Source organism: Dipteris shenzhenensis, chromosome 6 (genome assembly GCF_047967505.1).
Source record: "Dipteris shenzhenensis isolate YYH24624 ecotype China chromosome 6, Dip_SZ_1.0, whole genome shotgun sequence".
NCBI classification, from domain to species: domain Eukaryota; kingdom Viridiplantae; phylum Streptophyta; class Polypodiopsida; order Gleicheniales; family Dipteridaceae; genus Dipteris; species Dipteris shenzhenensis.
In genome coordinates, this window is record NC_141601.1 from 23,907,550 (window position 1) to 24,051,728 (window position 144,179).

At 40.3% G+C, this 144,179-nt stretch overlaps 1 protein-coding gene across 1 annotated transcript; it reads left to right on the forward strand.

Annotated features, from left to right (window-relative positions):
- Window positions 1-23,612: 23,612 nt before the first annotated feature.
- On the forward strand, window positions 23,613-93,276 carry LOC147900954 (cytochrome P450 750A1-like). The gene is made up of 2 exons (XM_087376404.1): window positions 23,613-24,515; window positions 93,169-93,276. Exons 1-2 carry the CDS (start codon window positions 23,613-23,615, stop codon window positions 93,274-93,276), a joined length of 1,011 nt encoding a protein of 336 aa, XP_087232530.1.
- The last annotated feature ends 50,903 nt before the right edge of the window (window positions 93,277-144,179 follow it).

A 144,179-nucleotide genomic window follows, 5' to 3' on the forward strand; every position in this document is an offset into this window, starting at 1 on the left:
TTTTTAAAACTTCGTGTCCTCGATTTCCAGCAATGAATAATGCTACTGACTTCCACCTCTGTTAATCCCTCATTATTTGGAACCCATTCACGTTTCTTTTGCAAGCATCCCTCATAGAGTTGTTTTATTGTATATCTTCTCGGGAGATTTTTTAATGGCTTTGGTTCATACCATAAAGCTGTAAATGTTATAGGAGTTCCCTTGTCATCCCTTTCTATCTTAGTAACCTTTGCAACCCAAATTGGGCCACCTTGGTCATCCAACTCTGAACCCGGATCACATGCCCAAACTGCAACAAATAGACCCTCTTCAATCTCATTACATGGTATAAACTCTGGTAAGGGTTTGTCTCCCTTCGTGCCACAATATTTTCGAGGTAAAAGGCATTCCTCTGCTTCCTCCATATCTACTAACATATTTATATCCAAAGGAAAACTTGGTGACCTAGCTTGTTCCGGCCAAAAGGATTCAGAGTATTCAATGCTCATTAAGTTTTCTTGTCTTTCTAAAGATTGGATAAGTGCTTTAGTTGATTTAATTGTCTCCAAATTCTTAGTTGATTGCTCAGGATATTTCTGCATCATACTTTGAAGATGTTTAATGAAGGCTTTCAAGCCTTTCATTTCATCTATGTCAAGTGATTTGTTTTTTGCAAGAACAAATCTAGTTTCCTCCAATGGAATTATTCGTTGTAACAAAGCATATGACTCACTCCATAAATGATCTCCATCTACTGAGTAGTGCTTCCATTGCATCACTGGAATATTGTTATGCATGTGAAACCGAAAGTAGTGTGGATTTGTGTGTCCTATTAGGGCATCATCTCCTGTTTGTAAATGTGGCTCTATAAATGCTCTCCAATCTACCATCCTCTCTAAGATAGCCACTTCTGATTCTTCCTTACGAGAACCTCCAATTTTTTTCCCAATTCGAAATAGCATATCCTCCATTGTCAAAACATCCATTGCCTTCAACTCACCAGAGATAACACTGAAGATTTGATCTATGTCTTCATGTGTATGGCCGACAAGAAGAAAGCCAACTTCCACTTCTTCAAATATTTTCAAACCAACCAACATAGAGCATAAAGCAAATATATATTTATTCTTGTTCTCTCTCCAACAATTATCAGCTTGTATTCACAATGTGTTAGGCAAACATCCGCGAGCATCTCTGACCTTTCTTATTGCTTTCATGATTGATGTAACAACCTGGTTACTATCATGGTCATGCAAACTATCAATCCATACATCACAAAAGATTCGGTATCCATGTACTAATACTCCACACAAGTGTGTTTTTAGTCCACGTTTGCCCTCCAATGCCGGTGGGATACATCTATATCGTGGCAAAGTGGTTGTATTCTGGTCCATGCCATCAATGGTGATGCACATGGACTTATCGACATGTGAAATAGCTTCCTCTCTCCAAGAAGCATACAACTTTCGAGCATCCTGCACATGACGTAAATGGATTGATCGCCATTTAATATATCTTCCTCGCTGCTGCTCACATTTACTATGTTCAATGGCATTTTTTAATTCATCACATGTCTTACATTTTGACATCCTTTGCTTTGATGGTGTCTTGACATGGCAAAAATCTCTACGCCAAATTTTGTACAAGGTTGATCGTGAAATCATGCTCTCGTCTCTGTCTTGTAAAGTTTTATTGACAGTCTCTAGGACGACCTTCTTTGTCATTCCCAAAGGAAGATGTTGTTGGCATTCGACACGTCCATCTAGCATTGTTTGTTGAAGATGAGGCTGCGGTAATGCATGGTCTTGGAGAACTTGCTTTAATGTTGCGGTTGCATTTATAGTGCTTCCATGGCATTTAAGCTTGTAGGTATTTCCATGAATTGTATGAATAACTTTTTCTTTCACCTCTGCCCAGATGGTCCAATATGTGCCATGTGATAGTCCAGTTAACCATTGATATCCTCGATTGCAAATGGGTCTCCCATTAACCATGGGTTTCAATCTAGGTTTACAGTGTCCTGTGCTCAAATCTTGATTAGTGCCTTGATGAAGAAAGCATGAAAACTCTTGAAGAAGATAGTTATGTCTATTAGGCGCTGTCTTACTCCAAATACCAAGGCGTATGGCTGCACAATCATCTTTCCCAACTTTTCTAATGCAAAGTCTCTTGCAACAAACTCGCATAAGCATCCTTTCCATATTCTCCTCGGATAGCATCACATGTCTCTTTGGTTCTGGAATTGATGCCATGATTCTTCGCCTCTTCACACTCACATACTTTCTTTTTGTAAATAGTGTCTTGCGTTTTCTAGTTGTAAGACCATCAAACCTCGAATCCATTTCCCTTGAATCTTTATCTTTATAATCAAATGCTGTGTAGGCTTGAGAATTATTTGATACCTTATAATATCTTGGAAATGGCAATCTGGTCGACATGTTCATTGATGTCAATTTGTTGCCAATGCCTCTTGAATTTTGTGGTTGAACTGTTTCTCCTTCATAACTCAAGATTCTCCCATCTATATTCTCTGGCATGCTAGCAACAATATTCTCAGATTCTCTGCCCCTTTTGCCTTGTATTCGAGTGGTAACATCATGATCATTGTCACTAATGTCATCAATTCCTGTTATTGCATCACTTATCCCATTGATCTTTGCGTGTATTTTTCTTTGTGGTCCCATCTTATTATTTTCAACACATCTTCTGTCTTTTATATCAATAAGCATGTTTGAGTCACTTGCAGCACAAGACAAGTCTTCTATACCAGTGAGCCTGCTTGAGTCACTTGCAACGTAGGATAAATCTTCTATACCAGTGAGCCTGTTCGAGTCACTTGCAACACATGACAAGTCTTCTATACCAGTGAGCCTGTTCGAGTCACTTGCAACACAAGACAAGTCTTCTATACCAGTGAGTATATTTGAGTCACTTGCAACACAAGAAACCTTTTCTGCATCAACATCTGTTACTATAATGTCCTCGATACCTGTGAGCATGCCACTATGATACTCTTGATTACTACTATAGCTTCTTATCAATTTGGATCCCATTTGTGTTATAGTCTTTTTCTTCTGATAATATTCTGTTGTGTCTTCCATGACATTGAAGGAAACTGTCTTGGGCAAACTTGATTTCAAGAAAGCTAACCCCCATTTACAAGTACTATGAACTTGTAGTTGAGACGTAGTATTATGGACGTCTAATTGTGAAGTACTATCCATTGCATTTTGAATGACACCTGCACTAGTCAACTTAATTATCTCCACTATACAGAGAAAACTCTGAGCATAGCCCTTAAAGTTGCCAATTGCTAAAACTTCTCCGAAGTGAGATAACATCTGTACTTTTTCCCCCTGGATATAAGTTTTCTTGATATCTTGAAAGTATGTCTTTGGAACAATTTCGTCTTGGTCCCAGAGTGTTCTATGTGCTTGCATATCAAATATATCACATTGTAAGATATCTCCCAATGTTTCAAAGTCTCCATGTGGATATTTTAAATGTACTTCAGGATTTATAACGTTGGTGATTATCACTACACATCTTCTCTCACCACAACGTTGAAAATGACACACATTCATAGGATCAAGACTATGAATTCGTCCAAAAGCCACCACTTCATTCTTCTCATATAACACCACATCCATACCCTCTGTTAGGGTGAATACCTGTTTTATGTATAAAAGTAAATTAGCAACTCAAAATGAACATTTAATAAATAATCATTGAGCTTATTATTACTTAATAACTTCTATATCAAAACTAGCAGAGAAGGCATTAACCTAAACCCTACATCCTAAACTTTAAATAATTAATACCAAAACATCTTAACCACCGTAAATCCTAAACTTTAAACATTTAATTCTTAAACCCTAAACCCTAAACCCTAAATCCTAAACCCTAAACCCTAAAAATATAATCATAAACACTAAACCCTAAACACTAAATCTTAAATCCTAAGCCCTAAATCCTTAATCCTAAATACTAAACCCTAAACCCTAACCCTAAAATACAATCAAAATTTTATGATTTTTCTCGATTTGTGCAACATGTTAGATATACCCCCAACCTGTTGCTTGAGCAACAGGTTGGGGGGTATATCCGACCTGTTGCACAAATCGAGAATTTTCTCGATTTGTGCAACAGGTCCGATATACCCCCCAACCTGTTGCTCAAGCAACAGGTTGGGGGATATACCCGCAACCTGTTGCTCAAGCAACAGGTTGGGGGGTATATCCAACATGTTGCACAAATCAAGAATTTTCTTGATTTGTGCAACAGGTTGGATATACCCCCAACCTGTTGCTTGAGCAACAGGTTGGGGGGTATATCCGACCTGTTGCACAAATCGAGAAAATTCTCGATTTGTGCAACAGGTCGGATATACCCCCCGACCTGTTGCTCAAGCAATAGGTTGGGGGTATATCCAACCTGTTGCACAAATCAAGTTGGATATACTCCAACATGTTGCACAAATCGAGAATTTTCTTGATTTGTGCAACAGGTTGGATATACCCCCAACTTGTTGCTTGAGCAATAGGTTGAGGAGTATATTCAACATGTTGCACAAATCGAGAATTTTCTTGATTTGTGCAACAGATTGGATATACCCCCAACCTGTTCTTGATTGCACAAATCTGTTGCACAAATCAAGAAAATTCTCGATTTGTGCAACAAGTCGGATATACCCCCCAACCTATTGCTTGAGCAACAGGTTGGGGGGTATATCCGACTTGTTGCACAAATCGAGAATTTTCTTGATTTGTGCAACATGTTGGATATACCCCCCAACCTGTTGCTTGAGCAACAGGTTACGGGTATATCCCCCAACCTGTTGCTTGAGCAACAGGTTGGGGGGTATATCCGACCTGTTGCACAAATCGAGAAAATTCTCGATTTATGCAACAGGTCGGATATACCCCCCAACGTGTTGCTTGTGCAACAGGTTGGGGGTATATCTAACATGTTGCACAAATCGAGAAAAATCATAAAATTTTGATTGTATTTTAGGGCTAGGGTTTAGGGTTTAGTATTTAGGGTTAAGGATTTAGGGCTTAGGATTTAAGATTTAGTGTTTAGGGTTTAGTGTTTATGATTATATTTTTAGGGTTTAGGGTTTAGGATTTAGGGTTTAGGGTTTAGGGTTTAGCTTTTAGGATTTATGATTATTGTTTTAGGGTTTAGGATTTAGGTTTTAAGGTTTAGTATATAAGATCATGAGCTTAGAGTGTAGAATCTAGGGTTTAGAATTGAAAATTAGGTTTTAGAATTTAAGTTATAGGGATTAGGATTTAAGGTTTAGGAATTATAACTATTATATAAGTTTAAGAGCTTAGATTATATAACCTAAGATTTAGGAAACTTTAGGATTTAAGATTTAGGGTGTAAGATTTAAGATATATAGACTATATAAAATATGCATTCTAAAGTATTTAGTTTAGATATATATAGACTATATGTTATATGCTTTCCAAAGTGTTTTGTTTATAGGTATGATACATTGCAAAGGCTTTACTTTAAGTAAGTATAAGTCTACCTAGTCAAAGTATCCTACTGATTAGGGACAAGCACATAGGCTAAAAGCACACCGATTCATATTTTTTTACATTCATGCTGCATGGTGTATCAAAAGGTACGATCCTTTGCAAAGGCTTTACTTTAAGTAGTTACAAGCCTACCTACTCAAAGTATCCTACTGATTAGGAACAAGTACATAGGCTAAAAGCACACCGATTCGAAGAAGTGCATGGTGTATGAGAAGAAATGAAAAAGTATTTGATAAGAAATATTCGAAGAAATATATATTCCATATCATGGACATTCTAAGAAATATGTATTCCATATCATGGATACCATGGATATCTGGTGCTTGCTAAAGTAAAAAAAATGATATGGATGCAATGATACTGTAGTCTTCTAGATTCTATGGTTTTAAATACCTACCTTACAAATACATTATCTAATTTTGCATTCTTTCGACTAACTAACAAGTATTATACACATGGAATCATGGATATCTGATGATTACTAAAGTAAAAAAATGATATGGATGCAATGATAGTGTAGTCTTCTAGATTCTATGGTTTTAAATACCTACCTTACAAATACATTATCTAATTTTTCATTTTTTGACTAACTAACAAGTATTATACACATGGAATAAAAGCATACATGCTAAAACTAAGTGTGTAAATTTTAATATTTTCTAAATTTTAAAATTAATTTAATTCTTTTATTGACTACTTTTTAAAATTGAAAGGTTATTAGTATATAATCTACATAATTTTAAATGTTATTAATGTATAATATTAATTATTTATATATTTATTTAAATTTATATAATAATTAATTTATATTTATATTAGTTTTTAAGTTAATAATGTATAGAAGAGCAATATATTCACTAATTCTTCATTGTTTTAAGACTAAGTATTATATAAAGCACATATGCTAGAAGATCTCCTTTCAATTTTTTTCTTAAATTAATGTATTTATATATTTATTTATATAATAATTATATAATATTTATATTAATTTATAGATTAATAATATATATTTTTAGTAAAATTATATTTTAACATTAGTTAATAAAAATTTAATTTATTATATTATGGGGTAAAAATATTATAAATGGATTTCTTATATTAATAAAGTGTAGTGAGAAGAGTTTTTTGAAAAGATTTATGATTGAATTTTGTTTTGAAGTTGTTGCGTACGCAATAGGTAGGACATTTGAGTGGTTTTGAGGTTGATAGAGATATTTATAATAAAGTGTAGTGAGAAGAGTTTTTTGGAGGATTTGTGATAAAATTTTGTTTTGAAGTTGTTGCGTACGCAATAGGTAGGGAGGTTTGAGTGCTTTTGAGGTTGAGAGAGAAATGTGTTATAGATTTTTTTTTTTTTTAAAGGAGTTTTTTGGAGAGATTTATGATTGAATTTTGTTTTGGAGTTGTTGCGTACGCAATAGGTAGGAAGGTTTGAGTGGCTTTGAGGTTGAGAGAGAAATTTATAATAGATTTTTTTTTTTGGTTGATGAGTTTTTTTGAGAGATTTATGATTAAATTTTGTTTTGAAGTTGTTGCGTACGCAATAGGTAGGGTTTGAGTATTAAATTTTGTTTTGAAGTTGTTGCGTACGCAATAGGTAGGGAGAGGTTGTGAGAGTTTGAGTTAAAGAGGAAAATTTATGGAAAAAAAGATTTAATGCTAAAATGGTTTTTTAAGTTGTTGCGTACACACAAGTTTTTTAGAAAAAGATCGGATTTGAAAAAAAATTCAAATTTATAAAAACTTGATTCTTAGAAGTTCTTGCGTACGCAACAACTCACCTCTTGCATCATTTTGAAAATTTTTGCGAATCCTGCAACAGGTTGATGAGAGGAGAGAAGCGTGGAGTGTAAACGAATGATCTTTGAATGAAAGAGAGAATGAAGAATGTTCTACTTATAGTGAACCTAAAAGAACTAAAAAAACCTTAAAAACTAAAAAAAGCTGACTTGACCTAAAAGCTATCCATTTCCTATAAAACTCTACTTCTCCTCATTCTCTCTCACAACTCTCTCCTGGAGCTCCACCACCTCTCCACTCAGGTACTCCCTCCCTCCCTCTTCTCCAACTTCCTCTCTCCCCTCCCCTTCCCGTCCCTTCCCCTCTCCTCCCGCTTCTCCCCTCCCTTCCCTTCCCCCTTCTCCTCTCCTCCCTCCCCAAGGCCCCTTCCCCTCCCCTTGCCTGCTCCCTCCTCCTTCCGTCCCCTTCCTTCCCTTCCCCCTGTCGTCCCTACCCCCGCCCCCACCCCCCCTCCGCCCCCCTTCCCTCCCCTCCGCCCTTCCCACTCCCCTCCCTCCCTCCCGCCCTCCCGCCGCGCCCCCCCTCCTGCCCTGTCATTGACCCCTCTGCCCCCCCCCTTCCCTTCGCCCTCCCCTCCGCCCCTCCCTCCCTCCCGCCCGCCCTCCCCTCCGCCTCCCCCTTTCCTCCCCTCCAACCCCCAACCCCCCCCCTCCCCTCCCGCCCTCCCCACGCCCCCCCCCGCCGGCACGCCCGCCCCCTTCCATCATCGGAAGGGGGCGGGTGCGCCGGCGAGGGGGGCCGTGGGGAGGGCGGGAGGGGAGGGGGGCGGGCGCGTCGGGAGGGGGGGCTGGGGGCGGGGGGGGTGGCGAGGGCGGAGGGGGGGGCGGGCGCGCCGGGAGGGGGGCTGGGGGCGGGGGGCTGAGGGAGGGGGGGGGGTGGGGAAGGGGAGGGGGGGCAAGGGCGCCCCCCCCCCACCTGTGCACACGCAACAGGTGGGGGGCTTCCCCCCGCCCCCCCTCCCCTCCCGCCCTCCCCACGCCCCCCCCCCCGCGCGCCCGCCCCCCCTTCCGTCCGGAAGGGGGGGCGGGCACGCGGGGGGGGACGGAAGGGGGGGCGGGCGTGCGGGGGGGGGCGTGGGGAGGGCGGGAGGGGAGGGGGGGGCATGGGGGGGGGCGGGAGGGGAGGGGGGGCGTGGGCGGGGCACGGGGGGGGCGGGGGGCGTGGCGAGGGCGGAGGGGGGGCGGGTGCGCCGGGAGGGGGGCTGCAGGGGGCGGGGTGTGGGGAAGGGGAGGGGGGCGAGGGCACCCCCCCAACCTGTTGCGTGCGCAACAGGTAGGTGGGGGGGGCCGACCCCCCCACCCACCTGTTGCGCACGCAATAGGTGGGGGGCTTTCCCCCGCCCGCCCCCCCCTTCCCTCCCCTCCGCCCATCCCTCCCGCCCTCCCCTCTGCCTTCCCCTTCCCTCCCCTCCGCCCCCCCAACCCCCCCCCTCAAGAGTGAAACTCTCACAATCAATGAAGAATCTCTCTCTTTCTCTCAACTCAAGAAACACTCAAAGGAAGGAACTAAAATCTCTCAAGAATGAACTCAAAGAAAGAAGAATGGACGGAAATTTCTTCTCAATGACGGAAATTTCTCTCAACGGAAGTGAAGGGAAAGATCTCACAATCACTCAAGAGAACTCTCAATCTCACAATCTCTCTCACACTCTCAAGAATCTCAATGTCTCAACGGAAGACAAGGGAGCTCTGATACCATGACAAAATATGAAGAGGGGAGAGGAGAAGAGTGGAGATGAGGAGAGAGGGCACAGCTAGAGAGCACACCACAAATGACTAACTGTACACTAGAATTAGTTGAAAAAATAGAATATATACAAACCCTTTTAGGGTTAGGGTTAGGGGATCTAACCCTTTCCTTTATAGCACTCTATAAGGTTAGTGCTATGCACATATGATCACGTGATGGTGCTATGCACACATGATCACATGATGTTGAGCGTGAACTCTCAACATACATATGATGAGTGACCCCCCGAGCATTCAGAAAGGTGGATTTTACTTCCATCTAAAACACGGGCCAACTTCCCTGGGCAGCTAAAGCCAAAACACTGTGAATTGTGGTTAGTCGAGCTGTGGGAGCAAAAGTATCCTGATAATCAAAACCATGTACCTGTGCAAATCCTTTTGCCATGAACCGAGCCTTATACTTATCCAACATGCCGTTGGACTTGTACTTGGTCTTATACACCCACTTGGTGCCGATTACCTTGCGTTTTGGTGGATGATCCACAAGGTCCCAAGTGTTGTTCTTCATTATGGAGCCAGACTCCGACTACGTAGCCTCCATCCACCTATCATCACCCTGTGCCTCTTCAAGAAACTTGGGTTCATCAGCACAGATCACTTTTGTCATCAAAGCATAGTTGACCAAGTGTTCTTGCGCTCTTCTTTGCTCCTCTAATCTCTTGGACCGGCGGTGTTCGGATGGTTCCTCCTCAATGGCTGGAGGTTCTCTGCCGTCCAAAAGATGCTTTACCCACGTCAGGAATGGCTTTTGCCGTTGTGGTTCTATAGGCTCTTCTTCATCTTCTTTATCTTGAATCCTCCCAAGCACCGTTAGGGGAGTTCGGTCTACTGTTGGCAGTGGTATTGGATGGATATCCTAGTCCTGGTTGTCTAGGAAGGAAGCATCCTCCTCTAATTGATGCGGCTGCTGTTCTGAGAAGACCACATCATGACTTACTATTACCTTCTTGGTAACAGGGTTATAGAGACGGTAACCCTTCGTATCTTCACTGTAGCCCAAGAAAATACACTACAGTCACATCCAAAAACTCTGAAATGTGCAGCTGAAGGTTTCTTACCAAAAAAGGCCTGCAATGGAGTCATCCCGTTCATAGCTTTTGTGTAGCTATGATTCAAAATGTAAACTGTAGTATTACATGCTTCAGCCCAGAAAGTCTTTGGCAAATATTTCCCTTTCATCATACTCCGGCCCATTTCGCAGATGACATGCATCTTGCGCTCTGCCACTCCTTTTTGCTGTGATGTATGTGGCGGGGGTTTCTGCCTCTTGATCCCGTGACTTTTGTAGTAACTCTCAATATGTTGATGTGAGCTCTCCACCTCTATCTAATCTCAACTTCTTCACCTTCTTCCCCGTTTCTTTCTCGACCATTACATGCCATTCCTTGAACTTACTAAAAGCCTCATCTTTAGTCTTCAGGAAGTATATCCATATCCTTCTACTGTAGTTGTCGATCAGCGTCATGAAGTAGTAGGAACCACCCAAAGCTTCCATCTCCATCTTTCCGCAGAGGTCCGTGTGAACGAGCTCTAGAGGAGCCTTTGCCCTATTGGCCTCTTTAGGAAAGGGCGTCGATGCTGCTTGCCCATCATGCAAGCTTCACATACATCAGGCAGATCTTAAATTTCTGGTAGGTCTGCAATCATTCCACTTTTATGCATCTCCTTCAAAGAACTAAGGTGTAGATGACCAAACCTCTCATGCCACAGCTTAGTGTTCTTCACATCGGCTCGAGCACTAAAAGCTGAGAGTTCATAGATGTTGTTGTGCCGTGTACCTTTAACAATGACCTTTCCTTGAAGATCCAGGATCCGTGCACCATTCTTATCGAATTGGACTTTGAGGTCCCGATCCATGATTGCAAAAATGGACAACAAGTTCCTCTTGATGTCTGGCACATAAAGAACATCGGACAACTATTTTACAACTCCATCTGACTTGAGAGCAATCATACCTTTTCCTTTTGCTGGACATTTTGCATCATTGCTGACTGCTACCAGGATGTCATTCCCTACTAGCTGTAGAGAGGTATAGCAATTCTTCCAACTAGTCATGTGGCGCGATGCACCACTGTCAATGATCCAAGCTTCATCCACAGGTACATGAACTGCCTCCATGCAAATCTCCTCAATTGCGATGAGCAGCTCTACTAGTACTGCCTGCGCACTGTTGTTGGACTCTTTCTTTACTCCGTTCTTCTCATCTGCAATCTTCTTTTGGCACTCATTCTGCTTGTGCCCTACCTTGTTGCAATAGAAGCACTTGATCTTCTTATTTCTCTTTTTATCATCAGAAGAAGATGGGTTACCAGAGTTCTTACCCTTACCTTTCTTTGATCCAATGTAGAAAGCCGAATCTTCTCTAGTCCTCGTCTTTTGACGCATCTCCTCCTCTAGAAGCATCGTGTTGAAATCCTCAAAGTTGAGGGGCGGATTTCTGTTCTGTGTATTTAGTGCCATAACAAGACCGTCGTACTTTGGTGGGAGAATCCGTATACATCGTGCTAGATTCTCACTGGTGATGGTGATGCCAATCGTAGTCATCTAATCGCGCAGATTCTTTACCCTGGTGATGAACTTCTTTGCCGCTTCAGACTCAGACAATTTCTTATTCACGAGTTGAGTCTCCAGATTTTGAAACCGTGTCTATTTCATGGTCTCGTATTGATTTTTCAAGACCGTCCATGCCTCCTCCACTGTGGTGACATGTTGAATTAATGCCATGACGGAATCACTTACACTGCAAACAATAGAACACAGCGCATCTGCATTTCTTCTTGTCCACGTGAGAATCTCATCCGTAGTTGGTACTATCTATTGGACATCCTGCATTGGCTGTGGATCCGGTCTCGCAACTGGCCTCACATCCACCCCAGTACCAGTGTCCCAAAGCTCATATATGCTTAGGATGGTCTTCATCTTGAACTTCTAGAGTGGATAAATAGAGCCGTCCAACTTTCCACTTTTGCCGAACAATGGGATTCGCAGTCTTGCAGGCTATGCCATCTCATAATCTGCTCGCAAACAGAAACACACTACCAAATCTTCTTGCTAGAGTCCATGCTCTGATACCATTCAAGAAAATAATACGTATGTGCTCAACAGATAACAGGATCTCGCATGCAAGAGAGAAAACAGATAGTATGGAGAATCAAAAATTTGATTACTATAGAACTAATACAATAGATGGCGCTACCTCCCAACCGTGTGCTCCTGTGAAAGAAGCTTCGATGGCAAGTTGGAAACAGTAGAGGACTGAGGCTAGATGCTAAGGAATCAGGGTTGCTGAAGCCAGTGATGATTTAGGGTTTAGGGTTTAGGGTTTAGGGTTTGGCATCTCTATATCCGCATCTTTGATCTTTGAAAGTTAGCTTAGTTTGAGGAACAACTTGGACCACATACTACCATCTTGGATCAGAATGATCTGGATGAAAGACCACTTGTGTTGAAAAAAAAAGTCATTAATTTTTGTCACTTACAATTATATATGTATGAACGTATATGTTACAATTGTTTAAAAAGAAAGACATAAGCTTAATTCAATAGTACATACCTGTTTATAGTATTCAAGAAGAAGAACAAAAGTATCACTTTCATTTGTCTAGAGCTTAGTTGAGTCTATGGAAGAAAACCACTAGCGTCTTTCCTAACTGTAGCATTGGGGCCATTGTAAATTTAAACTATTTTGCATCAAGAATAAAAATACCAAATAATCTAAATCCAACTTCTAAGATTTTGCATAATATGGTCCCACAATAATTTAATTGTGAGGAAAGAATATTAATATCAAATGCACTTGCTCGGCTATCTCGTAGGTGCTGTTTTTATAATCCTTGCTCTTTATGTGAATGACACCATACTTGTTTCCAACAATCTCGATTTCCTGCAACATGTCAAGCAATTTTATCCTCAGCATTTGATATGGTGGATCTTGGCAACTTTCATTTACGTTTTGGTATTCAAGTTCAACGATATTGTCACACAAGGGAAATTTGCTACTTTGACAAACAAAATTCATCTATGACATAGTTCAAAAGATTGGCTTGATGAATGCTTACTCTGCACACACTCCTTGTCTTGTGAACTCTATAAAAAATACTCGATCGACTCATGATGTTGTGGCTTCACATCAACCCTATGCCAATCTTGTTGGTTGCCTATAGTTTGTTGGGTTGAACACTCGACCAGATATTCTTTTTTCTACCAATTTTCTAGGTCAATATCTGGCTTCTCCCTCAATGCAACATTGGTCTGCATCAAAACGCCTTTTAAAGTATTTGAAAGGCACTGCGGACTTTGGATTAGTTTATTGAAATCATCCAAAATCATCTTCCATGATGTCTCTTAATCTTTTGGGATATACAGATGTAGACTAGGCAAGATCTCACCTCTCTATGCGGTCTACAAGTGGTAATTGTTTCTTTATATATGGTTGTTTGGTCTCTTGGGCAAGTAAGAAGCAGCGTTGTGTTACCGTTTCTACCACAGGACACTACTACACATGGGTCTTATTCTGACACTTAAGCATTGACATTTAGCATGCACGGGGTGTTAATCATCGATAACCAAATCGGGATTCATTAAGTGTCGCTATATAGTGACTTAAGGCAAATGTCACTACATAGCAACGTTTAAAGAGTGTCGCTATATAGCAACACTTATTAGACTTTTGAATGGTCATTATATAGCGACACTGAGACAGTTTCCTATAGCGACATTTTACAAAGAGTGTTTTTTCCCATACCGATCTTAAAAGATAGTTTTTTCCAATGATATTTTTTTTTTCCTTTTCATAGTACATGTTTGATCCTTTGAGAGAATAAAAGCCAAGAGCATGTACATCAAGCCTTTGAAGCTTATATATTCATGTCTAAGTTTGATATGAAAAAAATCAATGAAGAGCATTTACATCAATGGCTTCTCATCCTGAGCCAAGTCTAATGCACCAAACAAGTCTATCTCTAACTCTATACCAAGTTGATCTCCTATATCATCATCGTACTCTAGCATCGTATGTTCACCTAAGACTTGATCATCTTCTTTAATAAAGTGTGGTGATTCTTGATGATCGTCATCTTCTTTCTCAATATCGTGATCTCCATCTTCCTTCTGTACGATGCCATTATGTGCATCTTCCTCGGCTCATATTGTGATCTTCATCTTCTTCGCTAGATCCATCTGGATCAATTAGATCCGGCATTGGTAGTGGCATCTCCATATCCACATCTCTATCTTCAAAAATTTGCTTACTTTGTGGTGCAACTTCGATCACATACCACCATATTGGATCAGAATGATCCGGATGAAAAACCACCTATATTGAAGATGGGTGCCAAATGCCATCAATTATATATATGAAATTATGATTAAGTACTTGTATCAATGGATCTTTAAATCTTCGATTAATTAAATCATTAGTATGCACCTACTCACAATGCTTGCGAAGAACAAAAGTATCACTTGCATCGGCGGTCCAAAGTTTGGTGGAGTCTATTGCAAAGGAACCGCTACTGTCTTTTCTCACTATCGCATGGGGACCATTGTAAATAGTTTTAAACCATATTGAAAATACTAAATCATCTAAAATCAATTTCATAGATTTCGTGTATGGTTCCACAATAATCCAACTGTGAGGAGAGAAGATTGGTATCCGAAGCACTTACTCGGCTATCTTGTGTGAAGTTAGCCATGACTCCACAATCATACATGACTCTCTTTGAATCGATGCGTTTCACGCAAAAATGTCGTCCATATGACCATAATGCATTGTACTTTTTATACTGCAAAAGAGCATCATTAAAACAATGAAGATGCATCTATTTTATAGCATATATTGCCATAAATAATTACTTAATTATGTAAAGAGGTAAGAAACTTACATGCATCATACATGCAGATGAGAACTCTCGCTCGTGCTCGTTTATTGTCTCTCCATCGCGTTCGGCTTTACATAGAGCTAGTTGTAGCCAATCAAGTGACATGTGATTGTGGAGAAGGGCGAGATCTCGTGGATATGGTTGTAATTGCCTGTACATTACTCTGACTCTCATCCTTGCTACTTCATATCTCTAAATCGAGTTCTGCATCTCCTTGCTATTGAGGATATAAAACTTATTGAATTTCTCCATTTGCTCTTCACTCATCTTTCTTTCAATCCCTTTTCCTTGGGGAACCTCGCCAATGATGCGATCATCATCTTTGTTATGCCAAGCTTACAACATATTGGGATCCATGGATGCAAGAATCTTAGTGATATATACTAATGACTCTTGCACAAGCCATCCCTTTGCCATGCTTACTTCTGGTCTTGCTCTTTGTCTTACAAATCCCTTTAAAGTTTTCATAAACCACTCGAGAAAAAACATCCACCGACTATGAACGATACCTGCAATGGCCACCTCATAAACTATGTGCACAAGCAAGTGCACTTGAGTTGTCATAATGCTCGAGGGAAAGTGCTTCTCAAGCAAGCATATGACTTCGATGGATTCCACCCTAGCCTTCTCAATGCTCAATATGGAGATCTCTTTTTGAGATATCCACCTATTTCACATGCCCATGTAAGATATATTCATAATTTGTCTACAGATTATTCAGCTTAAATTGAAGAACATGCAATCAATGCGATTTGATAGTAAGCATACCTCACAATACCACTGATCTTAAATATAGCATTTTTAACATCTTCTTGTAAGCACCCTTTTATTGTAATTGGGAGGATGAAATATCAAAGCAACAAAGAAGTCATGTCAATAATATAACATAATCATAATTACACTAACACATCACGATTAATGGTACACTAATCCTAATGCTCAGAATACTTGTAAGACCTTGTGCCAATCATGGGACTTGAGCCCACTAAGCTTATTGTCCTTTGAAAATGCTCCTTTCAAGCAACGCATGTACCCTGTGGGTGTTTGAAAAGAGGCAATGTAAGCCTTAACCACTGCCTCCTCTCTCATGGAGAGGATCCATATTGCTTTCGGGAGGACAACTTTTCCCAAAGCACGAACTGGGGGCCACAAACAAGACATCCTATTCATAGCACACAAGTCTTCTCGCACTCCTCTCGAGTCTTTGGAACGAACCAAGTGTGCCCAAATAGTAGCCCCCACATTCTTGAAGATATGCATGGGATCCAAGAGATGATTGATTTGTAACTAACCCTAATAAGGAAGCTCTTGAAAGATCGATAGCCTCTTCATACCATGAGGAGGTTTGTCTCCATTCATCCTCCAAGCCTAAATCCAGTCACTTGCCTTCAAATATGGTGGTGGTGGATCAAGCTGACCTCCACGCACGAAATGGTCTAGCGGAAGGTATCGTGCCTGACCTTCATAAACATTTTTCCTCATATGTTTGGAGTATCATGCAAGCGATTTCAAACCCCGTCCACAAACGGAACAAGCATGGTACCCACTTGATACCATCCATGCACGAAAGAGAATACAATCATTACGGCAAGTATGGATGGTATCATAATCCATACCCACTATTGTTAGCATGGATGGTACCATAATCCATCATGTCCATCATACCCTCGTCATCATCTGGCACATTCGGGAGACTATAGTCTTGCTCAAAGTGTGAAGGTATATGCACACCCTCACCACCCTCGTCATCCTGTCTCAAGATTTCATGTAAATATAAGATCTTGTCTCAAGGTTTCGTGTCATAATGGTATCCAATATTAATCACGAACTCAAATAACATTGACTTACCAATGATCCATCACCACGTGCAACACCAATGGTAGATACGGGTTCGGGCTCCTCCCCATACATCTGCAAGTGGCGCATGACAATATGACATTGATGTCGTACTTCTCACTTGCAATGAGTGCAATGACAATACAACCTCTCCATAAGCCACTCTGCGCTCCCGGGCATTGGCGCATCATCTAACGAGCTTCCACTCTCATCCCTTCCATCTACACACTTCCAAAATCATAACATGAGCTGCAAGGAAATCTATTAAGATCCAAAAAATAGCCACCCATGAGTTCCTTTTCTCTCTTCTAACAATAAGTACCCTGAACCGTTGCTATATAGCGTGGATTGTGTGGAGGCATTCGTGGATTGCGAGTACATAATCGCTGAAGAGCATGACCGCATATTAGAAGAGGTCGAGGATGAGGTCCCCAGTGACCCGCCTAGCAGTGTAGAGGAGGAAAGTACCTTAGACAGTAACGCAAAGCAGTAGACCTCCACCATTTTTGGAGAATGTCTCTTTTGGAGACAAATTTTTCTTAAGCATACTTTGGAGACGTATATTTTTTATATACATAATTTTGGAGACATACTTTTAGTCTCTATTATATATATATATATATATATGAAAATCTTATTGGATTCCACTTGTCTTTCATAAATATTTATCTTTTCAAAATTAGCTTTTCATAATTGTCTTAAGTAAATAATTATCCTTTCATATTTATGCTTTTTGCATTGATGTCATTTCATAATTTTCACAAGTGATTAATTGCATGCCCGTAATTTCTTGAGTTTGAATTTCATAATTGTCTCAAGTAATTAATTGTCTTTTTGCTTCTTACCCGCTCTTGTTTTTTGTTTTTTGTTTTTGTGTTTGTGTCTACATTTGTCCAATCTCCCCAAATTAGACATGGGATCACATCGCACGTTCGACGAGTACGGAAACCCTCATAGGAGGAGGCATCATGATATCTATTCTTCAGAGGACTTTGATTCCACTCAGGCGACACCTCAAGGGCCTACCCTTGCGACTACCCCTGGTCCGTAGCACTGTGACTACCCCTCGAGAAACTCCTTTGCTAGCAACCCATGGCTTTGTCAGAAGTCCCGACGAGTTTATCAAACAGATGAACGATGTGGAATAGCGAGATTCTTCTCTTTGTTATCCCAGAGGACCTCACCAAATCCCTCTCCTACACCAACATTGGACCTATTGTCCAGCCATCCCCTCTAGCCCTTTCGACTGAGGGGTCATTACCTGGGCATGCCCATTGTAAGAAAGAGGAGGGGTTGCTTATGTTGTGTTGACTCGAGAGATGTAGACGAGTCAGCACACTCACATCCCTATAGGTCTCCACTTGGTCCCAAGTCCCAGTACCCAAGTCCCTTACCCTCTCCTACTCCCACTGCTACTCCTCGCTTCGTAAGTGCTCGCAGTAACACCACTCACTCTGACTCTGCCTCTACTATGAGTCCTCCTTACCCAGTCAAGGACCCGTCCTATGAAATCACGGTTGTTGGAGAGATAATAGAAAATAAAAAGGGCTCAGCACTGATGGCCACCATGAGGCGGTTGATGAGCCACCACTTCAGGAGCACCATAGCTACTGACTGGCGGTACCAAGACGAGGGAAAGAAGCAGGTAGTCATTGATGAATTGAAAAGACAATATCCTAACCCTCCAAATTGGGAGTTCAATTCAGATTACATGAAAGAGCGCATGGGGGTCCTCTTGAAGCATCGTAGGTTAACCTTGCATACTTCCATCACAAAGGGGAAGGCTAAACCCAATTGGGCAGACAAAGATGATTGGAAGTTTTTCAAGAAGCAGTACAAGGATCACCTCGAACTGTTCAAGGGTTAGAGGAGAGCTATGAGGAGATGGCTGGACTCCGTAGGTACTTTGCACTTTGATACAGGCAGATGGTTGGCATTCGAGGCAACTGTGGTAAGTCTACTTCTTCTCATTTAATGTATTGTTCTATTTGTTTTACTACATATTGCATGCACTTTATCTAACTCTCGTAAATTGGACCCACAACAAGCTGCAATGGGTCGCCTTCCTACAAACACAAAGACGAGACACGTGTTTTGCATAGGAACAAAGCCGTGGTTTATTGAGCAGGAGGCGTTGGGAGCGACAATCGATTGGGATGAGGTGGCTACTTGAACGGTATAAGTCTACTCCTACTTGTAATCTCACTTTTTAAACTGTTTTATTCTTTAAGTTCTAATCTAATATGGTTTCACTCTTAGAATTAAAGCTTGAACGTCCCATCAATGGAGGTGAGCGATGATGATGAGGGATTAGGCTTACACGGCTTCAACCAGGGCTAGGGATCAGGCGCAAATCACAAGGGCCAGGGATCAGGCGTAGCTCACGAGGGCCAGGGATTAGGCTAGTGCGACGGGGACGAGGATGACGATTCAGATGAGTAGTAGTAGTAGTAGTATTAGTAGTAGTTTGCATATACTTCACCATGTATATGCTTTTGTATATCGGCTCATTTGAGCAATTTTGTATCACCCTTTTCGAAAAGGTAATTTGGTAACAAACAATGCTGTATATCTTTGACATGTATAGGATTCTATCGCTCGGTTCATTTGAGCGATTTTATATCATCGTTTCCACAAGGGAAATTTTGTAACAAAAAACATTCTTTTGTAATTACTAAATAAAAAACATTAGTGGGGCAAAACAGGGCTTGCTATGGCCCTGTTTAGCCCCACTAATTTTTTTTAAAGCTTCTATTAATCATCACTATATAGCGACAGTTACCAATGTCGCTATATAGTGATGCTTATATAGCGACTGTTCTTTTTTGATGCTTATAGTGACATAAATACCGACCTTTGCGCCCATCCAAAAAAACTTTTTAGTGTAAAAAAGGTCGATATTTCCGTCGGAAAAGGGCCTATGCCTTGTAGTTTAATCTTAGTATATAGCTACCTCTCTAGCAGTATGAGAATTGTTTTGGTTGCACCAATTGCTTATATAAATATTGAGCATCATCCTTCATCCAGTACTCCTCTCAGATGTGATAATCAAAGTGCCATTATTCTAGCTAAAGACTATCTTCGACATAACAAATCCAAGAATATTTTTGTTCATTATCATTATGTCATACATGAAGTAAAGAAAGGGATGATAATGATTGAACATTGTCCCATGTTTGAGATGCTTGCAGACATTCTCATTAAAGGACTTGGTGAGGCATTCTTCACAGTGCTACGATCAGAACTTGGAGTTCTTACAGCCTCTCTCTTCCAAGATTAGCACACCTGTGGCCGACTTTCAACATTTGTATATAGATGCACATCTGCATTGCTGGCAATCTACGATCATCATTACATACTTATCAATAACTGTACAAATGCATCACTTTAACTCTATGATCAAATTTTTATACTTTCTTTTATACTTGAGCTCAGGTTCTTTTTTTGTGCTCCCCAAGGGTTTTTCATCTGTATCAAGAGACCCTTGTTTGAGTGGGGGTGTTAGAGCTATATATAGCTCGCTCTAACTTGAACTAGGCCTCACCTATATATGTGTGCCTTGTGATCAATATGTATCAGTCTTTGGAAGTCTATTTGGTGTGTCTATCATCTCTTCTTCTTCTGATCTCTCAACATATCCATCACTCAAATCGAATTGATGTGTTTTATACAATTTTTTTGTCCATATGACCGCATTACATTGTACTTTTTGTACTACAAAAGAAAATCATCAAAAAATTTAGGATGTATTTTATAGTGATTGTGACTATGATTAGATTAAGCAAATTAAAAAGTAAGAAAATTTTATGTAGATCACATTTTCATGCAAAATCCCACTCTCGCCGAGTTACTAGCTCTCCATCATTTTTTGCTTTATGAAGAGATCCATACAACCAAGATGTGATATATCTTTGGGAAAAAGAGCAAGGTCCTATAAATATTGTTGAGTCCTATTATGTGCTCTAAATCTCCTCTTCACATTTACTCTTTCTATTTTGGTATCTTCATATCTTTGAATCCACTTTTGCATGTCGTTGCTATTGAGGATACAAAACTTTGTTGATTTTTTACCTCAATATGTCGCCCATCTTTTTTCGAATCCATTTTCCTTGAGAAACCTCTGATATGGTACAAGTAGCATTGTTTTTATGCCAAGAGAGTGGCATATCAAGATCCATGCATGTAAGAAACTTCATGATATACCAATGACTCTTGCACAAGACAACCCTCTACCATGCTTCCCTTGGGTTTTGATCTTTTCCTTACAAATCCCTTCAAAGTTGAATCCAATGACTATGAATGCTTCTTGCAATGGCCACATCCTCTACTATGTGTACAAGCAAGTGCACCTGAGTTGTCATAATGCTTGAGAGAAAGTGCTTTTGAAGCAAGCACATAACTTTGATTGAGTTAACCCCATCCTTTTTATGCTTGCTAAGCAGATCTCCTTTTTGGAGATCCATCTATTTCACATGTAAAATAAGGTTCAAAACTTGCATGTGAATTTAAAGTAAATAGAATATAAGGTAATGTGATAGGAAGAATACCTCACAAAGCCATTGATCTTGTAGATAGATTTTTGACATCTTCCAATAAGCATTCTTTCATCATAATTAGGAGGATAAACTATCTCGCAAGAAACAAATCAAATAACAAAGCATCACAATGCTAAGAGCATCATAGCATTAATATCGATTTTTGAAAAAAGTATAATAACTATACAAACTTGTGCCAATCATGGGAATTGAGACCACTTAGCTTATTGTCTTTTGTAAATGCTCATTTTAAGCAATGCATGTCTCATGGCTAGTTTTTGAAAAGAGGCAATGTCCTTCTTTACCCTTGCCTCCTCTCTCTTGGTAAAGATCCATGGTGGTTTTGGGAGAACAACATGACCATCTCAAATTTAGGGCCACAACTTGATCATTTGATTCATTACTTTAAGTCTTCTTATAATCCCCATTGTGTCTTTATCACCAACCAAATGTGCCCAGATAGTCCCCATATTCTTGAAGATATCTATGGGATCCAAAAGATGATTGATTTGCAAACTAACCCCCATAAGGAAGCTCATGAAATATTAATAACCTCTTCATACCGGGTGCAAGCATCTCTTCATGCATAGTATGAGTTGGGTACTTTCCTTGTGAGTGAATATTCTATGTACCATCAATGGCTTGGGACAACCCTCTCACTGAAATCAAACACAATCTCTAAAGCTAAGATACACTTTGACTCTTTTTCATTTTAGAATATCCATGTGGACAAGTGGAGGGTGAGCACAAAAATGCTTGTTTGAGTCATCGTTCTTTCCTTAAGATAGAATACACCTCCCATTGGCCTTGCACGTCTACTCACTAAATGCTTAGATGGGAACACTTAGGGACATATGGGGTAACCTCACCACCTCATCCTCCTTTACAATATTAAATTACTACAAACATGGACTATTAATTTTTATAATGCATAGATGGAGACACCTACATGGAAGGGTGGCAAATTGCATTCATAAAGCCATGGGCCATACACATTCTTGAGTTATACTACTAATGTCACATCCAGCTTAAGGTTTTATTTTATTGAGGAGATATAATATTATACATATAGAAGGGACATTTTTATCATCTCAACATTTATAGGAGTGTATATAAGTTATAAGATCCAATATAAATAGAGGGTTTCTTAAATATACCTTAAACTCATGTGCTATATGGAAGATGTGTTGGAAAAAAGGTATTGTAGTGTTAGGACTTCCTTGAGTGACTTAGATGGTTTTTTTTTTTTTAATCATATTTTATTTCACTTTTATAATTTTATATTGCACTATTTAAAGGCGAGCTCCCCATGCCGTGCCCCTGGTCCTATAACACCTACTAGCAACCGGCTTAAAGTTCCCCATGGCAATTAAACTATTGCACATGCTCTTTTGTCCTATCTCTATAAGACCAGCCTTGTAGCTCCATTTGAAGGCTTGCTAGCACAGCATCTAAGCATTGTGATTAAGGGCCATTTTAGATGTGCTCGAAGCCCAAATGCTAGCTTTCGCACATGTAATTCACATCCAGCAAAAGCCAAGAGAAATGAAGCGGACATAATCCTAGGTTAGCAAATTAGAATTGACAATGAGGTTATCTAACTTGTCATTTCGTGTTTGAAGAAAATGCCATGCGTTCATGGCGTGCACTTCAAACCAATCATTTTACACCAACTCCAGCTCGGTCCCTCCTCCTAAGTCTCATTAATCCTTCTCTAAAATTGCCTAAGGGGTGAGCAACCCCTCCAAGGAATTCTCTAGGCCCATGCTCTCATATTGAATTACTCCACAAGATAAGGTTCCACACACACCTTAGGGGACTTGAGAGTGAGCAACCCCTCTAATGCCCATGCGCTAATGTTGAATTATTGAATGCCTTTGGGAACTTGAGAGTGAGCCAGTGTTCACAGAAAACCTACAAACTATATACAATGAACCTGTAACATTTTCATTTTCACACGTAAAATATATTTTCTCAATTTTGTAAAATTTGCAAAATTGTACGCAATTTAGTTATCTTTTAGCTTTAAAAACGAAAAATTCTCAGGAAAAACCTTCAAATTTCGAAACCTCAAGTTTTGTGATTTGTTGGGAAAAATGTTTTGTGTGAACAGAGTAGTGAGCAACCCTTAAGGAATTCTCTCTTCTCACGCTCTCACGTGGAATAATTCCACGCGTGAGAAACGCTTCTAATGAATTCTCTTTCTGCCCATGCTCTAATTATTGCACGGGATAAAGGTTCCACACACCTTAGGGGACTTCACTTCCTGATCATTTGCAGTAGAGCAATATGGACATTAACCATTGTCTCCTTCAATTGTCGCAGCAACAGATTGCTGCTGCCTTTCTCTTGACCCTTGCTTTCCTTGCCTTCGCCTTCCTTCGACGCAAACCACGAACCCGCTCCTTGCCTCCAGGCCCTCCCGCCTGGCCCTTCATTGGTCACTTGCACCTGCTTGGAACATTTCCCCACCAAGATTTGCTCCGGCAAGCCGCCCGCTATGGCCCCATCATGTATCTTCGTCTCGGCTTCGTCGGAACTGTTGTTGCTTCCTCCGCGGATATCGCCAGGGAGTTTCTCAAAACGCACGATCTTGTCTTCGCTTCTCGCCCAAAGAGTTTCGCGGCTAAGCTTCTAGGCTACAACGGCCGCAATCTTAGCCTGGCTCCCTACGGTACCCGGTGGAGAGATCTGCGTAAGCTCTGTATGCTTCAGCTCTTTAGTCCAACACGGTTGGATTCTTTTAGACCGATCAGGGAGGATGCCGTCCTATGCACGCTTCATTCTATTATGCAAGATTCTGAGCACGGGAAATTTGGGGAGGTGAGTACGATAATGTCTACTCTGGCTACGAACATCATGACTATGATGACCTTTAGCGGAAAGTACGGAACAAACGGTGTAACAGAGTTCAGAGAATTACTGACCGAAGCTTCAACGTTGATTGGATCATTCATCATCAGAGATTACATTCCTTATCTCAGATGGCTGGATTTGCAAGGGTATCAGCGCAGGCTCGAATCTGTATCCAAGAAACTGGATTCATTTTGCCAAAGGACTCTTGAAGAGCGCCGGAGGAAACGCAAGGAAAACGCAGGAAACAATATGCGGGATTTTTTGGATTTACTCTTGCAAAATCAATTGAGTAATCAGGAGCAGCTTGACGATGATACAATCAAGGCCGTGATGATGGTATGCAGACGAAATCTTTTGCCTCTTTTCTAGAAGCCTGTTGGTGGCTATAAATAAAATAAATTTTCTCTTTGGTCGAGCTCAGGACATTACAGAAAAAGGGAGCTCATTTTGGGGCCCTGCAAGAAATTCACTATTTTTTGATTTATTTCTCTCCTAAAAGACCTCAAAAATAGTAAAATACGGAAACGTGGCTCAGAACTGTCAGAAAGGACTACAGAACTGTCAATTTAGAAAGAAATAAGATAATCTTTTGTTTGACTAACACGATTTTGCATTAAATATCTCCTTATAATTTTTTTGGTTTACCAAAGATTCTGCATCTCTTTTGCCGACGTGTGCAGGCCTTTCATAAAGAATCCATCACTGAACTTAGTGATTACAAGTTTTCAAAATATTTACATGGATACCGCCACACTTCCACGATTCATGTTACAAAACGACTATGAGATTGACAAGCAAACTTCGCAACCTGAGAAGCACAAAAAATGGTCGATACTAGTGAGTCACTATCTCAGAAGAAGCGATTACACCATCTTCACATCGACTTAGAAGAACAATATGCTCCAGCACAAAAAAGACAAAAGGATACGGTGCTGAATGCTCAACAGCGGGAAAATATGAGAAGAGAAGGGCTTCAACATATTGACTTATGGTGTGACGGAAGCATATATACAAAATGTCAAGTAAAAAACTCTACACCTCCATTTGTCAATCCCACCACATTACTGAGGTTTGCCAGCGATGGACAAAATAGACTTCTTGGTTATATTTCAGCGCAGTCTGCATTTGCGGAAACGTATAAAATGATGTACCTACAAGAAAAGGGGGCCAAGATGCAGGAGATAGCCATTCGTGCAAAATTGGAGCAGCAGTTGCAGAATGAAATTGAGGAGCATTCAAAGAGTAAAAAAGAGTTGACAAGAGCAAGAAAGAAGAGAACCGTGCTTGAAGACAGACTACGTAGCAGGAAGATTAAAAACATTGCAAATTTGAAGGCTTGGACTGGTGGATGCAAGCAAAGAATTCAGGAACTTGCAAGGTTAGATTGAAATTTATCATTTTGTATACTCAAAAAGGCTCTCAAATGACTATATCTATTTCGTCCATTACCGCAAAACAAGAATGGAGGTGCTGAATGATATAGGCATATTGTGTTGTTATTATAGGAAATTATTGGAGCCTGCAAAAGAAAATATGGATCCGAACCTTCTTCCTGTTAAAAAAATGAAAGGATTGCTTTCTTGTGGTGTAGCAAAAGGTTTGATTGAGGAAAAAAAATACAAAATAGTCAAACGCAATGTTGTAGAGGACTTTGTATCCAATAATCAAGTTGATGGCACTATAATCCAAGAGGCTCTTGATGTTAGTGGAGTTAGCAGGAAGGGATATAGTTCGATTTTCCATGCGATATCCTCAACTTTGAAAGATCAAAGGATTAAACGAGTTTTACTACCAAATCCAGCAACCGTGTGGAGGATGAGAGGTCATTTGAATGAAAGTATAGATGAATTTATTGGGCAATATATCCATATTGAAGAAATATTTCATGATGGTAAAGGAACCACTGTGTATGATCCTTGGAACAATATATTTATAGATCTACAACAACTTCAAAGAAGAATGGTCGAGTTTTATGGAATAACATTTGAGGTGTACAAAGGCATTTTGAAATTTGTTATCAAACTGGATGAGTGTGAGGTTGTAAAGGAAAAGAAAATGGAAAGAGTTACTATTACATTGATGAATGGAGCAATTGATACATTATTGACTGAAGCGAGTTTGAAGTATTTTAGTGTGCAGTCGGAGAAACACATATGGTGGTTAGGCTCGTTCCACGTATGATCATTTTTTGTTTTGTACTTCATTTTGGTCATTGTTTTCAAATCTGTTATAGTAAGGCTTTTGTTTTCTATAATCTGGCAGGTGAAGACAGAAGACCATGAAACACTAGATTGGGTGTTTCACCACACGGAAATACCAAGAATAATCAAAAGACAAGTGTAAGGCGAGAATCTCCATGTTGCAGGAAAATGTGATTTTCAAGTAGAGTGGCACATGGCCGGGGATCTTAAAACACTTAAGTGCATGTATAACATTAATAAAGGAGGCAACTCAAAGTCTCCTTGTCTTTACTGCAAAGAATCAGCTCAAGTAATGGATTCCAAATGGTGGAAGAGAGCACCTAATAGAGATAAAGTTGACCCTGACTTCAAGGCCATTCTGGACATATGTCCCCGTCAAAATGAGAACAAACCTGCACGTTTGGAATTCTGACCTTTTTTTCCTTTTCCATGCTGTTGGAGTTGCAGTGGTGAATCTCCTGCTCTTTCACTAACTTGAACTCTGCACTCTAGGTAACCTATAGATCTGGCAGTGGTAGTAGTCTTCAGGTAGGTTGCAGAGTCTGGATGGAGTGTGCTGGGTAGGAAGGGATCAGAGAGAGAAGGAAAAGGAAGATGCGAGGGTCCTGGTAGGGATGAAAGATTGGGAGGCAGGGGAGGGAAGAGTGGTTGTGGAATTGATTATGAAATCATGAATGGCACAAGTTCCAAGGCATAAAGTGTACCTTTCACATGTGCCAAGTTTCAAACTCCAAGAGATCTGGGTCCCATCCACACATGTGAAAAACGACTACATTCCACACGTGTGGGATTTAGTAGCTGCCTTATTTGTATTTCGCACTTATCTTTTCCCTCCTGTCTAATCTATCCTGTCTCAGCCCTCTTGCCCTCCAGTCTCAGCTCTCTTTCCTCCCTACCCCCCTACTCTACAACATCAGCATCCTCACCAGCAGCACAGGTTCATCCCAGCACAGGGTACTCATCAGTAGCACAGCGCGCCCACAGATAGATTTCAGGTCAGTATTGATGGGTTCTTCCCTCAGTCTTTGCAATCTTCTTGCCTACCATAGAAACAATCCATCCTGCATGGAAATGCATAGACTCACTCCATATTTTATATAGTTGTAAAGACAGAGAAATCACTGTAGGAATGTAGATCTTCAAGTGTGATAATTGCATGTGAGGGTAAAACTATACTTATGGGTTCTTCCTTCACACTTCTTGCCTTCCATAGACTCAATCCATCCTGCATGGACATGCAAACACCTTCAAATGACTGAAGGCATATTCCAACATGCTGCCTCATGAATTTGCAGGAAAACACGAGGAGAAGGCCTTAGGAATTTCAAACAGCCAAAATCGCGTTTTGTTGCAAATATTGAAATGTTGCTTCATCCACCCCTGTCATTCTGGTTTTGTGACTTCCATAGTTATCCATGGCTGTACTCTTCTTGCATAAACTCCATTCATATTGTATTTAGTTGTAAAGACAGAGAAATCATTGTAGGAATGCACCAGCATGTCACTTTAGGTATTTGCAGGAAAACGTGATCTCGACCTGTTAGGAACTTCAAACTCTCCATATCGCGTTTTATTGCAAAATTTTGAATGTTGCTTCATCCACCCCTATGATTGCCTTTTTGTGTCATACCATGTTCTCCATGGCTGTAATCTCTTTCCATTGCTTTGTATGCAGTTTGTCAGAGTGATGGCAAGAACCAAGTCAACTGCAAGGAAAGCTGGCAAAAGGCCAGGGCTTGCAGCAACAATAGCTGGGGCAGGTACCAAGAAATTTAGTGTGCCTCCAAAGGGAAGAGCTGCACATGGCAGGAAGGGTAACCCAATGAGCCTGCTCCAGCAAAAGGCCAAGAGATTGAATCATGGTGCAGGTGTGCTAAGGGAGATCAGGAAGCAACAGAAAGGTATAGGCTTTGCAATCCCCAAGGCACCTTTTCAAAGACTGGTGAAAGAAATATGTGATAGTTGGCACCTTGGATTCAGGTGGAATAGGATTGCCATTCTTTCCTTACAGGAAATGGCAGAGGATTACTTGGAAAAATATTTTGAAGATGCAATGCTGGTAGCAGCCCATGCTCATAGGGTGACTGTGATGGCCAAAGACTTCAACACTTTGTCCAGGGTGAGATGGAGGTATGACAAGCTTGTTCATATTGTGGAATGGCAGGACATAAAGATGAGAGACCTATTATTAATTCCACCTACAAGAAAGTTGAAGGTAGATGAGGTTCAGGTTGTTGAAGTAACCCACTCAAAGAACACCAGAGGGAAGGCTGCTTATGAGGAGTCACTGAAGCAGCAAATAAAAGAAACAAAATCTGTTATAGATGTGGAGACTGGAAAGAGGGAGCTACAGATACATAGACGGTTGCAGAAGCTGGGCCCTAATATAGTTGTCCATATTGAGGATGAATTTTCAGTGAATGATTTTGACTTGACAAAACCATGCTTGGCAGCATTGGCTCATAAGAATGAGTATTGCTCAGATACTATCATTCTTGCAATGCTCTAGTAAGTGTCTATTATTTTACATTTTTTGCAAAACAATCCTCCTTATACCTCCTTTATACCCTACCCTAATTATTTTTTGGTCCTATGCAGCATGATGAGAAGCTGGCTTCACCCCTCTGTATAGCATACAATCCATATTATTGATCCTGCCATTTCTTCTAAGTTAAGAGATGCAAAGGAAACTCCCATCGGTATTTCCAACTGGTTCAGACACTGCAATTTTGAAGCTATCGATGTTTTGCTACTTCCATACCATAACAAGTATGTGGGTGACTGCTTCTTTTAAGATTCTTCTTTAAGATTGAGAACTCTTGTAGCCTTTGATTTCCTAATGCTTTTTTCCTTATGCAGTGACCACTGGAGTTTTGTTTCTATTGACATCCAGTAGAAGCAATGCTTTATATTCAACTCTCTTAAAAACACACACAAAGAGCTGAAATTGTAAGTGGTGTGTGTGCTTTTTGAACTTAAAAATTCATTATTTTGATATCATACTAACTAAATTATATGTATTGTAGTTGTATTAGAAGGCTTCTAGATGCATTGGATCACTATCCTCCTAATGTCTCTCTTTTGGATTCAATAGAGCCAATAAATCTAGAGGTAAAAAGTCGTTCCCTCTACTGATGTCTATTTCATGCTATGCCTTTGAACTTATTGAATAATTTTATTTTGTTTAGATGTTAACAGTTTCTAACATATCTTTCCAACTGTATAGACACCACAACAAGATGATTCAAGTAGCTATGGATGGAGAGTGCTGATCAGTGCCAAATATCTACTTTCAAGCTATTTTGAGAAAGAACAGCTAGACCTTGTAAGAAAAAATAATTTTCATTTAGCTTGAAGATAATTGATAGTGATACAAAGTGTTCTAAATCATCATATGCCATTGCAGATGAAAGAAGATAGCTTCAGCTCAAACTATGTATATAATTTCAGAGCTCATACAATTTGGAAGTTTTTGAGCTATGCCTCCCCCAAACTTATTGTACTAGCTACTGTCGAGTTGGGTGAGAGCTCTAATGTACGAGAAGGTGTCATACACCTTGATGCCACAGATGAAGCTGATGTGGTGCCACAGGAACAAGGACCTAGTGTTGATGAGGAGAAGCCATAGGAGCAAGGACCTGCTGCTGATGTTGTTGAGGAGAAGATGGAGTAGTAGCAAACAGATGCTCCTGGCATAGTAGAGGAGACAATGAAGCAGCACCAACATACTGTACAGGACAGGATGGAGCAACAGAAAACAGATTCTCCAAAAAATGATGATAGGGAGAGCTTGGACCATGTAGAGCAGCCTCTGGATCAAGCTGTACATAAATAGAAAATGGTTGTCAAGAATATGTTCTACATGTACAACTAAACACATTTGTACAAAATTTTACTTGATTGAACACAAAACCTTTGTTTATGGAGTCTGTGTTATCTCAATTTTCAAATTTTCAATGTCTGCATTTTATTGAGCTCTCTCTTCTTTTGAGCACCTGCAAAAAAGCAGTATGAATCAATAGGGTAAAGTAAACTAATAGCAGTGCTTAATGAGACTAGGATAAATCAGATGGTGTATCTTTTTATTGTTGTAGATAAATAAAAGTCGTTTGAAATAGAACCTTCTGTCTCAAACAGAATGTCATTGTGCAATTGAGCTAGGGAGCAACATCCTCTTAATGAGATATTGAGTAGCACATCACCATTCTCAACAACATCAATATCAAGAAGTTTATTTTCTGCACCAAAAGAATCTTCATCTTGATCCATTGGGACTAGTTTTGTGCCTAGCATTCGACTGCGCTTATAATAAAAATAAAAAATAAAATTTTGTGATGCAACCATGTACTTCAGTTGCATAGAAGGTTAGACAACCTCACAAAACACTGAACTACATGTATTCTTATCCCAACCTTTATCCAAAAATTGTGGCATGCATGCTGAACTTGTTGCTTTAACTGTGAACATTGTTTTTGAAACCTTCACTGGAAAGGTATTAAACAAGTCCACAAAAACTGTGAGAGGCATGCATAAAGAAATTTTTATCATCCTTGTGGCAATATTGGGCCTCAGAGCTTTCTGTACTTCTTTGAAAAGCTTGGCCCTATCTGTAACACTAGAATGTGGGTGAGGCCAATCCACTGAATTCCATGCTGGAAGGTCTTGTTTCCTTAACACACCATGTGTGTTAGCATTGTCCAGCAACTGATAAAAATGATCAGTGAAAAATGTACCCGATTGAGCTAGCTCTGTTGCACATCGACCTTGGTATTGTTGTTCTCCTATCGATCCATGCAGAACATCTATAAATCCTAGAATACAATCAATGTTTTGCCATGTCTCATATGATGAAGGGTATAAATCTGAAATAAAACAACACAAGAATGTCAATAAGCAAAGAAAGAAAGCTTCATCTTAAAAATCCATACACCTCGTAAAGAAAAAAACCACAATAGAAAAATATACAATTAGGCTTGTGTTGCGGAAGATCATTTGGATAGTCTCGCAAGACAAGTTCTTTATGCATGTACACATGCTGAATCAAAACTTCTTTCACCGATATCTTCCCTCTGGTGATTTTAAAATCTCGTACTCTTCCCTTCCATGATGCCAAGAAAATGTTTTTTGTCTGGGGTCTTTTTCTTTTGCTAGGTTGCATGAGCACCCATGCTCCTTTCAAAACACTAAACCTTTCCCAAGTTCCTTCCGTTTTGACTGTACTTAAATTCTCTACCGAAGAAATGGAAGAAGCAGGTCGACGGGGTAAGGATGTGTGGTATAATTCTGCCTTCATAGCATTATCATCCACAGAGCGTCTTCCTCAAGAACGGCCATGGTTTTTATTCACCATGGAGACCTTCTGAATTTGTAACAATAGCAAAGTAATATAAACAAGATAACAAATTGAAGTTTCAAGAAAGAGAAAGTGGGCAGACAGACAGTTGACAAGAAACATCTTACTCTACGCCAAACAGGAATCATGGGAGCAGTTTTGTAAAAGAAGAGGCTGCTGCACAATGAGACAGTGGTGTAGAATGGTAGACCTTTCGAAGGAAAGGCGGCACAACATTTCAAAGTTCAAAGGAAGGTGGAAGCGGGAAGGCCCTTGTCAGATAAAATGTCAAACTAGATTCTATCTTCTTGTCCAAAGATCTTGTGAGAATAAAAAACCAATCTCCACATTAATGTAGCACGCTTGTACCTACGTAAAGTATTGTTTCTTTTTTCTATTTTCATGAATTTCCAACGTTACATTGGCCCTCTATTGATTGGTTGAGAGCTTATTTTTCCAAACCGTAAAAGGCCCCAAAATGAGCTGATCCCTTTTTTCCTTATGTGTGATCGCCGTTGGAACGGACACATCAGCCATGACATTGGAATGGGCGATGGCGGAGCTCATCCGAAATCCTCGGATCTTAGAGAAGGCATGAGCAGAGATTGATGCAGTGGTCGGGCAAGGGAGGAGAGTGAAGGAATCCGACATCGGGGAGTTAAAATATTTACAAGCGATAGTGAAAGAAACGCTGCCACTACATGCAGTAGTGCCGCTACTGCTACCACACGAATCCACAGAGGCATGCGAGGTGGGAGGGTACTATATCCTCAAGCAGAAAAGGGTAGTTGTGAATGCATGGGCGATTGCGAGGGATGGGAGGGTATGGGAAGAAGCAGAAGAGTTCGATCCGGGGAGGTTCATGGGAAGAAGGAAGGAGGTAGAAATTGGGTTGGCAGGGCTGGATGCTGGGCTGATTCCATTCGGGGCGGGGAGGAGTTGTCCAGCGTATGCGCTTATAGGGTTGTGCATGGTGCAAACCATGCTGGCAACTTTGATTCAATGCTTCGATTGGGAGCTGCCACCCCTTGACAAGGCCCAACACCTTGACATGCGCGAAGCCTTTGCTCTCGTCCTTCACAAAGCACTCCCCTTGAAGCTCCTCTTCCTTCTTCACCTTCCCAAACCCCTCCTCACTTAGTACCCTCTTGTTCTCGTACCTAGGTGCTCACTTGGAACTCCAAGAATCTATACATCACCATAGCCTAAAGCACCAGATGTCCCACTTGTGAACCCGAGGGAGCTAGTCAGACCATCGCCTCAGTTTGTACACGCGGTTGTGCATCAAAGGACCCTTAGGTAGCTCAATAATCACAGATTTTATGTCACTTGCCCAGCAAAAGCCTCTCAAGTTAACCTTTAAATTTAAAAGTAGAAAGTTGTGTTTTTTCTTACATTTTCAAATATAAAAGCTTTAAAATTTTCAACTTGAAGTTTTGGCATCTCTAAAGGAATACTACTTTTTCTTCTTCAACCCTCCCTTAATCTCATGAGTTTTCCTCCTAGGGCTTAGACCATCAAGGTTATGGCTTTTTGGCCCTTCTAAAGGACTATGCGAAGATGGTTGACATGGTGGGTCCAAAGAACCTTACGGGTTTTCATGTGTAGTAGTCAAGATCACCTTATTAAGAAGGTCATTATTATTTTGAATGACTTTATTTAGCTTAGTTTTCTTGCTATTCAACTACTCTTCCTTTCATTAAAAGAAAGGCCATACTGGTTTTTCTACCTTTGAAAAAGGGTCATTGTTTGCTTGGGTGTAGCCATTTTTGGTGAGGTTCAGGGACTTTTCTATATATGGTATCTTGCTCAATAGAATTCAACAAACTTTGTCTTCAAGTTATAGTACACATTTCAAACTTGAACAGGAGCATAAAAAATTATGGAATAAGGATTTGGAATGAGACCGTTAAAGTTATAAGTGCTATGTTGCATGTGAAGCATGCATCCTAAAGACTATAGGATATAGCAATTATTCAAAAACATCAAAATTTTGTTCTATACATACATGCAACCAAGTAATCATTCTAAAGTACACTACAAGAGCTTCTCTTCAACCCAAGGACACACCTAAATGAGATCATTATGCATGGGTTAATGGGCCTCCAATGTTGTGCTAAAGTGATGCATACCTATTTGAAGGCATGCTCCATAACTTTCTTTTAATTTGTTGAAAACGAAAACGGATTGAAATTTTGGAATCCAAATTATTGGGATTAGTGCATGGTGTTCTTAAAACATTGATAGTTATTGGTATCAGTATCTAGATTCACCAAAAAATGGAAGAAGTTGAAAAAGTGCAATTTGTGCATGTGCAAAGATATTTTAATAAATCCAATAGTATTTACAATTTTGAATTGTTTCTTTTTCCATGCACTTGCTTGCTATATGACTCACAAGCATGCCAAAGTTCATTGCATTTAATAATACACATTATCAAACCTAATAATATGCCCTCTGGCCTATTTGTGTTTTGAAGCATTTTAGGCCACATTGCACTTATTTGGGATATCCAATTCTGCTGACGTGTATCATTGGAGGGAAGAAAACCAACGGCTGAAATTTCACTACTCTCGCGAATTTCAAATTTTCACACCTCCCATCCATCAAATCTTGGAAGATTAAGTACTTACAACCTGTCCCACCTTGCAAACGCCCTACAACTTGCACGCACCTCAATGTGACCTTGTGCAGACTTTGGTTTCCCATTGTCTTCTTTCAGGTAAGTTGTCTTCTATTCTTTGCTTGCCTCACCAGCTAGCTTCTCTGGATGTATTTTGGACTAATCGTGGCCATGGTGTCAATGGAGCTCACCATGGTTTGCAAGAGAAGCAGACAGAGGCTACGAGACAAGAAAGCCAAAAAGCTAGGTCAAGACACAAGGAACACAGTGCGGATTGAGAAAAGCACTGGTACGGTATCAAATCGGCAATAGAAGATACTTTTGCAACATCTGCGAAGGGAGAAACAACGAGAACAAAGAAGAGTCCTTGCAGAGCAACAACAAGAAGTAGTTGCAGATGCACACATTCGATCATTGCCATCGGAGCAAAGAACACGAACACCACAAATATTTTGGGGTAAGAAATTTCATTGAAAATTTGGGGAACTAACCTTGCAGCCCGTATTCTCCTCTTTCAGGCACCACTATTGGTTGACAATGCATCCATAGATTGCAATTGTCTTTTCCTCTCCTTTAGTCCCAAAGGTGTTCCCTTCAACTTTTGTACTCGTTCTATCGGCTTCTCTCGTTCCTTCTCCATAGCACATTGAACTTGGCCATAGATAGACCTTTCCAAATCTTGTTTGCTTTGAGCAAGCTTTTACATTGATTCTTCCAATTCATGTCGCTCCAAGTCCAATGCATGTGGTTTGTCACTGAGTTCTTTGTTTTGCAATTGGAGATCCTACATACTATTATGCATTGCCACAATAGTAATATTTCCCAAATGTGCAAGCTCTTCTGCTTGGGCTCTCTGCACCTCGCTTGCTTGCATAGCTAGTGTTTGAGAATGGTTCAATCGATTGCAATAACCGAGCAATCTAGCATGTCCCTTGCCAACAAACCGAACAACATCATGCATTGTATGAAAAGGAGGACTCTTTTGGGTGGCAGGGTCTAAAGGATACAAGTTTCCATCCACCCAAAGGTCAAGATGATTCTTCCCTTGCAATCGAAGACTGTGGAGCACACTTTGAGGAGTTCCACTATATCCCAAAGAACGTGTGCTTGCATATTCTGCCTCTAGTTGTAGGTTCACATGGTACTTGTTGGATATGTCCTCGAATGGTGCCATGAGTACTTAAAGAGAGGTATTAGTGATGTAGGCTAAAATGTAGGGGAGAGCTGACAAAGATGGAGCAATTAGAGGGAGAGAGTAGCAAAGAAGAGGGAGGAGGAGAAGCAGATAAGGGCAAGAGGAAGAGGAGGAGAAGAGAAGGGCAAAAGGTGTAGAAGGGAGGGAAGGAGCTACTATAGAAGGGAGGAGGAGGGGAGAGATGCTGCAAGAGGGAGGAGAAGGGGAGAGATTCTGCAGGAGGGAGGAGTAGAGGAGAGGGATCCTAGGCGACTGGAGAAGGAGGGGAGAGGAAGGAGGGAGGAGGAGCCAGAAGGAGGAGGAGGGGACGGGAGGAGGGAGGAGGAGGACCAAGATGGAGGAGGGGAGAGGAGGAGGGAGGGGGAGGGAGGGAGAGGAAGAGGGAGAGGGAGGAGGAGGAGGGAGGGAGGTAGGGAGGGAGGGAGAGAGAGGGAGGGAGGGAGAGAGAGAGAGAGGGAGGGAGGGAGATTCGAAATTTGAATTTCAAATTTCAAAAAGTGGCCCCGTCCCCTCATTAATGGGGGGAGAGGTGGGGTCAAATGTGGGCTTAACCCACCTAGGATGGGCTGGTTAGGCCTCTTTGGGACCCTCCAAACCCCTTGCATTAGCCCACTAAGCATTCCCTAATCCATTCCTTATGAGGCCCTTCTGAGACCCCAATTCTCCCCTAATGCTAAAGTTCATAGAGTAACAACCCTACCAACACCTCAAGAGATGCACGCCCAAGAGGCGATGCTCTCTAACCTAAGAAATGGCCTATAGAAAGTAAAACAGGTGCACTGCTTAGATCAGCTAGCTGGAAGGAGGGTGACATTAGCTATGTTGGTGTCCCCTAAAATAGAGGAGAAATGGCTTGGGTGCACAATGTCGAAGATGTTCTCAATCATAAGGACCAACATGGCTCCAATGGTTGAACGTATAGTAGAAGTAATGCACGATCATCCCGATCCAAGAAGTCTATGGGCTTCAATAGAATGCAAGAAAAGGAGAGATAGCCTAAGTGCAAAAGTCATTGCTACAATGATGACATTTTGGCATGAAAATACGAGAGTTTATCCAAATAGAAAGGACATCTGTAATAAGCGGATGGGATGAAAGGTATTTGAGGAGCACATCATACATATGCTAGATACAACATAGGTCAGTGGTGCCTAAAACAGCTCGATGGTTGTTTGTGATTGAGCTTTGGGATAGTTTACTTGTTCTTTTCTTAAACTAGGCTTGGACTAAATGTGATTGTCCTAAACCAGCCCAGTGGTTGGAACATTGTGCAACCATAAGCTGGTTCAGATCAATCGCCAGTGATGTGATTGTCCTGAACCAGCGTGGTTGAACATACATTAGTTGTTGTCCAGCTCAGTGGCATGGTTGAGCATAAATTAACAGCAATATATTGTTATTTTACTAAACCAGCCCGGTGGTCGGAACATCATGCAACCGTGGTTGCTTCAGCTCAATCACCAATTATGTGATTGTCTCGAACCAGCGTGGTTGAACAAACATTAGTTATTGACCATCCTGGTGGTTGAAATTATTGTGTTTCTTAGAACTTAAATTCGTTAAATTTAATTTCTTGCTATTTGGGTCATATACCACTGTTAAATTGTGGCATTCAGAAATGAAAAGCAATATATTGTTATTTTCTAAGGGTGACATTTAGAAATGATAAGCAATATACTTGTTATTGTCTAATATGTGAAGTTGAGATTGTCAAGCTAAACCATCTCGGTGGTTGAAATTGTGACTGTCCTAAACATGTCCTAAACTAGCCCAGTGATTGAAATTATGATTGTTCTAAACTAGTGTGGTGGTTGAAAATTGTTTTGCTTCATTATATACTTTAATTAGCCATGTTTTGTATTTTTTTAGTAGTAGCAAAAAGGGGGCTCATTGTTCTAAAAGAGGGCTTATTGTTATGTTGTTCTCACATGTTGGGTTAGCAAACGGAGTTGTATCTCAAGTTTGTGGATCAAAATCTAGATATTTCAATAGGGTAGATGAGCTTTGAGAATTGTAAGCCCTAGTACATCAAGAAACTCAAAGATAGTAATGTTTGTTGTTGCAAAACACACATAAACTTTGACCTAGCCTAGCAAGCTATGAATGATTTAAGATCTAGTCATGTTGGAGCATTGCTCCATGGGGATCGATGCCCATGCCTCCCCAATGAATGTGCAGTCTATAGGCCACCTGCATCCTCATCATGTGTTGCAAGGGAGGGCAAGTTTTATAACCTAAGGTCTCTGTGGGAGCCAGTGGTTTGTCCAAAGGGAAATCATGAGTAAATGATCTTCTTCAGCACATCTTGGAGGTCTGTTGGCAAGCTCAAAATCTTGACTGCACCATCTTTACTAATATGAGCATTGGTGTATATGTCTAGAATATCCTGCCTCTTCCACTGATTCTCAAAAAAGTGTGCTTGTGTACTGCCTTCACGTTCACCTCTTGCACCATATATCCTGGTGAAGTTTTGGAGAGAATCCAAATTGGGCTTTTGAATAGCAAGAGAGGAGCTCCCATATGTCATGATTTCAAGATCAGGGGAGGAGGGATTGTGCTGCAAAGGGGGAGGAAAGATTGTGTTAGGAGCTCCTAGACTATGTAGGGTCCATTATGAGAGGAGCAAAGTTGCATTAATTCATTCGAAAAAAAAAATTGATTCAACAAAACACGAAAAATCGCAATTTTTTTGAATTAAAATGAATCTAACAATTTTTCCTAATTTATTCATACAAATAAACGATGTTATTTGTATGTATAGACATAGTATAAACTTGAAACAATTGTTATTTTTGGTATTTGTACAAATACATCTAGCTGTATTCTTGAGCCACCTACTTGCCTACCTACCACCTCCTGCTTGCCTACCTACTACCTCGTGCTTACTTCCATACTTACCAACTCTCATCATAGATACCTTATTGCACTTTACTTCTGTTATAGTTGTTTGTTAGTAATTAATATTTCTCTCTCTCTTGTTTTGTTTAGGACTGGCACTCATCTTAGGAGAGTTGTGTGTTGCAATCTTTTTAGATTGTTTAATATTTATTTTGTATTGTATTTAAGTGTGTAGACAAGCTGGCACTCATCTCTCTTGCGAGAGTTGTGTGTTTCAGTCTGTTTTAGTCATGTGTTGGAATTTTAATTATAATATAAATAATTATCTTTTACATGAGGCTGGCACTCATCTCTCTTAAGAGAGTTGTGTGTTGCAGTCTCAGTTTGTATAAAAATGTTTATTTGTAGGAACTCTTGGACTGGCACTCATCTCTCTTAAGAGAGTTGTGTGTTGCAGTCCAAGCTTAGTGATGTTTTCATAGATTCTTATTCTGGAACTCATCTCTCCCTTGAGAGTTGTGTGTTAAAGTATTAGTTTAGAGATGTTTTCAAGCACTTAGTCTGGCACTCAACTATCCCTTGATAGTTGTGTGTTGCAGTCTAAGTTAGATATCATGCAACGTTGTCTTAAACACTTAGTCTGGCACTCAACTGTCCCTAGATAGTTGTGTGTTGCAGCCTAAATTAGAAATCATGCGATGTGCTTTTAGACACTTAGTTTGACACTCAATTGTCCCTTGATAGTTGTGTGTTGCAGTTGAAGCCTAGTGTTAGATAGTGAAGTCCATGATTAGGTTATACCTAGGTCATTTTTTGTGTTTTGATTATCTATAGTATGTTACATGATTTGAGCTTGAGTTGAGAGGTTATACCTAGGTAATTTCTTAGACTTCTTGCATTGTTAATTGCACTACTTGCATTTCTTAGATTTCTTGCATTGATTTTCTTATTGCACCTGGCACTTAATTCTTTTTTGAGAATCGTGTTATAGCTTACTGCATATGAGATGGCTCACGTAGGTGAGAAGAGGAAGCGTCAACAACCTAATCTCACAAAGTTACAGAGGAAGGCGCTAAAAAACAAGAATGTACACTTCTTAATGAATGTCGATCAGGACGTCATTGAGACAGCTTTCCAAAATGGTAAAAGCGGTGTACAAAATTTGGTGAGGACAATGGTAGAGCATGGAGGGACTACACCTGCAACCCACTTGCTAGCATATCTACATCACCTTGATGTATGGATATACTCCTCGCATTTATTGGTGCTTCTCCTTCAACCATCTCATCAACCTCAGTGCTCACATCTTGTTGATTTGCACAATTTCTTATTAGGGTCGGATTAACCACTTTCTTCACTTTCTCTAAATATGATTTGCATAACGGAAGAACATCAAATGGAGTGCATGTGCAAGCTCCAACGTCACTGCCTATTCTGAGAAAATATTGCTTGATATGAGTAGAACCACTTGTGAACTTGTGTCCACAATATTCACATTGCAAGAAAGAAATCAAGGCATGTACTTTTCGTATCTCGTCACGTATGACCAAATCTTTCTGCGCACAATGCTTTTGAAGTTTCCAAAAACATCATGAGTCTGACCTATGATGACGTTGTCATCCCCCATGACCTACTGACAATTCCAGACTTTGAGAATGTGACTATTAGCTACCATGAGGTGGCCTGCTAAAAGAATTGATGGGAGAGGGCCGAGTGGATGTCCCATAGCGAGATTGGAGGGCATGTTGGCTACCATGAGGTAGCCTACCTATCCGAGCTCATGCTCACTACAAACTCTTGTAGCTAAGCTGGACTCATCTGAATACATGGATCTCTGGCTACTCTCTGATCCCAAGGACCTATGACTAGACATAGCTATTACATTGACTAGAATAGGCCTGCATGTCTAGGCTCATGCTTGCTATAAACTCTTGTAGTTAAGCTGGACTCATCTAAATACCCTGATCTCTAGCTACTCTCTAATACTAAGCACGAGAAAAAAATAAAGCCAAAAAGAAAAAAGTGAAATTGATATGCGTTGAATTGACAAAACTAATTACATGAAAATATTGAAATTAGTCAACATGGTCCGAAATAGGATGGATTTTTTGTTAGGGAGCTTTAGGATCTCATTTTGAGTTCCTAAAATCTCTAATGAGGATTTTTGTTTTGGTCTTTTTTCTTTTGTTTGTGGGAGTTCTAGGTTCTCTTTATTGAGTTTCTTCGATCTCTTGTGATACAAATATTTTAAATATTTATGTGTTAGAAATTTGTTTGTGGGAGTTCGAGGATCCCCTTGTTGAGTTCCTTTGATCTCTTGTGATATAAATTTATTTGTGAGAGTTTGAGAATCTCCTTATTGAGTTCCTTAGATCTCTTGTGAGAAATATGCTTGTTTTGGTCTCTATGAAATTGTTTGTGAGAGTTCTAAGATCTCCTTGTTGAGTTTCTTACATCTCATGTGAATATTTGTTTGTAGGAGTTCTAAGATCTCTTTGTTGAGTTTCTTAGATCTCATGTGAATAGATTTTTGTATGTAGGAGTTCTAGGATCTCCTTGGTGAGTTCCTTAGATCTCTTGTGATAAATGCTATGAAGTTTGTTTGTGGGAGTTCTAGGATCTCCTTGTTGAGGTTCTTAGATCTCTTGTGAGGATTTTTATATGTCGGAGTTCTAGGATCTCCTTCTTGAGTTCCTTAGATCTCTTGTGAGAAATGGGCTTGGTTTTGTGTCTATGAAATTATGAGATTTGTTTGTGGGAGTTTTAAGATCTCCTTGTTGAGTTCCTTAGATCTCTTGTGAGAATTTTTATATGTGGGAGTTCTAGGATCTCCTCATTGAGTTTCCTAGATCTCATGTGAGAAATATGATTTTATTTTGTGTTTGTATTCTCACACTTTCTTTGAATGAATATGTAATATTCTTTCAATAGAATGTGAAAGAATACAAAGAGTTTTAAAGTGTAAGAATTGAAAATTTTAAAAGTTATTAGATGAGTTTTTTCATTCTTACACTTTCTTTTGAATGAATATTTAATATTCTTTCAATAGAATGTGAATCATTTTAAAAGAGCGTGATTGAATGACAATTAATATATTGCATGCTTGAATGTGTTTTTCAACGGATATATGTTGTTTTTTATAAAATGTGTATTGCAATTTGTTTCTATTGTATACTCAAATTAGTTTTTTTGCAATGTGATGAGGTGATGCCTTGCATGAGACAAATAATCAACACCATCCTTGATAAATATATCATGGATCATTGGCCTCAATAGCCTAAGCCTAAGAAAATGTGAAAAAAAGAGAGAATGTGGAATGCAAAAAAGAGGGAATGCGGAATGTTGAAAAGAGGGAATGCAGAATATGAAAAAGACAGAATGTGGAATGTGGAATGCAGGAAAAAGGAAACGTGGAATGCAGAATGCGGACTGCAGCAGGAAAGAGGGAATGTGGAATGCAAAATGCAAAATGCAAAATGCAGAATGCAAAAAAGGGGGGAATGAAGAATACAAAAAATAGAGAATATGGAATGTGGAAAAGAGGAAATACGCAATGTGAAATGCAAAATCCAAGAAAGAGGGCATGCGGAATGCAGAAAGAAGGGAATGTGGAATGCAGAAAGAGGGAATGTGGAATGCAAAAAAGAGAAAAAGAGGGCATGCAGAAAAGAAGTAAAGAGGGAGGGAGAAGAGAGCGAGGAAGAGAGGGCAAGGAAAGAAAAGAGAAGGAGAAGAAGATGAAAATAGAGGAAAAGAGAAGGGAGGGAGATGTAAGAGAAGAAAATATGAGGAAGGGAGATGGAAGAGAAGGAGAAGGAGAAGAGAAGAAAAGAGAAGGACATGGAAGAGAAGGAGAAGAGAAGAAAGGATAAGGGAGGGCGATGGACAAGAATAAAAGAAGAGGGAGAAGGAAAGGAGAAGAGAAGACATTAGATATGCTCATTCTCCGCTAGTGGTAATCTAGACAAACTAAACCTATAGATTGACATTCCACTAATTTTATTGGTTGTAGTAGGATAATGGCAAAAGTGCAAATGCACATGTGAGTTTAGGATTCCTTGTGCATGTTTTCAGGTCATGGTATGAGATGGGCACCACTGCCATTCTCCACTGGTGGCATTCTCCATAGAGATTGACACAATTCCATATGATCTCTACACAGCAGAGAGAGTGATCACTACATAGAAGAATGCACATTTGAGTTTAGGATTCCTTGTGCATGTTTTTAGGGCATGGTATGAGATTGGCACCACTGCAATTCTCCTCCACAGAGAACACAAATCCATATGATCTCTGCACATGCGAGTTTAGGCTTCTCAATGCCATTTCTTAGGACCTAATAAGAGATTGGCACCACTGCCATTCTCCACTTGTACAAATGTTTACCCTACTATTCTAGGAGGGGTTCCAGTGATCATAGGAGAGTGGTGTCCTATTGCATTCCACATGTGAGTGGAGACATTGATCACTACATAGAAGAATGCACATGTGAGTTTAGGATTCCTTGTGCATGTTTTTAGGTCATGGTATGAGATTGGCACCACTACCATTCTCCAGTGGTGGCATTCTACATAGAGATTGACACAATTCCATATGATCTCTACATAGCCAAGACAGTGATCACTACATAGAAGAATGCACATGTGAGTTTAGGATTCCTTGTGCATGTTTTCAGGTCATGGTATGAGATCGGCACCACTGCCATTCTCCACTGGTGGCATTCTCCTCAAAGGTTGACAGAATTCCACATGATCTCTACACAGCGAATACAATGATCACTAAACCTGTAGATTGACATTCCACTAATTTTATTGGCTGCAGTAGGATAATGGCAAAAGTTTCAATGCACATGTGAGTTTGATGATCTCATTGTCATTATGTTGTTGACAGCATGAGATTGGCATCACTGCCATTCTCCACTAGTGGTAGTGCCAATGCACATGTGAGTTTAGGATTCGTTGTGCATGTTTTCAGGTCATGGTATGACATTGGAACCACTGCCATTCTCCATAGAGATTGACACAATTCCATATGATATCTACATAGCGGAGACGGTGATCATTACATAGAAGAATGCACATGTGAGTTTAGGCTTTGCCACTAGTGGTAATCTAGACAAACTAAACCTATAGATTGACATTCGACTAATTTAATTGCCTGCACATGTGAGTTTAGGCTTCATAGTGCCATTTTCTAGGGCCTAATAAGAGATTGGCACACTGCCATTCTCCACTTATACAAATGTTTACCCTAATATTCTAGGAGGGGTATTCCAAGGATCATAGGAGAATGGTGACCGATTCCAATCCACACGTGAGTTTGAGGATCTCAGTGTCATTATGTAGTTGCCTGCATGAGATTGGCATCACTTCAATTCTCCACTGGTGGCAGTCTAGATAAACTAAACTTGTAGATTGACATTCCACAAATTTTATTGGCTGCAGTAGTATAATGGCAAAAGTGCCAATGCACATTTAGGATTCCTTGTGCCATTTTTAAGGTCTTGGTATGAGATTGGCACCACTGCCATTCTCCACTGGTGGCATTCTCCACAAAGATTGACACAAATCTATTCTCGAGTGGTGCCAATCTCTTATTAGGCCCTAGAAAATGGCATTGAGAAGCATGCACATGTGAGTTTAGGCTTCTCAATGCCATTTTCTAGGGCCTAATAATAGATTGGCACCCTGCAATTCTCCACTTGTACAAATGTTTACTCTACTATTCTAGGTGGGGTATTCCAGTGATCATAGGAGAATGGTGTCCGATTCCAATCCACATGTGAGTTTGTTGATCTTAGTGTTATTATGTAGGTGCTTACATGAGATTTGCATCATTGCCATTCTCCACTAGTGGTAATCTAGACAAACTAAACCTATAGCCGTCTCTTCGCAGCCCTCCTCTAACCCTCAAACATTTTGGAATGGGCCCTATTCTACTTCTCAACGTAGAACTTCCAATCAGCTTTGTTTGCCCAGCTGGGTTTAGCCAACCCCTTTGATCTACGATGCTTCAAGACCAAACCCATGTGCTCTTGCATATAGTCCTCATTAAACTCCCAATTTGGTGGGTTAGGGTATTTTTGAATTAATTCATTGATGACCGCCTGCTTCTTTAGTCATCTTGATATCGCCAATCGGTAGTAATGCCGCTCTTGAAGTGATGGCTCATCAACCGCTCATGGTGGCCATCAGTGCTTTGCCCTTTCTATCTTCTATTATCTCCCCGGTAGCTGTGATTTGATAGGAGAGATCCCCTGATAAGTAAGGAGGACTGATGGTAGCAGAGTCAGAAGGAGTGGAAGCTGTGCGAGCACTTCCAGAGCGAGGAGAAGCAATGGAGTAGTAGAGGGCAAGGGACCTGACTAATACTGTGTCTCCAGACCAAGTGGAGACCTATAGGAATGTGAGTGTGCTGACTCGTCTACATCTCCCAAGTCAGCATAACATAAGCTGCCCTTCCTACTCTTCCTTCCCTTACGAGAGGCACGCACAGGTGATGATCCCTTGGTCGAAGGGGCACGAGGGGACGACTGGGCAGTATGTCCACCGTCGGTGTAGGGGAGGGAAAGGATAAAGAGGGAAAGGATAAGCATATGCATAAGCATAAGAGGGAAAGGAGAAAGAGGGCAAAAAGAGAGAAGAAGAGGGAAAAAGAGAGAAGAAGAGGAAAAAAAGGGAAAAAAGGAAAAGAGGAGGGAGAAGAGGAGAAGAGGAGGGAAAAGAGGGGGGAAAAGAGGAAGAAGAGGAGGGAAAAGAGGAGGGAAAAGAGGAGGGAGAAGAGGGAAAAGAGGAGGGAAAAGAGGAAGAGGAGGGAAAAGAGGAGCATATGTCTACTTCTCTTATGCTCATGCTTAAGCAAAAGCATGAGCATATGTCTTCTTATCTTATGCTCATGCTTATGCTTATGCATGAGCATGAAAGAGGGAAAAGAGAGGGGAAAAGAGGAGAAGAGAGAAGAAGAGGGAAAGGAGAAAGAGGGAAAAAAGAGAGAAGAAGAGGGAAAAAGAGACATATGCTCATGCTTATTCATGAGCATATGTCTTCTTCTCTTATGCTCATGCTTATGCTTATGCATAAGAGGAGTTTTATGCATAAGCATAAGAGGGAAAGGAGAAAGAGGGAAAAAAGAGAGAAGAAGAGGGAAAAAGAGAGAAGAAGAGGGAAAAAAGGGAAAAAAAGAAAAGAGGAGGGAAAAGAGGAAGAAGAGGAGGGAAAAGAGGAAGAAGAGGAGGGAAAAGAGAAAAGAGGAGAAAAGGAGCGAAAAGAGAAGCATATGTCTACTTTTCTTATGCTCATGCTTAAGCATAAGCATGAGCATATGTCTTCTTATCTTATGCTCATGCTTATGCTTATGCATGAGCATAAGAACATGAGCATGAAAGAGGAGAAAAGAGGGGGAAAAGAGGAGAAGAGAGAAGAGGAGGGAAAGGAAAGAGAGATTGGAAAAGAGGAAAGAGGGAAAGAAAGAGAGAAGAAGAGGGAAAGCAAAGAGGAAAAAAGAGACATGCTCATGCTTATGCATGAGCATATGTCTACTTCTCTTATGCTCATGCATAAGCATAAGCATGAGCATTTGTCTCCTTCTCTTATGCTCATGCTTATGCTTATGCATGAGCATAGCATATGTCTCCTTCTCTTATGCTCATGCTTATGCTTATGCATAAAATGAGTCTTATGCATAAGCATAAGAGACGGAGACATATGCTCATGCTTATGCTTATGCATGAGCATAAGAACATGAGCATGAAAGAGGGAAAAGAGGGGGAAAAGAGGAGAAGAGAGAAGAAGAGAGAAAGGAAGGAGAGATTGGAAAAGAGGAAAGAGGGAGAGAAAGAGAGAAGAAGAGGAAAAGTAAAGAGGAAAAAAGAGACATATGCTCATGCTTATGCATGAGCATATGTCTACTTCTCTTATGCTCATGCATAAGCATAAGCATAAGCATGAGCATGAGCATATGTTTCCTTCTCTTATGCTCATGCTTATGCTTATGCATAATCATAAGCATAAGCATGAGCATAAGAGAAGGAGACATATGCTCATGCTTATGCTTATGCATGAGCATAAGAGAAGGGGGAAAGAGAGAAAAAGAGGGAAAGGAAAGAGGGAAAAAGAGGAGGAAAGAGATTGAAGGAGAGAAGAAGGAAAGGAGGGAAAGCATGAGCATATGTCTACTTCTCTTATGCTTCTGCATGAGCATAAGAGAAGGGGGAAAGAGAGACGAAGAGGGAATCGAAAGAGGGAAAGAAAGAGGGAAGAAGAGGGAAAGGAAAGAGGAAAAAAGAGGAGGAAAGGGATTGAAGAAGAGAAGAAGGAAACAAGGGAAAGAAGAGGAGAGAAGAGGGCAAGTAAAGAGGAAAAAAGAGACATATGCTCATGCTTATTCATGAGCATATGTCTACTTCTCTTATGCCCATGCATAAGCATAAGCATGAGCATAAGAGATAAGCATAAGCATAAGCATGAGCATAAGAGAAGGAGACATATGCTCATGCTTATGCTTATGCATGAGCATAAGAGAAGGGAAAAAGAGAGAAGAAGAGGGAAAGGAAAGAGGGAAAAAGAAGGAAAGAAAGAGAGAAGCAGAGGGAAAGGAAAGAGGGAAAAAGAGGAGGAAAGACATTGAAGGAGAGAAGAAGGAAAGGAGGAAAAGAAGAGGAGAGAAGAGGGAAAGAAGAGGAAAGAGAGGGAAAGAGAGGGTTCCTACACCCATCACTACAAGACAATGAAAATAAAAATAATAATAAATGGAAAAAAGAGGAAGAACTTACCTGAAATAGTGCATCCCACTCGATGTTGTGGACTGGCCCTACAAAAGAGAGGAAACATACCATTTTTCAAATAAAATGTTAGAGGAAGGAGGAGATTACAAAAGTAACTTTTTGAAAGGAGGAGATTGAGGAGACAAGGAGAAAGAGAAGGAAGAGAAATACAAAAAAGACTAGAAGAGGTGTCTTCTTTCTTTCTTGAAATCTCGTTTTTTGTTCCAATCCTTTGAAAACAAGCATGAAAACTAGTTTACAGGTTTAGCAATACAAGGAGAAGTACTCACAAAACTAAAACTAACAAACAAATAACCTACATTGTTAAAACAGACTCACCTCTTGAAAAACTTCCTTTCAAGAAACCAAAGAGGGAAAAGGTGGAGAGGGAGCACAAGAGCTAGGAGAAGGGTGAGGAGTGGAGAATAGAGTGGGAGGTTGTCGAAAATAGGTGGAAGGTCATCGAAAATAGATGGGAGGAGAGATTGCCTTGCTTACTTGAGAGATTAGAGAGTGCTAAAGAAAGCATTGCACGTCACGTCGATTTTTGGTTTTAACCCATAGCATTGCTATATAGCGATGTTTTTAATTAAAAGCGTCACTATATAGTAATGGAACAGAGCAAAACTCGCTATATAGCGACACTTTAAGACACTTTTTGTTCTAAGTTGAAGGGAGGATCATAGATGCTATTTTATAACTGTTAATATATTTTCTTGCAACTTATGTTGTGATTTTACAAGTGTAGATGGAAGGGATGAGTGGAAGCTCGTCCAATGATGAACCAATGCCTAGGAGCACAAAGTGGCTTACGGAGAGGTTATACTATCATTGCACTCATTGCAAGCGAGAAGTATGACATCAATGTCATATTATCATGCACCACTTGCGGATGTATGGGGAGGAGCCCGAACCAGTACCCATCGTTGGTGTTGCACGTGTTGATGGACTATCAATAAGTCAAAGCTATTTAAGTTTGCAGTCTTATTGGATACCAGGAAATACAAGATCTTATATTTACACAAAATATTAAAACAAGATGAGGAGGGTGACATGGATATGCATATACCTTCACACTTTGAGTAAGACTATAGTCTCCCAGATGATGACGAGGGTATGGTCGACATGATGGATTCTATTTTTAGGGGCACTACATCCCATGTACACGTGATGTTAGAGTCTGAAGTCAAAATGCAAGAGTTGCAATCAACACAATTGTACGAGGGTGCTAGGATGTCTAAACTACATGCTTGTCTCTCAATCTTGAATCTGCAAGTAAAGTATGGGTGGTCGGATACAAGTATCTTGGCCTTAATGAGGTTAGCTCTTGCATTAATTTGACTCAGTATTTGGATATTGTTTGTTTGTTTGTTTTGAGAATCATCATTTGGATAGTGTATACTGAATCATCATTGTTCGAAGCCTATGTATGTTTGAATTGTCATAGGTTGCTCCAGAAGATGTTGCCTGCACCAAATACCATGCCCGCATCAAGAGATGAAGCGAAAAAGATGCTAACAACGGTGGGTATGGATTATGATACCATCCATGCTTGCTGTAATGATTGTATTCTCTTTCATCGTGAGCATGTAGATTTGGCTAGTTGTCCAAAGTGTGGGGAACAACGATATAGAGATGACTTGCAGGGTGAGCAGATATCGGCAAAGGTCTTGAGACACTTTCCCATCATTGCAAGAATACAACACATGTTCCAATGCAAATCCATAGCGGAGTTGATGACATGGCATGCATCTCATTGGTCCACTGATGACACATTGAGGATTCCCACAAATTGTGTAGCTTGGAAGCACATAGATAATCAGTGGCCGGACTTTACGAGGGAGCCACACAACTTACATCTTGGGCTCGCCATGGATGGTGTGAATCCTTTCGGGTTATGCTTGACATCTTGGTCGACATGGCCCATAGTCATGGTGAATTACAATATCCCACCATGGCTAACAATAAAAAAGGGACACCTCATGCTTGCACTACTTGTGCCAAGAAAGTACAAGGCAAAAAATATGGACGTGTACATGGCACCTTTGATAGAGGAGTTACAGATATTATGGAGAGGAGTGAAGGTCTTTGATATTTCCAGAGCTCCTAGACATAACAATGATATTTTGGTGAGGGGTATCTTGATGTGGACCATGCATGACTACCCAAGATATGGAGAGTGCGTAGGTACGTGGTTGTGTCTTTACATGTATAATGAGGGATTATGCTTTTATGACTCTCTTTCACATGCATGTCTTATACTAACACATTCATGCACGCGTGCAGGACTTGTTACAAGTGGGTACCATGCTTGTCCTGTTTGTGGACCGGGTTTGAAATCGCTTGCATGCTACTCCAAACATATGAGGAAAAATGTTTATGAAGGTCATGCTCGATACCTTCCGCTTGACCATCTCGCATGTGGAGGTCAGCTTGATCCACCACGATCATATTTAAAGGCAAGTGAATGGATTCAAGCTTGGAGGGTGAATGGAGAGGAACCTCCTCCTGGTATGAAGAGGCTATCGATCTTTCACGAGCTTCCTTATTGGGGTAAGTTACAAATCAATCATCTCTTGGATCCCATGCATATCTTCAAGAATGTGGGGGCTACTATTTGGGCACACTTGGTTGGCTCCAAAGACTCGAGAGGAGTGCGAGAAGACTTGCGTGCTATGAATAGGATGTCTCATTTGTGGCCCCAAGTGCATGCTTCGGGAAAAGTTGTCCTCCCAAAAGCAACATGGATCCTCTCTATGAGGGAGGAGGCAGCTTTTTATGAGCATCCACTGATAGTACTATGCGAATAGTGGTCATTCTAGAAGTCAGAGTGAAAGATTCCTCAAAATCAAACCATTCAACCTGCAAAAATCCTTGTGCAACCAATCTAACTTTGTACTTTTCCAAAGTCCCATCAGCCTTGTACTTTACCTTCCAAACCCATTTGGTGCTAATAACCTTTCTGTAAGGTGGTAGATCTACCAGCTCCCAAGTTTCATTCTTCATGATGTTGTCATATTCTACTTGCATAGCGTTTTTCCAATCTTGGTCTACAAGTGCTTCCTCCAAACTCGCAGGCTCCTTTACTTCTGCAATAATCTTAGCCATCAAGGCCATATTGACTATGTGAGTAGAAGCCCTCCTTTGCTCCTCGATTCTCTAAGATTGCCTTGGTCCATCTACATGCTGCTCAACAGACATAGGCATCTAGATATCATGGTCGTAGTGCTGACTTACCCATCACAGCAATGGATTTTCTGGTGGTGTAACAACAAGTTGGTGACTTATACCTTCATCATCTGATATTTCCTCCTCCTTTATAGCTCCTAGGATAGGTCCATAGTGAATTACTTCTTCGCTTGATGATAAAGTGGAAGAGCTCTTCTCTATCTCCACTGCATGTGGCTACTCCCTAAAACCACATCGCAGCTTGCTTTGATCTTCTTTGCCTCTCGGTCATACAACTTATAGGCTTTCTTCTCATCATAATAGCCTAAGAAGATACATTTGGTGCTTTTTGGCTGTAGCTTATTTCTCTCTTTGTCTGGTACATGTGCATAGCATTCACACCCAAATGTTTTGAAGTGGGAGATAGATGGCTTCTTACTGCTATAAGTCTCATGTGGTGTTTTACCTTTCAGTGCCTTTGTATAGCTGCGATTAAGGATGTAAACCGCAGTATTGATGGCCTCAACCCAAAAGTGGTTTGGTAGTCCAACACCTTTCAACATATACCTTCCCATCTCCACGGTGGTCCACATTTGGCATTCAACAACCGAATTTTGCTGAGGCATGTGTGGTGTCGTCAGTTGTCCCTTGATCCCTTTGCTTTTGCAAAATCTCCAAACTCTGTAGAAACAAACTCATCATCACCATCCGATCTGATTTTATTCTCTTTTCTCCCTATTTCATTTTCAACAAGCTATAGCCATTCTTTCAATTTATCGAAAGCTTGGGCCTTTTTGCGAAGAAAGTATACCCACATCTTCCTACTATAGTCGTCAACAATCAATAAAAATTAGGAAGATCCCCCCAAGGTCTGTGTAGGCATCTTATCGCACAAGTCAACATGCACCAACTCTAGAGGAGCGTTTGCTCTATTCTTGCTTTCTTGTGAGAATGCCTTTCTCTGTTGCTTGCCCATCATGCAAGCCTCACATGGTTCTTTGATTTCTGCTACTGTAAGGTAAGTGAGCAACCATACCATGCTTCTGCATCTCCTTCAGCACTGCAAATCCGATGCACTCGAATCTTTTGTGCCAAAGTCTGCTTTTGCCCACTCCAGCGGTGGTTGTAAGAGCACTTAGCTCATACAGGTTGTTCCTCCTTACTCTTGTGCCAACAAGATTGCCATCACTATCTAGAATTTTTGCTCCTATCTTGTTGAACCTCAGCTCATGGTCAAGGTCGATAGTTTCTTAACATCTCCATTTTCAGAAACAAATGAAATTGTACCTATACCCTCAATAGGGCATTTTGCATTATTTCCAACTGCCATGGTGATGGATTCCTGTAGAGGCTACATGGGACAATATAGACTCTTCTTGCAGGTCATGTGACAGGAGGCACCACTATCCAACACCCATGAATCAATGGTTGATGCTTCTTGAGATGAGGAACACTCTTCCTCAATGGCCAAAAATAGATCCAACTCTGCTTTCACTCTGTTAGCTGTCGCTTTCCCCTTATCTATCTTCTTCAAGGTACCATTCTTTTCATCTGCTTTCTTGACCCAACAATCTACAATCACATGGCCTTTCTTCTTGCAGTAGAAGCATTCTCCCTGAAACTTCTTCTTGTCGCCCTTCTTCTTTTGTCACCACTAGTAGAGGACTCACCTTTGGTGGAGGAACCACCTTTGCCTTTTGCAATGGCAGAGAACACAGCATCCCCATTGTCGCCTCCATCTTGAGCTTTAAGCCTCAATTCCTCCTCCATAAGTAAAGCACATAACTCCTCAAATGACAATGGTTGGGGTCTCACATGAGTGTTAAGCGCTATTATCAATCCATCAAACCTTGGTGGACATATCCAAAGACACTGCCAAGCTAGCTCTTCGCTAGTTTTTTGTATCTCAACACCAGCCATCTGATCACGTAGATTTTTGATTCGGGTTATGAATGCCCTCGGGGGGGTCACTATGTATAAACCCTCTATATCACGTGCGTTCAAGGCCTATATTTAAAATCCCTTATCTGTAAATTTTTTCATTAATAAAATGTACCCCTTTTCTATACAAATCTGTAAATTTTTTCCAAAACTATTTTAAATAGTCCCTTATGTATATTTATTTCTGTAAATTTTAGAAATAAAAAATATCCTTCTGTTGAACTCACGTGATAGGGTTACATATGATGAGTGACCCCCCCGAGTGAATGCCTCCGCTGTCTCTCCTTCATTAAACTTCTCAGTTATGAGCTGATTCTCTAGGTTCTGGATCCTTGTCTAATTTCCCATCTCATCCTGACTCTTCAACATGTTCCAGGCCATAGTCGCCATGGCCTGAAAACATGCACAAGGAATCCTAAACTCACATGTGCATTGGCACTTTTGCCATTATGCTACTGCAGCGAATAAAATTAGTGGAATGTCAATCTATAGGTTCAGTTTGTCTAGATTACCACTAGCATGATGCCAATCTCATGCTGGCAACTACATAATGACACTAAGATCATCAAACTCACATGTGGAATGGAATAGGACACCACTCTCCTATCATCACTCGAATACCGCTCCTAGAATAGTAGGGTAAACATTTGTACAAGTGGAGAATGGCAGTGGTGCCAATCTCTTATTAGGCCCTCAGAAATGGCATTGAGAAGCTTAAACTCACATGTGGAGAGAGCATATGGATTTGTGTCAATGTCTGTGGAGAATGCCACCAGTGGAGAATGGCAGTGGTGCCAATGTCATCCCATGACCTGAAAACATGCACAAGGAATCCTAAACTCACATGTGCATTGGCACTTTTCCCATTATCCTTCTTCCATTCTCCGCTAGGGGTAATGTGCATTCTTCTATGTAGTGATCACAGTCTCCGATGTGTAGAGATCATATGGAATTGTGTCAATCTCTGTGGAGAATGCCACCAGTGGATAATGGTAGTGGTGCAAATCTCATAGCATGACTTAAAAACATGCACAAGGAAGCCTAAACTCACATGTGCATTGGCACTTTTGCCATTATCCTACTACAGCCAATAAAATTGGTGGAATGACAATCTATAGGTTTAGTTTGTCTAGATTACCACTAGCGGAGAATGGCAGTGATGCCATCTCATGCTTTCCCTAAGAAATGGGATTGAGAATCCTAAACTCACATGTGCATTCTTCTATGTAGTGATCACAGTCTCCGCTGTGTAGAGATCATATGGAATTGTGTCAATCTCTTATTAGGCCCTCGAATGTCAATCTATAGGTCTAGTTTGTCTAGACTACCAATAGTGGGGAATGGCAGTGATGCCAATCTCATGCTGGCAACTATATAATGACATTTAGATCATCAAACTTACATTTGGAATGGGATCGGACACCACTCTCCTATGATCACTGGAAGACCCCTCCTAGAATAGTAGGGTAAACATTTGTACAAGTGGAGAATGGCAGTGATGCCAATCTCTTATTAGGCCCTAAGAAATGGCATTGAGATTCCTAAACTCACATGTGCATTCTTCTATGTAGTGACCACTGTCTCCACTGTGTAGAGATCATATGGAATTGTGTCAATCTCTGTGGAGAATGCCACCAATGGAGAATGGCAGTGGTGCCAATCTCATATCATGACCTGAAAACATGCACAAGGAATCCTAAACTCACATGTGCATTGGCACTTTTGCCATTATCCTACTGCAGCCAATAAAATTAGTGGAATGTCAATCTATAGGTTCAGTTTGTCTAGATTACCACTAGCGAAGAATGGAAGTGATGCCAATCTCATGCTGGCAACTACATAATGACACTAAGATCATCAAACTCACATGTGGAATGGAATAGGACACCACTCACCTATGATCACTAGAATACCCCTCCTAGAATAGTAGGGTAAACATTTGTACAAGTGGAGAATGGTAGTGGTGCCAATCTTTTATTAGGCCCTAAGAAATGGCATGGAGAAGCCTAAACTCACATGTGCAGAGATCATATGGATTTGTGTCAATCTCTGTGGAGAATGCCACCAGTGGAGAATGGCAGTGGTGCCAATCTCATACCATGACCTGAAAACATGCACAAGGAATCCTAAACTCACATGTGCATTCTTCTATGTAGTGATCACTGTCTCCATTGTGAAGAGATCATATGGAATTGTGTCAATCTCTGTGGAGAATGCCACCAGTGGAGAATGGTAGTGGTGCCAATCTCATACGATGACCTGTAAACATGCACAAGGAATCTTAAACTCACATGTGCATTCTTCTATGTGGTGATCACTGTCTCCACTGTGTACAGATCATATGGAATTATGTCAATCTCTGTGTAGAATGCCACCAGTGGTAGTGGTGCCAATCTCATACCATGACCTGAAAACATGCACAAGGAAGCCTAAACTCACATGTGCATTGGCACTTTTGCCATTATCCTATTGTAGCCAATAAAATTAGTGGAATGTCAATCGATAGGTTTAGTTTGTCTACATTACCACTAGCACAGAATGGTAGCCATTGCCAATCTCATGCTGGCCCTAAGACATGGCATTGAGAATCCTAAACTCACATGTGCATTGTTCTATGTAGTGATCATTGTCTCCGCTATGTAGAGATCATATGGAATTGTGTCAATCTCTTATTAGGCCCTGGAATGTCAATCTATAGGTTCAGTTTGTCTAGATTACCACTAGTGGAGAATGGCAGTGATGCCAATGTTATGCTGGCAACTACATAATGACACTAAGTCGTCAAACTCACATGTGGAATGGAGTAGGACACCACTCTCCTATCATCACTCGAATAACCCTCCTAGATTAGTAGGGTAAAAATTTGTACAAGGAGGATGGCAGGGGTGCCAATCTCTTATTAGGCCCTAAGAAATGGCATTGAGAAGCCTAAACTCACATGTGCAGAGAGCATATGGATTTGTTTCAATGTCTGTGGAGAATGCCACTAGTGGAGAATAGCAGTGGTGCCAATCTCATCCCATGACCTGAAAACATGCACAAGGAATCCTAAACTCACATGTGCATTGGCACTTTTGCCATTATCCTTCTGCCATTCTCTACTAGGGGTAATGTGCATTCTTCTATGTAGTGATCACTGTCTCCACTGTGTAGAGATCATATGGAATTGTGTCAATCTCTTATTAGGCCCTAGAATGTCAATCTATAGGTCTAGTTTGTCTAGACTACCTATAGTGGGGAATGGCACTGATGCCAATCTCATGCTAGAAACTATATAATGATATTGAGATCATCAAACTCACATTTAGAATGGGATCGGGCACCACTCTCCTATGCTGACAACTATATAATGACAATGAGATCATCAAACTCACATTTGGAATGGCAGTGATGCCAATCTCTTATTAGGCCCTAAGAAATTGCATTGAGATGCCTAAACTCACATGTGCATTCTTCTATGTAGTGACCACTGTCTCCGCTGTGTAGAGATCATATGGAATTGTGTCCATCTCTGTGGAGAATGCCACTTGTGGAGAATGGCAGTGGTGCCAATCTCATATCATGACTTGAAAACATGCACAAGGAATCCTAAACTCACATGTGCATTGGCACTTTTGCCATTATCCTACTGCAGCCAATAAAATTAGTGGAATGTCAATCTATAGGTTCAGTTTGTCTAGATTACCACTAGCGAAGAATGGAAGTGATGCCAATCTCATGCTGGCAACTACATAATGACACTAAGATCATCAAACTCACATGTGGAATGGAATAGGACACCACTCACCTATGATCACTAGAATACCCCTCCTAGAATAGTAGGGTAAACATTTGTACAAGTGGAGAATGGTAGTGGTGCCAATCTTTTATTAGGCCCTAAGAAATGGCATGGAGAAGCCTAAACTCACACTCAAGGGGGTCACTATGTATAAACCCTCAATATCATGTGCGTTCAAGGCCTATTTGTAAAATCCCTTATCTCTAATTTTTCCATTAATAAAATGTACCCTTTTTCTATACAAATATGTGAAATTTTCCTAAAATCATTTTAAAAACTCCCTTATGTAAATTAATTTATGTAAAATTTAGATATTAAAAATATCCTTCTGTTGAACTCACATGACAGGGTTACATATGATGATTGAACCCCTCGAGAACTCACATGTGCAAAAATCATATGGATTTGTGTCAATCTCTGTGGAGAATGCCACCAGTGGAGAATGGCAGTGGTGCCAATCTCATACCATGACCTGAAAACATGCACAAGGAATCCTAAACTCACATGTGCATTCTTCTATGTAGTGATCACTGTCTCCATTGTAAAGAGATCATATGGAATTGTGTCAATCTCTGTGGAGAATGCCACCAGTGGAGAATGGTAGTGGTGCCAATCTCATACCATGACCTGTAAACATGCACAAGGAATCTTAAACTCACATGTGCATTCTTCTATGTGGTGATCACTATCTCCGCTGTGTACAGATCATATGGAATTATGTCAATCTCTGTGTAGAATGCCACCAGTGGAGAATGGCAGTGGTGTGAATCTCATACCATGACCTGAAAACATGTATAAGGAAGCCTAAACTCACATGTGCATTGGCACTTTTGCCATTATCCTATTGTAGCCAATAAAATTAGTGGAATGTCAATATATAGGTTTAGATTGTCTACATTACCACTAGCAGAGAATGGCAGTAATTGCCAATCTCATGCTAGCCCTAAGAAATGGCATTGAGAATCCTAAACTCACATGTGCATTCTTCTATGTAGTGATCAGTGTCTCCATTGTGTAGAGATCATATGGAATTGTGTCAATCTCTTATTAGGCCCTGGAATGTCAATCTATAGGTTCAGTTTGTCTAGATTACCAGTAGTGGAGAATGGCAATGATGCCAATCTCATGCTGGCAACTATATAATGACATTTAGATCATCAAACTCACATTTGGATTGGGATCGGACACCAGTCTCCTATGATCACTCGAATACCCCTCCTAGAATAGTAGGGTAAACATTTGTACAAGTGGAGAATGGTAGTGGTGCCAATATCTTATTAGGCCCTAATAAATGGCATTGAGAATCCTAAACTCACATGTGCATTCTTCTATGTAGTGATCACTGTCTCCACTGTGTAGAGATCATATGGATTTGTGTGAATCTCTGTGGAGAATGCCACCAGTGGAGAATGGCAGTGGTGCCAATCTCATACCATGACCTGAAACCATGCACAAGGAATCCTAAACTCACATGTGCATTGGCACTTTTGCCATTATCCTACTGCATCCAATAAAATTAGTGGAATGTCACTCTATAGGTTCAGTTTCTCTAGATTACCACTAACGGGGAATGGTAGTGATGCCAATCTCATGCTCTCTAGACTACCACTAGTGTGGAATGGAATCGGACACCACTCTCCTATGATCACTGAAAGACCCCTCCTAGAATAGTAGGGTAAACATTTGTACAAGTGGACAATGGCACTGGTGCCAATATCTTATTAGGCTATAAGAAATGGCATTGAGAAGCCTAAACTCACATGTGCCTTCTTCTATGTAGTGACCACTGTCTCCACTGTGTAGAGATCATATGGAATTGTGTCAATCTCTGTGGAGAATGCCACCAGTGGGGAATGGCAATGGTGCCAATCTCATACCATGACCTGCAAACATGCACAAGGAATCCTAAACTCACATGTGCATTGGCACTTTTGCCATTATCCTACTACAGCCAATAAAATTAGTGGAATGTCAATCTATAGGTTCAGTTTGTCTAGATTACCACTAGCGGAGAATGGCAGTGATGCCAATCTCATGCTGGCAACTACATAATGACACTAAGATCATCAAACTCACATGTGGAATGGAATAGGACACCACTCTCCTATGATGACTGGAATACCCCTCCTAGAATAGTAGGGTAAACATTTCTACAAGTGGAGAATGGAAGTGGTGCCAATCTCTTATTAGGCCCTAAGAAATGGCATTGAGAAGCCTAAACTCACATGTGCAGAGATCATATGGATTTGTGTCAATCTCTGTGGAGAATGCCATCAGTGGAGAATGGCAGTGGTGTCAATCTCAGACCATGACCTGAAAACATGCACAAGGAATCCTAAACTCACATGTGCATTGGCACTATTTCCATTATCCTACTGCCATTCTCCGCTAGTGGTAATGTGCATTCTTCTATGTAGTGATCACAGTCTCCAATGTGTAGCGATCATATGGAATTGTGTCGATCTCTGTGGAGAATGCCACCCGTGGAGAATGGCAGTGGTGCCAATCTCATACCATGACCTGAAAACATGTACAAGGAAGCCTAAACTCACATGTGAATTGGCACTTTTGCCTTTATCCTACTGCAGCCAATAAAATTAGTGGAATGTCAATCTATAGGCTTAGTTTGTCTAGATTACCACTAGCGGAGAATGGAAGTGATGCCAATCTCATGCTTGCCCTAAGAAATGGCATTGAGAATCCTACACTCACATGTGCATTCTTCTATGTAGTGATCACTGTCTCCACTGTGTAGAGATCATATGGAATTGTGTCAATCTCTGAGATCATCAAACTCACATGTGGAATGGAATTGACACCACTCTCCTATGATCACTTGAACCCCTCGTAGAATACTAGGGTAAACATTTGTACAAGTGGATAATGGCAGTGGTGCCAATCTCTTATTAGGCCCTAAGAAATGGCATTGAGAAGCCTAAACTCACATGTGCAGAGATCATATGGATTTGTGTCAATCTCTGCGGAGGAGAATGGCAGTGATGTCAATCTCATACCATGACCTGAAAACATGCACAAGGAATCCTAAACTCAAATGTGCATTCTTCTATGTAGTGATCACTGTCTCCACTGTGTAGAGATCATATGGAATTGTGTCAATCTCTGTGGAGAATGCCACCAGTGGAGAATGGCAGTGGTGCCAATCTCATACCATGACCTGAAAACATGCACAAGGAATCCTAAACTCACATGTGCATTTGCACTTTTGCCATTATCCTATTGCAGCCAATAAAATTAGTGGAATGTCAATCTATAAGATTAGTTTGTCTAGATTACCACTAGCGGAGAATGGCAGTGATGCCAATCTGATGCTGGCAACTACATAATGACACTGAGATCATCAAACTCACATGTGGAATGGAATCGTACACCACTCTCGTATGATCACTCGAATACCCCTCCTAGAATAGTAGGGTAAACATTTGTACAATTGGAAAATGGCAGTGGTGCCAATCTCTTGTTAGGCCTATGAAATTGCATTGAGAAGCCTAAACTCACATGTGCATTCTTCTATGTAGTGATCACTGTCTCCGCTGTGTAGAGATCATATGGATTTGTGTCAATCTCTATGGAGAATGCCACCAGTGGAGAATGGCAGTGGTGCCAATCTCATACCATGACCTAAAAACATGCACAAGGAATCCAAAACTCACATGTGCACTGGCACTATTGCCATTATCCTACTGCAGCCAATAAAATTAGTGGAATGTCAATCTGTAGGTTTAGTTTGTCTAGATTACCACTAGTGGAGGATGGCAGTGATGCCAAACTTATGCTGGCCCCAAGAAATGGCATTGAGAATCCTATACTCATGTGTGCATGCTTCTATGTAGTGATCACTGTCTCCGCTGTGAAGAGATCATATGGAATCGGAGATCATAGGTTTAGTTTGTCTAGATTACCACTAGCGGAGAATGGCAGTGATGCCAATCTCATGCGGACTGCTTGTGCATGTTTTCAGGTCATGGTATGAGATTGGCACCACTGCCATTCCCCATAGAGATTTGTGTCAATCTCGGTGGACAATACGTAGAAGAATGCACATGTGAGTTTAGGCTTCTCAATGCCATTTCTTAGGGACTAACAAGAGATTGGCACCACTGCCATTCTCCATTTGTGGCATTCTCCACAGAGATTGACACAAATCCATATGATCTCTACACAGCGGAGACAGTGATCACGACATAGAAGAATGCACATGTGAGTTTAGGCTTCTCAATGCCATTTCTTAGGGCCTAACAAGAGATTCGCACCACTGCCATTCGCCACTTGTACAAATGTTTACCCTACTAATCTAGGAGGGGCATTCTAGTGATCATTGGAGAGTGGTGTCCGATTCCATTCCACATGTGAGTTTGATGATCTCAGTGACATTATGCTTCTATGCAGTGATCCCGGTCTCCGATTGTACAGATCATATGAAAATGTGTCAATCTCTATGGAGAATGCCACTAGTGGAGAATGGTAGTGGTGCCAATCTCATACCATGACCTGAAAACATGCACAAGGAATCCTAAACTCACATGTGCATTGGCAATTTTGCCATTATCCTACTGCAACCAATAGAATTAGTGGAATGTCAATCTATAGGTTTAGTTTTCTAGATTACCACTAGCGGAGAATGGCACTGATGCCAATCTCATGCTTGCCCTAAGAAATGGCATTGAGAATCATAAACTCACATGTGCATTCTTTTATGTAGTGATCACTGTCTCCGCTGTGTAGAGATCATATGGAATTGTGTCAATCTCTTATTAGGCCATGGAATGTCAATCTATAGGTTTAGTTTGTCTAGAATACCACTAGTGGGGAATGGCAGTGATGCCAATCTAATGCTGGCAACTATATAATGACATTGAGCTCATCAAACTCACATTTGGATTGGGATCGGACACCAGTCTCCTATGATCACTGGAATACCCCTCCCAGAATAGTAGGGTAAACATTTGTACAAGTGGAGAATGGCAGTGGTTCCAATCTCTCATTAGGCCCTAATAAATGGCATTGACAAGCCTAAACTCACATGTGCATTGGCACTTTTGCCATTATCCTACTGCGGCCAATAAAATTAGTGGAATGTCAATCTATAGCTTGAGTTTGTCTAGATTACCACTAGCGGAGAATGGCAGTGATGCCAATCTCATGCTGTCTAGACTACCAGTAGTGTGGAATGGAATCGGACACCACTCTCCTATGATCACTGGAAGACCCCTCCTAGAATAGTAGGGTAAACATTTGTACAAGTGGACAATGGCAGTGGTGCCAATCTCTTATTAGGCCCTAACAAATGGCATTGAGAAGCCTAAACTCACATGTCCATTCTTCTATGTAGTGACCACTGTCTCTGCTGTGTAGAGATCATATGGAATTGTGTCAATCTCTGTGGAGAATGCCACCAGTGGAGAATGGCAATGGTGCCAATCTCATACCATGACCTGAAAACATGCACAAGGAATCCTAAACTCACATGTGCATTGGCACTTTTGCCATTATGCTACTGTAGCCAATAAAATTAGTGGAATGTCAATCTATAGGTTCAATTTGTCTAGATTACCACTAGCGGAGAATGGGAGTGAATCTGGCAATCTCATGCTAGCAACTACATAATGACACTAAGATCATCAAACTCACATGTGGAATGGAATAGGACACCACTCACCTATGATCACTGGAATACCCCTCCTAGAATAGTAGGGTAAACATTTGTACAAGTGGAGAATGGCAGTGGTGCCAATCTCTTATTAGGCCCTAAGAAATGGCATTGAGAAGCCTAAACTCACATGTGCAGAGATCATATGGATTTGTGTCAATCTCTGTCGAGAATGCTACCAGTGGAGAATGGTAGTGGTGCCAATCTCATGCCATGACTTAAAAACATGCACAAGGAATCCTAAACTCACATGTGCATTCTTCTATGTAGTGATTACTATCTCCACTGTGTAGAGATCATATGGAATTGTGTCAATCTCTGTGGAGAATGCCATTAGTGGAGAATGGCAGTGGTGCCAATCTTTTACCATGACCTAAAAACATGCACAAGGAATCCTGAACTCACATGTGCAATGGCACTTTTGCCATTATCCTACTACCATTCTCTGCTAGTGGTAATGTGCATTCTTCTATGTAGTGATCACTGTCTCCACTGTGTAGAGATCATATGGATTTTTGTCAATCTCTGTGGAGAATGCCACCAGTGGAGAATGGCAGTGGTGCCAATCTCATACCATGACCTAAAAACATGCACAAGGAATCCTAAACTCACATGTGCATTGGCACTTTTGCCATTGTCCTATTGCCATTCTCCGCTAGTGGTAATGTGCATTCTTCTATGTAGTGATCATAGTCTCCAATGTGTAGAGATCATAGGGAATTGTGTCAATCTCTATGGAGAATGCCACCAGTGGAGAATGGTAGTGGTGCCAATCTCATACCATGACCTGAAAACATGCACAAGGAATCCTAAACTCACATGTGCATTGGCACTTTTGCCATTATCCTACTATCATTCTCCGCTAGTGGCAATGTGCATTCTTCTATGTAGTGATCACAGTCTCCGATGTGTAGAGATCATATGGAATTGTATCAATCTCTATGGAGAATGCCACCAGTGGAGAATGGCAGTGGTGCCAATCTCATACCATCACCTGAAAACATGCACAAGGAATCCTAAACTCACATGTGCATTGGCACTTTTTCCATTATCCTACTGTAGCCAATAAAATTAGTGGAATGTCAATCTATAGGTTTAGTTTTTCTAGATTACCACTAGCGGAGAATGGCAGTAATTGCCAATCTCATGCTTGCCCTAATAAATGGCATTGAGAATTCTAAACTCACATGTGCATTCTTTTATGTAGTGATCACTGTCTCCGCTGTGTAGAGATCATGTGGAATTGTGTCAATCTCTTATTAGGCCCTGGAATGTCAATCTATAGGTTAAGTTTGTCTAGATTACCACTAGCGGAGAATGGCAGTGATGCCAATCTCATGCTGGCAACTATATAATGACATTGAGATCATCAAACTCACATTTGGATTGGGATCGGACATCAGTCTCCTATGATCACTGGAATACCCCTCCTAGAATAGTAGGGTAAACATTTGTACAAGTGGAGAATGGCAGTGGTGCCAATCTGTTAGAGAGAGAGAGAGAGGGAGAGAGAGAGAGAGAGAGAAAGAGAGAGGGAGATTAAGAGAGAGAAGAGGGGTGGAGGGAGAGAGAGAAAACTCTTGGCGGCTGTGGCAGCTAGAGGAGGGGGGTTTTTTAGAAGGCATCTTATTTGAGCTTTTGAGTTCTATTTTAATTAGTTTCTTATTTATATTTGAGTTTGTAAATTTGAGAAATGAGAGAGAATAGGGAGGGAGAGAAAGAGAGAGGAGAGAGGGAAAGAGAGAAATTAAGAGAAAGAAGAGGGGCTCTTGGCGGCCGTGGTCGCCAAAGGGAGAGAGAGAGAATAGAAATGAGAGAGAGAATGAGAAATAAGAGAGGAGTAGGGAGGGAGAGAAAGAGAGAGAGGAGAGAGGGAGAGAGAGAGAGAGAGAGAGAGATTTAGAGAGAGAAGAGGGGCTCCTTAAATGAGAGAGAAGAGTAGGGAGGGAAAGAAAGAGAGAGAGGAGAGAGGGGGAGAGAGATTAAGAGAGAGAAAAGGGTCTCCTGGTGATCGTGGCTGCTAGAGGGAGGGAGAGAGTAGGAAGAGAGAGGGAGAGAGAGAGAAAGAGAGAGAGGGAGAGAGAGGGAGAGAGAGAGAAAGAGAGAGAGGGAGAGGGAGGGAGAGAGAGAGAAGTTTAAGAGAATGAAACATGGCGAGAGGAGAGAGAGAAAGAGAGAAATTACGAGAGAGAAAAGGGGCTCTTCGCGGCCGTGGCCACCAAAGGGAGAGAGAGAATGAGAAATGAGAGAAGAGTAGGGAGTGAGAGAAAGAGAGAGAGGGAGAGAGACAAGAGATTAAGAGAGAGAAGAGGGGCTCCTTAAATGAGAGAGAAGAGTAGGGAGGGAAAGAAAGAGAGAGATGAGAGAGGGCGAGAGAGAAGAGAGTCTCCTGGCGGCAATGAGAGAGAAGAGTAGGGAGAGAAAGAAAGAGAGAGCTGAGAGAGGGAGAGAGAGATTAAGAGAGAGAAGAGAATCTCCTGGCAGCCGTGGCTGCTAGAGGGAGGGAGAGAGTAGGGAGGGAGAGAGAGAGAAGAGAGGAGGGAGACTTAGGGAGAGAGAAAGAGAGAGAGGGAGAGAGAGAGAGAGAGAGAAAGAGAGAGAGGGAGAGAGAGGGAATGAAACTTTTGTGCTAGAGGGAGGGAGAGAGTAGGGAGGGAGAGGGAGAGAGAGAGAGAGAGAAGAGAGGAGGGAGACTTAGGGAGAGAGAAAGAGAGAGAGGGAGAGAGAGAGAGAGAGAGAGAGAGAGAGAGAGAGATGAGAGAGAAGAGAGGAGGGAGACTTAGGGAGAGAGAGATAAAGAGAGAAGGAGAGAGAATCAAACTTCTAGCAATCATGGCCACCAAGAGAGGGAGGTAGAGAGAGAGAGAGAGAGAGAGAGAGAGACTTCTCGCGGCCATGGCCGCCAAGGGAGGGAGGAAGGGAGAGAGAGAGAGAATGAGAAATGAGAGAGAAGAGGGGAGGGAGAGAAAGAGAGATTAAGGGTGATAAGAGGGACAGAGGAGAGAGAGAAAGGGAGAGAGGGAGGGAGGGAGGGAGGAAGGAAGGCTGGGAGAGATTAAGAGAGAGAATTCAGAGAGAGAGAGAGAGAGACATAGAGAGGGAAAGAATGACAAATCCTAGCGGCCAAGAGGATAGAGATAGGGAGGTAGAGAGGCTAAGAGAAAGAGAGAGAGAGAGAGAGAGGGAGGGAGAGAGCAGAGGAGAGAGAGAGAGAGAGGAGAGAGATGGAGAGAGAGAGAGAAATAATTACAAATCCTAGGGAGAGAGAGAGAGATAAAGAGAGAGAATGATAAATCTTAGCCGCCATGGGAGGGAGAGAAAGAGAGACTTGAGATAAACTAAGAGAGAGAATGAGTGGGATGAGGACAGAGAGGGAAACACATAAGAGTTGTCAAAGAGAGAGAGAGAGAGAATGAGAGATTAAGAGAGAGAATGAGGTGTCTTGACTATGGCTGCAGAGAGAATTAGGAGTCGAGAGAGAGAGAGAGAGAAAGTAAAGAGAGAGTTTTATATATTTACATGTTTTATATTATACTTTTAAAAATTTATAAAAGAGTGAATTTATGGTTTGTTTTGAAGAACATCATATTAGAGAATTTGGGAAAATCCCAACTCCCATTTTGCATAGATCTTAAAATGGGGCCACGGTGAATGCTTTCAAGATTTTGCCAAAACCCCCTCATTGACATATCATTAGAAAGCTCTTGAAGAGTAGATCCTAAATGAATAAACTCTGCCAAATCTAAAATTTTGATACTCAAGATACAACCAAAACTAAATTGAAAAGAAAAGTCCCAAGTATTGGAATTTTCCCAAATTCTCTAAAATGGTCTTGAAGGTGAGATAATATTTTTATATATATTCATCTTTTAAATTGAAAAATGTTAACTTTTCTTTAGATACTTGTTCTTCATTTCTCTCACATGCAGGTTTAGCCTCTACATCAAAACCCCTTCTTTTGCATATTTAAGCCTCTTAAACCCCAGCACATTAAAATGAACACAGAAAAAGAAATTATTTATTGTTTTTCTTCGCTTCGACGGTTGGTTTAGCATAGTTTAGCATAGATTAGATTACCTTAGAGGAGAGACAATTCTCCAAGTTGCCAATCGAAGCCATGCTCAAATTTTTCTAAGTAGTTCCTAATCGTTGTCAGTCCCTTCACTCACATGTGGTTTAACACTCATAACATGCTATTAAATAAGACCTTTTACCATTTACCAAGAAGTTTATCAGTGGGCAGATTGCATGAGCAGATATCAGTGGACAGATTACATATATCAGTGGACAGATTACATGTCATGGGACATATTGGAGCTTGATAATTATTGGTTATTTTTATTGCATTTGTATAAATATTTAAGCTCATTTATTGTCATAAAAAACCTTGGAAAGCCTTCTATGCTATTTTTTTACATTTATTGCCATATGAAGCGCCTTGTAATAAACCCAACCATCCCGACCATTCACTATTTAACGAGTATCAGTGGGCTGCATAAGTGGATATCATGTGGGCTGCATAAGTGGATATCAGTGGAATAGTTTTTAGTGGGTAGATTGCATCAGGTGGGTATCAGTGCACAAATATCAATGGATGGACAGATTACATGTCATCACAAAGATTGAAGCTTTATGACTAGAGGGCAAATCAATGGATGGACAGATTACATGTCTTCACGAAGATTAAAGCTTTATCACTAAAGGACATTTGATTTCATTGTAAAGCTTTATTGGCTAATTTTTTTACATTTGTACAAATATTTAAGCCTTGTAAAGCCTTCTAGGCTATTTCCCACATTTATTGCCATATGAAGCCTTGTAAAGCCTTTTGGGCTATTTCCCACATTTATTGTGTCAAGCGTTGTATATTGTACTTTACTTGTATGTATCTAAATTCTTCATTATCTTTTCTTGTAGGATTATGGAGCAATCAACTAATGTGGGGGCTATCCTAAATGACTCTGAGATCAGAGCATGGGTCTCTAATGTCACTTTGAATTTGAACGGAAGGAATATAGCCCCAATGGCTTTAGTAGGTGGACTCGATATCACATGGGCAGAAGAGCTTGGTTTCTTCATCAAAAGGAATCAAAAATAGTTTTCTGGATCAAATAACATTTACAGAGCCTACACATTTCGAGGAAACCTTCAGTCGATTCTTTAAAGACACTCTTAAAAATATTCCACATGAACAAGGCGAAGAGGCACAAGGTGAGAATATGCTAAAGGAAGCAAAGAAGGAATTCCTCCTTCATTGCAGATTCTAGCCCATTGATGGGCAACATTGGGCTTATGCTTGTAATCAGATCGCAAAGGAAGCAAAGGAGGTCAAAAGACTCACTTCAGAACAATTTGCAAAGATAAGTTCATTCCATTATTATCCTGCAACAATATGTATATTCAAGCATGAGATCAAGTATTTGATTGAGTCCGAAAGACTTAATCATTATGTCCATGGAAAGCGTAAGATATCCTCAACATGAGAGGTCTTACAGAAGGCAAGGGTTATATGGACAACATTTGGTTCTCCAAATCCTGATTTGAAGCGAAAGGTCACAAAAGCAGACGCCGACACACTCACAAACTTCTATACTTCTTTGAGTGCAGTTGTGCCTAGGGGAACTCAAGAGCGAGAAGAAAGTATGACAAGCCTCAAGGTGGTGAGGGACAGATATGCCGACTACACTTCTATCATATTTCGCCCTGTTGAAGTGTTCAATGAGATGCTTGAAACGTGCATTGCTTGTGAGCGTGGACAGTTGAGCTATGACGCTCCTTTGTTTATCTCCGGAAAGTCAAAGGTAATGGATAAGAAGGAGTTGAAGGCAAGGATGTGGAGGCCTATAAAGTACTTACCTGACAAGTATGCATCCATGGCAGCACAAAACATTTTAAAGAAAGAATGGTTTTTTGGAAAAAAAGACAAAGACCACTGCATGGAAGAATGCATCAATGTACAGGTGAGGCGTGATGCAGTGCATAGTGCCATTAAGTATTTGTCGTCAGAGAAAAAAATTCCACTTACTCATTGTAACATTGACTATATAATGTGGTCAAGCTTATAGCTTCTTTGTCAACACCCAAGGTAAAGCTATGGGCAAACAGGTGGGTTAAAAAGGATGAAGATGGGTCAGAAATAGTAACCTCTTACATGAGAAAAGAAATCCCACAACAAGTGGTTGCATATGTGGAAATATTAATCAGCGAGATAAGAATGCCGACAGATATGCACCAAAGCTTTCAATTCAAAGTAGAGGTTATGGCAGAGTCTGGAAAGCTTGTGAACTTCAAGGGAGTCTCAAAAGATGACTTCATCAAGAATGAGTCAGCATGGGATAAGCCACAACTATTCTTTATCAATGAAGTTTCTAGCGATGATATCCATAACTTCATTGATAGAATAGTATATACCACCATTAGCAAAGTGGCAATTTGCAACATTGTCATTTTTGTTGATAAAAAAGACAAAGAAGCAATGCAGGTTACTCTAGAGCGAGCATATTCATCAGATTTGAAGATCTATAGTGGTGTTTATGTAGCAAAGAGAGGCAAGAGAGAATGTGGCATAGCGATTCAATCTCTTGAATCATTCTTTTTGTGTATGCGGAGTCCCAACCCTGATCACTCCTTACAAAATAACATAAGAGGGAATTCAAATAATTTGAGATTGATGCTAGAAGAGCAAGATATTCCCAGGTCCATACATTATCAAAAAAACAACTATGGAAGTCCTGCAAAAAGTGGGAGTCTCTTGCTTACCATGATGGAGAATTCAACTAAATACAATTTTTTAAATAAGATTTAAATTTAAAGATAATGAATCTAATCTCTCATATTTGTTTATAGGCAATAGAGGGAGAAGAAATGGATGAAGTCAATACGGAGGCACTCACTTCTACTTCAGCAATGCAACCACCTCTAAATTTGATTGAAGAATCCCATGAGCACAAGAGCTTTAAAGACACCATGGAAAAGCAAAATGACCACAAACATAGAATACAAGCTATGATAGAGACCCATTCTGCAAATTTAGCTGCATTGGATAAAATGGAGAGCTCATTTGAAGTTAGGATCGTTTTAAAACAAGAACCTCAGTATTCGAGCTTTGGTAGAGAGGAGGTTTCAATCCTCTCCAATCCTTTAAAAGAGGTTAATGACAATGTTATCCTGGCGATTCTCAGGTAACGTTTGTTTATTTGTTGCTACTTCAATGAGCTAACATTTGTTTATTTGTTTATAGTATAGTTATATATCAGTTTCCTAGTACAAAATGCAAATCAATTCTATGAGCTAACGTTTGTTTATTTCTTGGTGTAGTGTAGTTATTTCTCAACTTCCTAGTGTAGTGCAGCATCATGTCTACATGCTTGATTCTCTCCTTTCTTCTATTCTTAGCTCTCCTCAAAAGATTATAGAAGATGTTTGTACCTAGTTAAGCCCTTTGAATTTAGATGGGGTGCGAGTCATCTTTATGCCTTATCATGAGGAGTAAGTATCAACTCTAACTTTATTTTTACTATTTTTTTGGCAAGTTTGTGTAAAACAATAATCATTTATATTTTGGTCGTGTAGCTCAGATTGGAGTTTGATCGCTTGGGACCTTGACCTCAACCGTTTGTGGTTTGTGAATTCAATGGAAGGCTATCATGCCAACTCCCTAAGGTAATTATTCTCTTAATATTTTTGTCACTTTCTTATTTTGTATCTTATGATCATGACATATTAACATATTTAATATGTCATGATGGACAGTGCTGCATATCGGCTAGTATCTGCTATCAGAACAACCACGGAGCAACAAGACTAAGTAGAATTCAAAAGACGTCTTCCAGTGGAGCAAAAAGATGGGCACAGCTATGGGTGGAGAGTTGCCTACAACTGCATGTTGTTTCTTAGAGAGATTTTTGATTTGGAGTTACCAGTCAAAATCGAATCATATACAGAAGCCGATCTGCTAGCGTTTCGGGCTGAGAGTATTCAGCGTCTAATTGCTACCATTGGGAAACAACTTGAAAATATGACTACATTGTAGCATGTATAAAACCTTATCTTTATACTTGTATGCTTGTTCAAGCCTTTAATTGGGATGTGTAAATCTCATAACTTTTTTATATTTTCCTCCAAGAGGAGAAGAGACTCAGTCTAATGAAAGCATGCTATCTTTATACTTCTATGATTATTTAAACCTTTATTTTTATTTGGGATGTGTAAATCTCATAACTTTTTAAATTTTTCCTCCAAGAGGAGGAGAGACTCACTCTAATGAAAGCATGTATAAAACCTTACTTTTTAAATTTTTGCTTCAAGAGGAGGAGAGACTCACTTAATGAAAGCATGTATGAAACCTTATCTACTTGTTTAAGCCTTTATTTGGGATGTGTACATCGCATAACTTTTTTATATTTTTATAGCAGAAGGAGGATGTAGAAGCCATAGCAAGTGAAGAAGAATATGATGTAGACTACTCTCTCAATAAGATGAGTCATGAAAATATGAATCTATTGGAGCAGATTGGAAGTTCATTCACTGCTATGTTGTTAATTTGACAACAACCTCATTTTTTTGAATTCGATGAAGAAGAGATTTCAATCCTCTTGAATCCTAAGAAAGAGGTTAATGTCAAAGTCATTACAACCATCCTCAGGTTTGATGCAGCCTTTTCCTTGGCTTTATACTTTGCTTATTTTGATTAAACCCAAGAAGCTAATACTTTTTTTTTAAAATATAGTAATGTTATAGCAAATTTTCTGCAAAATATACAAAGCGTTTCATATATGCTCGATCCTCGTATTTTGGAAGTGCTTAGTAACAAAGAAGAAACCATAGAGGATGTTTGCAAGTGGTTGAAGCACGTTCCTATGAATGAGGCACGAGTTATTTTTACAGCATATTATGAGAAGTAAGCATCAAACCCTACTTGTTTTTTCTATTGCATTGCTAGAATTGTCTCAAACACAGTAATTATTCTTTATTGATAATGCAGCTCACATTGGAGTCTAGTAGTCATGGACATCTTTGCTAAGAAGTGCTTCTTTGCCAACTCAATGACATCCATCCATGGCACTGTGTTAGAGTAAGTATAGACTACACTTGTTGTTACTTCTTGACATGTAGATTGATATGCAATGCACATATTCACTGTTGTTATATGTTTTGATGTGCAAATCAGCTCGAAAGTTAGTAGGTGCTATCGACACAGTAATGCGGCAATGTGACTTGGCACAACAAATAGAGTATATAATATGTCAGGTATCACATCAAGAGGATAGAGACATCTATAATTATGGATGGAGGGTGGGCTACAATTGCTTTTTGGTACTTGGTCAAATTTTTGAGAACCAAAATGACACCACACTGTCAACATATACGGATTTGCATCTCTATGCATTTATAACATTACCATTCGAGCGATCATTAAGGGAGACATTATGGACCCTCCCACAATACAAATAGATAATGGCTCAGAGGAGTGCGAAATGAATGCCGTCAAAGAGTCAAAGGGGATAGAAGACCTCAACTCTACAAACATGGCTTCATTGAAAGAATTGGGAAGCTCTTTTAATGTTAGGGTTATGATCCAACATAGACCTCAGTATCTTGAATTTGGGGGAGAGGAGATTTCAATCCTCCCTAGAGCTTCAAATGAGGTCAATAACAACATTATGATGGCCATTCTTAGGTTTGATACAAACTTTTTCTCTGCTTGATAATTCAATATTTTGATTAAATCTAATAAGCTAGTATTCATTTATTTGTTGGTGCAGTATAGTTATCTCACGATTTGGTAGAGACGATAGCCGATGTTTGTAAATGGTTACAGCCTTTACATTTACATGGCATGCCAGTCCTATTTATGGCATATCCCGAGATGTAAGTATCATGGCAACCTTTATTTTCATCTTATACTGGCAACATTGTGTTAGATAATAATGGTTCTTAATTATTCGTGTAGGGAACATTGGAGTCTGGTGGTTTGGGAACTTGAAGACAACTATTGTTGGTTTGTTAACTCGATTGTAGGCTTTCATGGCTCAGTGCAAACGTAAATATTCTATTAATCTATTGTTACTTCTATATTATGTACCTTATGTAATAGACACACTGAGTTTTTTTAATTGATGAGCAGGTCGATTGAGAAGTTGGTATCTGCTATCAGAGAAACAGGACAATACAAAGACTCGCTAGACTTCCAAAAGCATTTAGTAGTAGAGCAGGAAGATGGGCATAGTTGTGGGTGGAGAGTTGCCTACAACTGCATGTTGATTTTAAAAGAAATTTTCTCACTTAAGCCACAGATCTCATCAGAAGACTCTTTGGAGCTCAAATATTTAGAGGAGGATATACAATTGTTTAGGGCTGAAATCATTCGAGACCTAATTGCTGCCATTAGAATGTACAACGTGCAACTGAAGCAATATTAGAGCTTGCATTTAAGGAAGAGGAGACTGGGTCTACTGTGAAAGCACTGCACACTACAGAAGAAGTAGAGACTCAGTGTACACCTACAGCACCACAGCCTCCACTGGAAGCATCAGAAGAGTTGCCACAGCCTCTGCTTGCATTTAAGGAAGAGGATACTGAGTCTACTCTGAAAGCACTACATACTATAAAAGAAGTAGAGACTGAGTGTACATCTAGAGCACCACAGCCTCCATTGAAAGCATCAGAAGAGTTGCCACAGTATCCACTAGAAGCATCAGAAGAGTTGTGATGCATGTATGACGTTGTGTTTGTATATATGCATGAGGAGCATATTCTCATGATGTTGTTTACTCCATGAATATTATGTTTGACATTTATTTGTTGCAATGTATGAATCATGATGTAGTTTTTGTTGATTATACACCAATTTATAACTTATTACTTAAGTGGCATTTAATCATGATGTTTATATATTTATTTCATGTACACAATTTTATGATATGAATGTGTGATGATGTGATTATTAGGAAATATAACCTTCTGTGATGAGAATTTTGATATGAATACAATGTGATGATGTAATATTTGTAATATATTTCATGGCAAAGTATCAATTCCCAATGCTCCACTCACTTAAAGTACAACATTCCCAATGCTCTACAAAATTTTATTCAGTTGGACAGTCTCCACTCACTTAAAGTACAGCATTTTCAATGCTTCTCTCACTTTATTCCAAACCTTATCCTTATCATAGCGAACACATCGTGCCTTAGTGCACTTGTATTCTTCCATCGTAGTCCTTCCACAAACACTCTCTTATTTCTTACATCCTAGTCCTTCTGATTAACTTGTATTCGTCTTTCACTTTACATCTTCCCTCACTTTCTATCACTCTTGAAAGAGGGGCAGCTCACTGTGCATCCCTCGCTATCACTCCCTCACTCTCCTTCTCCCACTTTCCCTCTAAGACAATGACTAGTTACTACCCCACTTCATTTACTGAACTCAAATTTTGTCTTAGATCTCTTTTGTATGGACCAATGAAGGGAAAATCATTCGAGGAGGATATGTTACGCACATGGCTGCTTGATTTGAACTCAGCAGAAGAGGTGAATATCCTTAGCTTTCTTTTTTGTTTCTTTTAATCACGTACTTTTTATGCAAACGAGTTAAATTTTCGTACAAGATATGGCGGTGGCTAGAAGCTGTATTGAAAAAAATGATGAAGATGAGGAAAGCCAAGAGAGAAAAGAACAGTTGTTGAATGCTTACAAGTCGGCGGAAGATTCGAAACAAGTTGTGAGGAGAGACTGTGAGGAGATTTGCAATGCCAGCCCTGGTTATGCATGGCCTACAAGTTTAAAGTCTGCTTGTTTTCATGAAGCCCATGCCATAGTAGGCACTTTCGAGGACATATGCTCTCTCTAATGACTTAATAGTCAAGTGATGGAAATTTAATTCCATAGAAATTTAAAGTAACTGTGAAATTTAATTCCATAGACTTATGTGTTTTCTAAAGTAACTGTAATAGACAAGAAATGAAACTACAGCTCCACAAAGACTTTTTAGTTCTCTAATGTAAAGTGGTAATAGACAAGAGAGACAAAGATGACATCTTCTAGGCTGAGCTAATGGAAGGTGTTTTTTAACACCATATGGCTTTAAGTTATATGATCTACTTCTTGTACAAATGTGTCATGCTTTTTTTTAAATGTACTCTAGTTTTTTTTCTAATTTGATTTTTTAAAATCTTACTTTTTGTCTCTTTTAACAACATGAAGTCCTCTTTTTTTAATGTACTCTAGTTTTAATAACATGTCACGTCATTTTTTCTAATTTGATTTTTTAAAATCTTACTTTTTGACTCAAAGTTTTGTTTTATAAGAGCCTCTTTTTTTTAAATGCTTTATCCAAAATTATCTCACAAAACGAATTTGGACAGTGCACTAGTCCAAAATTAATGAAATAGGTGTTTAGTGAAGAATGGCAACGATGCCAAACTCATGATGGCCCTAAGAAATGGCATTGAGAATCCTAAACTCATGTGTGCATTCTTCTATGTAGTGATCACTGTCTCCGCTGTGTTTAGACTACCACTAGTGGGGAATGGCAGTGATGCCAATCTCATGCTGGCAACTATATAATGACATTGAGATCATCAAACTCACATTTGGATTGTAATCGGACACCACTCTCCTATGATCACTGGAATACCCCTCCTAGAATAGTAGGGTAAACATTTGTACAAGTGGAGAATGGCAGTGGTGCCAATCTCTTATTAGGCCCTAATAAATGGCATTGAGAAGCCTAAACTCACATGTGCATTCTTCTATGTAGTGATCACTGTCTCCACTGTGTAGATATCATATGGAATTGTGTCAATCTCTGTGGAGAATGGCAGTGGTGCCAATCTCATACCATGACCTGAAAACATGCATAAGGAATTCTAAACTCACATGTGCATTGGCACTTTTGCTATTATCATACTGCAACCAATAAAATTAGTGGAATGTCTAGACTACCACTAGTGGAGAATGGCAGTGATGCCAATCTCATGCTAGAACCTACATAATTACACTGAGATCATCAAACTCACATGTGGATTGGAATTGGACACCACTCTCCTAGAATACCCCTCCTAGAATAGTAGGGTAAACATTTTTACAAGTGGAGAATGGCAGTGGTGCCAGTCTCTCATTAGGCCCTAGAAAATGGCATTGAGAAGCCTAAACTCACATGTTCAATCTTATTAGCATCAGTGCCCTTATCTAGAAGGTCATGTGAGAAAACTCTCATGTGATAACCTTCACATAAGGAGAATGGCACTGGTGCCATTCTTTGATTCTCTGCAATCCATGTGATGAATCGAACTTATGCCATTCTCCTTAACATCATGGAGGATATATGGCACCAGTGGCATTATCCTCAAACTCTCACGGAGGATGGCACTTGTGCCATTCTGAACAAACTCACAATCCATGTGTTCAATGGCATTTGTGACACTCTTCTAACATCATATTATGTTGGAGAATGGCACGAATACCATTCTTTATTATAACCATCTTAACTTTGATATTGTGTATATTTGGTTACTATGTTGGTGTAGTTTTTCATAATGCATATATAAGTTGCTTCGCCTTGGTTATTTTGTTAATAGAAGTTGCATTGTGGTTGTAATATTTCCTACTACACTTATGATTTTCTATTATACATTTCATTGTGTCCTTGGTCCTTTTGTCAACAGAACATTGCAAGAATGGCTAGCAAGGGAAAGAGAAAGGTTCGAGAGGTGTCAGTTTATGATGGAGTTAGTTCTGGAAGAGAATGGTTTTTGGATATATACAATAACGAACTCCAAAAACTCCATAAAGTGCATTGTTTTGTGAACATCCAAGGAACAACTTTTGAATATGTTGGACAATTTAAAGAGATGGAGGATACCGAGAAAGACAACGTTCCTTGTCTCAAAATTCATACATTGGGAGGCAATGTGTATCAATTGGATCCTACTTGTTTTGATCATGCAAGGATGAATGCTACTGGGGAGGACACGATGATATCTGGGGGTTGGATTAATGAGCCAGAAAATTATACCAACCAACAGATATTAGAAAGCTTTGATTTGGTAACAAAAGGGATAAAGCAAGATATAAAAAAGAGTAGAAAAGTTTCGAAAAGAACCTAGAAAAGTGATGTTGAAGGATCAAGCTCTCAAGTGTCTCAAAACGCATTGAAAGAGAAGGCTAGAGAGACCCATGAGGAGGAAACAACAGGTGAGAAGGAAATAAGGTCAGATGGAAAAACAAGCATTGGGGATAAACTGGAGGCTAAAGACAAAGAGACAACTTTAGGAGGAAAACAGGGAGGTACGAGAATAGTCACTGATGGAACTGGAAGTGGAGATGATGCAACGGGGAGTGGTGAGACACATATAACAGGACATGGTGAGAAATCATCTGAAGCAACTATCATCCTATATAAGAAAATCTAGCCAGATGTTGACTTTAAGGCACTATAAAAGAAATTGGAAAGGAAGGACACAAGTATGACAGGCTTGATGGAGTACGTAGAGTACTTCCCATTTGGTTTGGAGTTTGAGGTGTTGATCCTAGTGATTAATTTCCAATATGTGTACAGGACATTGACCCTCAGCTATGTCAGTGACTTGGTCAAGAGTTTTGCAATGAATGCATGACCTCCTGCAACATGTGCATATCTTATGCCTTACCACACAGGCACAAATACTCCGATGTGCAAGGAAGAGATAAAGGTGGAAAAGTTAAAGGAGTATAATTATTGGATTCTCATAGGGCAACATTCGATTTATGCTGCAAGGATGTTTATAACTAAAGCACATGGAGAAGCCTTCAATCAACGAAAAGGTTTCTATACATGGAGGAAGGTGAGAATTGTTGTCAATGCACCAGTTGAAGCAAGTTGTAAGATATCATCAATGGCCAACATGGAGGCACAAACCGTTTTGAAAAATCAACCATATATCGATATCTTACAACACCTAAGGACACAGTGGATTGCATTCGGACAACCAAAGAAACCAGCCCAAGGCCTTGTCAAAGGGCATAAAGATCGACAAAGTTGGGATGTGAGTAATAAACTTTGTTTTGTATGCATTTTTATTTTAAGAATGTTTATGGCTTTGTAAAAGAAATGGTAGTAGTGTCAATTCCCTGATGTGAGAATGGCACTAGTGCCATTCTTCTAGTTACCAAGTCATGCTTTTGACATGGTAATGGGAGAATCGCACTAGTGTCATTATTATCTCTATTACATGATTTGGATTAGAAGAATGTCTAAGATGATTTTGATTTTTTTATATAGAATTTTGTAGGAGTTGCAAGCGTATCGATGGGCATAAACTTGGCTATCAAGGACACACACATGGTCACATATGATGATGACATCTACAAACAATGGATTAGGATTTTGACATTGGTGAAGTAGGGTGATCTTGAGGGTCGAAATACCACAATAACATATATGAGGTGTCTGCTAGGATTGGAAGACGAAGATGTACGTGCACTTCAAGCAGAGATTGAGTCTAAAGAAATAGTCTTGGTCAAGTCAAGCAAAGACAAGGACACCATTGAAATGTCTCAATGGGCAATGGAGATTAAGCATGATAGAGCCCTGAAAGAAGTGCTCATCAAGGAGTTCAACTCATGTCACCCTTCGCCCCAACATCAAACATGGGATGCCCTTGAAACTTACTTCAAATTTGATTCAATTGTTTATCAGAGCTTCAAGGGTTCATGTGAGTCATGGGTCAAAGAGAAGCTGCAAGTTGGCAAGTCCACACCTGATTTCCCAAAAGCCGTGTCAATCTATGTTGATTGGGTGATTAGTTCAATAGAGGGTAACAAGTCTACATCGCAGTCTTGTTTTCCTTGGACAATTATTCAAGTGAACATGGAGATGGAGGGGGAGAGCTTTCTAACATGTCACTCCAAAGGACAACTTCCAATTAGCTTGTGTGTGCTTGACACCTCAGAGGGATCTGCCAAAGGCATGTGTTGGGATAAGGATGCCTTCAAGAAGTTGCTCTGTGGCTTGATGGAGACCGTTGCCACTCCGTCACAGTATGTATTGCTATCATTTATGACAATGATAGAGATGGTAAATCTCAAGGAAGCAATGATAGAGGCTCGATTTTGGCATAGAAGGTTTGTGGGTGTTATCCATGAATCGGATAGTGCACAAAAGGGTTTGTCTGAGACCTTCTATTTTTTGTCATTTGTCAGCTCACATGATGGGTTTGATGGATTTGAGCACATGTTAGAAAACACAAGGCCATACACAATAATTGAGGACAATATTCTTTGTTCTGATGAGGACGATGAGTATGAAAAAGAGGCGGTTGTGAAGCATGGCATCATCAAGGAGTGCATCACGTGCTATTGTAGTAGGGAACATGAAGTTGTTGTTGACGTCTTTACTAATGGATGTGTGGCATTACAAGCATTGTCAAGCAAAAGAAAAGTGATCTCATTGGTGAAGACATCCCAACAGGTGACAGAGGTTGAGGCTATGTGTGTGGCACATGCATCAAATAATCCCCATATTAAGATTTGGTCTAGCATTGAGAGGCCTCTTGAGACACATAGAGCTGATTCACGTATCGATGAAGGAGTTAAAGAGGGTGAGCATCACATTGAAGACTTGCGACTTTTAACTGAAGTAGATCTTGAAGCTATCCCAAAGATTACATTGGAAGATTTGGAGCAAGGTCTTTAGCTACTCATTTATGCCTTGTGTATTCAGTTTCAAAATAATATGACTTTTATGGATTTTCTCGATTGCACATACTCTCATTATATTAAAGAGATTAAACATTAGGTATGATAAAATTGTGTGACATAATGACATGGGGAATGGTACTAGTGTCATTTCCCTTCATTTCCCTATGTCAGGTTATACGCAAGAGGTACTATTAACATTTTATGTGACCTCATATGGAGAATGGCACTAGTGCCATTCTCTCTTTGTGGTTATGTAGAAATGGTAATACTGTTATGTTCCTTTCTTGAGTCTATGTTAGTTGAAAGCATTATAGAGATTAAAAATTGTATAGTATTACTATGCTACCAAAGTTTGGATTTGGGTGCTTTCTACAAATCTATTGGACCAAAGTAATACAGTATCTATGCTTTCAGATCATGCATTGTACATTTCTTTTGGGACATGGGGGGAGGCACTAGTAGTATTCTCTCCTCCCAATGAGGATATAGAGAAAGGCACTAATGGCATTCTCCATAACCTTATATGTAAAATGGCACTAGCACCACCCCAAGAGAAGAATGGCACTATTGCCATTCTCTCTATGAGTTCAGAGAGAAAGGTTGCACTATTTGCATTCTCAATTGACCTTTAGAGAGATTGGCACCAGTGCCATTCCCCAAAAAGACAATGGAATCAGTGAACGGCGATGGATAATGTTCGTACTTTATTTTTATTTATTAGTTTCATATGCTTTTATGCTTCGACATTGTTGAATACACTCTAAAGAATCAAAATATTTCTATATTCCTCAACTTCCACAGGGACCAATGATGCATGGAAGGATATGGAGACATCAAATGTAGAGGACAACATACCACCCAAAATGGGGACTATAAATTACACGATGGATACAGGAGGTATAGAAGAAAACATAACCCCGAAAATGGAGAAAATTGCAAGGAATATCATGAATCCTATACTTTTAGAAGAGAACATGGATGAACGTACTGTCTCAACATTGGGGACAAGACTAGATTATCTTATTGTTGTTGCAAACATGTATGAAAACATAGCACCTGACAATTTGGATGAGTCACAAGCCAGCAACTTCAAGGAGAATTTGGATCTATATCCACATACAATTTCTTTGGATATGCCATGATTAACAATCATATTAGACTTGAATGGCCTGTTATTAAGTCGCTGCCTATTCAAGTCTCCAATACATCCGTCTATTATGCATGGCAAAAATAGTTATATGGTTGTTTTCATCCTGGGTGCATAGAATTTCTTAAAATCTTGCTACAAAGATTTAATGTAGGTATCTGGTCAACTGCAATGGAGTATAACATACTTGATATGGTAGGAAAGCTGCAAAATTATGCAAATGAGAGCCTCCCTTTCTTTGTTATATGGTCTTAGCAAGGATGCTACACTTACAGTAAGACGAGGATAAATAGGCTTGACAAGGTTGGTGTTGAGGCAATGTTCAAACCCTTAGCAAAAATCTCAAAGGCATTTGGATGTGATGCTAGAAGGACAATCCTTGTTGATGACTCCCCATACAAGGCTTGCATTAGCCCTCCATCAAATTGCATATTTCCTTCAATGTTTGATGTACAAGACAAGGATGATAATATTCTACTGAGAGAGTTGATGCCGTACTTACTACAACTCGATGAAACTAAAGATGTGTGCATCATGATTGAGACAAATCGGTATGGAAAATTACCTGTGATGGAGGGGCATAAGGATTTCAACCTTGTCCAGAAAGTAATTGATGAATGGAGGGAGGAAAATCATGCATGGTCAAGAATGGAATATAAAACAAGAAATCTTCCTCTTGCAGATCTACTAAGAGAGAGGGATATAGGTGGTAATACAGAACCAAAGGGTGTACACCCTAGGACAACCCATGGTGGTGATGGCCAGGTGCCTAAACTCAATGCATCCCAAATAAGACTTTTAAGGAATGCTCCGCAACTCTCTAGCATGAATGCTATGCAAGTTTCTCAATTGGCTATAGACCTAGGGTACAAAGGTTGCTATATCAAGAAATACATCGCTAAGGGCTACATAAACCAACTACAGAATGCGTATTTTTCATGAAGGTACATATGTCAAAGTGTTTTTTTATTTTATCTCAAGTCTATATAACTGTTGTTGCAGCTAATTGAATTTGTCTTTTGTGATGTAGATAGATATACGTTCAAATCAAGCTTGAGTAGGTACATACCAGAACGAGATCCATTTGGACCACCAAAGTTACCTGTCCCTATCAACGAAGTGTTCTGGATAAAAAATGTGGCTTTCGAGGTGCATGAATCAACCATTACAGGTGCTGGCTTGGGCTTGTTTGTGCATGGCTCCATCAAGAGAGGGACTACTATTCTCCATTATGGAGGTGACAAGTACTCCTACAGAGACTAGAAGGAATTATGTAGAGTTCATCCAAGGCTAAAGAAGTACTCTATCCAAGAGGACCCTACTGTCCCTATGAAGGATATGGTGCATATTGTTGGTGATGTTCAATATGGCAATGTGGCAGGATTTATTAACAGCAATAGAAATACCAATGTAAAGCCAAATGTTTGTTATGTATTTTCCCCTAATGTTCCACCTTGGTATGATCCCATGATGAACATAGATATTGCAGAATATGGTCACATTTGTATTGAATCCATATAAGATGATATACATGCAGGAGAGGAGCTATTTGCAAACTATGAGTTTTGAATAACAACATTGTATTTCTTTATACAATCATTACTTATGGAAATTACTACTTTCTTGCCAACTATGTAAATTGGTGCGTAATTGTTGTGTGAATAATATGCAAACATGTTCATAACTACATTCATAATGTATTTTGAAGGAGTGTCTCTCGTGCCATTCTTTCCGGTGCCATTCTCTTTGGGGCTAGAAATTGAGAGTTTCTTTGGAATCATGATTTATTTCAGGGATTTCAATGGTGCCTCAACAAGTTGTTATGTTTTCATCCTAAAGTGTACTTTTTTACTTTGCAATGAGTAACATACTCTAGAGCAAAATCCAGTTGTAGAAAAGATGAACCGTACCATTCAAGAAAGGTTGCAATGCATGCTTTCCAATGCAAGTCTTTTTTTTGGGCTAAGGCAATGAAGACTGTAGTGCATGTGATCAATAGATCACCTAGTAAGATTTTGGATGGTGGTATTCCTGAAGAGGCATGGAGTGGCAAGAAGCCCTCTTACTCTCAGTTGCATATATTTGGGTGTGAGGTATATGCACATGTGCCAAAAGAGCTTCGAAAGAAGCTAGATCCTAAGTCTAGGAAATGCATCTTTCTGGGTTATGGTGAAAGTGGAGAGATGGGCTATCGTCTCTGGGATCCAGAAGCAAAGAAGATCATACACAGCCATGATGTAGTCTTCAATGAGAAGAAGATGCATAAGGCACCCATGAGGGATGTGGAAATGAGGAGAATCACTTTCCAGGATGTGGATCCACCTGCATATGTTGATAGACAGCAAGCTGTCCATGCACCAAATGTGGAAGAAATCCAATACCACCAAGTACTCCCATAGGTATACAATCAAGGGTAGATGATGGATCACCTATTGGTGCAAATGATGAGCCAAATGTGGCTGATATGCAGGTGGGACAAAAAGCTGAAATGCACTTGAGAAAATCATTTAGAGTGTCTAGATTGCCTGATAGGTTTGTTCCAGGAGTAGACTATGTGATGCTTACTGATTGTGGGGAGCCTTCTTGCTACAGAGATGCTATGATGCGCGAGGATCAACGCAAGTGGGAGTATGCTATGCAATCAGAGATGAGTTCACTTATGAAGAATAATACTTGGGACTTGGTTTCTTTGCCACATGGAAAGAAAGCATTGCCATGTAAATGGGTCTATAAGATGAAGGTCGCAGGTGATGATGTGCCTAGGTACAAGGCCCATTTGGTCGCTAAAGGGTTCAAGCAAGAGAAGGGTGTGGACTTTGATGAGATATTCTCTCTAGTTGTGAAGATGACCACACTTAGATGCATGCTTGGACTAGTGGCAGCATAAGATATGGAGCTTATGCAGATGGATGTCAAGATAGCTTTCTTGCATGGGGATTTGCATGAGGAAATTTACATGGTGCAGCCGGAAGGCTTTGAAGAAAAGGGAAAAGAGCATTTAGTTTGCAAGCTGAAGAAGAGTCTCTATGGTCTTAAGCAAGCGCCTAGAGAATGGTATCAGAAGTTTGATGCTTTCATTCGATCCCAGGGTTTTAGAAGGAGTGAAATTGATCACTGCCTCTACACTAAAAGGGCTAAGGATAATAGCCTGATAATCTTGGCACTATATGTGGATGATATGCTATTGGCTAGCAAGAATACTTATGAGCTAGATGCATTAAAGGCCAAGTTGCATGAGGCCTTTGATATGAAGGATTTGGGACTTGCAGGTCATATTCTTGGTATGCACATCACGCGTGATCGGAGTAGGAAACTCCTTTGGCTTTCACAAAAAGATTATGTTACAAAAATATTGCAACATTTCAATATGAAGGGGGGGAAGTCAGTGAGTACTCCATTGCCTCCATATGTGAAACTGAGTCATAGAGATAGTCCCAAATTAGATGAGGAGAGGCCATGATGGCCAAGGTTCCTTATGCATCAGCGGTTGGGAGTCTTATGTATGCTATGATAGCTACTAGATCAGACATTGCATTTGCAGTGGGAGTTGTTAGCTGGTATATGGCTAATCCAGGAAAGAGGCATTGGGAGGCAGTTAAGTGCATCATGAGGTACATGAAGGGTACCAAGGAGATGTGCATCTGCTTTCGTAGAGGAGACATGCGTGTACTTGGGTACATAGATTTAGACTATGCAAGGCATATGGATAGTAGGAGATCCACTTCTAGTTATGTGTGAACACCTTTGTAGGTGGTACAGTGTCATGGATGTCTTGCGCACAGAAGTGCGTTGCTTTGTCTACCACAGAGGCTGAGTATGTGTTGCAGCCACAGAGGGTTGCAAGGAGGCTATATGGCTTGATCGGCTAGTGGGAGATTTGGAGATTCATACAGGTGTACCGACATTGCATAGTGATTCCATGAGTGCTATTCACCTAACACAGAATCTGGTCTTTCATGCAAAGACCAAACACATTGAGGTCAAGTACCATTTCATCAGGGAGGTATTTGAGGACAAGTGCATAGAGCTTGTCAAGGTTCATACAGATGATAAACCTGTAGATATGCTGACGAAGAGTCTACCTAGTCAGCGGTTTGAGTATTGTTGTGTATTGATGGGCATTGGATAATATGCTCACTGGTTGTTCTCCCTTAAAGGCACATTGTCCTTTAAGTGGGAGGTTGTGGGGGTTAAAGGTCACTGTGCATTTACCCCGGTTATGTACAATACTCAAACACATATATAAATGAATGAAAAAGAAGATTAGGGTGTTTTGCACCCACCAAAACTTGTGTGGCTCTCTGTTTCTCTCCCTCCCTCTTCCGTTCTTGCTTCCATTGAGAGCACTCTCACAGGGAGATGGGAAGAGAAGAAAAGAAGAGGAAGGGAGATGGAAGAGAAGGAGAAGGACGTGGAAGAGAAGGAGAAGAGAAGGAGAAAGAAGGAGAAAGATAAGAAAAGAGAAGGAGAAGATGGAGATTAAAGAGAAGAAAAGGGAGATGGAAGAAGAGAAAAGAAGAGAAAGGGAGATGGAAGAGAAGAAGTAGAATAGAGGAATAAAGAAAAGAGGAGGGAGGGAGATGGAAGTGTTAGATATCAATGCTCCACTCTCATGTAACTACGTGCGAACCAACTAACTCTACTTGTAAGCCCCCCATATGAGGAGAAGGCATTTGAGTAGCTCGGTTATCCGGTAGGGACACTAGATGGGGGCCATGTGTGGCCTGATGGCTAGACAGCTTCAAATAGAGTTGGCACACCACCAACTAGGCTACATGCAAGTGCGGGAAGGCATCCCTTGACTAACCGCACTGAGGATAGAAGGAGCATTTCCCAGGACAGCTCACTCTCAGGTTGCGGGGCCCATTTGGAGCCTCAAATGATCCCGGATGGCTGTGGGCCGAACGGTGACCGTAGGACAGTTGCTCTGTTTTGCACACCGAGATTCTATCGTATGGTCAGTGGCCTATTTCGGGACCGACCCCCAGTCGACCGTTTTGGGCAGACTAGGTCGGCCACCCAATTGAGCCTAACCGACTATGACTAGTGGCTATATAAGAGCAAGCCCATGAAGCCCATTTCATTACTCACTACAGCAACCCTTATTCCTTAGCATTCAGCCCCCATCTTCTACTGTTTCTAGCATGCCATCGAAGCTTCTTTCATAGGAATGCATGGCTGGGAGGCAGTGCCATCTATTGTATCAGTTCTATAGTAATCAAATTTTTGATTCTCCATACTATCTTGTTTTCTCTCTTGCGTACGAGATCCTGTTATCTGTTGAGCACATACGTTGTATTATTTTCTTACATGGTATCAGAGCCTGGACTCTAGCAAGAAGATTTGGTAGTGTGTTTCTGTTTGCGAGCAGATTGTGAGAGATGGCCCAGCCCGCAAGACTGCGAATGCCACGGTTCGGCAAAACCGAAAAGTTGGATGGCTCTAACTATCCTCTCTAGAAGTTCAAGATGAAGACCATCCTAAGCGCATATGAGCTTTGGGACACTGCTATTGGGGTGGATGTGAGGCCGGTCCGAGACCGGATCTAGCCAATGCAGGACAACAGATAGTACCAACTGTAGATGAGATTCTTGCATGGACAAGAAGAAATGCAGATGTGTTGTGTTCTATTGGCTGCTGTGTTAGTGATTCCGTCATGGCATTAATTCAACATGTCACCACAGCGAAGGACGCATGGACGGTCTTGAAAAATCAGTATGAGACCACGAATCAGAGCGGATTCAGAATCTGGAGACTCAACTCGCGAATGAGAAGTTGTCTGAGTCTAAAGTGGCAGAGAAGTTCATCACTAGGGTGAAGAATCTGTGCGATCAGATGACTGCGATTCGCATCACCATCACCAGCGAGAATCTAGCACCAGGATGCATACGGATTCTCCCACCAAAGTACAACGTTCTTGTTACGGCACTGAATATGCAGAACTGAAATCCACCCCTCAACTTTGAGGATTATTTCAGTGCAATGCATCTGGAGGAGGAGATGCGTGAAAAGACGAGGACTGGAGAAGATTCAGCTTTCTGGACCGGATCAAAGAAAGGTAAGTGTAAGGACTCTGGTAACCCATCTTATTCTGATGATAAAAAGAGAAAGAAGAAGATCAAGTGCTTCTATTGCAACAAGATAGGTCACAAGTAGAATGAGTGCCGAAAGAAGATTGCAGATGAGAAGAACGGAGTAAAGAAAGAGTCCAGCAACAGCACACAGGCAGTACCTATAGAGCTGCTCATAGCAATTGAGGAGATTTGCACAAAGGCAGTTCATGTACCTGTGGATGAACCTTGGATCATTGACAATGGTGCATCATGCCACATGACCAGTCGGAAGGATTGATATACCTCTCTACAGCCGGTAGGGAATGACATCATTGTAGGAGTCGGCAATGATGCAAAATGTCCAGCAAAAGGAAAAGGTACGATTGCTCTCAAGTCAGATGGAGTTGTAAAACAATGGTCCGATGTTCTTTATGTGCCAGATATCAAGAGGAACTTGTTGTCCATTTCTGCGATCATGGATCAGGACCTCAAAGTTCAATTCGATAAGAATGGTACACAAATCCTAGATCTTCAAGGAAAGGTCGTTCGTAAAGGTACACGGTGCAACAACATTTACAAACTCGCAGCTTTCAGTGCTCGAGTGGAAGTGGATGTGAAGAGCACTAAGCTGTGGCATGAGAGGTTTGGTCATCTAAACCTTAGTTCTTTGAAGGAGATGCATAAAAGTGGAATGATTGCAGACCTACTAGAAATTTCAGATCTGCCTGATGTATGTGAAGCTTGCATGATGGGCAAGCAGCATCGGCAGCCCTTTCCTAAAGAGGCCAGTAGGGCAAAGCCTCCTCTAGAGCTCATTCACACGGACCTCTGTGGAAATATGGAGACGGAAGCTTTGGGTGGAATTTTGTGCAGCTATGCGAAGCTCCATTGCTGGGTTTCGTCACGTTGCTCCAGAGTGCCTTTGCACCAATCTCCCACCTTTCGATGTTGCACAGGATATGTACACCATGTCTCATCACATCCTGAAAATCTTGGACATTTGTGCACCATCGCCAAGTATGGCCCCAGAAGCTCTAATCGGGCATTTACGATGGTTTGCGGTTCAGGGAAAGTCAACTAAACCGAATAGACATCCAAGTACTACAGATTTTTGTGGGATTTTTGACATTGCTCCAAGATGTGGTATATAGCTCAGTCCAAAACAAGGACTTAGACCAGCCAATGACTGAGTCTTTCTTGGACGCCAAGATGTAACATGAGTGACCGATCATGGAACTTGTAACATTTTTAGTTTTATATATCATCCAAGTTTGGATCCACTCCATTGTTCGAACAGTTTGTATATTTACAGTGACATGATAAATGATGCGATAAGTAATGTTTAAATATGACTATGCCCATCAGAATTCGTAAGAAACACCTTGTTTCTTCGTTCAGGAAGTGCTAGGAATAAATATGCATAGCCCAAGTTGTCAGACTTGTGGCACCAAACCCTAGCCCACATCCTTCTCCAATGATTCATAGAGGTGGAAGGAAACATCCCCAATAACCAACAAATACCCGTGTATTTCATCCAATAGGTGTATGTCTACAATGTCTTGCATCAACGCGTGGATTGGAATGACAAGCATCACTTGTCAGGAATAGGAAAGGGACGTCCTGTAGAGCACAAGCAAGCAAGGATAGAAAATAGAGAGCCCGTGTCTCAGAGACCTCATGTGCTAACTCCCTAGTCACATAGTGATCTTGTTGACTTGGCTACATCTGCCATACCTCTTCGTCAACAAGGTGTTACTGCTAAGGAGATACAAGATTGCATTGCATCACAATCCAAAGAGATCAAGGACCTACAAGCATGGGTATAGATGTTGGAGTCTGAGCTTGCACGCTACAGACAGTCCTTTGGAGATTTGGATGCAGCTAAGGATACTGATATTTTTTATTTTGAGGACCTCACTAATATAGATTTGTAGGGTGCAGGACCAAGCACTCAAGGAACAGTAAATGTGGATCCTACTACATGATTATGTACATTGTGAACTTCATTTATAACTTTATAATACTCTTCTTCTGCAACGATGGTTCAAGTGATATAAGTGAGTTAAGTGGACTAAGTGATTTAAGTGGTATAAGTGATCTAAGTAGACTAGATGATTTAAGTGACTTAAGTGATTTAAGTGGACTAAGTGATTTAAGTGATCTAAGTGAATTAAGTGGTATAAGTGATTTAAGTGGACTAAGTGATTTAAGTGGTATAAGTGATCTAAGTGGACTAGGTGATTTAAGTGACTTAAGTGATTAAAGTGATCTAAGTGAACTAAGTGGTATAATTGATTTAAGTAATTTTCTATGGATTTAAGTGATCTAAGTGAATTAAGTGGTATAAGTGATTTAAGTGGACTAAGTTATTTAAGTGATTTAAGTAATTTAAGTGGACTAAGTGATTTAAGTGAACTAAGTGGTATAAGTGATTTATGTGGTTTTCAATGGATTAGGTGGACTTGTAAAGTTAATGCAAAAATATTAAAATATATCGACGTGAATTAGTACACATAATAGCTAGATCAACCCTTGAGACTTGAAACTATAAACTTCGATTGTGCATATTCGATTATTCTTTCCAACTTTCTGATGTTCCCTTCAATGTTGCCTTGAAAGTATTTGCAAGTCACAAGATTGTCTCTAACTATTATGTATACCAAAATCATCCCAATCTCAATAATTACAACACATCGCTTGTAGCCCACAAGGTTCTAGATTTCAATACAAAAGGAGACAAGATGGATACGAGCATATGCGCTCTCCCATCGCTTGACATATTTTCCCATCCATCCCCTCGCATACAACATTATATCCGATATAATTAGAGCTTCATCCACCACTTCTATCACCTATCATATTCTTCTATCACTATATATTGCATTCAACATAAGTACAATATCGTCTATCTTTGACTTCGTTGTTGTCCCTGAGTAGTTCAAGCTCATCTTCCTCTTCACTGAATGCACCCTCAGCAACTAATTGTATAGTCAATCATTGTCCAACAATTCTCATTACATTAATGGCTTCTCTTGCTGCCCTAGCCGCAACATTAAATCCTTTCAACAATCATAGATTTCCAAAGCAAAATACCAAATCTGCAGCTCTTGATGGCTTTAAGCGATTGCGTCTCTTAGAATGAATTAAAATCGTATGCACTTCAATTTCGCTCACATGCACCCGATGATGCAACAACAAAGAGCACACGAGTTGCAACATGCTATAACTCCAATGTCTCTCCACCATATTCCTTCCACCAAGTAGGTGCAATATTCGCCTTAATAGCATCAAGATTCCAAGGATCTCCAAAAGAGCCTTTGCGATTCGTATATCTCACTCGTTGCTAGTAGGTCAGTTTTCCTTGATCTCCAGGAAGTAACTTTTTACAAACCTCTCGAAAGTTACTTATGACTTCAGGATTCTGTGATTGAGCATGCATTTGATATTGGAAGATGTCAGAAGCAATACGACAAGTTAAAGAATTTGTGCGCTTTGCTCCTAGGGAGAAGCAACAAGTGGTATATTTGGATGATAAGAGATGGAAGCAAATGCACACCCCTTTGCATGGAGCTGCATTTGTAGTACATCCACAATACACTTTACCCATAACAAAGGCATCAGCATCAACCATCCTCAATATTGTTACAAATGGTTCTACACCTTCTTTTATTCTTTCAACATTTTTCTAGAATAGAGATGATTGTACAAGATGTACACATTTAGAGCCTGGTATTGCATACTACATCTTTTTTTCTAGCCAATTCGCCCATTGTCTATCAGCAACGGTCTCGACTAAAGCTTGATGCACTTCCAACAATCTAGCAAGAACTAGAAAAGAAGTGGCAAATCTAGTTTGATAAAATTTCCTAAGTTGCTTCACAGAGTGCTCTCTGAATACTTCATGCAAGTATTGATGACTCTTTATAAAACTCACTACGATGTTAGCATCTTGTAGTACTAGTTGCACAAATGGCAATTGTCCAATATCCTTTAACAATAAGTTGAGAGTATAAGCACCACATGGCACCCATGTTAGAGTGGGATACTTTGCCATGACCATCTCACCTACAGTCTTGTAATTCAATGCATTATCTATTACTAATGCAGTAACATTCTCACTGCTACCAGCTTTGCGGATTGCTCTTTCGTATATTTTTACAATATATGCCAAATTTTTTTCTTTTAGAGATGTATCAATACTCTCCAAAAACATAGTTTCCTTGGGAGTAATGCACATTACATTTATCAAGGGTCTGGCCTACTTGCTAGTCCATCCATCAAACGCAAGAGTGCACCCATATATAGGAATAAAGTCCAATAGGCTTTTTTTTCAAGCAATCCGCCACAGTTTTTTTGACGCTATCCAAATGATCGGTACGCATTTTATTATAATCTGGCAAAATAAATCTTGGTCTAGCTCATGATTTCAAGGCATTATGAAACGTGTCATCTCTCATGACATTGAATGATATACCATTCTTAACAAATGCTTCTGTCCATCTTAAGTGCTCTTCAAGCACTTGTTGTCGAAGAAATCCATCCTCCATAGAAGATTGTTCTCCCTTTTTCCTCTTCTTTACCTAACAGACATTAGTCGCATCAAAACTCACCTGCAACCTGCTTGCTAGCATATCTACATCACGTTCATGTATGGATATATTCCTTGAAATTATTGGTGCTTCTCCTTCAACCATCTCATCAACCTCAGTGCTCGCATCTTGTTGATTTGCAGAATTTCTTATTAGGGTTGGATGAACCACTTTCTTTCCTTTCTCTGAAGAACATCAGACAGAGTGCATGTGCAAGCTCCAACGTCACTACCTATTCTGAGAAAATGTTGCTTGATGCGAGTAGAACCACCTGTGAATTTTTGTCCACAATATTTACACTACAAGAAAGAGATCGAGGCATGTACTTTTCGTATCTCCATCACGTATGACCAAATCTTGCCATGCACCATGCTTTTGAAGTTGCCAAAAACAAAATGCAAAAAAAACTAATTTGAGTATATAATAGAAGCATATTGCAATACACATTTTATAAAAGACAATACATATCCTTTGAAAAACATGTTCAAGCATGCAGTATATTAATTGCGATTCAATCACACTCTTTTAAAATAATTCACATTATATTGAAAGAATATTAAATATTCATTCAAAAGAAAGTGTAAGAATGATACAACTCTTATAATAACTTTTAAAACTTTCAATTCATACACTTTAAAACTCTTTGTATTCTTTCACATTCTATTCAAAGAATATTACATATTCATTCAAAGAAAGTGTGAGAATACAAACACAAAATAAAATCATACTTCTCACATGAGGTCTAGGGAACTCAATGAGAGGATCCTAAAACTCCCACATACAAAAATTCCCACAAGAGATCTAAGGAACTCAACAACTTCCACAAACTAATTTAATAATTTCATAGACACGAAAACAAGCCCATTTCTCACAAGAGATCTAAGGAACTCAACAAGGAGATCCTAAACTCCCACATACAAAAATCTATTCACATGAGATCTAAGAAATTCAACACGGAGATCTTAGAACTCCCACAAACAAATTTCATAGACACAAAAACAAGCCCATTTATCACAAGAGATCTAAGGAACTCACCAAAGAGATCCTATAACTCCCACATACAAAAATCTATTCACATGAGATCTAAGAAACTCAACAAGGAGATCTTAGAACTCCCACAAATAAATTTCATAGACACAAAAACGAGCCCATTTATCACAAGAGATCTAAGGACTCCCACATACAAAAATCTATTCACATGAGATCTAAGAAACTCAGCAAAGAGATCTTAGAACTCCCACAAACAAATTTCATAGACACAAAAACAAGCTCATTTATCATAAGAGATCTAAGGAACTCACCAAAGAGATACTAGAACTCCCATGTACAAAAATCTATTCACATGAGATCTAAGAAACTCAACAAGGAGATCTCAGAACTCCCACAAACAAATTTCATAGACACAAAAACAAGCCCATTTATCACAAGAGATCTAAGGAACCCAAAGAGATCCTAGAACTCCCACATACAAAAATCCATTCACATGAGATCTAAGAAACTCAACAAGGAGATCTTAGAACTCCCACAAATAAATTTCATAAACACAAAAACAAGCCCATTTATCACAAGAGATCTAAGGAATTCCCCAAAGAGATCCCAAGACGATCTTAAAACTCCCACAAACAAATTTCATAGACTTATAAAATGCAAGGTGGCATGGCTCCTCCATGTGCCACCCCTCCACCTAGGCTACATTTAGTGAGATATGGCTCAAAGTCCATGGGAGAAGCAATATAAAATAGGTGGAGATAGATATTATATTGAGTTATTCCCTCCATATGGGATAGGCCCATGTGGGGGAGGTATAGAAGGACCAAGAGAGCTAGTTAAATAATGGGGAAAGTAGGATGAGGTGGCAAGATTCCTTGTGCCAACCCTCCACTTGTCCTCCTAGAGGTTTGAACATATTATAAAATTGGAAAGAGACCAAGGGAGTATCATAGACTTGAGATATGGGGCTTGATTTATGTGGAAAATTGAGGCAAAGGGTTGTCGTAACCACCTAGCCCACATGGGAGACTTTTCCACACACACCATGCATGTGGGAGGATACATTAATGTGGAGAGACCCCCTCTTTTGGCTATAAAAGGAAGGGGCTATTCCTTGATGAGATACGCTCATTCTTGTAAAGCCACCTAGCTAGTATTTTGATATTTCCCTCTCATCCCTTCTTTCAAATAAAGTATGGTTCTCTTCCCTTGATGTCTACATCTCAACATTCCTCCTCCTATCATGTACATGCTTTTCTTTCCCCTCTCCCTTTCCCCTTCTGTCATAGTCTCCCTTTTCCTTCCCTCCACTTCTAATTCCTTTTTCACCCCTATGACATCCCTTCGCCCTCATGATCTCCTTTTCTCTATGGCCTTTGAGCGTCGCCATACTTAGCCTCTAGCCTCTGGTCTCGATTACTTTTCTTCACCCAAAGTGTGTATGTTGGCTTCCCATTTGTGACGTCATGGAATTGCATAGAACTTGGGATGGGTTCTGAGACATGGAGGTGCATGGAGGTACTCTTTCAAGAAGATTACATCAAAGATCTTGGGATGGTGCCAATCAGGTTGGGAATCCAACTTGCTTATCCAATCTCTAGTAATTTGACATTGATGAAGGTTGGTAGGGAAGTTGTCCAGGGTCCATCCACCTCGAGTTTTCATATCAGGATATTTGCTCCAAAATTCCTTGATGGGGTTACTAAGAAGTGGTATCTCATCAAAATCATACCCATCATTGGAATTTGGCATGGGAGTACAAATTGGAAAAGTTTTGGTGTGGCTGCTGGGATACGAATCTCCACGGCTAGTGGCGAATCTTCTACTCGTACGGGTTACATCTACAAAACTATACCATCTGTGCTCTTTCTAAGCTACTGCGCGTGCATTCGATTCGTGCGTCTCCTGTGCGACAGTTCTTTGGACTGCTGCGATTCCTGGTTGCGGATAGTTTTCAGCGTTCACCCGCGTGACAATTCTCTCGACTGCTGCGATTTCTGGTTGTGGACAGTTTTCTGTGCGACAGTTCTCTGGATTGCTGCGACTTCTAGTTGCGGACAATTTTCTGCGCTCACCTGCGCGACCTGCGCGACAGTTCTCTAGACTGCTGCGGCTCCTGGTCGCAAAAGAGTAACAGCAGATCCCGCGCCCCCCTCTCTCTTCTTTTCCTCTTCTTCTCCTTCTCTTCTCCTTCTCCTCTCCTCTCCTCTCTTTTTATTAAAGAGTAGGATTGGAACCCAAGACCTCCCCCTTCACAAAAGAAAGTCTTATCATTGGGCCAACAAGTTGGAAGTGGTAAAAATGTAATGATTTTTGTTCATATATTGAAATTGCAGGAACTGTAACTCTCTAACCGTAGGGAGTTTGCTCTTGCTGTAAAAAGCAAAAATACTTCATTTTATGTGCTCTATCCACATCTCTTGCTAGATTGCCGATTCAGAACTTCTCCAAGCTCACTTCACGGACGCACGTCACACGAGAAGGGTGGACATTTATGTCACTTCTCGACGCGTTTAAGGAATTGGTGCCTATTCCTCCACACCTTACGGCCACCAATGCACGAGATGTCTTCCTTGATCTTCATGTCGACCTTCAACGGCTGATTGTCCAGAGCATTATTGAAGGAGATGACGGGTGGAATGATACACCATGGATGATTCATGGTGAAGAACTACTGATACGCTGGGAGGATTTTGATTTTACTTCTACTCATTGTGCGGTGATCGAACTACTTGCTACTTCAGAGGTAATTAAAACAGTGCCCATCGAAGGGTGGGATGCTCCCCAAGCTTGGGGGGAGATTTGGTGCATCTGCCTGTTGATTCCTGTGGAAAAGCTCGTCCTGAATGGTTTATTCACAATCTCATTACAAAGGTTTCTAGGCCTCGGCTATGGTTGGTAATGTTTCGACCAAGGAATCCATTTGTACCTAATCAGCCTTTTGTGCCTCATTTCGAGCTCCAAATTGTAATTCTTTTTGGGCTTAAGATAAACTATCAACAAAGGATTGCAAGTTTATTTGGTGCTGAACGTTTGGCTCAACTGTTGAATTCTCCCCACCCTCTCCTCCTACCTATCTTGGACTACCGAGAAACTTGGGATGTCCGAATTTTAGTCTTGGTGTGATGACATCTTGGATTCTTCAATTTGATAGAGCTTACAAACCTTCGACCAAGGCGGCTGGCATGGGTGTGAAGCTCACTTCACCGGGTGGTGAGGAGTATTGTTACAGCAAGTCTTCACCCGCAAGTACTTGCAATCAAGCTGAGTACTCGGCGCTCATTTTTGGGCTACAAAAGGCACAAGAACATCATGCCAAGCAATTGGAGGTGCAAGGAGATTCTCAACCAGTGTGTGAACAAGTTAGTGGAAGGTGGAAGGTGCGGGGCAAAGGCTTGGTTCCATGACATCAACAAGCCTTGGAACTTTGCAACCAATTTGAAGAGGTAAAAATTCAGCATATCCCTCGAGCTCGAAATCTTGTTGCTGATTTCTTGGCACATGAAGCTTGTACTTCAATCATGCATGACGCGAGTGGAAGCGCCACCCCAACAAAGTCGCAAGCCACGAAGGAGGGTAATCATTTGTAAGGAATGCAAAGGTTGTGGTCATCATGAAACTAAGTGTTGGGCATACTTGATACGAGTTCACCGACTTCGGCAGATTATCAGGAGGGTTCTCAAGGACATTGCTCAAAAGAAGGATGCCAGACCGCACACCCCTTGAAGAAATAGCATGGCGACTACAAGAACTGGAAGAAGCTGAAGGTGATGTGCAAGCTCTCCAACTGTTGACATTTGTCATGGCATTCTTGTTTGCCTTGATGAACAACCTCATGCAACGCCGCGCCTCTAACCCTCGCTTGTAAAGATCGATGTGATATCATGAGGGTTGGTCCTTTTAAGATTGTCTATGTGCTATTCTATGCTGAAGATTCTTCTCGTGTAGTATTTCACACTACACCAGTCACACCCTACCCTGCCTATGTGTGCTTTCTGGATGTATCTTCACCCGATTTTCAGTTCAAGCTTCCTCTTACTATTGTTCTTCCATAGATAAGCCTATCTTTTCTATCTTCCAAGCATGACTGACATTCCCGTGTTTTGTGGACGGGTGGAAGAAAATCCAAATGAGTATCTTGTGGCCTTCAATCGCCGTTGTGTTTCTCTCAACTTTCTTACTGAAGACAGATGGCTATTGGTTCTTCCCACATTTCTAGAGGGTTTGGCTCAAGTGTGGTATGAGAAGCAAACCGAAGACGTTCGCCAAAGCTGGCCAAGGTTGACAGCAACAATGATTGAGTATTTCGGCAAAGAAGAGGAGCCGGAGAATGTGTACCTGCAGGTGGAAAACTTGAAGCAGTCAGAAGGTGAGACGGCACGTCGATATGTGGATCGAGCGGCCGTGCTCCTGGACCGTTTGATTGCCACACAGGAGGACAATGCCGGGTTTCGAGCTGCTGGAATGACTCAGCATGTGCTGGGCTACCTTGTAGCAGGAGCGAGTGATGAATTCCACCTCAAGCTTAAATGGGAGAATCCAGAAACTATGGTGCTAGCACATGAGATTGCTCAAAAGTTTGATAAAGTTCAGTCTGACCTCGCTTCAAAGAAGACGATTGTCCCTCCGCATCCCCCTCAATTCCTGCCACAACAACCTGGGGGGTCTAACTCAAGGGCATACCCCCACCCCTCATCAGGGATGTATCCACTGCCTCCACCTCAAATGTATGGTCCTCCCTTAGATGCTTACCCTCAACAAGGTGGATATCATCATCCTCTGCCTCGAAGATTTCCCCAGCCTCGCCCACGAGCCCCCATCCTCTCTACTCCCATGGCCCCTACAACTAAAGAGGCCCCCCCTACAACAGAACCTGGAGTCAATGACCTAGCCAAGGCCCTGAATGATCTTCGGCTTGAGATGGTGGGCATCAAAAATCAAGCCAACCGCCCTCCAAGAGACCGTGCTAATGTTGTATGCTACGAGTGCCACCAGAAGGGTCATTATCGCACAGAATGTCCCAATATTCCAAGGGTGAATCTTCTAAGTGAGTCGGGCACTGAGGATTCTGATGTAGAGATCCTCGACCTCTGGAAAAGAAGTCGTGCCACCTCGGACCCGGATCGGGCCGCCCCAAGAAGAAGGTGTCCTTCTCAAAGCCCTCAGATGCTGAGATGGCAAACCCACCAACAAAGAAGACTAAAAGATCTCGCAGGAGTAAGTGGTCACCCTCGGATTTTCCCATCGGCTCAGGGCAAGAGGACTATTCGGTCGTCGTTCAGGACCTTGCTCATCGGTCTTTGAGCATCACACTCCCTCAACAAATAGGATTAAGCCCTAAGGTGAGACGTGAGCTATAGCAAGGTCTCTCAACAAGGAAGAGCAAGAAAAAGGGAAAGGTACGAGAGGTATCTTCTATCTCTGAAGAAATTGATCGGCACCCACATACAGTAGATGTCATCATAGATAATTGCCGTGTCAAAAATGTGTGTGTTGATGGGGGAGCTGCATGTAATATCATGGTGCCCCAAATCATGAAGAAATTGAATTTGAAATGTACAAGGCGTTCCTCCGCTTGAATCAAGGTAGCAGATGGTCGACGACTCGCCACCATGGGAGTCATTGAGGATTTGCCCATCACTGTCAACGGGTTGACCACCACTGTCAATTTCTATGTAGTGGACATTGAAGATACAGGCAGAAGTTACCCAGCCATACTCGGGAGACCATGGTTGAGAAAAAGTGATGCAGTCAGCTATTGGAAGACAGGACACATGTCTTTTGGTGCTTCCAAGGAGAAAATCCCGGTGCAACCTGGTGCCATGGAACCGAAAGAAGAAGAGGAGCATGACAATGATACTCTCTCATCCTCAGTGTCTGAGTCCATGGAAGAATCAGACGGGGGGGAGGAATTCTCAGAGGAGGAAGTTTACATGATGGGGGTGTCTCCGACCCTGCCACCTGCAGAAAAGATAACAGCTAGTCCTCAACAGCTCAAATCAATGCTTTCCCTAGACATCACTCCAGGTGAGAAAGATGAGTTTCTTGAAATGTTCAAAGATTTCCCTGACCTCTTTGCAACTAGCTACCACCACCTTCGCCATGTGACTGCCATAGAGCACAAGATAGAGCTGAAGCCTGATGCAAAGCCTGTGGCTCAGAAGTATCAGAGATTAGGGCCCCTACAGACCGATGCTTTGTGCTCAGAGTTGCAGAAGCTTGTAGAGGCTGGGTTTATTGTTCCGGTTCACAATACTAAATGGGTTTCACCAGTGGTAGTCATCCCAAAGAAAAACAACAAGTGGCAGGTCTGCATCGACTATAAGAAGCTCAATGCTGCCACCAAGAGGGATCATCATCCTCTGCCCTTTCAAGACCTCATTCTTGAGAAGGTAAGTGGTCATGAGATGTATACTTTCTGTGATGGTTACTCTGGGTTTTATCAAATCAGAATTGCTGAGGAAGATGTGCTTAAAACCACATTTGCCACACCCTGGGGGACATTTGCATTCAAAGTAATGCCATTTGGCCTCACCAATGCTCCTGCTACCTTTCAAAGATTTATGCAGATGGTGTTTGCTCCTTATTTGGGGGATTTCTTGGAGGTGTTTTTAGATGATTTCTTTATATTCTCGTCATGTAAGGAGCACATCATGAAGGTTAGATTGGCCTTCCAAAGGGTCAATGATGCAAATGGCAGTCTCCACCCTGAGAAATGCACCATTGGAGCCACTCAAGGGAGGTTATTGGGACATGTTGTCTCATCCGAGGGCATCAAGCCTGACCCCGAGAAGGTAGAAGCCATCCTCAAGCTCTCCCCACCTACAACCAAACGTCAGGTACGCTCATTTGTCAATCTAGCAGGATATTATCGCCGCTTCATTGATCAATATGCTGCTTTGACACGGCCCATGACTATGCTATTAAAAGATGGGGTTGATTTCTCTTGGGATGAGGATTGTGATCATGGGTTTGCACAAATCAAGAATGCTCTGGCTTCAGAACCCATTCTACGCAATCCAAACTGGTCAAAGACCTTCTATATCAATCCTGGGTTTGGTGAGCACACTCTGGCAGGTATTCTTCTCCAGTAAGGGGAGGATCGGTTCATGTATCCCGTTCGATTTGCTTCTCGACAATTGCTCGACACTGAGCGACGCTATTCAGAGGCCGACAAGCATGCCTTGTCTTTGGTGTTTTGCATTGAGAAATTTAAGCATTATGTGGCTGGAAAGTCCTTCTTTATGCTCACTGGCACTGGTCTTGCAAAGCAGGTTCTTCAATCACCAAATCCCATGGGCCGGTTGGCCAAATGGTTGGCAGTTCTACAAGAATATGATTTTTCTTTCAAAATTGTAAAAGGGGGTTGTTCCAACTTGAAGAATGCTTTGATTGATTTAGAGGAGTGCCTTGATGTAACCCTTGTAGCAGCCATAGAAGTTGGGGATCCTTGGTATGGTGGTATCTACAAGTTTTTGACCGCTTTCTCCTTTCCTTCAGAAAGTACTAGCTATGAGAGAAAGAAGATCCGCAGAGATAGTAGGCGCTACACCCTCCTTGATGGGGTGTTGTACCGTCAAGGCATGGATGGGGTACTCAGACGGGCCATTGATGCAGATGAAGTGCCTAAGGTATTGAAGCATTATCATGATGGATTTTGTGGAGGCCACTATGCCAGTGACTATACAGCTAAGAAGATTTTACATGCTGGATACTATTGGGCGACCTTGTTCAAGGATGTCACTTTGTATTGCAAAACCTGTGAACCATGTCAATTCTTTGGTAGGAAGGATTTGCGTCCTGGGCAACATCACCCAGTAATGTCCATCCATCCGTTTCAGAAGTGGGGAATAGATTTTGTCAGGCCCTTGCCCATGACTGCCCGCAAAAAGAAGTATCTTTTGGTAGCCACTCAATACGTCACTAAGTGGGCTGAAGCTATCGCCCTCTCTGCTGCAAATGGCAAGGCAGTTTCAAATTTCATCTTTGAACGTATCTGCACAAGGTTTGGGACACCCATGGAGATAGTCTCTGACCATGGGAGTCCGTTCTTAAATGAACCAGTGGAGTTACTCATGGATCGCATGGGTATTGATCATCACACTTCTAGCATCTATTATCCAGCATCCATGGGTCAAACAGAGCAGACCAATGGCCTCCTTTGTAAAACCATGGGAAAAATGGCCGTAGGGAATAGGAGCCAATGGGATCAGAAGGTCACTGAAGCCGTGTGGGCTTACAACATCACTCATAAAACATCTACAGGTCACACCCCTTTTGAGTTGGTGTATGGTACTGAGGCAGTTTTACCACTAGAGATAGAGATTCCGGCCTTGAGATTGGCACAGGAACAGAGGATGACAGAAGATGAACATGTAGAGGCCAGATTGGTACAACTTGAGAAGTTAGATGAGACCTGACGCCTTGTGCTACACCAAACAGAGATCCAAAAGAATCGACAAAAGGCCCGATTGGATGCTAAGATTCGCAAGGGATGGGAAAGACACTTTGCTGAGGGGGATGTTGTGCTATGCTTTGATAACAGATTGGACCACCAAATAGATAAGAAGTTTCTACCACTGTGGGCTGGTCCATACAAATTCATCAAAGAACGTAGCAATGGGTCTGTACAACTTTAGGAGCTGCATGAACCATATGGCAAGAAGGTGATCAACAAGCGTTACCTCAAGCCTTTCTTTGTGCGTGATGGGCCCAGGCATGGAAATGCTGTGCATTCCCTGCCTGGGGGGGGGAACTATTATGGATAAAATTGTCTAAGGAAAAAGGCATTAATATGTATGTGTGTTTGTATATGTGGCAATAGTATAATAAAATATGGTGTGCATAGGGCCCAAGGTTGAGGTGGCAGGGCATGACCATGTGCCACCCTTCCATGTAAGAGGACCCATAAGGTGTGTTGTACATAATCCATGATAGTAATATTATAAAATGCAAGGTGGCATGGCTCCTCCATGTGCCACCCCTCCACCTAGGCTGCATTTAGTGAGATATGGCTCAAAGTCCATGGGAGAAGCAATATAAAATAGGTGGAGATAGATACTACATTGAGTTATTCCCTCCATATGGGATAGGCCCATGTGGGGGAGGTATAGAAGGACCAAGAGAGCTAGTTAAATAATGGGGAAAGTAGGATGAGGTGGCAAGATTCCTTGTGCCAACCCTCCACTTGTCCTCCTAGAGGTTTGAACATATTATAAAATTGGGAAGAGACCAAGGGAGTATCATAGACTTGAGATATGGGGCTTGATTTATGTGGAAAATTAAGGCAAAGGCTTGTCGCACACAATTGAGAGTGTGTAACCACCTAGTCCACATGGGAGACTTTTCCACACACACCATGCATGTATTTTGATATTTCCCTCTCATCCCTTCTTTCAAATAAAGTATGGTTCTCTTCCCTTGATGTCTACATCTCAACATTCCTCCTCCTATCATGTACATGCTTTTCTTTCCCCTCTCCCTTTCCCCTTGTGTCATAGTCTCCATTTTCCTTCCCTCCACTTCTAATTCCTTTTTCACCCCTATGACATCCCTTCGCCCTCATGATCTCCTTTTCTCTATGGCCTTTGAGCGTCGCCATACTTAGCCTCTAGCCTCTGGTCTCGATTACTTTTCCGGCTAAAAGTGTACTTTCAACTCATGCTATCTTGTGAGTGCTAACAAGCACAAAAAGTGTAGTGGGTTAACATGCTTTCATCCTAGAGTTCTATAGGGAAAATGGCATCTTTGATGTAAACTATCATTACAATTTACAAATATTCTATTACAAAATGTTATTGTGAGGAGAGAGAATCAAGTAATTTGTTAATGCCAAATGTGTGTTGTAGACAAAGAATTTTAGAAAACTCATTCTAGACACAATCCATTGGAACACCCATACTCGGGGGGTGCACTACTAAGAAACATTATGTATTCCTCAACTAACATATTCTCCCAATACAAACACACCTCTTTACTAATGAACTAAGTGAAGTTTTTCTAAAGTTGAATTTAAAAACCCCTTTTATTATTGTAATTCTATTAAAGCTTTTCAAAATTTTGAATTAAAATACCCATGCTTTTGAATGCACGTGGTACCTTTGTGAGGTGAAACCCTCGAGCACCCGTATAGATGATAGATCACTCAGTGACATGTGCACTCAAAGGTATGACAATAGAGGCACATAGACATGAATTAAAATCTACATGAGGCATTGTATTGAAAAGCACTAGTACTTGAATATGCTAAATGATTTTTCCTAATCTCCTTTTGTACCTACCTATTAACAAGTCAAGAAAGTCACATTAATGGAGCATTAAATTCAGTTGAAGACACAAAACAAGGCAACTATGCAAAAGGTAGCTATATAGCACATAAGGCAATGATTGGGTGTGAGGCATTGAACAAGAGGTACCCGATTTCTTGGGGCTAGATTTATATTATTAGTTGATGATTCAAACTAAGTCTCTATAGCGGTTTTCACACCAAAGAAAGGAGGAAAGTGGTGTGTGTGTGTGGACATTTTTTCTTTGAATTCATGGAACTATGATGGATTACTTCCCTTTGCAATTCCAAGATAACATATGGTAGGAAATGAAATGTAATTGATATGTAGTGGGTATTTTGTTTTTATGTTCCAACAATCATCATGGGTATATTTAGATCCACATATTTGCAAAAGTTCAAAACAAGACTTTATTTATCATGCCTTGATATGTTTTTATTATAGCGTGATGTGCTTTTTTAAACCAATGCAACAACTAATTTTAATTAGATTCACATATCTATGGAAGATAAAAGAAGGCTTCATTTTTCATGTTCTTTAGAATCTCGCAAGTATTGAAAAAGTTTGAAAGGGAAAAGAAATCACAAAGTAAGACAACCCAACATTAAAAGTATCCCTAAATAAAATACCTATTGATATCCCTTTTTAGGCATTTTTAGCTTCCATGTGGGACTCAAGTTTCCTCGTGGGATTTCCTCCTTTTTACGTCATCTCTTGCATGGTAATTTGAAACCCCTTAAGGAAAGGAAGCAATACACTTGATGGATTAAATAGATATTCAATGTGGAATATTTGAAGTCTTGAAGGTGACATTTAAAGTCCTACATGCAAGTCTAATACTCCAATATAGCAACGAATCCATATCCCACATGGTATTAGAAGTCCTAAACTTGATTTTAAAGTCCCACATCCTATTTAGAAGTCTACTATGGGATTGAATCAATATACCACATGGAATCTTTGAATTTGCAAAAGCAATATTTGAAGCCCTTTTTGGAGTTTGGCAGCCTCATACGGGATTTGAAGTCCCACATAACAATTTGCCGATCCATGATCCATGTCGGGCACAAGGGATTTAAAGTCCCATATAACCCATGTTTGGGGTACTTTATGAGATTGGATCTGTGTCCACATGGGACTAATTTATAGTTTGGTGGTTTCATATGGGATTTGAAGTTCCACATAGGAGTTTGGGGATCCATTATGAGGTCCCACAAGTGATTTGAAGTCCCATATATAGGTTTGGGGTCCCTATCAAAGAATGTAAGATTGTGCTAAACCTAGTGCAACTAGATGAGCATAAGAACTACGAAGGCTCAAAGCACACTAAATAAGACATGAGAGGGAGATAGAAAATCTATATCTCTTGCAATATGTGTGTTCAACAATACATGATAGGCCTCTTACATCTCCACATCATGTAGTCCACATCCTAGGGTGGCTACTTTAATACATTCCTTAGCACATACCTTTGCCCTTTAATCTATGTGCTCATGGCACCACAACTCTCAAGAGTCCCTTAAGAAATTTGATCCATGTACCACAAGGGATTTGTAAAGTCCCATGTGGAAGTTAGTAGGTTTTTAAGTTTTCTTTAACTTGATAAGGAATAATATTTTCAAAGAATTGATTTGAGCTTTATGGAAGTAAATATGATCCTTTTTTTTGTGTGTGAATAAACACAAACTTACAAAAAAATGACACAAGGTGTTGCAAGTAACAAAAATATTTTAAATTTAATTTCCTTGCCATACTTTATTATGCAAGAAATTTTATATGTGAGCTTGTTATCAAAGATAAAATTGTGCTTCGATAGCATCCTAGAGAATGCAAGCCAGTTTACCTATAAGCTTGTTATGCAAGATATAATTGTCTTATTAATAGCATTGCAAGGATGATAAATGGAAGGTTAGGGAGACATATACAATTATCTATGATCTTTTGTTTCATATCCAAGTACATTTGAAACTTGTCTTGTGGATTTCCAAGTATTTTACAAAATTCTTATACTAATAGTCCTTGTGTTCATAGCTTCTAGTTAGGTCCATGCTATTGAGCCTATATATTTATTTGTGAAGGAATTTTAAACAAGCATTATGGACATCCTACTACATTGCATTATTTTCTTCGTAGATCAGATGTAGTTAGCCATAGTTAATGGATGTTATTTTTGGAACTTTTCATGAAGGTGTTAAACAAGTTTTTAAGATACTAGAGAGATGTCTTCTGGAAGGGTCGTTCATGGAGGACTTAAAATTCTATGTTATATGTCCGATTGAATTTCTTCATGCCTTAGCTTTTATATGATCAAAAAGACACAAAGGATGGTTCGTGGAGGACTCAAAGCTCTATGCTATAGAGTTATTATTCCAATTGAAGTTCTTCATACCTTAGCTCTTATATGATAGGAATCATTCAAGGGTTGTTGGGGAGGGATTAGTCCAATTGAATTTCTTTATGCCTTAGGTTTTGTATGATAGACATGGTTCAAGGGTTTTTGGGAGGAGGTTGGGAGGTACAAGGGTTGTTGGGATTGAATTTCTTTATGCCTTAGGTTTTATACGATAGACATAGTTCAAGGGTTGTTGGGAGGTACAGGGAAACAAATTAAAAGAGAGGTTAATTGATAGCTTGTAAATGAAAGTGAACATGTTTTGCATATATCATTGTGAAAGGAGAGCTCTTAGGAGAGATAATAGACATTAATCAACATTAAGGGGGGCTCTTTGTGTTGCCTCTCCTAAATGCACATTAGATTGGTTGGAATACACTTTCATGGAGGCAAAGGGATGGTAAATCTAGAGAAGAGAAACCTGCAAGCATTTATCATATGCAAGAATTTTAATCAATTTAATCATTTCCTATTGATTTTTAGAGGTGTTGAGTATATGCTTAGTATATGTTACCTTTTGAATTGGCATTCCTTTAGTATACTTTGAGATATAAACATATTACACTTTCAATGACATGAAGTTAAGAAAATCATGCTAAAGATTATCAACAAAAATATAGAAATATCGAGAATCTATTAAAGCCTATTATTTTTCCCAAAATAGCATGAAAAGTCACGATTGGAAACCCCCTATTTGTAGAATTGAAAAGCATTCCAAAAGTAGGAATACAAAACACATACGCTCATCTTAAGAAATTGGACATGATCCAGGAGATTAGAATGTAGACCATTGTAAGATGTAAGCTTTGCACAACAAAAAGCTAAAGACTAGCTTCATAATGAGAGCTATCTTTCTCTTCTGTGTGTAAGTTAAGTGTGGAGATGTGCCCACTTGAGAAGTAGGAAAGTGCGACCAACATGATGGGAAAGAAAGATAAAATACCAGTTGTGCTATAGAGGAGGCCGAGAAAGGCAAGCATCCGGTTGGCAAGAGTGCCTGTTATCGCACAAAGCGAGTGCCTGTTATAGAACAAAGCTATTGAAAGGTAGGATGACCGTTTGAACCTTCACAAAATACGAGGAGTGCTAATAAAAGTGGCCTTGTAATAAAAGTATGAAAGCGGGTACCCTTTTGATAATCAACAAACAGGGAGAAGCTTACGAGTGCTAATAAAAGGCAGAATCAACCAAGTGTGTTAAGTGTATTGAGAAGGTTATTATACCATGCAAGCTCACTAGTGACTGTTGTTGCTGTTGTTGTTGGGTTTTCTACGGAGGCCAATCCAGAGTTGGCGAGTACGGTCGTCCCTGGAAATCGTAACAGTATCATGCTCCTCGAGATTTTTCTTTCTCCTATAGTGGCTCCATCCACTCTTCAGAACATACGACTGGCTCGATTCCCAGAACGCATACACGAAGTTGAAAATGAATGAATAAAAAAATAGACATGAGACACGACTCAAGATTTCAAAAGTTGAAAATGAATGAATAAAAAAATAGACATGAGACACGACTCAAGACATGAGACATGACTCAGGAGCCATTAGGACCCGATCCTCCATTCAAATGTCAAGGGTGGTGATTTAATATTGACTTGCGCATATTGTTTATGTGTTTTAGGAGTTGAATACATGAATAAGGCAAAGCTCACAAGAGCTCATAAGTGATTCTCATTGCAATCTTACAATATTGTCACATGGACTACAATCATAGGAATAAAGGTATCAGTATCTTTTGATCTTGCATTCATCTTGGATATCCTTGCTCCCTCGCATCAAGAACATGCATAAAAAGAGAGGAATATTGTAAGAATTCATATTGAAAAGAAGAAATTTTGAATGGACAAGTAATTGAAGATATTTGTATGATAATATATAATATATAATTATTATAGCCACACATAGTGTGGGCAGGGAGGCGGCGTGCTTCCTTCCCCAAAGAGTTATAATATGAGGGAATGGGCCCTTCCCCATGCACCGAGAATATAAGCACTAAGAATATAAATACCGAGAATATTAGCACCAATAATAAGTCTCGCGAATGGATAAGATATTTGCATATTACCTGAATGTCAATAGACATAATCGTAGTCGAACGGTGGTAAAATCACCATGAGCAACATGCAAGGAAAAATTCAAATGCTTGTCGCCTTTTGGCAATTTCTTTGATCTTGGAGGTAGAGAAAAGGCCACGTTATTAAAGGTCATCAAGCTTAGGGAGCATACACTCTAGATGATAGTAGACATTGTCAATTATGGCAAAAGCATTGCAATTAGAACAATGTCAAAGACGCTGATGTGGAAGCTAGTAAGTCTTCAATAAATGAGATCCCATGATTATACTTTGCCTGGTTCATAAATGGACCGCGTCGATTTACTAGAGTGAAGCATAGAACAATAGATGCAAGCTCTTTGGTCAATTCCCTCGATGAAAGTGCGACGAACATGCTGGCAAATGCATAAATAATAGATTCAGAATAGAATCCATATTAAAACACGATATCAATTATTTAAGCCCAAAAATCAAATTTTTTTTGGGACTAGAGCTCAAAAAATTTTGAAGTTAAATAATTAGTCGGTATGTATGTTGGTGTGGGTCATGTGGACATAATCGTTGTGGTATACTGACAACCATATCGATGCTGGGATTTCTCGACAAAAAAATAGGAGGTGTTTCGACCAAGTCCAAAAATTGATTTGATTTGCAACTTCTATCATTTAAAGATAAACATTTTAGAAACATGTACACCAAGTTTAGGATCATAATACTCAACATAACTTAATATATGAATTGGAATAAGGGTGTCATTATGGGTGTTGACAAAGTTACAAAGAGTAGTTTGCAATATATAGGACACAAGCTCATTTGGATTTCTAACATTTATCAATTTAAAGAAGAAAAATTTAAGAACATTCACAACAAGTTTGATATCAAAATAACATATATTCACAGTAGATTTAATATACAAATTTCAAATGATGTATTATGAGCACAGGAGTGAAAGGACCAAGGGTAAGAAACCCTCTCCATGGCAAAGGAATCAACTAATGGTATTTAGATCAAAGGCTGCATCTTCATCCAAGTCCATCATGCCCAATAAGCTCTATTCCCAAACCACCTATATTATCATCTCAAACCAGAGTTTGTACTACCTAAGACTTAATCATGTTCGCCCTGTTCAATAATATCATAATCTTTAATAATATCCCAATTGGGTGATTCATGAGAGATTGCTTCTTCCCCAATATTGCATTCTCCACCTTCTCATCCCATATCATGATCATCATATTCTTTCCTAGACTTACCAACGTCAACTAATTGCATTGAATACTATATTAGAGAATTTGGGAATCTATCAAGTCCCACTTTCAATTAAAGGGTCAAGGTTTGACCACATGGCTGAATCTTAACCCCTTATTTGAAATGGGGACTTGGGAGCACTCCTTAATATATTTCTTAGGGAGGATTCCAGTTTTCAAGTAAGAGCCTAACATTTGGCCATGTGACCAAATCTTGATCATATTTGGAATTCCCAAACTTACTAATATAGTGTTATTGGCATCTCTATATCCACATCTTTGATCTTTGAAAGTTAGCTTAGTTTGAGGAACAACTTGGACCACATACTACCATCTTGGATCAGAATGATCTGGATGAAAGACCACCTGTGCTGAAAAAAAAGTCATTAATTTTTGTCACTTACAATTATATATGTATGAACGTATATGTTACAATTGTTTAAAAAGAAAGACATTAGCTTAGTTCAATAGTACATACCTGTTTATAGTATTCAGGAAGAAGAACAAAAGTATCACTTTCATTTGTCCAGAGCTTAGTGGAGTCTATGGAAGAAAACCACTAGCGTCTTTCCTCGCTGTAGCATTGGGGCCATTGTAAATTTAAACTATTTTGCATCAAGAATAAAAGTACCAAATAATCTAAATCCAACTTCTAAGATTTTGCATAATATGGTCCCACAATAATTTAATTGTGAGGAAAGAAGATTAATATCAAATGCACTTGCTCGGCTATCTCGTAGGTGCTGTTTTTGTTATCCTTGCTCTTTATGTGAATGACACCATACTTGTTTCCAACAATCTCAGTTTCCTGCAACATGTCAAGAAATTTTATCCTCAACATTTGATATGGTTGATCTTGGCAACATTCATTTACGTCTTGGTATTCAAGTTCAACGATATCATAACACAAGGGAAATTTGCTACTTTGACAAACAAAATTCATCCAAGATGTAGTTCAAAAGATTGGCTTGATGAATGCTTACTCTGCACACACTCCTTGTCTTGTGAACTCTATAAAAAATAATCAATCGACTCATGATGTTGTGGCTTCACATCAACCCTATGCCAATCTTGTAGGTTGCCTATAGTTTGTTGGGTTGAACACTCGACCAGATATTCTTTTTTCTACCAATTTTCTAGGTCAATATCTGGCTTCTCCCTCAATGCAACATTGGTCTGCATCAAAACCCCTTCCAAAGTATTTAAAAGGCACTGCGGACTTTGGATTAGTTTATTGACATCATCCAAAATCATCTTCCGTGATGTCTCTTAATCTTTTGGGATATACAGATGTAGACTAGGCAAGATCTCACCTCTCTATGCGGTCTACAAGTGGTAATTGTTTCTTTATATATGGTTGTTTGGTCTCTTGGGCAAGTAAGAAGCAGCATTGTGTTGTTGTTTCTACCACAGAACACTACTACACACAGGCCCTATTTTGATGCTTAAGCACCGACGTTTAGCATGCACGGGGTGCTAATCATCGATAACCAAAGCGGGATTCGTTAAGTGTCGCTATATAGCGACTTTAGGCAAGTGTCGCTATATAGTGACGTTTAAAGAGCATCGCTATATAGCAACACTTATTAGACTTTTGAATGGTCATTATATAGCGACACTGGGATAGTTTCCTTTAGCGACATTTTACAAAGGGTGTTTTTTCCCATACCAATCTTAAAAGATAGTTTTTCCCAATGATATTTTTTTTTTCCTTTTCATACATGTTTGATCCTTTGAGAGAATAAAAGTACAAGAGCATGTACATCAAGCCTTTGAAGCTTATATATTCATGTCCAAGTTTGAGATGAAAAAAATCAATGAAGAGAATTTACATCAACGGCTTCTCATCCTGAGCCAAGTGTGCCAAACAAGTCTATCTCTAACTCTATATAGAGTTGATCGCCTATATCATCATCGTACTCTAGCATCATATGTTCACCTAAGACTTGATCATCTTCTTCAATAAAGTGTGGTGATTCTTGATGATCGTCATCTTCTTCCTCAATATCATGATCTCCATCTTCCTCCCGTACGATGCCATTATGTGCATCTTCCTCTTGGCTCATATTGTGATCTTCATCTTCTTCGTTGAATCCATCTAGATCAATTAGATCCGGCATTGGTAGTGGCATCTCCATATCCACATCTCTATCTTCAAAAATTTGCTTACTTTGTGGTGCAACTTTGATCACTTACCACCATATTGGATCAGAATGATCCGGATGAAAAACCACCTATATTGAAGATGGGTGCCAAATGCCATCAATTATATATATGAAATTATGGTTAAGTACATGTATCAATGGATCTTTAAAAATGAAATCTTCGATTAATTAAATCATTAGTATGCACCTACTCACAATGCTTGGGAAGAACAAAAGTATCACTTTCATCGATGGTCCAAAGTTTGGTGGAGTCTATTGCAAAGAAACCGCTACTGTCTTTTGTCACTGTTGCATGGGGACCATTGTAAATAGTTCTAAACCATTTTACATCAAGAATGAAAATACTAAATTGTCTAAAATCAATTTCATAGATTTCGTGTATGGTTCCATAATAATCCAACTGTGAGGAGAGAAGATTGGTATCCGAAGCACTTCCTCGCCTATCTAATTGTGTGAAGTTAGCCATGACTCCACAATCATACGTGACTCTCTTTGAATCGATGCGTTTCACGCAAAAATGTCATCCATATGACCATAATGCATTGTACTTTTTGTACTGCAAAAGAGCATCATTAAAACAATGAAGATGCATCTGTTTTATAGCGTATATTGCCATAAATAATTACTTAATTATGTCAAGAGGTAAGAAACTTACATGCAACATACATGCAGATGATAACTCTTGCTCGCACCCATTTATTATCTCTCCATCGCATTCGGCTTTACGTAGAGCCAGTTGTAGCCAATCAAGTGACATGTGAGTGGAGAGAAGGGCGAGATCTCGTGGATATGGTTGCAATTGCCTGTACATTACTCTACATCTCATCCTTGCATTTATTCTTTCTGCTTCTACCGCTTCATATCTCTAAATCCAGTTCTGCATCTCCTTGCTATTGAGGATATAAAACTTATTGAATTTCTCCATTTGCTCTTCACTCATCTTTCTTTCAATCCCTTTTCCTTGGGGAACCTCACCAACGATGCGATCATCATCCTTGTTATGCCAAGCTTACAGCATATCGGGATCCATGGATGCAAGAAACTCCATGATATATACTAATGACTCTTGCACAAGCCATCCCTCTGCCATGCTTGCTTCTGGTCTTGCTCTTTGTCTTGCCAATCCCTTCAAAGTTTTCATAAACCGCTCGAGAAAAAACAATATCCACCGACTATGAACGGTACCTGCAATGGCCACCTCATCAACTATGTGCACAAGGAAGTGCACTTGAGTTGTCATAATGCTCGAGGGAACATGCTTCTCAAGCAAGCATATGGCTTCGATACCCTAGCCTTCTCGATGCTCGATATGGAGATCTCTTTTTGAGATATCCACCTATTTCACATGCCCATGTAAGATATATTCATAATTAGTCTTCAGATTATTCAGCTTAAATTGAAGAAAATGCAATCAATGCGATTTGATAGTAAGCATACCTCACAATACCACTGACCTTAAATATAGCATTTCTAACATCTTCTTGTAAGCTCGGGGGGGTCACTATGTATAAACCCTCTATATCACGTGCGTTCAAGGCCTATATTTAAAGTCCCTTATCTGTAAAAAATTTCATTAATAAAATGTACCCCTTTTCTATACAAATCTGTAAATTTTTTCCAAAACTATTTTAAATAGTCCCTTTTATTTCTGTAAATTTTAGAAATAAAAAAAATCCTTCTGTTGAACTCACGTGATAGGGTTACATATGATGAGTGACCCCCCCGAGCTTGTAAGCACCCTTTTATTCTCGGGGGGGTCACTCATCATATGTAACCCTATCACGTGAGTTCAACAGAAGGATATTTTTTATTTCTAAAATTTACAGAAATAAATATACATAAGGGACTATTTTAAATAGTTTTGGAAAAAATTTACAGATTTGTATAGAAAAGGGGTACATTTTATTAATGAAAAAATTACATATAAGGGATTTTAAATATAGGCCTTGAATGCACATGATATAGAGGGTTTATGCATACTGACCCCCCCGAGCTTTTATTGTAATTGGAAGGATGAACTATCAAAGCAAGAAAGAAGTCATGTCAATAATATAACATAATCATAATTACACTAATGCACCATGATTAATGGTATACTAATCCGACTGCTCAGAATACTTGTAAGACCTTGTGCCAATCATAAGACTTGAGCCCACTAAGCTTATTGTCCTTTAAAAAAACTCCTTTCAAGCAACGCATGTACCCTGTGGGTGTTTGAAAAGAGGCAATGTAAGCCTTGACCGCTGCCTCCTCTCTCGTGGAGAGGATCCATATTGCTTTTGGGAGGATAACTTTTCTCGAAGCATGAACTTGGGGCCACAAACGAGACATCCTATTAATACCACACAAGTCTTCTCACACTCCTCTCGAGTCTTTGGAACCAACCAAGTGTTCCCAAATAGTAGCCCCCACCTCGGGGGGGTCACTCATCATATGTAACCCTATCACGTGAGTTCAACAGAAGGATTTTTTTTATTTCTAAAATTTACAGAAATTAATATACATAAGGGACTATTTAAAATAGTTTTGGAAAAAATTTACAGATTTGTATAGAAAAGGGGTACATTTTATTAATGAAATTTTTTACAGATAAGGGACTTTAAATATAGGCCTTGAATGCACGTGATATACAGGGTTTATACATAGTGACCCCCCCGAGGCCCCCACATTCTTGAAGATATGCATGGGATCCAAGAGATGATTGATTTGTAACTGACCCTAATAAAGAAGCTCTTGAAAGATCGATAGCCTCTTCATACCACAAGGAGGTTTGTCTCCATTCATCCTCCAAGCCTAAATTCAGTCACTTGCCTTCAAATATGGTGGTAGTGGATCAAGCTGACCTCCACATGCGAGATGGTCCAACGGAAAGTATCGAGCCTGACCTTCATAAACACTTTTCCTCATATATTTGGAGTATCATGCAAGCAATTTCAAACCCGGTCCATAAACGGCACAAGCATGGTACCCACTTGATACCATCCATGCACGAAAGAGAATACAATCATTACAGCAAGTATGGATGGTATCATAATCCATACCCACTGTTGTTAGCATGGATGGTACCATAATCCATCATGTCCACCATACCCTCATCATCATCTGGCACATCCGGGAGACTATAGTCTTGCTCAAAGTGTGAAGAAATATGCACACCCTCGCCACCCTCCTCATCTTGTCTCAAGATTTCATGTAAATATAAGATCTTGTCTCAAGGTTTCGTGTCATAATGGTATCCAATATTAACCACGAACTCAAATAGCATTGACTTACCAATGATCCATCACCATGTGTAACACCAATGGTGGATACTAGTTCAGGCTCCTCCCCATACATCCGCAAGTGGCGCATGACAATACGACGTTGATGTCATACTTCTGGCTTGTAATGAGTGCAATGACAATACAACCTCTCCATAAGCCACTCTATGCTCTTGGGCATTGGTGCATCATCTGATGAGCTTCCACTTGTCCCTTCCATCTGCAACACTTCCAAAATCATAACATGAGCTACAACGAAATCTATTAAGATCCAAAAAATAGCCACCCATGAGCTCCTTTTCTCTCTTCTAACAACAAGTACCCTGAACCATCGCTATATAGCTCAATGCTTTGCCATGCTTCATCACTATATAACGATGCTTTTTTGATAAAAACGTCGCTATATAGTGATTGACCAGTGTCGCTATATAGCAACGCTGGGGGCTTAAACCCAAAACCCCGTGCGACGTCGTCTTTCACATCTCTACTGCGGGAAAAGTAAAAATCTCTCCTCCCACCATATATTCGGTGACCTTGCTTTTCTCCTCTCTATTCCTAACTCCTCATCCCTACCTAGCCTCTCTCCCAACACTTCTGCTCCCTCTCCACCCTTCTCCCACTCTACTTGTGTGAAAGGAAGTTTTTCAAGAAGGTGGGTCTCTTTAAGCAATGTAGGTTCATTTTTTATGAGATTTCATTTTGTGAGTATTAAAGCATGTTTCTCCTTGTATTGCTAAGGCTATGTGCTAATTTTCATGCTTGATTTCCAAAAGTTAAGGACAAAAAACGAGATTTGGTGAAAGAAAGAAGACTCATCTCTTCTCTTTTTGGTATTTCTCTTCCTCCTCTTTCTCCTTGTTTGTAGGCTTATGCTTTCTCCTTGTTTGTAGGCTTCTCTAAACTCATCCAATCCCTTTGAAAAGTTGCTTCTTCAAACCCCTCCTTCCTCTAACTAGTTATCTGAAAAAATTGTATGTTTTCTCTTTTTTGTAGGACCAGTCCACGAAACACGATTCGGGATCCACGAAACACGGTTCGGGACTTTTCCAGGTAAGAGTGCTTCCTGTTCGCCTCTTTTCCTCTTTTCCTCCCTCTTTCCCCCCCTCTTTCTCTCATATTCTCATGCATAAGCATAAGCATATGCTTTCTCTCTTTTTCTTTTATGCATATGCTTTTCCTTCTCTTATGCTTATGCTCTTTTCCCCTCTTCTTTTTTCCCTCTTCCTTCTCTTATTTTCCACTCTCTTTTTTCCTCTCTTTTTCTCCTCTTTTCATAAGCATGTGTATTTGCCTATGCTTATGCTTATGCATGAGCATATGCTCATATGCTCATGCATAAGCACAAGCTTATGCTTTCTCTCTTTTTCTCTTATGCTCATATGCTCATGCATAAGCATAAGCATATGCTTTCTTTCTTTTTCTCTTATGTTTATGCTCTTTTTTCCCTCTTTTGATCTCTTTTTCCCTCTTCCTTCTCTTTTTTTTCCGTCTTCTTTTTCCCCTCTTCCTTCTCTTATTCTTATGCTCTTTTCCCCTCTTCTTTTTTCCCTCTTTCAAGCTCTTTTCCCCACTTCCTTCTCTTCTTTTCCTTTCTTCTTTTTCCCCTCTTTCAATCTCTTTTTCCCCTCTTTCAAACATATGCTTTCTCTCTTTTTTACTTATGCATATGTTTTTCCTTCTCTTATGCTTATGCTCTTTTCCCCTTTTCTTTTTTCCCTCTTTCAATCTCTTATGCATATGTTTTTTCTTCTCTTATGCTTATGCATGAGCATATGTCTCCTTCTCCTTCTCCTTCTCCTTTCTTTCTCTTCTTTTTCCCTCTCTTTTTCTCTTCTTTTTATGCTTATGCATAAGCACAAGCATATGCTTTCCCTCTTTTTGTCTTATGCTCATATCTCATGCATAAGCATAAGCATATGCTTTCTTTCTTTTTCTCTTTTGCTTATGCTCTTTTTCCCTCTTCCTTCTCTTATGCTTATGCTCTTTTCCCTCTTCTTTTTCCCCTCTTTCAATCTCTTTTCCCCTCTTCCTTCTCTTATGCTTATGCTCTTTTCCCCTCTTCTTTTTTCCCTTTTTCAATCCCGCTTCTTTCAGTCTCTTTTCTCCTCTTTCAATCTCTTTTACCCTCTTCCTCCTCTTCTTTTCCCCTCTTCTTTTTCCCCTCTTTCAATCTCTTTTCCCCTCTTTCAAACATATGCTTTCTCTCTTTTTCTCTTATGCATATGTTTTTTCTTCTCTTATGCTTATGTTGATGCATGAGCATATGTCTCGTTCTCCTTCTCCTTCTCCTTCTCCTTTCCTTCTCTTCTTTTTCACTCTCTTTTTCTCTTCTAGGCTACATGCAAGTGCGGGAAGACATCCCATGACTGATCGCATTGAGGGTAGATGGAGCATCTCTCGAGGCAACCCACTCTCGAGTTGCGGGGCCTGTTTGGAGCCCCAGATGATCCCGGATGGCTCTGGGCCAAAAAGAGTCCATAGGTTAGTTGCTCTATTTTGCGCCACAATTCTATCGTGTGGTCGGTGGCCTATTTCAAGATTGACCCCCAGTCGGCCGTTTTGGGTAGACTAGGTCGCATAAGCCTATGCTTTCTCCTTTTTCTCTTATGCATATGCTTTCTCTCTAGGGAATGTGGAATGCAAAATGCAAAATGAAAAATGCGGAATGTAAAAAAGGGGGGGTGAAGAATACAAAAAATAGAGAATATGGAATGCGGAAAAGAGGGAATACACAATGTGAAATGCGAAATGCAAGAAAGAGGGAACGCAGAATGTGGAAAGAAGGGAATGTGGAATGCAAAAAGAGGGAATGTGGAACGCAAAAAAGAGAAAAAGAGGGAATGCGAAAAAGAAGTAAAGAGGGAGGGAGAAGAGAGCGAGGAAGAGAGAAGGTAAGGAAAGAAAAGAGAAGAGAAGAAGATGAAAATAGAGGAAAAGCGAAGGGAGGGAGATGTAAGAGAAGAAAATATGAGGAAGGGAGATGGAAGAGAAGGAGAAGGAGAAGAGAAGAAAAGAGAAGGAGATGGAAGAGAAGGAGAAGAGAAGAAAAGATAAGGGAGGGAGATGGATAAGAATAAAAGAAGAGGAAGAAGGAAAGGAGAAGAGAAGACGTTAGATACACTCAATGCCCCACCCTCCTGGTAACCACCAGTGGTCCAAGGTGCTCAAGTTGTAAGGCCCCCATATGAGGAGAAGCCATGTGTGAGCCCAAGACACTGGATGGATCCTAACTTGCATATCAGATGAGGTCTATCAATGAGACCGTTGATGGTAGAAAGGTGATTGTATGGGAGCCCCTTATTCTTACTAGGGCTTGGGGGCCAGCTGGCCCTTAGCTGGGAGGTCCCAAGGGGGCCAACAAGATGGTATAAGGAATATTCCTTGAATATTCCATGGACGACTAGTCAGTTCCACCGACTAGGTTGATTGGTCGGCTTCATCGACTAGGTTGACTGGTCGGTTCCACTGACTATGTTGATCCGACTACCGCCCTCATAGCTATAAAGAGGCGACTTCCCCAGTCCATTGCATCATATCAGTTTAGATTAGATCAGACCTTCCAGCTAGTAGCTCTTCACCTAGTATCTATCTAGATATTGCCATCTAAGCTCCACTATGGGAGTGCATGGGTGGACAGAGCCATCATCTGTACTCTATTAGTACTGAAGGACAATTTTGTTCCTCTCCACTTTGCTATGTACTCTCTATTCTTTGTTCAGTTTATGTTCCGCTACGCCGTGTAATTTAACATGGTATCAAAGCCCAGGTGGCTCTAAGGATCAAAGAGTAGAAGAGAGGCGAGGGCTTCAATAGCATGCGGAGTGATGGCAATAGGAAGCGGCTCAAGTTCAGTAGCTACAGCTGCACCAACAATCCAGGCACTGAGGATTCGCCCACCAGCCTTCATTGAAGGCAAGCTAGATGGTACGAACTATACTATGGAAGTTTAAAATTACTGCTATTCTAGATTTGTATGAGATTCTAGAGATAGTACTGGGGACTGACCCAGAACCACAAGGAACCCCCGACCCAGCAAATCTGGGGAGTACGATACCTCCTAATGCCGATGTTCTACGAGCTTGAAAATGCAAGAATGCATATGCTCCGTGTGCCTTGGTTGCAAGTACTGCTGATAATGTTTTGACCTAGATTCAATATACATCTTTAAAGGCAACTATGGCCTGGAACATATTGAAGAGTCCATATGAGACACGAAATCAGACAAAGATCCAGAACCTGGAGAATCAGCTCGCAACTGAGAAGTTTAATGAAGGAGAGATAGCAGAGGTATTCATAACCCGAATCAAAAATCTACGTGACCATATGGTTGGTGCTGGGATACAAAAAACTAGCGAAGAGCTAGATCAACGATGTCTCCAGATATGTCCACCAAGGTCTAATGGACTGGAAACAGTGCTTAACACTCAGGTGAGACCCCAACCATTGTCATTTAAGGAGTTATGTGCTTTACTTATGGAGGAGGAATTGAGGCTTAAAGCTCGAGATGGAGGCAGCAATGGGGATGCTACGTTCTTTGCCATTGCGAAAGGCAAAGGTGGTTCCTCCACCAAAGGTGAGTCCTCTACTAGTGGTGACAAAAAGAAGAAGGGCAGCAAGAAGAAGTTTCAGGGAGAATTCTTCTACTGCAAGAAGAAGGGCCATGTGATTATAGATTGTCGGGTCAAGAAAGAAGATGAAAAGAATGGTACCTTGAAGAAGACAGATAAGGGGAAAGAGATAGCTAACACAGTGAAAGTAGAGTTGGATCTATTTCTAGCCATTGAGGAAGAGTGTTCCTCAGTTCAAGAAGCATCAACCATTGATTCATGGGTGTTGGATAGTGGTGCCTCTCGTCACATGACCTGTAAGAAGGGTTTATATTGTCCCATGTAGCCTCTACAAGAACCCATCACCATGGCAGTTGGAAATAATGCAAAATGCCCTATTGAGGGTATAGGTACAATTTCATTTGTTTTCGTAAATGGAGCCATGGAGATGGGGAGGTGTATGTTGAAAGGTGCTAGACTACCAAACCACTTTTGGGTTGAGGCTGTCAATACTGCGGTTTACATCCTTAATCATAGCTATACAAAGGCACTCAAATGTAAAACACCACATGAGACTTATAGCAGTAAGAAGCCATATGTCTCCCACTTCAGAACATTTGGGTGTGAATGCTATGCGCATGTACTAGACAAAGAGAGAAACAAGCTACAACCAAAAAGCACCAAATGTATCTTCTTAGGCTATTGTGATGAGAAGAAAGCCTATAAGTTGTATGACCGAGAGGCAAAGAAGATCATAGCAAGCCACGATGTGGTGTTCAGGGAGTAGCCAAATGCAGTCGAGGCAGAGAAGAGCTCTTCCACTTTATCATCAAGCGAAGAGGTAATTCACTATGGACCTGTGCAAGGCAGATCTTGAAGGCATTTTGTATGTCCAAGTGCAAGGAGATAGCTACACCTATGGAGGTAAATGCAAGGCTATCTATGGAGGATGCCTCACCACCAGCAGACATCGGGAGGTACAAGAAGTTGGTCCACAGTCTCATCTATCTATGCAAAACCAGACCAGAGATCAATTTTGCTATTGGCATTTTGAGCAAGTTCTCCAATAAGCCCCGGGAGAATCATTGGAATGCAAGGATGTGGGTGTTCATGTATGTGAAGGGCACTCTTGATTATGGCATCACTTATGGTACAGGAACTTCCCTGGTGGGTCATTGTGACTTAGATTGTGCTGGAGATGTTGATTCTAGGAAATCAATTTTTGGATATTGTTTCTCTTTAGGTTCAGGTATCTTCTCTTGGATCGGTAAGAAACAGCCAATAGTGGCATTGTCTTCTACCAAGGCTAAGTACAAGGCAGCATGTTTTGCTACTTATGAAGCAGTGTGGCTGAGAAGGATCTTATGGCACATGGGAGTGCAAGAGGATGAGGCAACTATGCTGAGGTGTGACAATCAAAGTTGCATGGCCATTGCTAAAAATCCATTGTTTCATGTGCGCACAAAACAAATAGAGATTCAGTATCACTATGTGCATGATTTGATCGAGGACAGGATAGTGGAATTGGTTTACTATCCAACAGAGCAAAATGGAGTAGATATCTCCACCAAGGAACTCAATAAGGATCAGCTTCAGGGTCATCTTCAAAGACTTGGCATTGGGCCAAGAAGGTAGTTCACCTACGGGTGGACATTGAGGGGGGCTCGGGGGGGTCACTCATCATATGTAAGCCTATCACGTGAGTTCAACAGAAGGATTTTTTTTATTTCTAAAATTTACAGAAATAAATATACATAAGGGACTATTTAAAATAATTTTGGAAAAAATTTATAGATTTGTATAGAAAAGGGGTACATTTTATTAATGAAATTTTTTACAGATAAGGGACTTTAAATATATGCCTTGAACGCACGTGATATAGAGGGTTTATACATAGTGACCCCCTTGAGGAGGGGGGGTGTTAGATATGCTCAATGCCCCATCTTCCTGGTAACCACCAGTGGTCCAAGGTGCTCAAGTTATAAGGCCTCCATATGAGGAGAAGCCATGTGTGAGCCCGGGACACTGGATGGATCCTGACTTGCATGTCAGATGAGGTCTATCAATGAGATCCTTGATGGTAGAAAGGTCATTGTGTGGGAGCCCCTTATTCTTGTTGAAGCCCAAGTGGCCCCCAGCTGTGGGGTCCTAGGGGGGCCAGTGGCCCCCTTGGTGGGGGTTCAGGGGCGAGAGCCCCCGAGGCAACGGTATATGAAATATTCCTTAAATATTCCATTGACAACTAGTCGGTTCCACCGACTAGGTTGATTGGTCAGCTTCACCGGCTAGGTTGACTGGTTGGTTCCATTGACTACGTTGATCTGACTACTGCCCTCATAGCTATAAAGAGGCGACCTCCCCAGTCCATTGCATCAGATCAGTTCAGATCAGATCAAATCTTCTAGCTAGTAGCTCTTCACCTAGTATATGTCTAGATCACCATCTAAGCTCCCTGTGGGAGCAGACGGGTGGACGGAGCCATCATTTGTACTACATCAGTATTGAAGGAACATTTTGTTCGTCTCCAGTTTGCTGTGTACTCTCTATTTTTTGTTCAATTTCTGTTCTGCTGTGCCATGTAATTTAACAAAAGAAGACAATAGAAGAAAAGGGAAGGGAGGGAGATGGGAAGAGAAGAAAAGAAGAGGAAGGGAGATGGAAGAGAAGGAGAAGGAGGTGGAAGAGAAGGAGAAGAGAAAGAGAAAGAAGGAGAAAGATAAGAAAAGAGAAGGAGAAGATGGAGATTAAAGAGAAGAAAAGGGAGATGGAAGATAAGAAAAGAAGAGAAAGGGAGATGGAAGAGAAGAAGAGGTAGAATAGAGGAATAAAGAAAAGAGGAGGGAGGGAGATGGAAGAGAAGGAGAAGGAGGAAAAAAGAAAAGAGAAGGAGAAAGAAAGAGAAATTTGAAGGAGATGGAAGAAAAGAAGAAAAAAAAAAGGAGAAGAGAAGAAAGAAAATGAGATGGAAGAGAAGGAGAAGGAAAGGGTTAGATGCCCTAACCCTAATGCCCTAACCCTAACCCTGAAAGGGTTTTATATATATTCTACATTTTCAACTAAATCTAGTGTACAGTTAGTCATTTGTGGTGTGCTCTCTAGCTGTGCCTTCTCTCCTCATCTCCACTCTTCTCCTCTCCCCTCTTCATATTTTTTCATGGTATCAGACTCATGGTTCTACCTTCAGCTGAGGCACCATCCTTCATGTGAGAGATTGAAAGCGAGTGATTGTTCTTTCATTCTGATGATGAAAGGCTTGCATTGACTCATAGAGAAATTTCCTTCCATTTTAAGAAAAGTTTCGTTCATTGTGATTTGACAGATTTCTATTGAGAGAGGTTCATTGAGAAAGAATTTCCATCGAATTCTACTCATGTTCCATTCTGTTATAAGAGTTCATGCTTTGAGAAGTTTTTGTTGACATAGAGAGAGAGAGAGAGAGAGGTAGTGATTCTTAGTATTCTATCAGAGAGACTTAGTTACTGCAAATGCATCATGGTTGGCTACAGTGAAGAAAGCAAAGCATACAAGTTGTATGATCCCATCAACCGAAAGGTCATTATCTCTAGAGATGTAATCTTTGATGAGGAATCAAAATAGAAAATCTCAAATACACAGGAGATAGACACATCAATTACTCAGTCACCTAAAGAAAAGGTTGATGAAGAAGAGCAAGAATTGCTAGAAGCACCCCAAGAAGAGAAACAACAACTCAGATGGTCTACTAGGGAATCGAAGGCGAATGATGAGTCAGATTGACATATTCTCAAAAAGTCAAAGCAATTTAGGTTGAAACCACCAATTCTGCTCTTATCACTACCATCATGGCTACAAACGAGCCACTATACTTCGAAGACGCAATTGATAAGCCAAAATGGCAAACTGCTATGAATGAAGAAATGGAAGCTTTGTCTCTCTTTTACATTAACTTCTTTTCATTTTTAGTTCAATTGTGTATTCTAATGATTGTATGTGAGCATGCGTGGTAATACTTGGGAATAATGTGACCTTCCACTAGGAAGAAGTCCATAGAACACAAATGGGTTTACAAACTATAGTATAATCTAGATGGAACCATTGAAAGATACAAAGCCAAACAAGTTACAAAATGATTTGCACAGCAATATGTTCAGGATTATGATGAGACTTATTCTCCAGTAGCAAAGATGGATTCCATATGGTTCTTGATATCACTAGCGACACTCAATAAATGGAATGTGTACCAGCCAAATGTCAAGAATGCTTTTCTTAATTGTACTTAGATGAGGAAGTCTACATGCAACATCCTGCAAATTATGTTGAACCAGGGAAAGAGAATCAGGTTTGCCATCTCAAGAAAAGTCTCTATGGCAGCTCATCGGATCTCTTATATATCTGACTATCACAAGGACATATATTTATTATGCAATAAGTTCACTAGCATAGTTTATGGCAAATTCAAAATAGTCTCAATGGAATGCAGCCAAAAGAGTCTTGTGATACATCAGAGGTACAAGACAATTTGGAATAAGAATACAGAGGAGGTCATCCAAGGTGGCATGGATACTATGATAGTGATTATGCTAGAGATAATGAGACCAGGAGATCCACACAGGGATATGAATTTTTCCTTGGTCAAGGTGCGATATCATGGTTGTCAAATAAGCAATCACTTGTTTCTTTATCTTCAATTGAACCAAAATATAGAGCAATCAGAATGTGAGGCTATATAGCTCATAAGATTGTTGTCAAAAATAGATTACTTTGATGAATCAAAGCCAACAACAATATACTATGCTAATCAATTGGCTAGGCATTGGCCAAGGATCCAGTATATTACTCCATCACAAAGAACATTGATGTCAGAGAGCACTTCATCAAAGAAAGAGTGTTACTCTCGGTGACACCACACTGTAGTATTGTGATAGATAGCAAAGAGAATGTTGCAGACACCTTTACCAAACCGATTGGCAAAGACCTTTTTGAGAAGCACCGACAAGATCTTTGTTTAACTTGTGTTAGATATGTTCATATCACTAACCCAATAGAGTGCTATGAAGGAAAGGGTTAGATTCTCTAACCATAACCCTGAAAGGGGTTTGTATATATTCTACATATTCAACTAAATCTAGTGTATAGTTAGTCATTTGTGGTGTTCTCTTGAGCTATGACCTCTCTCCTCATCTCCACTCTTCTCCTCTCCCCTCTTCATATTTTTTAGACTTAGGCATGCAATCAAGGAGATTTAGGCATGATTCAAGGAGTGATGGAGAGATGCATAGATGACACTTAGAGCCGAAGGATAGCTTTCTCGATGTCTCGAATGGCGATACTCTCCCTGATGTCTAGGATGAAGGTGTATGGATGACATGATGGATGTAATTTTTAGATGTGTGATGTCACACGTACTATTAACTAGAAAAGAAATCAAGGCATGAGGATAGATGCCAGGCATGGTGATGCTCAAGGGCCATAGGGGAAAGGGAACGTGAGGGGAGAAGTGTTAACATGGGTGGAAAAAAGGGATTAATAGGGGTGGGAATGAAGAGGGAGACTATGGCACAAGGAGGAAGGAAGAGGGGGAAGAGGAGCATGTACATGATGGGAGGTGGAATGTAGAGATGGAGACATCAAGGGAAGAGAGTCATGCTTTATTTGAAAGGAAGGATGGGGGAAATCAAAGTACTAGCATGGTGGCTATACAAGAATGAGCGTGTCACATCAAGGAATAGCCCCCTCCTTTTATAGCCAAGAGAGGGGGTTTCTCCCAATAAATGCATCCTCCCACATGCATGGTGTGTGTGGAAGAATCTCCCATGTGGGCTAGGTGAGAACACACTCTCAATTGTGTGCGACAACACTTTGCCTCATTTTTCCACATAAATCAAACCCCATATCCCAAGTCTAAGATACTCCCTTGATCTCTTCTCAATTTTATAATATGTTCAAACATCTAGGAGGACAAGTGGAGGGTTGGCACAAGGAATCTTGCGACCTCATCCTACTTTCCCCATTATTTAACTTGCATTCTTGGACTATCTACACCCCCCCACATGGGCCTATCCTACATGGAGGGAATAATCCAATATAATATCCATCTCCACCTAATGTTCGGTTAGGAAGAGACTTGGAATCAGTTCTCTATCAGATGTATATCATGAGGAAAAAAGATCGTGGTCTAGCAAAGATAAGCTTGCCAACCCATATCCTATATACACCAACATAAATGTGTGTGTGTGTGTGTGTGCCCAACCAATCCCACACTCTACGAGGGTCACCATGCCCCTCATAGAGAGGGGTCATGGTGCCCACCTTTTGAAGAGAAAGAACTTAGATAAAAGATACTAGCTTATGAGCATTGTTTTGAGTGATATCAAATAAATTTTGTTAGATCTTGAGCATTGATTGAAGTCCAAGGAAAATCACTATTAAGGAGGTTAGAAACAACCCTTCTGAGCCTCCAGCTACTACAACCATTTTTTAAAAAGTATTTGTAAGATTTACGGATAAAATAAGCCGCATGTTTTTCATTGTTACAAATGTAAATGATATGCATAATCTGAGAGCATATACCCATATAGCAAAATTTTGACGGTCTATTGCTATCCACCTTGATGGATATTGAAACCTTAAAAGGGAGGGAAACCCTTTTGTCATAGTTTTAGATGATGAAGGTCCCATCATGTACTGATGTGATAATGATCTCTGTGCTAAGAAATTCAGCACTAGTTCCAATAATACAACTATTCTCCAATCAGCAAAAAGTTGTGGTATGCAATGATCTCCACGAACTCAAGAGGGTAAATACAATTATCTCCAAGGGAACAAAATATCATAGAGTTAGGTATATTGACTAGGAAAATGTCATCGATGTATCTAAAGGGATATTGAAACCATTTCAAAATATTCCATCTGGCCTGTCTGGCCAAATTAATGTAGAATTTGTACTCAAAGTAAAACAGGTAAAGATTGCACCAAATGGGTGAAAAAGATAAACCCATAGGAATTCCCTTCTTTTTCCTCTAGGCATGTTGTTAACTTGAATGTACATGTTGCAAATGAGCCATGAATTAATTTTAATGACTGCCTCCATGTCATAGTTTAGTTGAAGTCCACCTGTTAAAGTCCATATACCTTTAATTGGAGAGTGAGGCTTTTTTCGAAAAGAGATAAAATTAAAGCTACTATCCTTGAATGTCATAATGGTTACGGGTGGTAGCAAGCTAAGGGTGTCCACTTTTTGTTCACTCCCCAATCCTAAGGAGGTGGAAAAACAAGCTTTTTAGCACACAAAAATGCAAATCTCACCTACTTCCCTATGGATCTAGTCTTTGAAGTCTTCTGACACAACATCACACTTGCTATTGTGCACACAATCGTATAGTCTGATCGAAAATTCGATGCACACACAAAAAATTTCTTCGTGTCACACGGCATGGTTCCAGGGTGGTCACACGTTTGTCACGAACAAAGAGTGTCATATAAAATTCTAAATTTCTCACTCATTTTAGATTAAATGTTATTGAAACTTTGTAAGTGGTCTCTTTGCATTATGTAGAGCTTAACTTGATTTATTGGTAATTTTTTGAATGATTTATCTAATTATAAATAATTATTTATAATAAATAAACTCATAAAATACATGCATTTTAGTAGCACACCACATTTTTTTAGTATTTTGAATAATTAAGCAAATCCAATTCGGTGGAAGGTTAGTAGGCACATAAGGGTGTGTGGTTGAATCATCAAATCCCAAATCCAACGGTTAGATTTAGGAAGATTGAAGTTTAATTTTTACTTTTACTCCTTAGAGGATCAACAAAGAATATTAAAAATAAATCTAGTAATTCTCAAACATAACCAAACATTTCAAAAATGTCAACATTTTTAGTCCTCTGCATGATGAATAAGAGGAAAAAATTTTGGTTAAATTTGAGTAAGGGAAACGTACGATATGGCCTCCAACAATTAAATCTCCCTTTTGTGGGGGAAAAAGGGCCACCCAAGCCTAATACCAAGACAAGGTAGGCTTGGTATTAGGCTTGGTGAGGTAGGCTAGGAGCATCACCGAACCTAGTGGCAAGCCTTTGGAGTCTGCATGCTGCCCATGTGGAAGGCTGAGTCATCAAAACCATGCCACGTTGTTAGACCACGTGGTGCCATCTCATCAAGCAGATGTGACATCACTCCTTGCCATGTCACCTTACATTGCCACACGTGCTGCCACATGTGCCACCTCATCATTCCACATCATCAGCCATGTGATCACACAATGCCACCTTGGCATACCTCCTCTCTTGGCCACGTCACCAATCCCTCCACCTCAATTTGCCATGTCATCTACCACCTCATGAATGCCAACTCATCATGCCACATCATGCCCAGTACCACATCATGACCATGCAGGAAGAGACTATATTACCACATCATGACCATGCATGGTGCCACATCAGCCAGATGTATACACATGACGATGTGCGATGCATACAATACCTCGATCGAGGTACATATGATGGGTGAGGCATACAATACCTCGTTCGAGGTATGTGACCGAGGACACATAGAGATACCTCGATCGAGGTTCATACATACATGCATGCGCAATGCACTAAATACCTCGATCGAGGTATAAGGTCTGATCGCGGCTCTGGGCATAGCAGACCTCTCCACCAAAACTAAGCCAATTAGTATCAATCTTAGCACCTCTCCACCAATAATAATGAAGAGCAATCTAAGAGCAATCTAGTGGATGAGTTGAGGCTCTCTATAAGACACCACGTTTTGGTTCATTTCACCCATTCTTAGCCATTCTTGTCTCCTCATCACTTTGTCACACCTTCCATCCTACTTTCATTGAGAATGGGTTCTCAAAGCCGTAGAGCTAGTAGACGTGAAAGATGTAGGAACCCCCCCCCAAATCTCATTGACGAGGAGCGCAAGCGGAAGGCTCGTGAGCGCAAGAGAGCCTCTAGAGCTCGAGCTCGCGCTGCCACCACTGATCCACCTCCAGCTCTACCTCTACATCCCACCTCCACCCCCACCCCCACCTCCATTGTCCCCCCATGCTCATCCGCTCCCCTACCTCTAGCCTCCGCCCTTCCCCTAGCCACCTACATTTTGGCCTCCACCTCTACCTCTTCCCCCTCCACCCTCTCCCCTCCCCCTCCCCCTCCCCCTCCCCCCGCTCCACTTGGCGCCTCCCTTCCCCCGTCCACCCTACCATCTCCCATTGATCCCGTTGCCCCACCTTGCAGCAGCAGTGTTGCTTCATGACGTGACTTGCCGAAGTCCACTATCCGTCGTCGTACTAGCAAGATTGTGCAGTCTTTTTTTTGTGACCTCACGCCAGCTTCGCAGTCTTCTCTTCTTACGTCCCTGATTGATCACCCTGACTTGGTAGAGTGTAGGAGCCTTGCTGGTCTTGGTGCACGTAGAGATAGGGTTGTATCTAGCGAGGTCCTTAGCAGTGTTCGACGTTCCTATGCTTCTATTAAGCATAGGAACTCCAGTGATGCCTTGGCAGCACGTCGTGCTATTGTGGCTGCCATTAGTAGACCTCATATGATAGGCCATGTGCGTACCGCTTCACGTCTTCTTCAGATTGCACCGCGCACATTGCGAGCAGGCATCATTAGGAGGCAGAGTCTAGAGGATAGTGAGACTGATGCTCTTTGGGCTTCGAGTGGTCGTGCACCTCGCAGCGATCGATTGTTGGATGATTCCACTAGGTCCTTCATACAACAGTTTTGGGACGAGCATTGCAGAGCATCCCCGGTGTTCAAGAAGGCATTGCAGAAGAGGGTGTCACGCGATGTGTACATTGAGCATGGTGCATGTTTTTTGGAGTGTACCCAGACTGAGTTGTACACTCAGTTTGTAGAGGCGCACCCGGAGTTCAAGATTGGGCAGAGGTCATTTGAGCGATGCAGGCCATGGTTTGTGCGATGCTCTCAGGAGCGTGACACATGCTGTTGTCGCTACCATGTGGATTTTGGATTGATGTATGACGTATTCCGTTCCCTTGATGGTCATAGGGGAGTGGTTCCTACTAGCCCTCGCGACTTCATTCATTCCATATTGTGTACACGAGATGGTGATGCTTTATTCCACTCCCTTGATTGTGTGGAAGGCACGTGTACTTTGTGTGGTGACTTTGCCAGAGTGCCACGAGTTGCACTAGATACTTGTGATGTGCAGATGGTTCGTTGGCAACAGTATGAGTACTGTACCTTGACATTAGATGGTGGTACACAGTCAAGGAGGTTGCAGCTTGTGGGGAAGGAGACACCACGTGTTGTATTCATTGACTGTTTTCGAGGGAAGCTTTCGAGGGAAGCTGTACCGCTACATACGCCACTCGCACACTGCGAAATGGGAGGATCGTCAGTTTCGTGCATGTTTGAGGAGATTTCCTATAGGGGTGGTTGTCTCAGTGGTGGACTTTGCGGAGAATTACACCTTTGCACCACAGCATGAGATCCAATCGGAGTATTATTTCTCCGAACAGGTGACGTGTGATTGAGTATTGATTTTTTCCCCGCCTCATTATATTGAATTATTTCAATAGTCATATTTTTTTTTCAATGCCATATTGCAGGTTGCTATATTTGTGCACATTAGCTATCGTCATGCACAGGCTCATGTGGATGGCATTGATAGCACCATGGACTCACGCATCATTGTGCGAGAGTATCACTTCTACATTAGTGATGATCGATCGCATGATGCCCATTTTGTGCAGCATTGCTTCACTTTGCATGATAGTTTCTTGAGGGATCATGGTGTCACATGGCAGCGGCGCTGGATCTGGTCAGACGGTTGCGGTGGTCAGTTCAAATCCGCTAGATAGTTTTATTGGTTCTGCAGATGGCACCGTGAGACAGGCATTCCGATCACATGGAGCTACTTCGAGACAGGGCACGGTAAGGGAGAGCACGATGGTGCAGGTGCTTGCGTGAAGCGTGCTTTGCGTCGATACCAGTTGCGTCACAGTGCCGATCGCTTCAAGGATGCACATGATGTGGTGCGGTGGTGCAGCCAGCACTTATCCACTAGTGCTACGTCCTCGTTTCAGTCGCGTGACGATAGGGTGGTGAGCCGGTATTTTTGGTGTGTGGACATTGGGAGTCTTGATCGGTCGAGGCCTTTTGATTGTCGTTCTGTGCCTGGCACTCTTGATTTCCATTCCACCAGGAGCGTAGGTGAGTCTCACCCCGCGATCTTTTCTCGACGGTTTGCATGTTTTTGCTCTGCATGCATTGATGATGATTCGGGAGGGTGCTCCATGATACCATGGGCCGATCCATGGGTACGGCGAGTGCTTTCTCCCTTCTAGCCTTGGGAGGAGATACATGATGATCAGGATGCGGGATTCAGTTCCTCTAGAGATTATGACCAGCTTACATATATTTTGCGTATTGGTGATATCTTCGCGGTTATTGCTTCGGAGGGCAATGAGGAGGGTGTGGATTATTACTTGTTGCGATGCTCTATGCTGAAGAGTGTGCTGAATGAGGATACAGTGGATGGGCATGGGATGCACTTCAATGCTCATAGCATGATCATTGGTGGCCACTATTTTCAGCAGATACAGAGGCGTGGTCGCTATATTGAGTTCTAGGAGTACATGGCGGATCGGGAGGCATACATGTATTCTCATCTTGTTGTTGGGATCAAGATTACTTTGAGTCGTGTTCGCACTCGCAAGGCGACGTCCACTCCACGATGGTGCCTTGCAGTGGCGGATCACGAGAGCATACTTGCAACTATTGGCATGAGAGCTGATCCTGAGGAGTAGCACATTACATATCATATTTTTTGGGATCATCAGTTGATCAGATTGATTTTTATTGGGTATCACTAGTTGATTACACTTTTTTGTATTCGATATGTATAGGCTCACTGTGTGACCGTACCATTGTAATTTTCATGGACTCATATTTTGTATTTCACTATGATGGCTGTATACACGTTCATACACATCATTGTATTAGATTCTATTTTTAACATGATGTCCGATGTCTTCTCAATGGGATTTGTTATGTTTGTAATACAAAAAATTGTTTATTAGTAGTAATGTTGTAATTTGTTTTGTGCATTAGGACATTTTAAAAACGTGACTAAGAAAATTCGTGCACGTACTAACGAAATACGCGTGTGGACTTGCTTGTTGGGGATGAAACTTCGCACGACTCTTAGGCCACCCTAGACATACATCCACGCGAGATTTGGTCTGAATTGATTTGGTGTGCACCACGTGGAAGGTACAATGCGTACATTTTTACAATCCCTACTAGCACTCGTGACTACGTATGAGCTATGGTGCATGTACTAACGAAATGCGCGTGTGGACTTATCTGTTGGGAATGAAACTTCGCACGACTCTTAGGCCACCCTAGACATACATCCACGCAAGATTTGGTCTCCAACTTATTTGGTATGCGCCACGTGGAAGGTATAATGCGTACATTTTTACAATCCCTACTAACACGACTACGTGTGAGAAATGGCGCACGTACTAACCAAATATGCATGTGGACTTATCTGTTGGAGATTAAACTTTGCACGGCTCTTAGGTTACCGTAGACGTACATCCACGCAAGATTTGGTGCCCAACTGATTTGGTATGCGCCATGTGGAAGGTACAATGCATACATTTTTGCAATCCCTACTAGCACGACTACGTATGAGCTATGGCGCATGTACTAATGAAAAACGCGTGTGGACTTATCTGTTGGAAATGAAACTTCGCATGACTCTTAGGCTACCGTAGACGTACATCCACGCAAGATTTGGTGCCCAACTGATTTGGTATGCGCCACATGGAAGGACAGTTGTGTACATTTTTACAATCGCTACTAGCACTCGTGATTACGTATGAAAAATGGCGCACGTACTAATGAAATACGCACGTGGACTTATCTGTTGGGGACGAAACTTCACACGCCTCTTAAGCTACCCTAGACGTACATCCACGCAAGATTTGGTCTCCAACTGATTTGGTATGCGCCACGTGGAAGGACATATGCATACATTTTTACAATTTCTACTAGCACGACTAAACCCTAAACCCTAAACCCTGGACCCTACATCCTAAACCCTGTTGGGCACGAAACTTCACACACCTCTTAGGCTACCCTAGACGTACATCCACGCAAGATTTGGTCTCCAACTGATCTGGTATGCGCCATGTGGAAGGACAAATGCATACATTTTTACAATTTCTACTAGCACGACTAAACCCTAAACCCTAAACCCTGGACCCTAAATCCTTAACCCTGTTGGGCACAAAACTTCACACGCCTCTTAGGCTACCCTAGACGTACATCCACGCAAGATTTGGTCTCCAACTGATTTTGTTTGCGCCATGTAGAAGCAATTCCTACTAGCACGGCTAAACCCTAAACCCTAAACCCTGGACCCTAAATCCTAAACCCTGTTGGGGACGAAACTTCACACGCCTCTTAGGCTACCCTAGACATACATCGACGCAAGATTTGGTCTCCAACTGATTTGGTTTGCGCCATGTAGAAGCAATCACTACTAGCATGGCTAAACCCTAAACCCTAAACCCTAAACCCTGGACCCTAAATCCTAAACCCTGTTGGGGACCAAACTTCACACGCCTCTTAGGCTACCCTTGACGTACATCCACACAAGATTTGGTCTCCAACTGATTTGGTTTGCGCCACGTAGAAGCAATCCCTACTAGCATCGCTAAACCCTAAACCCTAAACCCTAAACCCTGGTCCCTAAATCCTAAACCCTGTTGGGGACGAAACTTCACACGCCTCTTAGGCTACCCTAGACGTACATCCACGCAAGATTTGGTCTCCAACTGATTTGGTTTGCGCCACGTAGAAGCAATCCCTACTAGCACGGCTAAACCCTAAACCCTAAAGCCTAAACCCTGGACCCTAAATCCTAAACCCTGTTGGGGATGAAACTTCACACGCCTCTTAGGCTACCCTAGACGTACATCCACGCAAGATTTGGTCTCCAACTGATTTGGTTTGCGCCACGTAGAAGCAATCCCTACTAGCACGGCTAAACCCTAAATCGTAAACCCTAAACCCTGGACCCTAAATCCTAAACCCTGTTGGGGACGAAACTTCACACACCTCTTAGGCTACCCTAGACGTACATCCACGCAAGATTTGGTCTCCAACTGATTTGGTTTGCGCGACGTAGAAGCAATCCCTACTAGCACGACTACACGTTAGCGTACCACCAAAGTCAAAAGAAAATAGTAAAATTAAATTGTGGCCTAACATGTCACACCTTCCTTGTACTCCCATACATGAGTGGAGTTTAAAAGGGAGAAGTGGGATTGTTAATATGTGTATATTTGTTTGGTGCATAGCCACAACAACCCTTTCTTTTTACATAAACCAAATACCAACACTTTTCCTTATACCAACCGCCAATCCTTTCTCTTGTACATAAACCACTAAATGCAAAAGAAAATAGTGAAATAAAATGGTGGGCTAGCATGCTACACCTTCCTTGTATTCCCGTATACATGCATTAATTGCCAATTGTGTTGATTTCTCTTCTTTATGTTCATTATCTTTTATACATGCATAATAATTAGATTGGTGCATTGGCAAATGTCATATTAAGGAAATTGAAATAGTCCTTAGAAACTTGGAAGGCATATGCGATTGTGATTTGGAAGGCACATGTGATTGTGGTTCGAATATGACAAATAATTAGGTCTTGTTTTCTTTGATCACCAATTAGCACAAGTATTGTTAACAATAAGAGACAAATTAAACACTGAGTCATAATAAATAACAGCAAAATCATGCAAAGGACAAGTCTAACTCCATTTTTGAAAAAAATCCCCAAAAAATTTATATTTTTTAAAAATTGTAGGGACAAAATATACGCTTCATGTCAATAATATTAAAAAACTAGAATTGTGAAAAAAGAATGCATAAAATATTACTTATATTTTATTGCAGAACCTAAAAATGTATAGTATTACCATTTGCAAAAAGTATTCTCTCCTTTAATTTAAAAAACATGACAAATTGCAAAGGAGAAGAAACTGCTTCATTCAACTAAGAGAGTTGCTAGAGCTTTTTCTTTGAAATACTAATCGTTTTCTATGCAAGTGCCCATATCAAATCCATATAAAAGAATTTCTACACCCTACAAACTAAGCATGTCCACACATTGGTGATTTCTCGAATTTTTTCCTTTTGTCATGTTGTTTAAGTATCTCTAGATCACACATTCCCTCAAGTTCATTGGTGTTGAAAGAATTTTTTATCAATTCATTTACACATAGGTAACAACATTGCCCTCGAAGTCATGGATAAGTTTTGTACTAATATACATTTCTAGAATACTTTTTGTAAATAGCATAAATTGAAAGTTGGTAAAATTGATGTTACTTTAATATCTAATTTCATTTGATGAAACAATTTTACATTGGGCTATGGCATTGTCTAAAAAAAGTAATTTTCTTTTCATACAAATTAGTTTATCAAATGGTTGAATTTCAACATATTTTGATATTAAGTTCGGAAGGCTAGATTTGGAAGCATGAATATGACAATAGTTGTCTTTTTGAAAAATTGATGAAAATTTGGATTTTGAAACACACTTTATTAACAAACATGAATAGAATAAAATTTTTGTTAAAAAAATGAAAAACTTTTATCAGCAAAATAAAATTTTCATCCAAAAAAAGATGAATTTTGATATGTTTAATGTTTAATGTTTGCAATTAATGTTTAATGTTTACAATTACTTCACATGGCATTCTTTTTTAAATACCTTATGTATTAAACAAACTATAAACTGAGATAAACTGAGATAAACAAAGTGTGAAGAACATCATGAAAGTACGAAAATGCTCATACATCATAAAAGTGGGAACAATATCATGAAAGTACCAAAATGAATCTATACATCATCATCATCATGCTGCAAAAGTGCATCCCTATACAAGAAACGTGTGAAGCCTAAACAATCAATCTGAATCTGAATCTGATAACTCTACATATGATCCTCTAGTGGAACGCTGACATGGCTCTTGTATGACTCGCTGCCCAACCGTCCGCTGTGTGCCCTCAGGCAATGCCGGCTCAGATGGGCCAGCCTCATCACCTGCATGAGATGGGCCAGCCTCATCCTGATGAAGAGGAGGGCATGCTGCACGCGCCACTGCTGCCATCTTTGCATCCCTCGCCTCCTCTATGTACGCGTGTCTCAGCTCCCATAGCCGTGCATCTATGAATACTCGTGCCTCAAATCCAGCGTGAGTAGCTACGACTGCTGCGTCTATCGGTGTCCTAGTCGGCACATCTACAGGAGGAGTAGGGTATAGGGCCACACTGGGGTCGATCCTATGGCGCGACAGATCACGACTAATATGCCTCAACTGTAAAATATAGTGCTCTGCGCGATGGTATGCTATGCGTGTCCGAATCCTCTGCTCCTCCAAATCTGTCTGCAATAGTCGTACACGAGACTCCATCTCCTGACGCAATAGATGTGCCTGCAATGCAAACATGTCGCGTACATGGTGAGAATTAACCAAAAAACTTCAGTTCAAAACACGCTACAAAAAAATAAACTAACATAATCAAAATAACTAACCTCGTCCCTAGACTCGGCCAACACAGCCTCCAACTCTGCAATCCATCTGTCTCGAGCCTCCAACTCATGCTGAGGCGCCGTAGATGTGGGAGGTGGTGTAGATGTGGGATGCTCCATCGATGATCGAGGTGGGGGAGGTGGAATCGCAATAGATCTCGATAGGGCCGAGACCATGTGCTGCAAGGATGATGCCACTGAATGAACATCCCCCCTAATCTGTCCTCCCACCGCTCGCAATGCCGGTGCAGGGATGGTGTGCAACTCTGGTCCCTCGCATTGATGCCGAACACCTACAATCTGACGCTCCTGACGCCCCATCCTACCACGTCCCGCTCCTGATCCTGGACAGGTACTGAGGTAGTCCACCCGATGACCAAGGACAAACTCAGCATAAAGCTGCATGGCAAACGACCTGGCTATCTGGCGGTTGTGAGGCAACTGACCACCATTCGCAGCAAGATATCTCGGATAAATGTGTGCTGCTATGATGGGGTGCCTACACCGTAAAATATGCAAGGGGAGCCCTGATCGTGGTCGCTGGCCCTCGGTGTGACCATCCCAAAACATGTCGTCCAAGGCCTCCCTGTGATGTGACTCCCGCTCAAACAATTGTCGAATCGCTCTCCAATCCAAGCCACCACCAGTGATCTCCGCCTCGGCCTGTGCCTGAAAGCTATCCACAACGTCCTCAACTGTCTCCAATCGACTCAGAGCCTCAATAACTGAATCCAGGCTCACAACCAAGTGAGGGGGTGCCCTAGCATCCTGCAGTGCCCTCATCTCAGCTCTCAACATCTCTATCTGCATACGAATAGTGGTGCTAGAACCTGTGCGCTGGCTGGCGCATGCACAAAAAAAACACATGGAAATTAATATTCTATTTGGGTAATGAAAATAATATTCTATTCAATATGACTTATAATCTATTTACGTAATGAAAACTATTTGTACGTACTCCTTGATGAGGTAGATCCTATGCACCTACCGGTAGATGGGCCAAATGTGTGCCTCAATATTAATCAATATTATTAATAATTCTTAATTTTGATTAGAATTTTTTCACTCTAGTCGTTGCATTTTAAAACTTAGATGTCTCAAATATTTTCTCCTTATATGTTTCCCTTTTTTCACTTTTTATCCAATATGAAACTTTTCCACATGTGGTGTAAGGACCACATTGTCCACTAATGGCCCCTATACTAAGGACAGATAGTCGAGAGGTTTGGTTAATAAGACCTTCTTTGAATGCTTTACTGCCTTGGGTTTGCAATAGATATGGAGGAGATAGAAGGATACCTAATACATTACTTTGAACGATACACAAGCAAGGCGCATCTAGTATTTCTCGGACTAATTAAAAAAGAGAGCGGGTTCACACTACAGACCTTTTAAAGCGAGAACTTTGAGAAAATAATTAAGCCTTTTCAATATTATCTATTTTGGTTGGGCAATCCACCTCAACTAGTGGCCATTCCTATAGATCATCACTTGGTTCAAGACATTTTGTATAAGACTCACTCGACTTCTAGTTCTAAAAATAGTTTTGGAATGAGATCATCCACATACGTAGCAACAACAAAGGGCACAATCCCTAGAAGAGGATTCAAAAACTTTGAAAATTAAATCCTTGGATGTCCCTATGCAATGGGAAGGGTTGCATACGATAACTAATGTTAATTTTGGTTGAGCTCAAGTAATAAGCGTCACCGTTGCCTATGGTTGGACTAGCAAGAAAGAGACCACCCTTGCTTACAATGAAACTAGCATATAATTCCTTGAGCATGTGGTTGACATTCCATGTGTGACATAGTTTCAACGAGGGAAAGGAGATATGTAGCATCCGCACTATTTTGGTTATGAGGTGGTTCACGTGATTATTGATACAAAGTCTTTTTGGGAAAACATCTTAGTCATTTGTAAAAGACAAGATAAATGTTGTTAACATTAGTCATAGGTTTCCCTACGGTGCAAAAAGGGATGTATGTGTGCCACATGGCGAGCTGCCATGTAGCAAACAACATGGAATGGGATGCTTCAAATGTCGACTCTTGAAGGTTATGGAGTTCTCTCTCTCTTAAGTCTCTTATCTATGATCATTAAGGGATGATTAGGAGAGATTCAGTCATTAACAGGCTCTATTTGAACTTAGGTCTATAGTTGATCAAAACACTTGCATATATTAGCATGAATGTGGAATGAATATAGATCCACTAGAGTCCCATGTGCAATGAATGTTAGGTATTCTAGTTAAACTTTCAGTTTCTCTATGGCGTATTTCTTTCTTCTTATACATATAAGAGAAGTAGATGAATTATGGAACTAGACAACAAACATGATCAAAGTGCTAGATTTAAAGCATGCCATAGTGATAGCATAAGAATCTCAAACAGTTTATAGGCACAGACCGTAATATTCGAGTTCTTGAAGACCCATCCAAATATTCTCAATCTTGTAATATTCTTTTTTCAGTTATGCTAGAGTCTATGCATAACTTAGAAGAATTAGACATTTGCAAACTATTCCATGTCTTCTTAAGGTCTAAGCCACTATTTCATGTCTTCTTAAGGGATATTGAAGATTTGGACTAAGCCACTATCTAGGCATTTCCAAGCTATAGCCTTATCATGCATGCTTAGTCTAATCAATCTATTGACTAATAGGGGACATATGCCTTCAACATATTTCCTAGTAGAATCGATCCTTACTAATTGCCAAATAGTTAAAGGATGATTTATCATTAGTAATTTCCCAATATATTAGGGATGATTACCCAAGCTTAAACCTAGTTTCCTTCTAAAGAACTTGCTTGTCCCAAAGTGTCTAGTCAACTTCAAGCTTTGGTCACCAACCATGTCACTAGTCAATCTTTAATGTCCAACTCCAATAGTTGACTAGTAGGTTTATGTTTGTGTATTAATTCGATAAGTCGAGCGAGTCTTATACAAAATGTCTTATTAATTTGATAAGTCGAGCGAGTCTTGTGCCTCATTAAACGTTTTTTAAATTTAAAATTTTCACATTTTAAATTTTAAATGTCGTAATTCAAAAATTAAAAAAAAATTTACAAATGCATTTCAAATTTATAAATACTTTATAATTATTCCTATGAACGTTTTTTTATTTAATAAAAATAGCTCTATTTAACAAAAAAAAATCTCATTTTCACATTTTAAATAAAAAATGTCGTAATTTACAAATTTCAAAAAAACAATAAAATGCATTATAAATTTAGAAATTTTTTATAATTTTCCTTATAAACTAAAATTTAATTAAATTCTACCAAATAGAAAATGCTACATAAAAAAACAGAAATATAGAACATCTTCACATTTTGAATAAAAAATGCCTCATTAAACGTTTTTTAAATTTAAAATTTTCACATTTTAAATTATAAATGTCCTAATTCAAAAATTTAAAAAACATTTACAAATGCATTTCAAATTTATAAATATTTTATAATTATTAATATGAACGTTTTTTTATTTACTAAAAAAGCTCTATTTTGAAAATAAAATTTCATTTTCACATTTTAAATAAACAATGTCGTAATTCATAAATTTAAAAAAAACATTATATTGCATTTCAAATTTAGAAATTTTTTATTATTTCTCTTTTAACCTAAAATTTTTTATTATTTCTCTTTTAAATTCTACCAAAAAGAAAATACTACATTAAAAAAACAGAAATATTTAACATTTTCACATTTTTAATAAAAAATTCCTCATTAAACGTTTTTTAAATTTAAAATTTTCACATTTTAAATTATAAATGTCGTAATTTAAAAATTAAAAAAAAAAATTTACAAATGCATTTCAAATTTATAAATATTTTATAATTATTAATATGAACTTTTTTTATTTACTAAAAAAAGCTCTATTTAAAAAAAAAAAAATTTTCACATTTTAAATAAAAAATCTCGTAATTCATAAATTTAAGAAAAACATTAAAATGCATTTTATAATTTTTCTTATAAACTAAAATTTTAAATTGCGTTTTTTAAAATTAAAATTTTCACATTTTAAATTATAAATGTCGTAATTTAAAAATTTAAAAAAAAAATTTACAAATACATTTCAAATTTATAAATATTTTATAATTAATAATATGAACGTTTTTTTATTTACTAAAAAAAGCTCTATTTAAAAAAAAATTTAATTTTCACATTTTAAATAAAAAATCCCGTAATTCATAAATTTCAGAAAAACATTAAAATGCATTTTATAATTTTTCTTTTAAACTAAAATTTAATCAAATTCTACATAAAAGAAAATGCTACATAAAAAAAAAACCTACCTGGACTCTCCCGCTCTTGCTCCGTCCATCTCCGTCGATGTCCGTTCGTGGCTCTCCGTCGCTCGCGCTTTTCCGTCGAAGTCCGGCAAATCCGAAATCGGTGGATGAGGCAGAGCTCGATCGAGGTATGCGGAATGAGGGGGGTCGCTGTCCTTTTATAAGAAAAATTAGGGTTTAGCTACCTCGATCGAGGTATTCTTTCCATGCCCATACATCTCGGCACATATACCTCGATCGAGGTATTGGCATGCCACGATACCTCGATCGAGGTATGCTTGACATAACCATACATCTCGTTGGCATGCCACGATACCTCGATCGAGGTATTGCCATGCCACGATACCTCGATCGAGGTATTGTGACATGCCCATACATCTCGGTACATCCACGTCGATGGAGGTTTTGACATGCCATGATACCTCGATCGTGGTGTGTTGGCAGAAGCGGGATGCCAAGTCATGTGTCCAGCATACCTCGATCGAGGTATGTCATCCGCCCTGTTGGCTGCCCTGTCGGATGGCACATACCTCGATCGAGGTATGCTGGACATGCCACCTGACCTCGATCGAGGTTGAGCTGGATTGCCACAATACCTCGAACGAGGTAGTTGTGGCATGTATAGCTGGCTTGCCAGCAAGCCTCAATCGAGGTAGAGGCTCGGTCCAGTGAAAAAGCTACGTACCTCGATCGAGGTATTGGCTAGGCTCGGTTGTGCTCGTGTGTGATTTTCATTGGAGCTTATACCTCGATCGAGGTATTGGAGACCGAAGCAAACCCTTTGTATTTTCACTCGAGCGGGTGTCACACTCACCCGAAAGTGGTCCGGAAGTGGACACCCTTAGCTTGCTACCTCCCTTACCTTCCTTATGATGTTAACTAGACCAAGTTCCCCTTCTAGGGGAATGTTTTCATAGCATTGTGCTATGTCAGCGGAAAAAATACTAAATATTTTGTTGGGAAGATTTAAAGTGTAGTCTTAGAGGGATTCAATCCCCCATTAAGAAGAACAATTGACTCCTCCTTTGAGAAAGAGCTCATATTGTGTTTTAGTGCATTTACTTTTAAGTTGTGAAATGCATGTTTTCAATATGCATGTATTGATAAGTCCAATTTCATTCATAAGTGCAACCAGCAGCATTGGTAACCCATCTAAAAGTGTTCTTATGGGCTTTTTATATACCCATAATAAATGTCAATTTAGTGGATAGAGGTGTTACAACAAATGCCTGGAGTTTGGTTTCAATTTTCACTTCTAAATTTAATGTATTAACAAATTCGAAATCTTTATCATTAAGTCTTTCGAAGGCTGAGTCACGAGCAAATTTTTGACACACCAATGCAATGTTATTAGAAGCCGGGAGAATAAATGTACCCTAGTAGTTTTTTGTGGAGTTTCCAAGTTAACAAGATTTCATCAAAGATAGTATTATCCACTATCACTTTTGCAAAAATTACATGCATTTAGAAAAAAGTCTCTCAAAATTATGCCTTCAAGTAAAGGGTTATCAAAAAGAACATGGACAAAGTGTGAAAAGTCATTGTCTCTTGTACTTTCCAATGTCTTCCTCCCGTGAACCAAAAAAGAGATATATCTGTGAACCTGTGTCAAAAAAGAATCCTTTTAGTAGGATCCCCATCCTCTACTAGAGATATTCTAGAAGAGTGTGTGTGTGTGTGTGTGTGTGTGTGTGTGTGTGTGTGTGTGTGTGTGTGTGTGTGTGTGTGTGTGTGTGTGTGTGTGTGTGTGTGTGTGTGTGTGTGTGTGTGTGTGTGTGTGTGTGTGTGTGTGTGTGTGTGTGTGTGTGTGTGTGTGTGTGTGTGTGTGTGTGTGTGTGTGTGTGTGTGTGTGTGTGTGTGTGTGTGTGTGTGTGTGTGTGTGTGTGTGTGTGTGTGTGTGTGTGTGTGTGTGTGTGTGTGTGTGAGAGAGAGAGAGAGAGAATCCACGTGGGAGATGAATTTGTAACTGACATTCAAATTTTTACTCACTTTAAAATGTGCTATTTAACGGTGCTTTCTTAGCATTGTCCATGGACATGCTTTTTTGATTGGGTTAACATACTTCCGCCCTCTACAAACTCTAATCATATGTATTTTGTAATGATATTTATTCTCCACTATTGTCAATTTGCAAGAATTTCAACCATTTTGTAAGAATTGGGATCTCAAATGAGCCTCTTGAGGAATGGATTAGTGAAATATTAGCTTTCTTAATAAAGGCTAGGTGTCTGGTTCCTATTGGATGATAAGGTGGTTTTGTAGACTTCACATGGTTTTCAAGAAATTATGATGGATAAAGAGGAGTGATATTAGAACAATTAGAATGTGGTCGAGAGAATTGTCACAATCAGTTAAATGGTCAAGTTGTTAGAGTGTGGGGATTTGAGTTAGAAGGTTAGAGGTTCAAATCCCAATAGGCTCCAAAGAATAATTATATTTTTAGTAGATATGCACCTCCCCCACTTGGGCATGCACATGTATATGTGGCAGGCTTGTGCTCAACATGGCCTACATAGGTCAATTTTACATCCCTACAGTTATGTGTTTTTTACTATTTGGACATGTCTTACTCCCCCCACACACCCACCCCCACCCCAATCCCTTTATTTTTGAAAATTGAACACATGGTAACACACAGTTCTCCCTCCCAATCTTAGTGGTTTTCTTCATTAAATCCATGGTATTTCCTCATCATAAACTCCCTTTTTTCAAATTGACACCACCTATGGACCTAGCCATAGTAAATGCACATGCCATCACAACATGGCAATGTCGCATAGGGGGAGAAAAATCTCATTGGTGAACCTCAAATCCCTCACTAATTCCTCAAAATTAGGAAATCCTAATTTGGGGGTCTTTTTGAGACTCCAATTTTCCCTTATTGTTTCTCATAGAGTGAGCTTCTAACATTGCTTTGAAGGCTTTGAATATTTCAAAAAGTTTCTCCTGTGATAGGAAGTTGTTCAAAGTTGTGATTCACAACGTTTTTGACACATGATCTTTTGTCAAAATCTTTTGTTGGAGTCATAGTTTTTTGACACGTGATCCATTAGATTTGGCCCACATAGATCATCATTGTGAGGAACAAAATATGTCTATGTGGACCAAATAATGGATAACGTGTTAAATACTTATGGATCACAACTTTGAATATTTCAAAAAGTTCCTCCTTAAGGATTCTATGCCTTCATAACTATCACATCCCAAGCAAACTGGCATCTCGAGAGGGTAATATTGTCAAGGAGAAAGCGGATTGTCAAATGTAAAACCAATGGTCAAATGTAAAACGAGGTGACAAGTTATAATTCTATTATTTTGAAAGTTGTGGTGCCATGAGCATAGAATAGAGGCAAGGTATCAGTAAAGGTATGAAGCAAGAGTATGCTACCATATCGGAAGGAGGCTTTATCCCACATGTGAGCAAGCAATGCAAGTATGTACTCCATTCCTATAAAAGGGATGTCCATTTCAAGAAATGAAATATGAAGCAAGCTCTCAAGACTTACTATGATTACAAGTCTTAATCTTGTAACCTAACAATGCTTGAGTCTATGCGAGGATTACCAAAAAGTGAACGAAGAAAAGCAAGCAGCCCAAAATAAGCAAGCAAGATTAAATAGGTTTCAAGCGAGCGAGAACCTCATCCAGCATCTTATTCCTCTCAATATCATTGGAACAATTGATGTGATCATAAGCAAATTAAACATATTCCAACAATGAAGGCATGCCTGGAACTCACAATTAACTTCTCTTTCATCCCCATACTATCACATTTGAGTCATTGTGGAGAGGTAGAGACACAACAATACATAAAATTTGCGATAAAAGAAGCAAACACTACTCAGACTGAACATCCACATAGCAATATAATGATAGATCACAAGGTATAATATATGACTGAAAATATGTAAACATGATCATGTGCTACATATACATATCATGTTTTTATGCTTGCAGAAGATCATCCATACATTCAATCCAAAAACATGGAAACAGAACTAACTATGTCAAAAGAAAAAAAACACATTTTCATCATAAGGATTAATTTTGCTTAGTGAAAATACCTATGTAATCTGGACAATACCATGCTTTAAAAAACTTAGGGAGCCAAAAAAGGATTTTAGCCCTCCATACTTCTATTATGACCAATGTCTAAATGATAGTTCTATCGGAATTAGAAATGAATGCATCTAACCACTATCTTGAGTGCTCATCCAGTATCTTATAGACTATTATGTTAAACTCAATACGTGACCAAAAACTCAAGCATAAGAGGAGCATGATTCAAGTGAAATAATTGGCAAAGACACTCTGTAACTAGTATCCTGTTGCATCTAACGGAAAATATGCACCAGGCATTAACAAGCTTCTATTTCCACCCTTATAAGCAAACTCGTATCCTGTAGTACGAAAAACTTTAAGGAAAACATTGCACTTAATGCATCAATTAAGCCAGTGACTACTCATCATGCACAATCGAACAATCATCAAGGAAAGTCTATTCAAGCAAGTTGAAGCAAAAACCCAAATATCCATTCGGATCTATGCCGTGGTGTATCCGCCAACCATGAGTAGCAAAAGAACCTATGAAAAAAGCAAAATAGGGATTATGCCACTCTACCATGATCACTTCCATGCTACAAATAAGGGGATACATAGTCGTTTTAGGGTACTTTTAGGGTTCATTCCCAACCACTAAAAAGAGAGCCAATGCTATCTATTTGTATTCATAAAATCTTTATGAACATTATCATGTTCAATATAAGGATAGGAGCTAGCTCAATGGGTAGTCTTAAACAAATATAAATACTATTCGAACTTTAACCTTATGCAAAAGCTTTCTTTAAACACAAAGTAAAACTTGATTATACATATAGATGGGAATCAGATCACCATTGTAAGTATGTATTTAGTAATTAAGTTGAAAATATTCCCTAAGAAAAATAGCTCAATCAACATAGTACCCATATTATATATCCAAAATTTACAAGATCTCATTCATACCATTAGATTGTTTTCATCACTTGTCATAAGTACTAACCTCAATTGGCATTATGTATTTGGGTCAAAATAGTTTTTAGTATAGGATATAATGGAGCAATACATTTATGTAATATCTAGTGATCATAGTTTCTAATATAGGCCCAAAATGGAGCATATAGTAATGTTGTCATTCAAAAATGATAATATACCTTCTTTGACCATATACAAGTATCATGCATTCATAAAAAAAGTTAGTCATAAATTGCAATATAATGTGCCCATAATGCATGTACATTAAATCTTCACATGTTAGAATGTGAGAAAGGGAATAATTTAACTATGAAATCAAGGATCAATGTAGGAAATGGTCTTCTATGCACACATATATGCTAAGGGTCCATCTAATACAATATTGAAAATTGATGTGAGTATAAGTGTATGCATCCATCGGTGATGTATATGAGTGTATGCATCCATTTGTGATGTATATTGTTGTACTAATCCATGGTGCTTTATGGCTTGAGTTGTTTGTAGTGCAATTAATCACAACAATGTTGTATTTTTTAAAAGAAAAATGCCATAAAAATTTCATGCTGCAAAACACACTCAAAAAAATGGCATTTGTAGCATTAATCCAAGCATTTCCTGCAAGCAATCTCCATCCCTTCCTTTCTTGCTTACTCTTTTGGCCACCTCCACCCTCTTGTTGCCCTTCAAGACTGCCTCTTGCCTTCTCACCTCCTTGCTTCCTCACTTGCTCACCTCCTTGCTTCTTTGCCTTCTCACCTCCTTGCATCATGCTTGTTGCTGGCAATTCCAAGGCTATCCCTCCCCTCATTGACCAGCTCCTCTACTCCTCACATCATCCTTCCCCTCATTTTGGTGTCTCCAATGAATAGCTTGGGGGTCTTGTTTTTGGAGGGGGGAAGCATAAGAATGGCAACACGCTAATGCGCTGTCATTTCTCGTGCTTTTGCCACCCAAAAACAAGACCTACAAAGCCCTTGCTTAAGCTTGAATGAGCCTCTTGATTTTGGGTGTGTTAAGCCATTTTTGACCATTATACCCCCAAAATCAAGATGCTCATTCAAGCTTAAGCAAGGGCTTTGCAAGCATTGCAAGTCCAGTAAATGAAATCAATCAGATTAGGAATTGGCAAACTCGATTTGGGAATGGTCAAAAATACTTTGTCTTTGAATAATGCCTGAAATCATGGGATGGGGCCCCA

Coding starts and splice junctions, on each gene's coding strand:
- LOC147900954 (XM_087376404.1), top strand. CDS start 23,613: ATGGACATTAACCATTGTCTCCTTCAATTGTCGCAGCAACAGATTGCT. Junction 24,516..93,168: donor CAATCAAGGCCGTGATGATG/GTATGCAGACGA, acceptor TCTGTGCGACAG/TTCTCTGGATTGCTGCGACT.